Here is a 113250-nt window from a genome sequence, read left to right as displayed (position 1 = left end):
ACCGGGCCCCGGGGGGAGTCGGCCGGGTTGCTGCTGCTGCTGCTCCAGGTGCTGCCGCCCGGGGCTGCTGCAGGGCCGGGGCGCCGGGGCACGCGGGGCTCTGGCGGCGGCGGCGTCTGCTGGCCCGGCGCTGCCCCTGCCTTTCCCCGGGACGCGCGGCTGCTGCTGCTCCTGCCGCCGCTGCCGCCGCCGCCGCCGCCGAGCTCCGCGCCCGCAGCCTCCGCCTCCCGGATGGTAATCAGCGCCCCGCGCCGGCGCCGCGGGCGGGCGGGAGGTGGGGGGGGGGGGCCGGGGGGGAAAGGGCGGGCAGCCCCGCGCCCCCGCCTCGCCGGAGGCAGCTCCCGGGGCGCTCCGGGCCCCCCCCTCCGACGACCGCGGCCCTGGGCAGCCGCCAGAGCGCGCCTCTGGGGCGCCTCCGCGCCGACCGGGTGCCGGCTCCGCTCCCGCGCTCCCCGCCCCGCTCGCAGTCCGCCCGCCGGCGCTCAGGCCGCGGGGGAATCCCTCCATCTCCCCGCCCCGCGCCCCGGGAGGGGAGGGGACAGCGCCGGCGCTCGCGGACCCGCTTTCTCCGAGGGAGCGCCCGAGAGGCGAGCGCGCACTGAGACGCGGGGACCCTGCGCTGCGCTGCGCTCCTGGAGGCGCCCGCTGCCGTCGGGTCGGGCTGAGCCCAGGCGCCCGCAGCCTCGGCGGGACCGCATTCCCGGCGGCGGGGGCGCCCACCGACCGCGCGCCCTTATGTTCCCCGCGCAGGACTCTGTGCCCCGCGGCGGGCTGAACCTGAAGGAGGAGCCGCTGCTGCCCGCCGGCTTGGGCTCGGTGCGCTCCTGGATGCAGGGCGCGGGCATCCTGGACGCCAGCACCGCGGCGCAGAGGTAAGCGCTCGGACGCGACCCGGCGCGCTCGGGTTGGACGGCTTCGCTCAGCCTGCCGAGCTGCTGGGGCGAGGGGTGGGGGGAGCCCTAACTCTGGACAGTCCCGGCAAGCTCTCCCGCCCACCCTTGCCCCGAGCGCCTCTGTTTCCTCCTGAGGCTATGGGGCGGGCCGGGGCGGGGCTTCTGCCACCTCTGCCGCGGTCCCGGCTCTGATTTCTGATTTCCGACTGTCGCTCGGGGGGGGGCCGGCGGTCCAGGGCTCTAGAGTAGAAGGTATCCCCGCTGTCCGCAGTCCCTGAGCCATGACCCACAGCCACCGGCCGTCAAGTAACAGACAACCCCTCCTTCGTGGGCAGTCCCAGAGCCTCTCCTTGTCCAATTCCGAGGCTCTCTGCCAGGAAAGGCACAAAACCCAGCCCCCTTTCTGCTTTCCCACGCCCCTCAGAGTTGAAGGAGGGGTGCGTGTGGAGCCAGAGAAGAGGCTGGGGGCTGAAGAGTGGGGAACAGGCGCGCTGGACAGTCGCCTTGGCTGGAACGATTGGGGGCTGGGACTGGGCGCTCAGGCCCCGTCTCTCCTCAGAGTGGTTTCCTGGCGGGCCCGGGGGGAGGCAGAGGGTCCCTGGGAACCCAGCATCTATGCCGACGCCTTTGCAGGAGTCTGGGCACGGGGCCTGGGTAGGGAATGGACTCCTGGGTTTGGAGAGGAAGTTTAAAGGGTTTGTTGACCTGCCCCCACAACACCTGACCACGGACTTTTTGTGCCCCTACTTGTGAGTGGTGCGGTGGGGGGGGTGGGGGCCGTGTTGAGAAGGGGGGGTGTTAGATATCCTACTCGAGTTCTCAGTGGTTAGGACTAAGGAGGTGCTGCTTCTGCAGACCCTTGGGGCACATGGGAGCTGGGCTGCCGTGAGGTCTCAGCAGGTGCTCGACCAGCAGCCTGAAGGGATGCTATAGGAAGGTTGCCAAGGCCCACGAGGCCTGGCACACCGGCCCAACATTCCCATCCCTGGACCTGTTCCGCGGACACCGCTCATAGTCCAAGCCCAGCCTCCCCCTTTAACAGACCCACACCTTGTTTCCTGTGGAACCAAACCTGTGTTTCTGCACTCCTGTCCTTTGCTAACTGTTGGCAGGGAGTGCTGGGGGGCTCTCCCTGGAGCTCATCTCTTCAAGAGAAGAGGGTCTTGCTATGAATTAATTTACACAGGTTTACTCATGATATAACTATATTCCCGAAAAATTGGGAAGTAGAAAACAAAATTCCACCTTTCTGATACAACTACTGTCAACATTTTAGAGTATTTCCTTCCCATCTTTTTTCGCATTCACATGCTTTTTTCCTGGGCTGTGCATACAATTCTGTATCCTGCCGGGTTTTCTGTTGGTTCTGTTTTTTTTATTTAATTTGAGATGGTCAGTTCCTTAATGGGAGCTCCATCTTTTTCTCCACCACCAGCTGTGGTGAGAGCTCCTTGTAAGTGTGGGTGAAGAGTGCCAGGGGAGCCCCTGGGGTTTAGGGTTCTTATTTCTCTCTGACCGGACCCTCTGGCCCTGTGTCAAGCCAGCAGGTTTAATGAGGGGGAGGCAGATGCGAAGGAGGTGGTGCTCTTGTAGCCTGTATGGGTACAGAAGTGTGGGGATGGGGCCCTTCCCCAGAGGATCTGACCAACAGCAGTGTTGTCTGCATGTGTGTGTGGGGGGGGGGCGGTTCTTGAGTGGCATTGAGGTGTCACATCTGAGTCCTGGGGACCACATCGCTGGGACTCGGAAGGCTTCCCCAGTTGGAAGAGGGGCATTTTTTCAGGACTGGGCTCATTATTTGCAAGTCCAGAGACTTCTGTGCCTCAGGACACAGATTGGGAGCACACCCCTGCCCCATTTGGTTGACTCTGGACCACTTCCTTCCATGGGGGAGCAGCTAATCCTTTCTCCTTATTCTTCCCAAAGTGGCCCATCATCTCCTATTTGTGTCTTGATCCCCAGTCAGTCGGTTAGTCCTCGGCTCAGGTCTTTACATCCTGAAACACCAGCAACAAACATTCCTTTCCCTGTCCCCTACCTCCCTCTTCAACCTCTGCCTGCTTTCTCTCGCTCTCACCTCTGGGAAACTTGCCCAGGAGCATTCTTCCCCAAGCCTGCTTGGGATCTGACAGTTGTCTTTGATGCCTTGCCCCACAGCCCCCTGATTGTTAAGGCTCCTATATGTTTCTTCATGTCCGAGGTCAACTTTTAACAATAGCTCACCCTTGCCCTCCACCTCTTTCCTCCCTGGCTTGAAGGTTAATCTACCCCCGTTTACCACCACAGCCCCCTATCCCACTGCCCCAGCCCCAGTCTCTCACCTCTCCCCTGAAACCATCTGCCATGCCGGGGGTGGGGGGGGGCCAGAGCAATATTTCCGAAGAACTCTTCTCTGATCATGTCCTTCTCCAATTAAAAACCTCAGTCACCCCCACTTCCTCCCAGGTATTCAGCACTCAGGGCTCCCCACCATCTAACCCCAAACTCCCTTCCAGCTTCCAGCCCTTGGCATGATACTTGGCATCCAACAATGCCTCTTGAAACAGTTGCCCTGGCCCCAGCGCCCACATACCCACTGAATAAAGTCTTACAGTCTCGGGGACCCACCGCACCCCAGCACTTTCTCTATGTGCACCCTCCCACCAGACCTCAGGAACAGTTCTCAGTGCTGCCTAAGGATGCAGGCCACAGGCCAGAGTCAGTGGTGCCCCACCAGCCTGTGCCTTCCTTTAGGGCAAGGATGGTGGCTTATCGTCCTTGTGTCCACAGCACCAGGACAGGCCGGAGCAGTCACCAGGGGGGGCAATGAGCATCTGCTGAAGGAAACAGGGGTGCATGTTAGAAAGTTCCCAGATCCCTTTCTGTTGGGCTCCCCTCCCCATGTTGGTGGTCTCCAGCATCTACCTGACTCCAAGAACCAGATACTGGGCAGCTGCCGCTTCCCAGCTTTATGCCGCCAAGTCTTACAGAAGGTGGAGATGGAGGAGAAGGCCCAGAACCTGCCAAGATCAGTGAGGGAGGCTCTGCCAACAGGAAGGAAAGTTCTGAGCAAAAGAAGGGTAGGGAAAGAGAGGGGTTCCATGCCCTTGCCCTGGAGGCAAGAGGGGAGAGGAGGGAAGTCTGGCAGGATCTTCCCAGTGGGGAGCTCTGCACAAGGACCCCTAGCCAGTGCTGCCACTTTATCTCCGAGTCGCAGACCCCAGCCCCAGCCCATGTACCCCGGACTGCCTTGCAGACCGCGTCCTCTTGCTGGGGTGCTCAGCCCAAAAGCCGCTCTCCTCTCCTGGTGGGATTCCCAGCCCGGGGATACCCCTGCAGGACCCAAGCCCGCCCTCCCCCTCAAGCGGGTCCCAGCACACAAGCAGGCCCTGAGAAAGCCAGCTGGACTGCCTTTCCTGTAAGCAGCTGCACGCTAGCCTCCCTGCTAGGAAATGCTTTTGTTTCCTTTAATAATTAATAGCCGCTCCTCAGCCTGGGACCTGGCAGGCAGGCCTGTGGGTGGGTGGCGAGGGGGTGGGCAGAGAGAAGCAGGGTGGGCAGCCTTTAGGTGGAATGGAGGGCAAGAGGAAGGGTGGGAGCGCTGGCTAGTGAGGTCCCCCCCACTGGGGGACCTCGGGCTGAGACAACTTCCTGTGGCAGGTGAGCCCACCCGCTGCGGCCGCCGCTGCTGGGCAACAGGAGTAGGGGATATGAAGCAGCCCCAAAGCCTTCCCTCCCACAGGCCCCTCTGGACGCAGCTTCAGAGCCTCTAGGTCCTCCGTCTGCCCACATTGTCGAGGTGGGTGTGCCCCAGTGGGCTGCTGCTTTTATCTTCCCCGTCTGCGGCACAGCTAGGCTCTGGGCCTGTTGGGCTGGGCAGGGCTAGGCCAGCAGATCTTGGCTGGGGCCACGAATGCCAGGCCCAGTTTGATGGGCCGATCAGCAGTCCCAGGGGCCCAGGGGAGGGGTGCAGGGAGCAGACCAGTGGGACGCTTGGAGGAAGAGAGGACACAGAGAAAAGAGAGACCTATGTAGTGGGCCAGGATGGGGAAAAGAAGGGCTGCAATTAGCAGAGATTTTAGGGAAAGCTGAGACAAGGGATGAGACGCAGGAGACATATGCTTTTTGTTCCTTCTACCTCCTGGGGGAGCCTCCCCCCATTGCAGACGACCTTAGGGCTTGTCCCCATTTCCCCAGCATCCCAGATTCCAAGGTGGATCAGGCCCAAGGCCAAGACACTGCTCAGAACCTTGGGCTATCAAGGCGGGCAAGAGTTAGGATTTGGTGGGGAGCAGGGGGAGGCAGAAGGTCCGAAGATGCCCCTGAGGGGAGGCCAAACTCCAGCCTGGGGCACTTTTCCTCTGAGCGGTTTGAGATGCTTTTTTTTTTTTTTTTTAAAGATTTTATTTATTTATTTGACAGAGAGAGACACAGCGAGAGGGGGAACACAGGCAGGGGGAGTGGAAGAGGGGGAAGCAGGCTTCCTGCGGAGCAGGGAGCCCGATGCGGGGCTCGATCCCAGGACCCTGAGATCATGACCTGAGCCGAAGGCAGACGCTTAACGACTGAGCCACCCAGGCGCCCCAGGATGCTCGTTTTAAATTGCTCTTATTTATCATGAGCATGTAGTCAGGGATGTAAGGAGCCCCAAGTGACCTCCTGAGGACAGAGTTGAGATGGTGCGGTGCTCTCTGTGCTAGAAAGCCATGGCAGGGGCCAGCAGCTGCCTCGAGAAGGGCCCTGATGGGTCCTGCCCTGCCCTGGGAAGGAGCATCTCCAGGGACCGCTGTGGCCTCCGCAATAGCAGCCAGACAACTCTGCAGCCCCCAGCATGTCCCCACACGCGTCCCCCAAGCACAGGCCACCTGAATGGCCCCGGCCGGGAAGGTCAGGTTGTCCTTGGTGTCAACTTTAACCTGGATTCCCAGCATAGTACTCAGGAAGCCCATGCACATCCATGCTTGCGACAAAGCAGGTGTCCTCAGACCACAAAGTAGCTGCGCACACCAAAGCCCTTCTGCCAGCGTCGCCTTTAACTTACGGGCTATTCCAGGACCGAAGATGGGAATGGGGGTGAGCAGGCCATGGTAGAAATGTGAAAACGAGCGCTTTCTCCTCCCATGTCCAGGTTCTTTAGTACAAGAGCAAATGCCCCACCACCTCAGCACACTCCAGAGTTGATAGGAAACTGTTTTGAACATTTTGTTGAAAGCAATCTTTTTAAGAAAGCCAAGAGATGTGTAATTCTTTTTGGAGTCTCACAAAAGTGATTAATGTGGCTGTTCTAGTCATTCGGCTGCGTTTTTCTTAAAAAGGCGCCTTTGTGACATGCTTCGTGCACTGATGATGCTCAGGGAACGAGATGTCTCTGAATTATAGGCTCCAGCACCACATGTACCAGGTGAGGCCGTTCTTACGCCTATCTGCCAAGTTGCAGTCAGTCCCTTGGGCTGTAATTTTACTGGCTTCTAACACACCGCAGACCTCTGGATGGCCGGTGGTTGGTACCCTGCCCCTCTCCCCTCAGGACCCTTGCTAAAGGGTCTGCTTCCCCTGCTAGCTTCTGCCGGAGCCTGCTCTGCCCACCTGCACCCCGGGCCAGAAGTTCCTGAGCAATGGCGGCCCAGGAGCCCTCCACCAACGACTAACTGAAGTTGGCGGATAACTACCCCAGCTCCCTCCTCCGAAGCGCCTGTTCTAGACTGTTTCCAGATCTCCCAGCTGGACTGAGGAGCTACAGTGGCCCACAGCAGTAACTTGGGGATAGAACACCCTTTTACGGAGTGCCTTTCCTTCTCTTTCTCATTCTCCAGCCCGGCCAAGTGTTTGCTGGGATCATCTCCCACATAAACTGTTTGCATTTGAATCCTTGCCTCTCCAGACTTCAGGGACTCAACTCCTGCTTCCCTTTTTTTCTTTTCGATAAGGGATTCATATCAGTAGACATCCTTGCAATTTCTCCCCCACACCCCAGTGGAAGACCGCAGAATCGGAGACACTGGCCTTCATCCACATCTGTCTGTCCCTAAGCTAGTATGAGAGCCTACAGTGGCCCCACCCCCCACCCCCCACACATCTGCACCCAGCAGGGGTTCTCCGACCTCTCTGCATCCCCTGTGTCCATTTTCTGAGTTGTTTGAGCGGATCTCTTTTTCTTTCTTTCTATTCTTTAATCTTGGTTTGTTTTCTCGTTACAAGAGCATCAGCTCTTCCTAGGGAGGGAAGAGCTAAAGTCTCTCCCCTCCCCAACCCTCTCCCTTTGGGGCTCGCACTTCCATTTAGGCATGTGGATTGGTCACTTGCTGCACGTTGTGGGTAGAGGTACACGGGGGGACCTAGGAGAAGGAAGGGATAGTCCAGAGCTACCCCACGTTCTTGCTGATGTACTGATCCTTCTGTCATTGTCTGTCTCTTGCTCATAGGAAATACGAGAACGCCTTTCTAAAGCAAAACTTTTTCTGTTTCACCTTGAGCCTCTCACATGTCCAGCAGGGGTATGAACAGGGTAAACTGGAGACATTCACAGACCAGGAGCAGCCCTGGGTATGCCCAACAGTGGTCTTGCCCACTCTGCAGTCCTCTCCTGATCTGCGGGGCAGGGGCTGGGCCTATAATACTCATATTGTTCTGTCCTTGATTTTGATAGTAATCCTGTCCAGGAGCCGTAAACTAGCCACCTGTCCCATTGTTTTGCCTGGATGGGTGTGAGCCCAGGAGGAGGGTGCCTCAGACCCACTCAGCAAGGTGGGGAAGGGAGGATGATGCTGGGCTGCCTCAGGAGAAGTAGACCTGAGCCTTCCCCCACTTTGGGGTTGGGCATAAGCATGTGAGGCAGTGAGGCCCCCACCCATCCCCCAGCTGGCGGCACTGGATACTGGTCCATAGGCCCCAGGCTGTGGGAAGGGGGTTGGGCAGGGATACCTGCCCTCTTTCCTCTCCCTAGGTTTCCTGACCTCTCTCCCCAGGAATCCCCTCTTGTATGGAGGGCAGCCCCGTGAAGGGAGTTTGGCTTGGGACTTGGGCCAGACTTCCCAGGTCTGGTCCTTAGAAGCCTGGCAGGAGCTGACATGCAGCCAGGACCCAGGACTGACTGATATTTGCCAAGAGGGATGGATGAGAGAGAGAACTCATGCCAGCATTGCTGATTTACTCTTGGCCTGGAAGTGGAGGGGTGTCTGTGAAGAAAGGGTGTATTGAGCGGTGTAGGGGATTAGGTTATTGCTCAGCATCCACCCCTCCTCTGTGAAGGCCCCGTTTTCTGTACCCTCCAGCCCTGCTGCGTGAGAGCCTTCCAGGCACCTCTCCTGGTCAAGCTGACAGAATAAAGGGCATAGTGATCTGGGAGGGCTCCACCAGCCCACCCCCTTCCGCCTTTTCTCCCCTCAGGTGGTCCTGGAACCTGACCCAGGGAGCTTCGCTTCCCCCTAAACTGGTCCTGGGGCCAGAAGGAGGAGTCAGGGTTGCTGCCTCATTAGCATATTCATCAGCAGTAATCAGGGACCTGCTGTGATCAAAGCTCTTCGGGCTTCCCTGCCTCTTGGCAAATGGGACGCTGGAGGGTCAAGGCCGGGACTTGAAAGGACTTTGTCGCCTGAGAGGGAGGGGAGGAGAGGGCAGAGGAGGTGGGAAGCTCGAGGGAGAGGGACGTCCGTGGAGGAAGGGACACGTGTAGAAAGGACCTTTGGTGAGGAAGAGAAGGTGTCGGTGGTCCCCTCCCAACTCCTCTTGATCAGAAACCAGCAAGACCCATCACTTCTGCCCCTGAAATCAGCATTTCACAAGGACCAGTGAGGCTCCCAAGCAGGCTTAAGGAGGTGGGACAATTGTCCTTTTAAAGTTTATGTATTGGGCGCCTGGGTGGCTCAGTCGGTTAAGCGTCTGCCTTCGGCTCAGGTCATGATCCCAGGGTCCTGGGATCGAGTCCCGCATCGGGCTCCCTGCTCTGTGGGGAGCCTGCTTCTCCCTCTCCTCCCCACTTGTGCTCTCTATCTCACTATCTCTGTCTCTCTCAAATAAATAAAATCTAAAAATAAAAAAAAAATTAAAGTTTATGTATTTACTGTAATATGTACGAGTAAAAACCCAAGCTCCTCAAGCCAGGATATCCCAGATATTATGGTTTTGCATGAAGCAGAGTAAGAGTAAGTTGATTTAAAATTATATGAACAACATTAAGGAGTGATGAATATGGCAGATGTTTCCACAGTGGCAGTGACGCGTCCATGATGGGACTCTGGTCTGAATGGTTCAAGGCAGCACTACCATCCTCATCCTCTCCTCTCCTCATCCCTGCGGCCGCTTCTCGCTTTCCCACCTCACTGCGCCCTCCCCACGGGCAGCATCTTCTAAGCCCTGCCTGGCTTCAGAACCTTCTGGTGGCCTTTCATTGTATTTCTCAAGCCATAGCCCTCAGCAGAATTGGTGCAAAAAAAAAATTAGCTCAAAACTCAGCAGTGTCAAACAACAAACACCCATTACCTCACACAGTTTCTCGGGAGTCAGGAGTGAGGGAGCAGCTCGGGCTTCTCCTGAGGCTGCAGTCATCTGAAGGCTTCGCTGGAGCTGGTGGGTCTTCTTCCAAGGTGGCTCATTCACACAGCTGACAAGCTTAAGTGCTGGCTGTGGTCAGGAGACCTTGGTTCTTCTCCATGTAGACCCTCCACAGGGCTGCTCGGGTGTCCTCACCACATGGCAGCCAGCTTTGCCCTGGTGGCTGATCCAACAGAACAAGGCTGAAGCCACCATGTCTTTTATAGCCTAACCTTGGAAATCATATGCTGTCACTTGTTCCATATTCTACTGGCCACACAGACCAACCCTGATACAGTCTGGGAGGGGACTACACAACAGCATAGATACCAGGAAGTGGGGATCATGGGGCACCATCTTGGCTACCACACATGGGGAGCACCAGCCTGAGCCAAGCAGAGTCTATTCCTGGAGGGCGTCCCAGGGCCCCCTACATACACTTGTGCACACCGTGAAGCCTCATTTCCCAGCAATGGTGGCCATAGCTGTCTTTTGTAGAGGGAGGATCTGAGGCCATGAGAGACCTAAGGAACACTCTTTTCAAGACCTTGGCCCAGAGGAGACCGTCTGAACTCGTGGCCTGGTTTTTGTGTCTCTCCAGACTTGGCACTTCTAATGCAACTTTTTCTTCTCTTCACTTAACTTTCTAAAATCTGTGGTCCAGCGACACCAACCTTCACACCCACAGCCATTTCTTATGCTGTTTGTTCTGCCACTTTGCCTGCTGCAACTGTTGAGCTCCTACTCATTCCTCAAGAACCAGGGGAAAAGCCACTATCTCCATGAAAGCTTCCCCTCATCTCTCACAGAAAGAATTCATTTTTTTCTTCCTTTGCTTCTATACATTGGTTTTTTTTGTTTTGGTTTGGTTTGGTTGTGTTTTTTTTGTTGTTGTATGTAACATCTTTTGGGGGGGCAACCACCACTTTGTCTTGTGTTATAGCCCTCTATATCTAGTTCTTCCTTTCCAGGCATTTAATTCTGGCCCCACTCAGTGCCGTGTGTCTGGGGCTTGGTATATCGCTGGGGCTGAGGAAATACTTGGTGAATCGGGCCTTTGTTTTTCTCCTCCTGCTCTTGCCAGGGCCTTGCTTCTAGGAATCATTTCTTTTTCTTTTCTTTTTTTTTTTTAAGATTTTATTTTTAAGTAATCTCTATACCCATGGTGGGGCTCGAACCCACAACCCTGAGATCAAGATTCGCATGCTCCACTGACTGAGCCAGCGGGGCGCCCCTTCTAGGAGTCATTTCTTTTCTTCTTCTTCTTCTTCTTCTTTTTTTTTTTTTTTGTTAAGATTGTATTTATTTATTTGAGACAGAACATGAGAGAGAGAAATCACAAAGAGGGGGAAAGGGTAGAGGGAGAAACAGATTCTCTGCTGAGCAGGGAGCCCGATGCGGGGCTCGATCCCAGGATCCCGGGATCATGACCTGAGCCGAAGGCAGACTCTTAACCTACTGAGCCACCCAGGCGCCCTACGAGTCATTTCTGATGAGCTAGGAGACAGCCCTTGGTGAGGCTAAACCAGAAGGTCCTTCTGCCCAAGGGAGCCAGTGTATATCTTTCCCACTGTGTGAAGGCCGGTCCCTGTACACCTGGGGGTGCACCCTCTGCCTCAGGCCCAGGGTCCGGGCTGGGCAGACTAGTGGCCCGGAGCCAGTTTAATGTCTCCGAGAGACTGAGGGACATCACCACCATCTCCCAGACGATGCCACACGTTCACGAACGCGGTCGTGGGCTGGGGTACCCTGGGTTAGTTGTTCCACAACCTCCTAGCTGCCCCCTGATGCTCTAAAGGGCAGTCACAGGAGCCTCTGGTCAGTTAGACGGGCTGTTCGTACCTTTGGTTTTAGAGATCAGCCTTTCAAAATGTGGGGCCCAGGGAGAAGCCTGGGGGGGGGGCCTGGCAGGGGTGCCCCAGTTGCTGCCTGCTGTGCCCCTTGTTCCCAGGGGAGCAGGCTAGGGTGACGTCAGTCCGGGGAGCCGCGTCTGGAACCGAGATCCCTGGCAAGGGTGGAAGGGGCCCATCCCATCTGATCTGTGGCCCAGACTCTTGCCGCATCAGCACCGCGCCCTGACCAGCCCCGCCCCCCACCTGGTCGGAGGCCCGGGGGCCTTTCTCCCCGGAGAGGGAGGGCGCCGTCCGGTGGTTTGCCAGCCCCTTTCCTCCTCGCAGCGGCGTGGGCCTGGCGCGCGCACATTTTGAGAAGCAGCCCCCCTCCAACCTCAGGAAATCCAACTTCTTCCACTTCGTGCTGGCCATGTATGACCGGCAGGGGCAGCCCGTGGAGGTGGAGCGCACGGCCTTCATCGATTTCGTGGAAAAGGACCGAGTGAGAGGCTCGTGGGCTCACGGGGCCAGAGCATGGGTGGGGGGAGGAGGGGGGCTTCCGGGAACCCCCTCCCACGGGGCGGACGGATGGACAGCCGGTGGAGGGGGGGAGAAGCGGGTGGGAGGGATCGAAGGGAGGGAGGAAGCCTGGGATTAGGCAGGGAGGCTGAGGGGAGGTCGGTGGAGCCGTGGGGACACTGAGCGTCCTCCCCATGCAGGAACCTGGAGCTGAAAAGACCAACAACGGGGTCCACTACCGCCTCCGGCTGGTGTATAACAATGGTGAGTGAGGCCTGCCGCCCCTTCCCGCCAGGGCCCAGAGGAGGTCTAGGTTCCCCGCACCTTGTGTGACACATAGTGGCCCATTCCTCGGGGCTGAGGAGGGCCCGGCTCCAGGTGGGAAGGGTGCGGAGTGTGGTTCAGTCATTAGAGGCCACAGCAAGCCCTCTCCACCTCCCCACCTTTAGGACTTCGGACGGAGCAGGACCTCTATGTGCGCCTCATTGACTCCATGTCCAAGCAGGTGAGCCCACCCAGGGGATGCTCAGGCCCATCTTGCCCTCCCCTTGGACCCCATCTGAGTGAGCATCCTCATCCCCCCATCCCCACTGGTCCAGCTCCTATGGCAGAAGGATGTGTGGCCTTGCCCTCCAATCTAGAAAAAGACAATATTTGTGCAAATGCCCTGTCTTAGGCTGCATCCCCTAGAAGTCCAGCCTAGATGGGCGTTCAGGTGCATGTGCTTTATTGGGAAGCAGGGGTGAAGCTCTCAGGAGAAGGGGAGGGAGGCAAGCAGGACAGAGAAGGCTGAGCAGGGCTCAGCAAGGATGTGGTCCCAGCGGGAGTCTAGCCTCACCCTGATCCCCAGGGAGCTCTAGAGAAGGAATGGCACCAGAGTCGTGCCCCGTTGAGGCAAGGAGGCCAGGATTCTGTACCCTGTATCAGTCAGTCGTTAGCTGGGGGCCACTCCCTTCCAGACATTTCCAAGCTAGGCAGCTCCTATCTGCTGAGAGCAATTCTCAAGAGAAAGCCTTAGCAGCCTCCACTAACCACAGCTGGGGGATGGGTGCCCTGGTCCAGTAAAGGGGACTGGGTGGGGTCCCAGAGCTTCTACTGCAGATCCTTAGCGCTTTGCTGATCTGGAAGGTCACAGGAGGCTCAGAGGCCAGCATCAGGAGCTTGGGGAAATCGAAACCTGAGTAAATCCTGATGGATCCTGCCCGAGGCAGGGCCGCAAATCTCAGGGCTTTTCAGAGAAGTTGTGCGTGCTGGTAAGGAGCCGGGCTGAGTCACAAACAGGCCCATCAGTGGCCTGGAATGCAAGGTGGAGACGGCTTTCCCACAGTCTTCCAGCAGCCTCCACCCAATCCCAGGGCAGAGGGAGAAATGGTTTGTTTCTAGAAAGCCTGTGGTCACTGTGGTGTGGGAGGCAGACCAGGGAGTGGCCAGTGGGACTGTGTGGGGACAAGTGTGGAAGGGGTTGGAGGAGGTCCAGAGAGGGGGGGGGGACCCCACCAATAAGGTGATGGCCTGGAGGCACAGGGGATCATAAAGTGGGCAGCCAGAGCTGCAGTTTAGGAAGCTCACTCCCCGCTGCAGGGCAGAGTGGAGGCAGGGGGACTGGTGGGGAGGCTGATCCAGCAGCACAAGGGGGACACGCTGGCCTGAGATGGGGAGAGAGACTGGGGGAGAGCCCAGAGGGACAGTGCTTGTGAGCAGGAGGCGAGGTCCCCTAGGGACATGGGAACAGTGGAGATAGGAGTGTGTCTACCCCACCAACAGCCTGACCTTGTGGCCTGGGGACCTCCCCGGCCCCAGAGCTGTCTCTGGAAAAAGCTGCTTGTGGACAAACAGAATCTATAGACCTACCTCATGCCACTCTTGCTGACCACAGCCCCCGGTGGGGGTCCTGGTTTGGGGAGCCCAGGTCCCAGCTCCTGTTTTGCCTTCTTGGTGCCCCAGAGCAAGCTGGAGGGCATGATCTTTCCTGGGGCAGGGCCCATCTCTCCCCTACACTTGGACTTGAGAGCAGCCTCCTTCCCCTTGAGCCTGTGCATCCTCCTCTCCCCCCAGGCCATCATCTATGAGGGGCAGGACAAGAACCCTGAAATGTGCCGAGTGCTACTCACCCATGAAATCATGTGCAGGTGAGGTTTGGGACATTTGCACCTTTGCCCCTTGGTCCCCACTGGGCCCTACCCCTGACCACTGCTGCCACCCCCCTCCTCGCAGCTCCCTGGGGAAGCCTGGTTGGGGGAGGCAAGGAGGGGTTAAGGAGGCCCTTGAGCACAGTGCTGGCTGAAGACAGGGTCCTTGAGGCCCCATTAGCCTGGCCTGTTTATGTGGCTTCTCCAAGTGTTTTTGTAAGAGAGGCCTCCTGCCACCACTGGAAAGCTTAACTAATAAAGCTCAGGGGAGGCTTGCTGAGGAGTGGGGGCAGGGCTGGGCCTCTCGGATTAGCTCAGAAGCTAGAGAGAGGAAACTTTGCTGCCTCCTGGGTGAGCCTCAGGGTGCTCTCTAGGGGAGGGGGTGTGGGGCAGACTCAGCTCTTGGCTCCTGGTCCCTGTTACCCCAGAGCTTGGCTTTTCTAGGGACGGTCTCCCCAGGAGATGCCCATCCTACAGGGTCCTGAGAAGCAGTTCCTCCTGCATGGAAAAGAAAAGGCTGTTCAAAAATCGGGTCGGGACACTGGCTGCCTTTGGAAAGAGTAGTGACAAGGCAGGGGCGTGAGGAGGCTTCTGGGGCGCTGATCATGTGGTCTTTCTTGGTCTGGGTGCCGGTTACATAGGGCTTCACTTTCTGATAATTCCTGAGCTGCATGCTTACACTCCGAGCTCTTTGCTGTATGAGAGAGAGACCCCAGAGGTGGCCTGCAGCCTGCCTTTCCTGAATCCTCCAGGAGCAGCATGCCTTTGGGACAAGGGTTTCCTGGCCCACCTTACATTCAGGACTGGGCTCTCCAGATCCCTGCGAAGGACCCTTCTCCCCCAGGCTCCTGGGAGTGAGTCCTCCCGTCAGGGATTCCATACTCAGAGACAGGACACAGCATCCTCAACGGGACGCATGTGTGCACGCTTGCGTGCGCGCGCGTGCACACACACACACACACACACGCACACACACCCCTTCTCCTTCGTTCCCTTCCTCCTTCCCTCTCTCCTCTTCCCCCAGCCGGTGCTGTGACCGGAAGAGCTGTGGCAACCGGAATGAGACGCCCTCTGACCCGGTCATTATTGACAGGTACGGGCTGGGGAGGAGGCCCTGGGAGGCCACAGCGCGCTGACCGCAGAGTGGGGGGGCAGGGAGGGTGGGCACACCCACCCCCCATTGGTGGCTGGAAGCAGAGAAAACTGCCAGACACCAGGGAGCTGCCCCCCCCCCCCCTTGCCTCTGCGTGAAGCCCCTGGTGGCAGACTTCTGGGGGCTGGGCTTCCGAGTTCTGCGTTCTGCAACCCAGGGCAGGGCGTGGGGGCGGGGTGGGGAGGAAGTGAACCCCAGCCCAGAGAGCCGCTGGGAGGCCGGAGGGGCTGGTATGGGAAACGCAGGGAAGGAAGGCCGCGTTGTAGTCCCCGCTCCACTTCCCCCTCTGCGCTGCTTGACTTGACTTCTCGGAACTTCGTTTCCTTCATTTGAAAAGTGGGGACATACTTGGCAGGTTTCAGTCGCAGGACTGTCAAGGTGATGCATGTAAAAATGCATTCTCCCACCGTGATTTTTTAAAGTTATTTTATTTCTTTTTGAAGAGCAAATGCATATGTAAGGTACAAAATTCAAAAGGTACAATAGAGCACCCCCACCCCTACGTACAGCAGACTTTTATACCGTAGCTTTTTAAAAATTTCTAACAATAGGGCGCCTGGGTGGCTCAGTTGGTTAAGCGACTGCCTTCGGCTCAGGTCATGATCCTGGAGTCCCGGGATCGAGTCCCCCATCGGGCTCCCTGCTCGGCAGGGAGTCTGCTTCTCCCTCTGCCCTCTTCCCTCTCGTGCTCTCTGTCTCTCATTCTCTCTCTCTCAAATAAATAAATAAATAAATAAATCTTTAAAAAAAAATTTCTAACAATATATCTTAGAGATCGCTCCATATTGGAACATAAACCCTGCTTTATTCTCCTTTTTTTTTCTTTTTTTTTTAAAGATTTTATTTATTTATTTGAGAGAGAATGAGAGACAGAGAGCACGAGAGGGAAGAGGGCAGAGGGAGAAGCAGACCCCCCACCGAGCAGGGAGCCCGATGCGGGACTCGATCCCGGGACTCCAGGATCATGACCTGAGCCGAAGGCAGTCGCTTAACCAACTGAGCCACCCAGGTGCCCTATTCTTCTTTTAATAGAGAACACATTCACAGGAGCAAAAATTCAAGTTTAGAAGAGTTTATAGCAAGAAGGCTGCCACCTCAGCATCTCACCCATCCATTGCCCTCCAGATAAGCAACCTTTGTTAGCAGTTTCTTGGGCATCTTTCTTGACATTGTCTGCCCGTAGACAAGAAAATATAGATACATATTCTTTTTGTACATTTCCTTTTGTGTTTCTAAAAATGATGGCATACGAAATGTACTTTGCAAGCACCTTTCCTTTTTCCTAAGAAACGTGTGTATCTGGGAGGTTGTATCAGGACACAAATGGATAAACTCTAATTTCATTCAGTAGTCTGCCATTGCTGGACATTTTGGCCTCTTTCGTTCCTTTTCGGAGATAAAATACACTGCAGTGACTTACTTTGTCCCCGTGTCACTTTGCACATAGGTGCACACATAGGAAGGGTATTACAGAAGCAGAATTGCTGGGTGGAGGAGGTGTGCGCTTATAATTTTAATAGTTATTGTCAGTTTGCCCTCTGCGGAGATTACACCAATTGGTATTCGTACCAGCAGTTTTGAGAATGCCTGTTGCCCACACTCTGGCCAATTAAAGACGTTGTTTATTCATTCAACAAAAAAAATTTTTTTTAATGTTCACTCTGTGCCAGGGTCTCTTCTATATTCTGTGGATTAAGCAGTGACCAAAACAGACAAAAGGCTTGTGTTTATGGGCTTACGATCTAGTAGGGGAGATGGACGTGAATGGAACGAATGAAACGTAGATTGTGTTAGATGGTGGTAACAGCTGAGGAGAAAAAGCAAGCATCAGGAAAGAGTAGAGAGTGTTGAGGAAGGGGGGATTGCACTTTTAGAGTGTTGAAGGAAAGCCTCCCTAAAAAGATGACACTTGAGCCAAGACCTGAAGGAGGAAGGGGGTGAGCCATGTTTGAACCCAGGGGAAGAATATTCTTGGCAGGAGCAGACCTGATGTGTTTAAGGAACAGCAAGAAAGCACAGGGGACTGGAGCGAGGGGGACAGTGGGAGGAGATGGTGTCAGGGAACCAACGGTGGGGTAAGATGAAGGCAAGCCCATGCAGACAGGGCCTTGTAAGTTGCATATAGACCATTATAAGGACTTTGGCTTTTATTCTGAATGGCATGGAAGCGAGGGGCAGCAGGGAGGTGTTTGAGAAGAATGAGATGACCTGATTTATATTTTAGCAAGATCACTCTAGCTCGTGTGTTGCCGATGACCTGTAGGAGGTAAGGGTGGAAGCATGGAGATGAGTTAGGAAGGCAGTACAGTTATCCAGGTGAGAGAAGGTGGAGGCTCTTATAGAGGGAGTGTTAGGAGGTGGTGGCAGGAAGTGGTTGGACATATTTCATGGACAGAACTAACGAGATTTGTTATGGAAAGAGAGACCAAGTGACAGAGAGTGGGGGGGAGTCAAAGACGTATCCCAGATGTCTAACCTGATCAACCTAGAAAGACAGAGTTCCTATTTACTGAGGAGGAAGAGATTTCAGGACAAGCAGGTTTGGGAGGAGGAAGATCAGGAGTTTGGTGTTAAGATGCTTACCAAACATCCATGGGGGTGATGAAAAGCAGCTGAAAACATGAATACAGATCTCAAGGGAAAGGTCCAGGCTGTGGATCTAAATCTGAATGAATGAAATCATCGAGGGAATGAAGGCTGAAAGAAAACAGAAGAGGTCCAGGAATTGAATCTTGGGGTGTCCAGTGTTTAGAGGCCATGGAGATGTGGAGCCAGTGAAAGAGAATGACAAGGAACAGCCAAGGAGGTAAAAGGGAAATCAGAGGATTGGAGTGTTCTAGAAGTCCAGATAAGAAACTATTCCAAAAAGGTTGGGGCACCTGGGTGGCTCAATCGGTTAAGCATCTGCCTTCAGCTCATGTCATGATCCCAGGGTCCTGGGATCGAGTCCCGCGTCAGGCTCCTTGCTCAGCAGGAAGCCTGCTTCTCCCCTGCCTGCTGCTACCCCTGCTTGTGCTTGCTCTCTCCCTCTCTCTCTGTGTTAAATAAATAAATAACATCTTAAAAAAAAAAAAAAAACTATTCCAAAAAGGAGGCAACAGTCAACTGCATCAAATGGCGCTTGTGGAGATGATAAAAAGACCAAGAATTGACCCTTACATTTAGCAATGAGGGGGACATCGGTGACCTCAGCAACAGCTATTTCAGTAGAGTGGAGGGACAGAAGTCTGGTGGGAGAGGTGTCTGAGAACAGAAGAGAGACCGGAGGCAATGAACAGAGGAACTCTAGGAGTTTTGCTCTAAAGGGATCAGAGAAGTGAGGTGGTGGCAGGAGCACAGTGTAAGGCCCAGAGAAAAAAATACAGCTTCTTCAGATGCTGATGAGAAAACCCAGTAGGAAAAGGGGAAATGATGATGCAGGAGATAGAGGGGAAAATTGCTGGAGCCATGTCCTGTAGCCAGTGAAGGGCATGGTTTAGCTGGGAGCATAGACAGCTAGCCATGGCCAGAGCAAGGAAGTCAGAGAGCCTAGGCCCGGAAGGGGGCAAAAGGGACATACAATGTGGGAGCCCGCAGATGTTCTTTCTCGATTGCTTTGTTTTCTCGGTGAAATGGGAAGCCAGGTCAACAGTTGAGCATGAGGATAGGGAAGGAGACACTAGGGCATAAAACAGGCGTCCAGGAGAGTAAGTGGACCATGGAAATGTCGTGTGATTGCCAAGCAGCACTAAGGGCCTGCCTGAGGTTTGGGGTCATAAATTTAAAGTGAGAAATTTCTCCAGCCATGCTGAGCTGCAGGAGAGTGCAGGTGCAGGACAGGTGAGTGGCCGCGTATATGCAGAGGTAAGGGTTTGCCAGGTGAGTACAGGAAACACAAGAGGGCAAGAGAGTGAAAAGCATATGCAAAGGGTGTTCACGAAAATGCAACAAGAAATTTAAGGGCTACGGAGAGGAATATGGGAAGGTGAAGAGAAGGCAGGATGAATGGAATGTAGGTTCTAATGGGGCCAGACAATTACTGGAGTTGAGGTACCAGAAAGGGGTTGAGCTGGAGTTTAGAAGATGGTTAGACCATGGTTGGTCTGTAGGCAGGATTATTCAGGGAGATTGCATTTATCAGTAAGATGTGGCCAAGGAAAGGTAGAGACAAGGTCATTGAAGGAGAGATGCTTGAGGAATGCAGAGGAGAATGTTTTGGAAGAATTCTCTATCTATGTTGATACTGATATCACAAAGAATTATGACAGGATCATTGTTCAAGAGTACATATAGTGATCCTGCAGGAAAATCTTCAAGGAGTGAAGGCAAGCGATCTTGGGATTGAGAAATGATTGCAACAGGCAGTGGCCACCATACCATTTTTTGTCTTTCTCCATCATCAAAGTGAACTGTGGTATCCTGGTGAATCTCATCTCTCTTACTCTGAGGTTGAGCACAGCTTTCAGGTATCTAAACTCTCTGTATTTCCTTTTCTGGGAACTATCTCTTCATTTCCTTTGCTTCTTTTCCTATGAAAGATTGACTTTTGTTATTGATTTGTAGGAGTATATATTAAGGAAATTAGCCCTTTGCATGAGTCGCACAGATTTAGTTGGTTGTTATCTTGTAACTTTTCTTAGGGTGAAACTTGCCCAACCCCTCAATCTTTTAAGTACACTGGATTTTTGTCATATTTGGAAAGGCCTTTCTCACACCAAAATTATTTTTAAAAATTTATCCTGTGGTTTCTTCTGGTCCTTTTATGGTTTCATTGTTTACATTTAAATATTTGGTCCATTTGGAAAAAAATGTAAGTTATTGTATCTCATATCATACATACAAAAGAAAAATATAACAAAATAGAACTTATGAAGCATAATAATTAATGTACACCTGTGACCTGACCAACAAACTTAAAATTAGAACATTAAAAATATTATTGAAGCCACCTCTATGTTCCTTCACCATCTCATCCCACTGCCTACCCCTCTCCTAAAAGTAACAAGTAAATTGAGTTGTGTGTTCACACACAACTCTCTGAAAAATAATTTACCACATACAGTAAACACTATGTCTAGTTGTGCTTGTTTTTAACTTTATAAAAAGGATATCGTGTTGTAGTAGTCTTCTAAAGTGTTCTTTTTAAATTCAGCATTATATTTTTAAGATTTTTCTATGTTCTGTATTTATAGTTGGTCATACTTTGTTTTTGCTATTATAAGCAAAACTGCCCTGAACATTCTTGTCTGTCTCTTCTAATTTGAACAGGTGCAAGAGTGTGTTTAGGATGTAAGCCTAACACTGGAATGGCCAGGTGATAGGGTGTGCACATGATTAACGTTAGGAGTCAATGTCAAACCATTTTCCAAGATGGTTGGGTTGTCCTGAGCCACGCTCCCCGCCACCTCCTCACCAACCCTTACTAAGGTCGAACTTCTTAATGTTGGCCAGTTTAGTGGCCACACAGGGAATTTTGTGGAGGCCTTAATTTGCATTTTCTTGATTACAAATGAAGTTGAGCATCTTTTTATCTGTTTATTATTATTTGCATTACTTCTCCTATTAAGTATATGCTAGTCTTTTGCCCATTTTTCTTTTTGAATTGTTTGGAGTTTTTATACTGATTTAAATGGATCTTCATAAGTCCTAGATACTGATCCTTTGTCAGGAAAGTATATTTCAGGTATCACAATGTAGTTGAACTTGCCAGTATTTTCCTCATGGTTTTCACTCCGTGTTTTATTTAAGAAATTTTTCCCTATGCTGATTCATAAACATATTCTTCTATATTTTCTTCTAAAGGTTTTATAGTTTCTCATTTTACATTTAGGTTTATAACCCATGTGGAACTAATTTGGGGGCATGGTATGAATTAAGGAATCAATGTAATTGTTTTTACTTATGAATCACTAATTATTCTAGTATCATTTATTAAGTAACTCATCCTTTCCTACTGAACTGCGGTACCATCTGTGTCCTAAATCAGGTTTCCTTCTATTTGTGGGTCTGGTTCTAGACTATTTATTATGTTCCTTTGATTTATTTGATAATCCCTGTGCTAACATCACATTGTTTTAATCACTATAGCTTTATAATTATGATATAAACAAGTGTGTAGGGCAAGCCTCCTGCCCTCCCTTGTTCTTGAGAAGAGTATTGCATTTCTTGGTCTTTTGTGTTTCCACATAAGTTTTAGAGTCCACTTATAGAATTACACGTGCGCACACACACACACACATCTTTGAGGGCTTTGATTAATATTACAATTAACTTGTACATTAATTTGGAAGAGAATCCACATCTTTATGCTACTGAATATGGTAGCATATCATATCCATGAATATGGTTTATCTCTCTATTTATGTATATTTTCCCTAATGCCTTTCAATAAAGTTTTGTAATTTTCTCAATAAAGGCCACACACACTTACTTTTTTTCATTCAATTCACTCATTCAATAAACATTTATTGAGCATCTACTATGTGCAAGGCACTGTTCTAGGCTCTAAGAATACCAGAGTAAACAAAGGAGACAAAAATATCTGTTCTCATGGAGGGAGAAGACACAGGGAAGATAGGCAAAAACAGTAATTCTAAGTATGTTAGAATGTGATATGTGGAAAAACTAGAGAAAAATAAAACTGATCAGGAATTTAGGGGTCAGGGAAATGTGATTTTTTTTTTTTTTTTTTTTTGGAAATGTGATTTTTAAATGGAGTGATCACAGTAGGCCAAATTGAAGGTGGAGTTTGAGGAAAGATTTGAAGAGAGAATGAGGCTTTCAGGTGTATGGGCAGCTTATTTCTAATACAATTTATCTCTTGTTGCTATTGCAAATTATATCTTGTTATATTTTCTAACTCTTTGTTGATAGTATAGAGAAATGCAATTGATATTTGCATGTGGATCTTTGTCTTTATATTTGTTTTACTTTTTCTGTATAGACAGCCATCTTATGCAAACCATAACTGGTTTTTTTTCTATCCAATCCTTATTTTTTTAAAGATTTTATTTATTTATTTGTTTATTTATTTATTTATTTTTAAGATTTTATTTATTTATTTGACAGAGAGAGACACAGCGAGAGAGGGAACATAAGCAGGGGGAGTGGGAGAGGGACTTCCCACAGAGCAGGGAGCCTGATGTGGGGCTCAATCCCAGGACCCTGAGATCATGACCTGAGCTGAAGGCAGACGCTTAATGGACTGAGCCACCCAGGCGCCCCTTTTTTTTCTTATTTTATTGCACTGACTAGAACCTCAAGTACAGCACTGAATATAAGCAGTGGCCATAGCATTCTTGTCTTGTTTTTTATTTTAAAGAAAATGTTTCCAATGTTTCACCATTAAAAACATGGTTAACTGTAGCCATTCGGTAGCTATACTCTATCAGGTTAAAAAAGTTTGATAAGTGATTTTTTGTTTTGGGGGATTTCTTAAATCATGAATGGATGTTGCATTTCACATATTGCTTTTCTCTGCATGTATTGAATTGATGAGATAGCCTTTCTCCTTCAAATTATTAATGCACTGAATTTCATTAATGGTTTTCCTAATCCTGAATTACTCCTGATATAAACCTAACTAGATAATGGTTTACTATCTTCTCTATATGCTGCAGGATTTGCATTGTTAATAACATTTTTAGAGTTTTTGCATTTATGTTCAACAGTGATTGGCTTGTAATTATCTTATAATGTCCAGGTATGATTTTGACAGTTAGTGATATACCAGCCTCAAATAATTAAAAGAGGCATAGTTCTTTCTTTTACTATTTGCTGGATGAGTTTGTGTAAGTTTGGAACGATTTGTTACTTGAAAATTCATTATAATTTGCCTTGAGTTTGTGGGGATGAGAAGGAGACTCGTTTTTTTTTTAAATGGTCATAGATAATTCAGGCCTTCTATTTCTTTTTTACTCTGTTTTGGTGAGTTATATTTTTTAAGGAATTTGTACATTGTACCTAAGTTTCCAAATTTGTTTCCATAAAGTTGTTCATGATGTTCGCTTATCTTTTTGATCTCTGTTGTATTTTTAGCTATGAACTTTTTCCATTCTTGATATTGTTTGACGCATATCTTTCCCCTTGATGAGTTTTGCCAGCAATTTGTCACTTTTATTAGTCTTTTCTAAAAACTGATTTCTAGGGGCACCTGAGTGGCACAGTAGGTTAAGTGTCCGACTCTTGGTTTTGGCTCAGGTCATGATCTCAGGGTTGTGAGATGGAGCCCCACATCGGGCTCCACACTCAGCGTGGAGTCTGCTTGAGATTCTCCCTCCCTCTCCCTCTGCCTTTCCTGCTCATGCTCTCTCTCTCTCTCAAATAAATAAATAAATCCTTAAAAAATATATATATATAAACTAACTTTTAGCTTTATTGATCTTTTTCTAATGTGTGTTTGCTATGCATTACATTAATTCTGCATTTATCTTTGTTTTCTCCCTTCTTCTTTCATTGGGTTTATTTTGTTTTTTCCTGATTTCTTGAGTTGGATACTTAGCTCATTAATCGCTGACCTTCTTCCTTACTAATACGATCACTTAAGGCTATCATATTTCTTTCTTTTTTTTTTTTCAAAGATTTTATTTATTTATTTGACAGAGAGAGAGACACAGCGAGAGAGGGAACACAAGCAGGGGCAGAGGGAGAGGGAGAAGCAGGCTTCCTGCGGAGCAGGGAGCCCGACATGGGGCTCGATCCCTGGACCCTGGGATCATGACCCAAGCCAAAGGCAGACACTTAATGACTGAGCCACCCAGGTGCCCCAAGGCAATCATATTTCCTTAAAATACTACTTTTCCTGTATCTCACATTTGCACATCTCATATTTTTATTACCACTCAGTTTCAAGGATTGTTAAATTTCTGCTACGACTTCTTTTTCAATTCATGGGATAGTTAGAGGTGTGTTCCTTATTCTTTATTTTTCAATTAACTTTATGAGGTATAATCGGTATGCACATAAAGTATACAATTGAAAAGTTTTGACATATGTATATACTGATGAAACCATCACCACAATTAAAATAGTGAACATATCCTTCATCCCTAAAAGTTTCCTCATGCCCCCTTGGAATCTCTCCCTCTCTCCCCTTACCTCTATCCTCAGGCAACCATTTCTCTGCTTTCTGTCATTATAGATTGGTTTGCATTTTGTAAAATTTTATATAAATGAAATTATACAGTGTGTGCTTTTTTTTTGTCTAGGTTTCTGCACTCAGCTTAATCTTTTTTGTGTGTTTCATCCATGTTGTTGCATGTATCAATAGCTCATTTCTTTTTTATTCCTGAGTGGTATTCCATTGTATGAATATAGCAAAATTATTTTGTGCCATCATCTCTTGATAGACATTTGGGTTGTTTCCAATTTATAGCTATTACAAATAAAGCTTTATAAACATTTATGTACAAGTCCTTTTATGGACAAATGCTTTCATTTCTCTTGGGTAAAATCCTAGGAGTGGAATGGTTGGATCTTATGGTAAAAGTATGTTTAACTTTATAAGTAATTACCTAACTGATATCCAAAGTGGTTGTGCCATTTTACATTCCCACCAGCAGTGTATCAGAGTTGTAGTTCCTCTGTATTCCCATCAGCATGAGAATAGTCTATCTTTTTAATTTTAGTCATTCCAATAGATGTGTGGTGGTATCTCATTGTGGTTTTAATTTATACATCCTAATGACTGGTGATGATGAACATCTTTTCATGTGCTTATTTGCCATCCATATATTTTCTTTGAAGAAGTATCTGTTCAAATATTCCACCATCATCTCCCTTCTTATTGTGTTGTTTTCTTATTACTGAGTTGTAGGAGTTCTTTATATATTGTGGATACAAGTCAGATATCTATTTTACAAAAATTTTTTCCCAGGCGGTGACTTGTCTTTTCATTCTCCTAGCAGTGTTATTTGAAGAATACAAGTTTTTAAATTTTCATGAAGTCCACTTTATAAATTTTTTTCTTTTATGTACTATGCTTTTGATGTCATAGCTAAAAAATCTTAAATCAGTGACCTCAGCTTTTGTTCTAGGAAACCAGAAAAAGGAGATGAAATTAAATCCAAAGTAAACAGAAGAAAAGAACTACTAAATATCAAAATAGGAAACAGATAAACAATAGAGAAAATCAATGAAACCAGAAGCTGGTTCTTTTAGAAGATCAATAAAATGGTTAAACCTATAGCCAGACTGATCAGAAAAAAAAAAAAGAGAGAAGACACAGTTTGCCAATATCAGAAATGAGAGTGGTGGGGCGCCTGGGTGGCTCAGTTGGTTAAGCGACTGCCTTCGGCTCAGGTCATGATCCTGGAGTCCTGGGATCGAGTCCCACATCGGGCTCCCTGCTCGGCAGGGGGTCTGCTTCTCCCTCTGCCCTCTTCCCTCTCATGCTGTCTCTCATTCTCTCTCTCTCAAATAAATAAATAAAATCTTAAAAAAAAAAAAAAGAAAGAAATGAGAGTGGTGACATCACTATAGATTCTAGAGATATTAAATAGATTGGGAATATTATGAACAACTTTATGCTGACAAATTCAACAATTTAGACCACTTATATATTTAATGTACTTATTGATACGGTTATGTTTGAGTCTATCTTGATATTTTCTTTCTGTTTGTTTTCTGTTCTCTTCTTTGTTCTTTTCTTTTTTTTTTCCATTCTCTTAGATTATTCAAGTATTTTTTATTATTATTTCATTTATTTCCTTTGTTGGCTTATTAGCAAAACTATTTTGTTATTTTAGTGATTGCTTTAGGACTTAAAGTACACACCTTTAGGTTATTGTAGCCTACTTCCAGTTATACCACCTCATGCATATTATGCTATTGTCATGAATTCTATTTTTATATGTTATAAAATCCACAATACATGGATATTTTCGTTTAAGCAGTCAATTATTGTTAAAGAGATTTTTAAAATATGAAAAATATACATTTGCCCATGTCGTCACCATCTCTCTCTCTACCATTGCTCTTCATTCTTTTCTGTAGACCCAGATTTCCATTTTTCTTACGTCTGAAGGGCATCCTTTAATATTTGTTTGTATTTTAACTGGGTATGGAATTCTAGATTGACTTTTGTTGTTAAGGTGTTCCACTGTCTTCTCTCTAGCATTTCTGATGAGAAATCTGATACCATCATTATTTTTGTTCTTCTGTACATAAACATGTCTTTTGTCTCTGGCTGCTTTTAAGATTTTTCTCTCTATTATTCATTTTTTTCAAGATTTTATTTATTTACTTTAGAGATAGAGTGGGGGGAGGAGCAGAGGGAGATGGACAAGCAGACTCTGTGCTGAGCTCAGAGCCCGACACAGGGCCCAATCCCACGGTCCTGAGATCATGACCCCAGCCAAAATCAAGAGTTGGATGCCCAATCGACTGAGCCACCCAGGTGCCCCTTTATTATTCATTTTTAACAACTTGATTATGGTATGTCTTGGTGTAGTTTTTCTTCATATTTCCTGTGCTTGGAGCTCATTGATCTTTTTGGATCTATGAGGTTACAGTTTTCATTACATTTGGAAAGGTTTTTTTTTTTTTAAGATTTTTATTTATTTATTTGAGAGACAGTGTGAGTGGGGGAAGGGGCAAAGGGAGAGGGAGAAGCAGAGTCCCCGCTGAGCAGGGAGCCCGATGTGAGGCTTGATCCCAGGACCCTGGGATCATGACCTGAGCCGAAAGCAAATGCTTAACCAACTGAACCACCCAGGCGCCCCTTTTTGGAAAGTTTTTTACCATTATTTTCTCAAGTATTTTTCTGTGCATCATCCCCATGGCCCCACTCCTTTGGGAACACCAATTACTCCAATTACAAATACTAAACTGCTGAGGTTGTCCTGCAGCTCACTCACATTTCATTTTAGGGGATTTTGTTTTGTTTGTTTTGTTTTTCATTTTGGATAGTTTCTACTGCCATGCCTCAAGTTCACTAATCCTTTCTTCGGCACTGTTTCATCTGTTGTTAATCCAAACAATATATTTTTTTATCTTAAACGTTGCAGTTTTCATCTCTACAAGTTTGATTTGTATCTTTTTTTATATATCTTCCATGTTTCTACTTAAATTTTTGAATTTAACAAATACTGTTATAATTACTCTTTTAATGACTTTTTCTGCAGCTTCTAACATCTGTGTCTATTCTGTTTCAGTTGATTGATTATTCTCATTATGTGTCTTATTTTTTTGCATCTTGGCATGCCTGGCATTCTGTAATTAGATGCCAGACATTATGAATTTTTCCTTGTTGGGTGTTGGATATTTTTGTATTCCTATAAATCTTGAGCTTTGTTCTGGGATGCAGTTAAGTTACTTGGAAATAGTTTGAACTTTTTGAGTCTTGATTCCATGATTTATTAGATGGTTCCACAGCAATACTCAGTCTAGGACTAATTATTCCCCACTACTAAAGTAAGACCTTCTTGAGTACTCTACCCATTATCCCATGAATTATGAGTTTTTCAAGTCTAGGTAGTAGAAACAGGCACTATTCCCATCTCTATTCAAGCACCAGGACTGTTCTCTATATTTCTTTTGGGAGTTCTTTCCTTGGCCTTGGGTAATTTCTTCATATGAACACACTGATCAGTACTCTACTAAATACTCAAGGGGGACCCTTCACAAGTTTCTGGTTTCTCTTTCTATGTACCTCTCTCCTCTATGAGGCTCTATCCTATGAAGTCTAGCTACCTTGGTCTCTGGATTCTCAGTATATCTCCTCAATTCTGGGGTCTACTAGGCTCTGCCTCAGTTCCCCCTCCTGTGCTGTGGTCTGGAAACTCTTAAAGCAATATAGTGAGACATTTGTCATGTTCACCTCATTTATTTCCCATCTTTTATTTATTTTTTTTTAAGATTTTATTTGTTTATTTGACAGAGGCACAGCGAGAGAGGGAACACAAGCATGGGGAGTGGGAGAGGGAGAAGCAGGCTTCCCGCTGAGCAGGGAGCCCGATGTGGGGCTCGATCCCAGGACCCTGAGATCATGACCTGAGCCGAAGGCAGACGCTTAACCGACTGAGCCACCCAGGCGCCCCTATTTCCCATCTTTTAGACATCACTGTCTTTTGTTGTCTGATGTCTATTACCTTGAAAAATGTTTTGTGCATTTTGTCTGGTTTGTTTTGTTTTCTTTTGTTTTGTTTTCAGGACACAGGTAAATGTGGTCTCTGTTACTCTATCTTGGTTAGAAGCAGAAGTAGAAGTGTGTTTTTTAATTCCCAAACATGTGGTGTTTTCTATTTATTTTTGTTACTAATTTCTAACCTAATTGTGTGTCTAATAGGTCCACCACTTTATATATATGTCCATTAAGTCAAGATTTTTTTAAAAGATTTTATTCATTTGAGAGAGAGAGAATGAGTGAGAGAGAAAATGAGCATGACTTGGGGGAGCAAGAGGGAGAAGCACACTCCCCTCTGACCAGGGACCCCCAGTGCAGGGCTCAGTCCCAGGACCCTGGGATCATGACCTGAGCTGAAGGCAGAAGCTTAACTGAGCCACCCAGGCACCCCTAAATCAAGATTGTTAACTGTGTTGTCCGGATCTGTCTTTATCTATGTCTGCTTGACCTATTAAAAATTGAGAGATGAGGTTATAGTCTTCACATGAACTTTCAGCTTATCTTTGTGGGCTTCACCAATATTTTTATATATACATATCAAAATTTATATATATTAATATCAAAAATTGATGGAACCCACAAAGATAGGCCAAAAGTTCATGTGGAGATTAATATATACAATATGTAATTAATAATATATATGTATATTATTGACTATTTTATTGAGTGTGGACAAGTTTTAAAATCTTATAACTTTTTTCTGGGTTGAACTTTTTATCAGCATTTATTGGTCCTTTATTTCTAATATATATTTTGCTTTAAAGTCCGTTTTATCTGATATTATTTACAGGCTCTCAACTTATTTTTGGTTATATTTGCATCATACACTTTTTTTTTATTATGTTATGTTAATCACCATACATTACATTATTAGTTTTTGATGTAGTGTTCCATGATTCATTATTTGTGTATAACACCCAGTGCTCCATGCAGAACGTGCCCTCTTTAATACCCATCACCAGGCTAACCCACCCTCCCACCCCCCTCCCCTCTAGAACCCTCAGTTTGTTTTTCAGAGTCCATCGTCTCTCATGGTTCATCTCCCCCTAAGATTTCCTCCCCCTTCATTCTTCCCCTCCTGCTATCTTCTTTTTTTTTTTAACATAGAATGTATTATTTGTTTCAGAGGTGCAGATCTGTGATTCAACAGTCTTGCACAATTCACAGCACTCACCATAGCACATACCCTCCCCAATGTCCATCACCCAGCCACCCCATCCCTCCCACCCCCCACCACTCCAGCAACGCTCAGTTTGTTTCCTGAGATTAAGAATTCCTCATTTCAGTGAGGTCATATGATACATGTCTTTCTCTGATTGACTTATTTCGCTCAGCATAACACTCTCCAGTTCCATCCACGTCATTGCAAATGGCTTGCATCATACACTTTTATTCATCCTTTATTTTCAACCATTATGTGTCCTTATGTTTCAAGTATTTCTCTTTTAACAGCATATTCCTGGATTTTTTTTTTTAATCCAGTCTGGGTTTTTTTGTTTTTTTGTTTTTTTAAAGATTTTATTTATTTATTTGACAGAGAGAGACACAGTGAGAGAGGGAACACAAGCAGGGGGAGTAGGAGAGGGAGAAGCAGGCTTCCCGCTGAGCAAGGAGCCCGATGCGGGGCTCGATCCCAGGACCCTGGGATCATGACCTGAGCTGAAGGCAGACGCTTAACGACTGAGCCACCCAGGCGCCCCTCCAGTCTGTTTTTTAACTGGCAAATTAAGTCCATTTTCTTTATTGAGATTATTTATTTATTTCAACTATATTCTACCATCTTACTTTGTGCTTTTTATTTATTCCACCTCTTCTGTGTTTCTTTGTTTTCCTCTCTTGCTATATAAAAAATTGAGAATTTTGTGATGTAGTGTATGTGTTTCTTATTGCATTTTCCCTTCTACTGGTTTAGAAGTTTATTCACTTAATTTCTTTTCTTTTAGTTACTACCCTCAAAATTTACTATATATTCTTAACAAAGTCATAATTTCTTTCCTAATACTAGAATCTTGGATGGTGGTGTGCTGGAACTGGCTCATACCAGTTCACAAGAGCTAATTATTAGTATCTCTTTTCAACTCCATATTCAGTGACATCACATGGGTAGCTTGAAATCAGCCACAGAGGGAACATATATAATCATGGAAATCAAAAACATTATAAATCATGGGTTTCCCCCCCCACCAAAAATGATTGTAAAATATTTACCAGCTCACCACTGATCTCAGACCATTTTATTACCCCTGCCCTATTTATAAGATATGTGGTCCAGAATTTTAATTCTTTCAAAATTCCACAGATTGTTAATATTTTTAATTATGTATGAAATTTTTTTCTTTAGATTTATCAGGGGGTTTTTTTGCTTATCTTTTTTTTTTTTTCTTGCATCTTACAACTTCCTCTGGGGTCCCTTTCTCTTCTTCTGAAGTACATCTTTTAGAAGTTCCTAATTTAGTGAAGGTCTGTGGTGGTAAACAGCATGCTCACTTTTGTTTTACTATCAGTGTCTTTATATCACTCTGTTTCTTGAAAGGTGGCTATCCTGGGAACATAATTCTAGATTGATAGTTATTTTTTTTACTTAGCACTTTGAAAATGCTTCCATTGCTGCTGTTGAAAAATGCAGCATAACTGTCATTCTTCTGTCAGTAAACTCTCTTTCCTCTCTGTCTGTATATAAGAGCTTCTCTTTGTCTTTGGAGTTCTTCAGTTTACTCTAATTTGTCTGGTTGTGAATTTTTTTTTTAATCCTGCTTAGAATTTGTTGATCTTCTTGTATCTGTGGATGTATATCTTTCATCACTTCTAGAAATTTCTCAGCCTTTGCCTAATGTTACATCTCAGTTATATTCTCTCTTTTCTCCTTACAGCACTTCAAATGACACTCCAATTTAGACCTTTAATTCTGTCCTCCATATATCCTAAACAATTTCATATGTCTGACCTATTTTTCTCTTTGTACTGCATTCTGGGTAATTCTTTTTTATTCATCTCCTCGTTTACTAATTCCCTTTAGTTGTATCTAAACTATTGTTTAATTTATCCAGGGAGCTACTGATTGCAGTGATTTTATTTTCCATTTCTGAAAGTTTTATTTAGTTGTTTTTCAACTATGTCTGGTTACTTGGGAAGGTCTCTTGGTGCTTACTCATTTTTTTTTTCTTACTCATTTTTTTAATTAACTTTTTATTTCTTTAAAATATTTGTGATTGGGTGCCTGGGTGGCTCAGTTGTTAAGCGTCTGCCTTCGGCTCAGGTCATGATCCCAGGGTCCTGGGATCGAGTCCCACATCGGGATCCCTGCTCTGCAGGAAGCCTGCGTCTCCCTCTCCCACTCCCCCTGCTGTGTTCCTGCTCTCGCTATGTCTCTCTCTGTCAAAAAAATAAATAAAATCTTTTAAAGAAATTTAAAAATTAAAAAAATAAAATATTTGTGGTTATTTTACATTCAGTACTTGATAATTCCAATATCAGAAGACCTTGGGTTCTATATCTGTTGTTCATTACTTCTGCTGACTCTTATTCATGATGGCTTATTTCTTTGGTGTTTTTGTTGTTATTATTGTGGTAGTGATTATTTTAACTCGTATTTGGTTGAATCACATCAGGGCCAGAATAGGCTACACTTTCCTCTGGAAGGATATGTTTGATTGCACCAGGAATAGGCAGTGCTGCCAAACTGGGACCTTTCTAGGTTCCTCAGAGGATTCAGGGCCCTCATCTGAAGTGGTCCCTATTCTCCATCCCAGTGTGTTTGTATTGCCATTTGACACCAGTACAACCCTAATATTTGTGCTAGCTCATAGCTCATAGCTCCCACTTAGATTTCAACTTCTTGTTTTGGGTTTGTTTTTTTTTTTAAATCCTTGGAGATTTTCCTTACCTTTTAGATAAACTTCAGGATATGGTCGTATTGGGAAGGCACTTTATTTATTTATTTATTCATTCATTTATTTATTTATTTGTTTATTTTAAGTAGGCTTCATGTCCAGTGTGGAGCCCAACTCAGGGCTTGACCTCATGACCCTGAGATCAAGACCTAAGCTGAGATCAAGAGTCAGACACTTAACTGACTGAGACACCCAGGTGCCCCAGGAAGGCATTTTAAAGATATGTAATCTAACATAATACTGGAAGAGGAAATCATCCATTTGGAATTTACCCTGGTTAAAGTTAGGAAATATGGGTTCACCTGGGGGCCCCTGAGTGGCTCAGTCTGTTAAGCATCTGCCTTCGGCTCGGGTCATGATCCCAGGGTCCTGGGATTGAGCCCCGCATGCGGCTCCCTGCTCAGTGGGAAGCCTGCTTCTCCCTCTCCCTCTGCCTCTCCCACCAGCTTGTGCTCTCTCTCTTGCTCGCTCACTCTCTCTCTCTCTCAAATAAATAAATAAAATCTTTAAAAAAAGAGAAAGAAATATGGGTCCACCTATGTTTTTTTCTGATAGCTCTAATTGTCCCAATAGCAATTATTGAATAATCCATCTTTCCCTACCAATTGTAAATATCACCCATGCTATATTCTAAATGTAATTATTTGTATTTCTGGACTTTCCGTCCTATATCATTATCCCATCTATTTATTCATGTGGGAATATGATGCTATTTTAATTTTGAATATTTATAACATTTTTTAGTGACAGGTAGATCTAGTACTCCTCTGCATTACTCTTATATTGTAGAATTTTCCCAACTATTCTTTTATTCTTTTTTTTTTTTTGAGAGAGAGAGAGAGAGAAAGTGCAAGTGGGGGGGAGGAGCAGAGGGAGAGGTAGAGAATCAAGCAGACTCTGTGCCAAGCATGGACTTGACATGGGACTTGATCTCACAACCCTCAGATCATGACCTGAGCTGGACGCTCAAGCTGAGATCAAGAGTTGGACGCTTAACCGACTGAGCCGCCCAGGTGCTCCCCCCAACTATTCTTAATTATTTTTTTATATTAACTTTACAGTTACATTATCTAGGTCATCAAAAAATTACTTACTGATGTCATTTTTCTAATTGTGGTAAAAAACGACATAACATAAAATTTACTATCTTTATCATTTTTTTTAAAGATTTTATTTATTTATTTGAGAGAGAGAGAATGAGAGACAGAGAGCATGAGAGGGAGGAGGGTCAGAGGGAGAAGCAGACTCCCCGCCGAGCAGGGAGCCCGATGCGGGACTCGATCCCGGGACTCCAGGATCATGACCTGAGCCGAAGGCAGTCGCTTAACCAACTGAGCCACCCAGGCGCCCCTATCTTTATCATTTTAAAACATACAGTTCAGTAGTGTTAAATATGTTCACATTGTTGGGCAACAAATTTCCAGAACTTTTTCTTTCTGCAAAACTGAAACTCTGTACCCGTTAAACAGCAACTCCCCATTTCCCCCTCTCCCCAGTCCTGGTACCACCATTCTACTTTCTGTTTCTCTAAATCTGGCTACTTTGGATACCTCATATAAGTGGAATCATACAGTATTTGTCTTTTTGCAGCTGGCTTATTTCACTTCACATACTCTCCTCAAGGTTCATCCATGTCGTAGCATATAACAGGATTTCCTACCTTTTTAAGGCTGAATAGTATTCTATTTTACATATATACCACATTCATCTATCAATGAACATTTGGGTGCTTCCATTTTTTGTCTATAATAAATAATGCTGCTATAAATATGAGTGTGAAAATATCTCTTTGAGACCCTACTCTTTGGATATATAACCATAAATGGGATTGCTGGATCATATGACAGTTCTTTATTAAATCTTTTGAGGAACCTCCATACTGTTTTCCATAACAGTTGCACCATTCTACAATTTCATCAAGCGTGGACAAGGGTTCTAATTTCTCCACTTCTTCACCAACACTTTTTTTTATAGTAGCCATCCTAATGAGTGTGAGATGATATCTCATTGTCTTTTTTTTTTTTTAAGATTTTTTATTTTAAATAATCTCTACACCCAGTGTGGGGCTCAAACTCACAACCCCAAGATCAAGAATCACATGCTCTACCAACAGAGCCAGCCAGGTCCCTCAATATCTCATTGTTTTTATTTGCATTTCTCTAATGATAAGTGATGTTAAGCATCTTTTCAGATGCTTGTTGGCCATTTCTACATCATCTCTGAAGAAATCTCTATAAAGTCATTTTTGCATTTTTGTCATTCGGTTATTTGGTTTTTGTTGTTATTGAGTTTTAGGAGTTCTTTATATATTCTGGATATTAACTCTTCTTCAGATATATGATTTGCAGATATTTTCTCCCATTCTTTAAGTTGCCTTCCACTCTATTGATTGTGTGTCATATTTATTGAGATCATGTTTAATTCAGATTAACCTGGGTGAAAATGAAATTTTTATGATGCTAAGTCTTGAAAGTGTTCATGTGAAATGTAGCTCATTTATTGTATGAGAGGCAATAAGGAGGGTTGTTCAAGTCTCCTATTCCCTTGTTGATCTTCTGCCTAGTAGTTCTATTATTGAAAGTAGCACGTTAGAGTCTCCAATTATTGTTGTTGAATTATCTATGTCTTCCTCCAGTTCTGTCATTTTTTTGTTTCTTGTATTTTGGAGCTCTATTATCAGGTGCGTATAAGTTTATAATTATTATTTCTTTCTGACAGATTGACATTTTAACATAAAATGTCTTTATCTCTTGTAACAATTTTGTGTTAAAGTCTGTTTAGAATGGTATTAATAAAGTTGCTCCAGCTCTCTTCTGGTTAGTTTTCTTGATACATCTTTTCCAACCCTTTTATTTTCAACCTATTTCTTTTTAAAAAAAAATATTTATTATTATGAGCTTACTTTATTTTATTTTATTTTTTTAAAGATTTTATTTATTTATTTGACAGAGAGAGACACAGTGAGAGAGGGAACACAAGGGGGGAAGTGGGAGAGGGAGAAGCAGGCCTCTCACTGAGCAGGGAGCCCAATGCAGGGCTCGACCCCAGGACCCCGGGATCATGACCCGAGCTGAAGGCAGATGCTTAACGACTGAGCCACCCAAGCGCCCCTATTTTCAACCTATTTCTATCTTTGAATCTAAACCATGCCTTGCATAGACATCATATAGTTAGATTATGTTCTTTAATCCATTCTGCCAATCTCTGCCTTTTAATTTGAGCACTTAATCCATTTACATCTAATGTACTTACTGATAAAGTAGGATTATGTCTGCCATTTTGCAATGTGTTTTCTGTCATATTTCCTCTATTCCTCTATTATTACCTTTTTGTGTGTGTTAAATTGATATTTTCCAGTGTACTGTTTTAATTCTGTTATTGTTGTTACTTTATTTTTAAGTAATATTCTTAGTGGTTGTTCTGGGAATTACAATTAATATCTTAATTTAAAACAATCTGGGGAGGGACGCCTGGGTGGCTCAATCGGTTAAGCGTCTGCCTTCAGCTCAGGTCATGATCCCAGGGTCCTGGGATCGAGTCCCGCATCGGGCTCCCTGCTCCACGGGGAGCCTGCTTCTCCCTCTGCCTCTGCCTCTCTCTCTCTATCTCTCATGAATAAATAAATAAAATCTTAAAAAAAAAAAAAACAATCTGGGGTGCCTGGGTGCTCAGTTGTTAAGCGTCTGCCTTTGGCTCAGGTCATGATCCCAGGGTCCTGGGATCGAGCCTCATATTGGGCTCCATGCTCGGCAGGAAGCTTGCTTCTCCCTCTCCCACTTCCCCTGCTTGTGTTCCCTCTCTTGCTGTGTCTCTCTCTGTCAACTAAATAAATAAATAAATACATAAATAAATAAAACAATCTAATTTAGGGATGCCTGGGTGGCTCAGTTGGTTAAACATCTCACTTCGGCTCAGGTCATGATCTCAAGGTCCTGGGATCAAGCTCTGCATCAGGCTCCACACTCAGCAGGGAGTCTCCCTCTGCCCCTCCCCCCACTTGTGCACTCTTGCTCTCTCTCTCTCAAATAAATAAATAAAATCTTTTGAAAACCAATCTAATTTAGATGAATATCAACTTAATTTCAATATATACAAAACAATCCTCTAATACAGCTCCATTGCCTCAGTTCTCCTTTGCTATATCTTTGTCAATCACATTGTATTTTTACACATTATAAGCCCATCAACACAGTTTTATAATGACTGTGTCCATTAATATTTCTTTTTTTAAAGATTTTATTTATCTGAGAGAGAGAGAGCCAGGGAGAGAACATGAGCAGAGGGGAGGGGCAGAGGCAGAAGCAGACCCCCCACTAAGCAGGGAGCCCAATGCGGGGCTCAATCCCAGGACCCTGGGATCATGACCTGAGCCGAAGGCAGATGCTTAACCAACTGAGCCACCCAGGTGCCCCATTCCCATTAACATTTCTCATAAAAAAGATCTAACTTAAAGAAAGATCACTAACAAATGAGGAATTCTCTCAATTTTTGTTTATCTGAAAATGTCATAATTCATCTTTCATATTTATTTAATTTTTCAAAAATTTATGCTTCATGTTTGAAGGATAGTTTTGCTGGATACAGAATTTTTCGTTGACAGTCGTTTTCTTTCACTACTTCGAATGTCATCCCCCTATTGTCTGACCTCCATAGTTTTGGATGAGAAGTCAGCCATTAATCTCATTGAGGCTCTCTTGTAGGTAATGAGTTGCTTCCTTGTTGCTTCCCAGATTCTGTCTTCAGCTTTTGAGTTTGAGTATGATGTGTCTACATTGTGGATCTCTTTGAGTTCCTACTACTTGGAGTCCATTAAGCTTCTTGGATGTGCAGAATAAGGTTTTTCACCAAATTTAGGAAGTTTTTGGCAGTTGTTTCTTCAAACATTCTTTCTGTCCATTTCCCTTTCTTCTTTCCTATTGGGGCTTCCATTATGAATATGTTAGTATGCTTGATGGTTTCCCACAACATCTTAGACTCTGTTCACTCTTCTTTGTTCTTTTTCCTTTCTGCTCCAGAACTAATCTCAACTGACCTATCTACAAATTCACTGATTTTTTGTTTTTATCAACTCAGATGTGCCGTTAAGTTTGTCTAGAAATTTTTCATTTTGGTTGTCCTTTTCAGCTCCTGAATATTTTTTAAAGTTTTACTTATTTATTTGAGAGAGAGACAGAGGGAGCACAAGCGGGGAGAGGGGCAGAGGGATAGGGACACGCAGAGTCCCCACTTAGTGGGGAGCCCAGTGAGGGGCTCAATCCCAGGGCCCTGAGATCATGACCTGAGCCAGAGTCAGACACTTAACTGACTGAGCCACCCAGGTGTCCCACAGTTCCTGAATTTAAATGTGGTTTGTTTTTTTTTTTAATTTGTATCTCTTTATTGATGTTCTCTATATGGTGAGGTATTCTCGTACTTTTCTTTAATTCTTTAAACATATCTATACTGGCTGATTTAAAGTCTTTATCTAGTAAATCTAATATGTGGACTTCTTCAGGGACCATTCCTATTAAAGCTTTATTTCTCATGTATGGGCCATACTTTCCTGTTACTTTGCACATCTCATAATTATTCATTGAAAACTGGGCATTTTAATAATACAATGTAATAACTGGAGATCAGCTCCCCCTTCCCAATGTTTGTTGCTGTTAATCTTTGTTTACTTAGTGACTTTTGTGGACTAATTCTATAAAGTCTTGTCATGTGTGGCCACTAAAGTTTTTGTTCAGTTAGCTTAGTGGTCAGCTTATGATTGGACAGGCATTCCTAAATGCCTTAAACCAATTTGTCTTCAATCATTTGCCACATCATTTGCTGCATATGTGTTGGGGCATGCCTTGAACGTTCCAGCATTTTACAACCCTGACTTAACTTCCTGCTTGTGCAGGTTTTAGGATCAGCCAGAGATAAGAGACTAGGGCCTTCTAAGATCTTTCCTGGATATGTGCTCTTCCCTGCACATGCACATGGCCTCCTAGATCTCCAGGAATATATGAAACTTCTCAGAGTCCCCCCATGAACATGTCATTCCCACTTTTTCCTTTAAAGTTTTCGGCCAGACTCTTCCCCAACTAGTGTCACTGCCTCCAACCACAGCAATGTTAAACAATTGACAATGGTTGTTTTCAACAAACACCGTGAGGATAGGGATTTTCCCAATAAGCAAGCTCTGGGTCAGGTCAAATGACTACTCCTGTGAATGGGGTTGTCAGGGAGCTGCCAGACAGATCAAATAGTGACAGTTGTCTGGGAATACATATTGACAAGCTCCAAACAGTCTTAGCCTTACAATGGCTACTAGGCAGCTAGTGTTCCCAGCTACCATGGTTGCAATGCTGCTGGTTTTCAAATCTACTGCAGAGCTAGAAAGAAGGGGATGGGAATAGGGCAAATTAAAATATTGCAAAGCTCTCTGTTATTAAGATTCATTAATTTTTCTTGAATAAATACTCCATGGATTGTGCAAAACTTCTGTTAATTTCCAAGTTCTGAAAAAGTTTATTTCAACAGTTTATGCCTGTGTTCCTCTTGGTGTTATCAAGGAATGGATTTTCACAGGTCCCTTCCCTGCATTTCTCAAAGTTCTATCTCTGCAACTGACACTCTTAATCTAAGTCCAGGATTTTACACTGTTTCCTATTAAAAGTGATTTGGGGGCGTTGGTCCAGTATTCATCTGGTCATAGTAATTTTGACTCTTGAATTCCATCATGAATCAGTGAGCACCTGCTGTGAGGATGGATGATGGATCACTGGGGAAAAACGGGAAAGTTTAAACAATGATTCCTGCCCTCTGAGAGCTTACAGAGCAGTTGAAGAGATAAAACTTAATTGTTCAAGCCTTTACATATGCTACAAGGAAATAGAGATTAACGTAAAGCTTTAAGACAACACTGCCAATAGAACTCTCTGCAAGGATAGAAATGTTCTGCACCAACCAATGTGGTAGCCAAGAGCCTCATGTACCTTTTGGGCACTTGAAATGTAGCTATTATGACTGAGGAACTGGATTTTTAATTTTATTAAATTTTAAATAATTCAGATTTAGCCGCATGCAGCTACCATATTGGACATCACAGCTCTAAGACTAAATATTTTCTTGGTTGGCTTGGTATGGGAGTGGGTGGGGAAGATTCCCTGCTGTGGGAATCCTACAGTTCTCCTCCTCTGGCTCCCAGGGTGGACTGGAGCTGTGGGCTATGAATGCACTCTGGCGTGTCGTTATGCCTGGGGCAGAGTGGATTTTGTAGTGATGCTGTTGAAACAGGTTGTGTCTGAGCCCCCTGGCAGAGGTAAGCTTTAGTCTCCCCTGTTGTGCAAACTTAAACCCCAGTCTCTAGGTCAGGCACAACCTGACAAAGGCAATGATAAGAAGGGGTTGCAGGAACTGCAAAAGAATCAACTTTCCTTCTTAACCCAATGGTCAACGCAATATTCACTGGTTTTTTTTCCACAACCACAAAACAAGCTCACAATGGTGTCCACCTCCTTCCACTCTTTCCAGTAGGGTCTCTTTGCTCCCACACTGATGCCGCAAGCACAGCCTTCTGTCTGGGGCCCATTCTGGCAATTCTCCTGGGTCCTAGAACCTCACTGCTGGGTCAGTGCTGAGGTGGGACTGAGGTTTCCCTCTTGCCTGCAGAATGAACTGCACTTCCTTCCCCACTCCTCTCCTTGCAGAGCTGGGAGCACTTGAGAGAGAGAGAGAAGCAGAGGGGGTTCATGTGAGATTCTCCCATGACCCCCAGGGCTCACCAAACCACCCCTAGGGGGGTCACCCAAGGACAAGGGTCCCCAAGCCACCCCTAATTCAGAACAGAGATTTAAGGGAAAACTACTGGGCAGCTGAAGCTGAGCTCAGGGTCAAAGTGGCCCCCACACTGAGGCAGGAGTGGAGCTATGGACAATGTCCCTAGAGGATATTGGAGGAGAGAAGAAGCACAGGCATGAGAAAGTCTGGGGGGACCATAATAGGTTGAGTGGGAGATGGCCTGCAGATCACCTGTCTGCAATTTGAATGATAAATTCTCTCCATAAAGTTAAGGGTTATTCAGAGTTGGGAGAGGCAAGCCAACGTGGAATGTCTGGCCAGATGACTTGGAGCAAGGCTCCCACCTCCCTCAGTGAAGTAAGATGTACTGATGCAGGGCCTGCCACGATATCATTTCTTACCCCAGCCCGTCTTCACCCTGATTGCCCATCTCAGAGAACTAGCCTCGACAGCACCAAGAAAGTCAGAGCTAAGGGAAATCTTCCTGACACTGACCATGGTCAGAGATGAGCAGGAGAGGCGTCTGAGCCTCTGTCAGGGGTCCTGGGATGTCTGCGGCTGGGAATGGAATGATTTCTGAATGGGAAAGGGGCAACGCTCGGCCTTCTGTCCTCTCTGCCCTGGGTCGCTTGGCACGTTAGGGAAAGTGCCGGGCCTTAGCGACCCCCAGCCTCTGCCTCTCACATGATTCATAAATAGGAGGTGTCAAGGTTTGTGGCTTGGGAGCCTGGCTCACCCACCCGAAGCCAGAAGAACACACAACTTCCTCTCTTCAGTCTTGGGACCTCTCCGTTCCCCTTCAGATCCCCAAATTACTTACAAGCACATCTCCCTCCTCTGTGGATTCTATCTGCCTGTCCATCCCCTCCGTCTCCCATCCCTCCTACCTTTTCTCCATCCCAGCTCCTCTTCTTGTTCTTCCCTTGGAGTCCAGCATCCTGCATTCACAGAGGACTCCCAAGGCTGGGGCTGGGGAGGAGGTGGCATGCAGGGGATGTATGTGTGTGTGTGTCTCTGTCCACATGGGCACAAAATGGGCTTCATGCTCAGGTGACCCACTGTAACTGTGCTCCCACCTGGCCCTGCCGCTCCACGTGGGGCACCCAGAGGCCTCCCATTAGCAGCCCCTCTATCCCTCCATCCCTCCCTCAGAGAAGTGGAGTCACCACCACTCTTCATGGGCAGCTAGGGGTCCCGTAGCAGTCTCTTTACCACCTCTCCCCCTCTCCTCAGGCCCCATGCCCAGCCCTGAGGTTTGGAGAGCCTAGTAAGTGCCCTATCAACATGTTAATCAAATTACTTAGGAGCTAAAATTGACGCTGTTCATTAATTATACAAGATTATGCTAATTGTGCATGCAAATGCATGCAGGGGAACAGAAGGTGTTCAGGCGCATGGTGGGCCATTAGCATAGAGGATGGGGTGCGGGTGCATTGGCATGCTAATGTATGCGCCCCAGCTATTTATAGTCCCCCAGCCCATCTGCACTGCAGCCACCTCTGCCCCAAGTAGGGATCATGGCGGGGAGGCCAGGTCCAGGCCTGGCAGGTGGCTGTGGCCCCGGGGACACTTGGCTTTGGCTGCTGCCCCAGGCCGAGATCAGGAAGTAGGGGGCACCACCCCCATCTGGGCCACCCCAACCTGGGCCTGGATCATCACCCCAACCCCCTCGCTTACCATCCCTAGGTGCCCACTTCCCTGGAGGCAGAATGCTTCCAGATGACACAGCCAATAAGGCGCCCTCTGCTGACTCCCCATCACCCACGGATTCCAGATCCCACAGGATTTGGTGCCAAACCCCCAGACCCTGGTCCACAGCTCTCCTGCTCCGTCTTGTCAGGTGCCACCGGGAAAGTGTGCCATGCATGCCCCCAGGCTCTTTGACAGGACTATTTATTCCCTTTGCGTGAAGGGCCCCTCCTCTTACTCCTCTTTCAGGGAAAATGCCCCTGGTCTTTCAAGGCCCCAAACACCTGTAGGAACCCTCATGTCTCCTGTCTCCTGTCTCCTGTCTCCTGTCTCCTGTGGCTGGCGCACTTACGCTGGGCAGCTTACACAGCTGGGTCCACCACTCTATCGTGCTGACTGGACTTTAGGTTTCTCTCTTTCCTGCTGGATTGTAATTTCCTTAAGACCTTGTTCACCTCTAGATTGTACTGCCTGAAACGCGTAAGGTGTTAAATACATCTTTTTCAATGGGTGTGTTGAATGAATGAGGGAAAGAATGGTCCAGCCATTTGGATCCTCCTCTGCCCTTGAGCTGGGGGCAGGGAGCTGCAGACAGTGACAACAGGGCACAGACCCTGCCCCGGAAGATGTTCTGTTTCTTCGGAGGCTCATGAGCTCAAAAGCAAGGCCTTTGGAGTCAAAATTAGCAGAGGATTCTCCCGGCCCCAGTTCCCCATCCCAGGCTGTAATGTGAGCTGTGGACTTAGAAATAAATATCCAGTTTTATTCTACACTTTGCTCCCAATCTGCTTTCTCTCCCAAGGTAGTCACGGGACACTTGTTTGGAACACCCTGCCCCAACCCATGTATCCATTCCCATCACTTCCTCTTTCTTGATCTGTACTGTCCAATATGGTCGGTAGCCATGAGCCACATGTGACTATCTCAGTTTAAATTAAAATGAAACAGTGGCTCTCAATAAAATGAGAGCCTGGCTGGCTCTCAGTGGAGCGTGGAACTCTTGATCTCAGGGTTATGAGTTCAAGTCCCATGTCAGGTGTAGAGATTACTCAAAAATAAAATCTTAAAAAAAAAAACAATAAAAGTAAATACATTAAGATGAAACAAAATTGAGGGTGCCTGGGTGGCTCAGTTAGTTAAGTGACTGCCTTTGGCTCAGGTCATGATCCTGGAGTCCCGGGATCGAGCGCCGCATCGGGCTCCCTGCTCAGCGGGGAGCCTGCTTCTCCCTCTCCCTCTGCCTGCCACTCCCCCTGCTTGTGCGCTTGCTCTCTCTCTCTGTCAAATAAATAAATAAAATCCTAAAAAAAAAAAGATGAAACAAAATTGAAAACAGTTTCTCAGTCACACTGACCACATGTCAGGTGCTCAGTAGCTACATGTGGCTAGTGGATATCATTTTGGGAAAAGCTCTCTCGGACAGCGCTTGTAATCTAGACATTACTAACAGCTTTCTCTCTGGAAGGGGGAACATGATTCCCACTCGAAGGGAGTCTCTCATGGGATGTGTGGAGGGCAAAGGTGGTGCAAAGCTGTGTGACCTGGTATCTTAGGATGAGATTCCTAGAAGCAGAGCTGGAGATGGGGGTGCTTGTGAAAGGGGTTTATTGGAGGAGAGCTCTGGGGAGAAAAAGAAGGGAACAGCATCCACAGGAGAAGCTTAGCAAGGAGACTGGAGTCTGGAGTCTGGCACCAGCCTGAGCCCTTGGGGAGTTCTGGAATATGAAAAGCACAGGGAGTTGGTCCTCCAAGTAATGTCATCTGTCTTTGGCTGGGGGCTGCTGGTGAGGAGCATATGCTTCTGCCTGAGGATAACTTGAGGGTAGTGGGGGCAGCTGTGAGCCAAAGAGTAGCCAATGCTCACAGCAGCGGGGGGTCAGGGAATCCAGCAGGCACCCACCCACCCTCTGGTACCTGGACACTGCTTTCCACCCCTGAGAACCCAGAGTTTGCGAGTGGACTCACATCACTCACTGCCACATGTTCCTTTATCTACGGAGTCGCTTCTGAGGAAAGCACTGGGCTGGGGAGCTCTCCTTATGCAGTGGTGTCACCCCTGAGAAGTTATATATACATCAGATGTTTGCACCAGAGTCACATTCAATCCAACATTTGCTTCCTTGGCAGGGATTATTCCATTGACAAGGAAGGTTCATTTTAATTTCATCTAGAGTTGTTTTTACAGGGAGGAAAAGAAAGCATTTATAGGAACGACGAGGAAGGCTAAGCTACGTTCAGGATGTGGTGAGGCAGGTGTGCAAGCGAACTGCTCTTACCTTTCACTTAAATCATAAGGGCCCGGGTCACGATGCCTAACTACCACCCTTGAATTGCCCTATTAGCTGGATGACCACTGTCCACAGCGCTTCCTCTGGTCTTTTATTAAACTTTTTATAATGGAGAATGTTGAACATCTAGGCCAGAAGAGAATAATGAACCCACCAGTACCCTTCACTGAATTTCAACAATGATCAATTCTTGGCTCATCTTGTGCTCTAGTCTTTAATCCTGAACACCTTCTCGGACTGAGAGCGCGGTCAAAACAGCCAAAGGCCTCCAATTAGGAGCAAGGGGACCTGAGGCTCCTTTGCAACCTTGCTGAATTTGTGACCTTGAGGATATCACCACGAAATGGCTAAACATGTCCCTGTGCAGCCTGCCTCCCAGAGCTCCTTTTGAAGGAGGCTTGCTTGCCAGCCTCATGGCTGGGGAAGGGTTGGACTCTGAGAGCCCCATTTAGAGGGAATTTTCCATGACTCTTGTCAATATCGGTGGTTCATAGAGTCCCAAGCTCGTATCCAGACTTTGGCGTTTACTGTGACTTTGTAGTTTATTCTTGCTTATCCTTGGTTTCCTCATCTGTAAAGTGGGAATGATCACAGACCTACACCACCTCAGGGGTATGAGAGGATTAAACAAGGTAATGCCAACGATGAGCTCAACAGAGTTCCAGGCTCTTGCTAAGTGCTTGAGAGATTAGACCTGGATCACTTTTTACTTCCGTGTGTGTGTGTGTAGTTTTGTATTTTATTTGTAACTCATTCTTGTATTTTTGGTATTTTTCTTATAGTAATTCTAATGGCCTAATGGCAGGTCCTGGGACTTCACCTCTCTCTTGCTCCTCTTCCTGTGAGGCCCAGATGAGGAGACGTGCCCTCTTAGAGCCTCATGGCCATAGTGGGGCTGGCTCTGGGCACAAGTCCTACACTGACCCAGAGAGCATCCTAAAATGCTCACTCTCCTTGGGGATACTCAGGTCAGCCAGGGCTGTGCACTTGGCCTGGTCTTGCTTCCCCTTCCTCCCCCCCCCCCCCCCCCCCCCCCCCCAGACCAGCCAGGGAAAAGGGGTTCCCCCAGGCTCACTTCCGGCCTCATGGTGGGGAGCTGCTCAGAAAATGCCCCTCCCCGAGGCTTATCCAGGCTTGGCTGGTGGGTGCTTCCCCGGTGACAAGCAAGGCTTCACAGCCTCTCAACCAAGTGCACATGCAGTCTCCTGCCTCAGGTACCTGTGGGATATCTCGGGCCCCAGACTTGGTCCTCACTTACCCAGACCCTGCCAGGTTCTTTCCAGGGAAGGAGGAAGGGAGAAGAAATGGGGGTATGTAAAACAAACAAACAAAAAACCACTGGAATACAATTGCCAAGTTAGGGGCCACCTGGGTGGCTCAGTTGGTTAAGTGGTTAAGCGTCTGCCTTCGGCTCAGGTCATGATCTCAGGGTCCTGGGATTGAGCCCCATGTCGGGCTTCCTGCTCACAGGGAAACTGCTTCTCCCTCTCCTCCCTGCCTGTGCTCTCTCTTGCCATCTCTCTCTCTCTCTCAGATAAATAAATGAAATCCTAAAAAAAGCCAAACAATTGCCGAGTTACCGACAAAGCTCGTTAATGTCCATAGAACGATACAAATACAAACTTTAGGGCAAATTTCTCTACCAAACAAATTATTTACTTCTCCCAATAAAAATCATTTACATCTTATCATTTGCCTGCAAATTAGCACCACCTTTATAGAGTCTAGGTCCCAATCAATAGCAAATACAAGTCAAAGTTACGTTCCCCTAGGAGAATTAGGTAACACTTAGGTGGCTTTGTTAACACTCGAGAGCAGCACTGTCCAATATAAATGTAATGCAAGCCACAAATGTCATTTTAAATTTTCACTAGTAGCCACATTTTTTTTAAAGATTTTATTTATTTGACAGAGAGAGACACAGCGAGAGAGGGAACACAAGCAGGGGGAGTGGGAGAGGGAGAAGCAGGCTCCCCACTTAGCAGGGAGCCCAATGTGGGGCTCCATGCCAGGACCCTGGGATCATGACCTGAGCCGAAGGCAGACGCTTAAAGACTGAACCACCCGGGTGCCCCTAGTAGCCACATTTTTAAAACAAGAAAAGGAACTGGTAGCATTAATTGTGACAATGTATTTTATTTAATCCAATATATCTAAAATATTATTTCAATGTGTAACCAATACAACAGTGTTACTAGTCAGCTATTTTACATTCAGTGGTTTTTTTTCTAAGTAAGTCATTGAAATTCGGTGTGTATTTTATACTTACGTCTCCATTCAAACCACATCGCAAAGGCTCAATGTCTCGCGGGGCTAGTGGCTGCCGGATCGGATAGTGTAGCTCTCGATCAGTGCCTCTCAAATTTTAGGAGGCATCAGAATCACCTGGAAGCCTTATGCAAACACAGATGGCTGGGCCGCACCTGAAGCATCTCAGTGGGTCAGGGTGGGGCCTGAAATTCTGCACTTCTAGCAGGTTCCCAGGTGATGCTGCTGCTGCTGCTGAGCCAGGTGGCACACTTCGAAAACCACTGTTCCAGGATGACTTTGAAAGGACGCCTAGTCAGCATTTTGCCTTGTTTTCAACTTGCGGGTAATTTTTCTTAACGCCCCTGAGGCTGGTGCGGGCTCAGGGCTACACCGCGGTAGCAGCAGGCTCTCTGTGGACTGTTGGCTTTGGCTCAGCCCTGGCTGGCTGGGAGCAGCCTCGCGGACCACCAGTTGGCAGGGGGTGAGAATCAGCAGCTCCACGATCGCTGGTGTTGACTGGGTGCGGCTCTGAGCTAGAAGTTCGGGGGGAGGAGATAGCGGACTAACCGTTGACACCCGCAGGGATGGCCCAGGCTTTGTGTGGCCGCTTCTTCCTCAACACCACTCGGCACCAGGCTTAAAAACAGGGATGTTCTGGGGCAGGTCCACCGAGATGGAGGTGTAGGCCGGGCCCTGGGGCTCCCAGGGAGGGGCAGTCCCTGAAGTCTAGAATGGCCAGAAAAGGCTGGTCAGACAAGTAGTGGGAACCGGTGTAGACCCAGGACAAATACCACCCATGACTTATTTCTGGAAGTGAGTGATACTGGAAAGAGAAAGGGTGGGAAGACGTGCTGAGGAAAGGCTGAGGGGGCTCCCCGGGGGCAGAGGGGCCAGGCCGCTCAGGAAACAGCAGTGAGGTCATGGGAGGTCGGAAATAGAGGGTGTCCCAGAAGCTGTCCCTGGAATGCGCCTCAGTAACCATCAGCAGCTGCTCTCCCGGTTCTCCTGGTGGATGGAGATGGAGGTTAGAGATGCCACAAAGTGAGTCAGCACGTGGGCTGGAGCCCACATCTCGGGCCCTATCTCAGGAACCCTTCTTCTGGACTCTGTAGGTTTGGGAGTGGGGTTCGGTGCAGTGGGCATGTGTGTGGATGTAAGGGAAGCGCATGTCACCGTGGGGACACTCATGCTTGCATCACCAGTGATATCCAAGGGCTAGCCTTAATCCCCGTCAGGACAGGGACTGTTCCTTTCCTGACCTCTGCCCTCCTCCTTCTAGCGCCTTGGAAAGGACTGAGCCCATGAATGTGGAATTTAAGTGAAGTGGTCTGCACCACGCGTGATGAGGGTGTCTACGCTTTATGTCATGTAAATGTGGGGCACGCATAAGGTGGTTGCTGCGGACACGGGTGACACCATGAGGCGTCTCACAGGAATATAGGAGATAGCACTATGGCAGATTACGTGAGATAAATGGAGTGTCTGTACTGAGCAGGCCTGCTGTTTGGGGGCACTTAAGGTGACTGCACTTTGGGGTGACCTTATGGGTATATAGCGCATCTACACTGGGGTGACTACTGTTTGGGGGCATATAAGCTGTCTGCACTGCAGTGTATCCAGTAGGGGTGAATGCGGAGGGTCTACATGGTGGGTGTGCCCTGTTTGGGGTCATGTGAGACCCCTGCATCCCAGAATGCTCCTCTGTAGGGCTGTTTAGGAGGTCTACACTACACTACATGCATCGGGGGCGGGTGTTCACTGTGGAGGGAAATGTGTGTGGATGTAATGTCCCTATAGAAAGGAAAATGAAGGGGGTTCCCAGAAGGGTATTCACTGCGTGGGGGGATATGACAGGTGGTCATGTGTCAGCAGTGTGGACAAGAGGCCACATCTCTAGGAAAATGACTGGTTCCAGCTCCTAATGAGGGGCTGCCCCTTGGGACGCCTCATTCCAGGGGTGGTGCCCACCCCTACCAACACGTGGGGACCTCCTCTTTGGGAACTTGCTTTTAGAACCTGTGACAAATCTTCATCTGAATGTGAAGTTCATGCTTGCAGGCTTTGGAGGCAACTCTAGGGAGTTAAGTTGGATATTCAGATTTGGGGTTCAAAACCAGGGGGTGGTGGTAAAATGAGGACGCACACTGGCAGAGCTCATGGAATGGCCCAGGAGGCGGGCCACGTGCCAGGACCCCGACCCCTGCAGACGTTAGCCCTGCATGCCGTAGTTTGTAAAGGGCATCTTCCCGGATGCTCTCAGGGTCCTGTCGGGGCTAGGGCAGATGTCGATAGTATTTTGAGTTCACTAAGAGCACAAATCCAGAGTATTATCCTTGGTTACGTCCCTGGTGGCTGGCAAGGCTCAGGCCCCAGCATCCTAGCCAACTGCCTAGAAGGACTGGGGGACCAAGGTCTCATGTGTTTGTCTAAAAACCAGTCTCATCACTGCATAGACTGTGCTTTTTTCCAACTCCTGTATGAGAAAAAGAAGCTATTCAACGTGCATCTGTCCGGCGTGTCTGACAGGTACACCACGTGTGTGTGATGGATATAGGCTCTGTCTGATGAGGTTGTCGCTGTGTGTGTAACGCATGTAGAATACGTGCACGGGAGATCTGTTTGGGTGGGGTGTGCCGTGGCAGGGAGTCTGCTCTGTGTGAGGGAGATCTGTGTGCAAAAGGGATTTGTTGGTCGGGGGGTGGGGGGATCTGCTGCAAAGGAGGAAGGGTGATCTGCTTGCAGTTTGTGATGACTCTATGGCATTTGCAATGACTGCATTTCGGGTAATCGTATACGACATACAGGATACGTTAATAGATACACTCTTTCCGTGCATATATGGTATAGGATGGGCATATGCTGCACATGATGGGTACAGACTTTGTGTGGGAGTAGTATACCGTATGTGTATGATGACTACAGGCTGTATGTGGAATATGTATGATATATGCTCTGTGAAGTGTGTACCCTGAGTGTAGTGGGTATACGCTGTGTGTGATGGCTGCATTTTGTGAGTGATAGTACATAGGCATATACGGTATGTGTAATGGATGTATTATAATGAGTATGCATGGTGTGCGGGATAGTATACTCGGGAGGAGGGATCTGCTGTGTGATGTGGATGCACATACAGTATGACATATATACGTGGTGTGGGATAAGTTTACGAGTAAGTGTGAGTGCATACTGCATATGGCATACACATTTTGTGCTGGGTATAACTCATGAGTAATTGGTATATATAGTGTATATATAACGGACATAGTATCTATGGGGACTGTCCTTTGGGTGGGTGTGATGGGTATATGCTTTGTGGGATAAATAAGCACTGTGCGATCCTACACTGGGGGCGGGGGTGGATATTCTGTGTTGTGACTTAGTTGGGAAGGGTCTACTCGGTGTGTATCAGGCATTATGTATGTACGCAGTTGGTGGTGGGAATAGGGGTTATGTGCCTTGTGTGAGCAGGTGGGGGGGGAGTAACCCCGCTGGGAAGGGGCATGGAAGGGACCAGTTGGCTCTTCATCCATTTCCAGACCCCCTACCCCAGCCCTTGAGCCCACCTACCACACCCTTTCAGGTTCTTCCTCAAATTCTTCCTCAAGTGCAACCAGAACTGCCTAAAGAATGCAGGGAATCCCCGAGACATGCGCCGCTTCCAGGTGGGTCTGGGAGAGGGGTCCCCTTGCAAACCCACCCCTTCCTGATGGGCTGGGTGGGGAAGGCTGTGGTCCTGCCACCCCGGGGAAAGCCCCTAGGCAGATCTCTGCCCAGCCCTGTGCTTTAGGGCCCGGTGCCTGCTGGGGGTGGGGCAGCTCCGTCTCAACTTATGCTGGCTGCCAAGGGAGGCTTCATTAGAGTCCCACTTAAGGAGATGCTAATTGTGACATTTTTACATGATTAACGACCCAGCTAATTTGCATAGCCTGAAGCAGAGAGCAGCTGCCCTTAGTACATCCCCAACCTGCACACCCCTCTCAGTGAAGGGTGGGAGGGAGAGAAGGAGGTAGCCCCAGTTCCTCCCAAGGGCGGGGGCTCCTGCTCATGGTTCCTCAGGCTGATGCTGCCTCCCCCCTTAGTCAAAACTCTCACTCCCGCTTGCCTAAAACACATTCCTGCCTTGGAGCCCCAGGGATTCAGCCCGGGGTGCATGTGTGCCCCAAAACAGTAGCCATTCTGCCCAAGGAGACAGAGACTTTTTCAGGGCTCTTGATTTTTCTAGTTCCTGGGGGTCACTTCCCCTGGGCAGCCAGAGATAGCCCATCTGGGCTGTCACCTGACCTAGCTGCCCGCTCCCCCCTTTCTACCAGCTCAGCCCCTGGGGGAGGCTCTTTCCCATGCCCATGACTCTGAGCTCCAGCCTCCAGCCACCCTGGCCAAGTTGCAAATTGCCCGCACAGTCCCCTGCAGGGAGCCCCTGAGGGCTTCAGCCAGGCGGGCCTCTGCTCTCCTTGCAGGTGGTGGTGTCCACCACGGTGAGCGTGGACGGACACGTGCTGGCCGTGTCTGACAACATGTTTGTGCACAACAACTCCAAGCATGGTCGCAGGGCGCGCCGCCTGGACCCCTCTGAAGGTCAGGACCCCGGGCCCGGGCCCAGCCAGCCCCCAGCCCCACCTTGGCGCAGGCCCCTGACCTGTCTCCTCTCCTGCCTCCCAGCTGCCACCCCCTGTATCAAGGCCATCAGCCCCGGGGAGGGCTGGACCACAGGAGGCGCCACCGTCATTGTCATCGGCGACAATTTCTTCGACGGGTTGCAGGTCGTGTTCGGGAACGTGCTCGTGTGGAGCGAGGTGGGCCACCCCCGCCAGTCTCCCTCGGGGCCTCGCGGCTGGGCCCTCCCCTCGCCCCGGGCTGGAACCCGCAGGCCTCCCCTCTCCCCTCGCAGCTCATCACGCCCCACGCCATACGGGTTCAGACGCCCCCGCGGCACATTCCCGGGGTGGTGGAGGTGACCCTGTCCTACAAGTCCAAGCAATTTTGCAAGGGAGCCCCCGGCCGTTTTGTCTACACAGGTAAGGAGTCAGGCGGGGGACAGAGGGTGGGGGCAGAGAGGCCTAGGGTTGCTGGAGGGAGGCCCGTCCCCGACCCCCCCGTCCCCCCTCCCCGCGTGCACCAGAGCCCGGGTCTCTGAGTTAGCCAAAATCTAAGCTGCGGCCACGCCCGCTAAGCGGCTGCTCCGCCTCCTCCCCACCGGAACCCCTTGACCCCTTCTCGCGCGGGACCTTCCTTCGCAGAGCTTCTCAGTTTCCCTCTTTGGCCTGACTGCTCAATCCCCTCCCAGGCTCGGAGTCTCAGCCCTGCTGGAACTTTCTCCCTGCCTAGGCCCTCCTCTCCTGGGCACTGCACCCCCCCCACACACACACACACACTCCCCGGGGTCTAGAATATCTCCAGCTGGCACCTCTATTTCAAAGGTTCCCCAAAATAGACTCGATGCTCCCTAATCTACCCTCGGTCTCTTTGTTCCCCAAGCCACCCCAGTCTTCCCTCTGTGTGGGCATAAACACACACACACGCACACACACCCCTTGCACACACACACACACACACACACACAGCCCTTGCAGGAAGCCAGGGCAAGAAGTTAACACAAGACAGGAGTGTAGAATCCCCCAGCCCGGCTCTAATTTGACCACTGGCCAGGACCTTCTCCACCTTCCTCCTCCTGCCCTGCCGCAGCCACCCACTTCTCCCCGTTCTCCTCTCCGAAGATAATCTCCTAGCCCTTCCCTGCACCGCTCCGGACACTCGGTAGCGATCCTAACTTACTGCTAGGGAGTTACAGTCTAAGGGGAAAGGGGGTGGGGGTGGCCGTAGCTGGGAACAAAATGTGAGGTGGGTGAAGTTACAGGTGGAGGGGAGGGAGCGACCTCTAGGAGGCAGTGTGGGCTTAACTGGACTAAGCTAAGACTGCTTGGATGATTAGGGAGGTAGAGCTGGGGAAGGAAAGGCAGTCCTGGAGAAGGAATGGCAAATGCAAAAACCTCGGAATGAGTGCTTTACATGTCGGGGGAAACGGAAGGAAATTCACTAAACCTGGAGTTGGACCTGAAGAAAGTGGGTAGGGCTTTGAGGCTTTGTGAGTTGGTCCAGGCCAGGCCGGAGGAGGAGGTCATGGGGTGCGTAGTCAGGAGTCTGCCGCCTAGCCTGCAGAGCCCTGGATGTGGGCCAGTCCCTTCCCCGGGGGCACACGCAAACTTCTAACAATCAGATGCTGCTGAGAGTCCACCTGAGCTCTGATAAATGGAGACTGTTGGAGTTTTTAACTTTTGTAATTGATATGTTACTCCTGATAATGCAGACAGGAAACTCTCCCTCCAGTCCTGCCCCTAGGAATATAGAAGCTAACAACTCTATACAGTTGCCTTTTTTCGAATCACAGATGGGATGGTAGAGTGCTTGTGTGTTAATACCAAGCACCTGGCACAGGGCCCGGCTCAGTAAATATTTGTTGAATGAATGAGCAAAGAAAGGAACTGAGGACACTCCGCGAACCGAACCTCGCTGACCCGTGTGCCCGGAGTTTTGGGCTGGGCTGGGTGGAGGGGGTCTGCAGCGAGGCTCCCTCGCTGGTTGCTGGCGGGCTTGGCCCTGCGGCGGGCGCTGGGAGGGGGTCCTCCAAACGCCGCCCTTCTCCCCAGCCCTGAATGAGCCCACCATCGACTACGGATTCCAGAGGCTACAGAAAGCCATCCCCAGACACCCCGGAGATCCCGAGAGGCTGCCCAAGGTACCCAGAGGGGCGCAGGGACCGGGGATGAGGGTGACCCGTGGACCGGGGGCGGGCGGGGGAGACGTCCGGCCGCTCGGCCGCCCCCAGGGGCTGGCCCTCCGTCCCGCTGTGTCCTCCCCCGCCCCCAGGAAGTGCTGTTGAAGCGGGCGGCCGACTTGGCGGAGGCCCTGTACGGAGTGCCCAGCAGTAACCAGGTATGGCGCCTCCGCCCGCCTCCTCGCGCCGCCAGGCCGGGGGCTGTCCCCCTCCCGGCGCCTGCGGCTGCCCCGGCCGTGCCCCGCTCTTGTCTTCGCAGGAGCTCCTCCTGAAGCGCGCGGCGGACGTGGCCGAGGCTCTGTACAGCGCCCCCCGCGCGCCCGCGCCGCTCGGACCCCTGGCCCCGAGCCACCCGCACCCCGCCGTCGTGGGCATCAACGCCTTCAGCAGCCCGCTGGCCATCGCCGTCGGGGACGCCACGCCGGGCCCGGAGCCGGGTGCGTCCCGCCGCCCCCTGCGCGCAGCGCCCCCCGCCGGCGCCCGCCCGCGCTGCGCGCCTGACCGCCCTCTCTCGCAGGCTACGCGCGCAGCTGCGGCAGCGCGTCCCCGCGCGGGTTCGCGCCCAGCCCCGGCTCGCAGCAGAGCAGCTACGGCAGCGGCCTCGGCGCCGGCCTCGGCGGCTACGGGGCGCCGGGCGTGACCGGCCTCGGCGTGCCCGGGTCCCCTAGCTTCCTCAATGGCTCCACGGCCACCTCGCCCTTCGCCAGTGAGTGTCCCCGGCCCGGGGAGCTGCATGGGGCTCAGCCCTGCCCCCTCCCAGCCCAGGGCGGGTGGGGGCTTCCGGCGACCGTCTCACCACGGTCGACCCTGGCCTGGCCCTCCGGAGCCCGGCCAGCCCTCTCCGCGTGTGACCTGTCTCTGCCGTTGGACGCCCGCCCCTCGACCCCACCCCTCGGCGGCGCCCGGGGCCCTGGGGCCGGGGCAGTTCTCGCGCCTTTAGTCTCTTTGCGGATTTCAGCTGCACACCTCGTTTCTAGCCCTCCCCTCCTCCTGAGAGGGGCGTTAACGGGGGGACAGCCGGCTGAAACCCGACGGACCGCCACCTTTCCATCTTACGCCAGGACTTTGGGGGGAGGCTAGTGCCCCCTGCCGGAAGCCCTAGGGAACTAATGGCTCAGGCCAAATGGGCTTCTACGGGTCTGAAAAACGGGTCGGAGGAGAGATGTGGCTCCCTGCAATCAGCTCGGGAAGAGCAGGCGAAGTCTGTGTGGTCAGGCAGCTGGATTCAGGGTGTGAAAGTCCAAATCAGGAGCTGGCTGACATTCAGCAAGTTACTGTATTTCTTTCAACTTCAGTTTCCTCTCTGTAAAATGGGGTCAGTATCACCCTGCCTGGGGTTGTTCCCTGATCTGAAGCCGCCACTGTGCATGAAGTGCCCAGACTTAGAAAGAGCGTGTGATTTCACATCCTAGGTACTACTCTTTCTGGCTGTGGGTTTGAGCCTGACTCTCTCCTGGTGGCCTGGGCTCAGCTTCTGGGACCCAAAGCCCCATATGCCCATGTTTACATAAGCCATGAACCTCTGCTGTCGGTACCTAAAGCCCTGTGTCTCCTGGCCCTCTGCTCAGGCCAGGCTCCACTTCTCCCACTTCCTTCAGATCTGGGACAGTATTCTTAAAGACTGTCGGGGTGCCCCCTTGAATTTTAAACTGGTAGGGTCTGGACTACCAGTTCCTCTCCTCCACCACACACACACACACACACACACACACACACACACACAGAGTGCAGTCAGAAGTGGGGAACATACTGCCCCAGGGGGCAGAAGCCACCCCATCTGGGATCTCCCCATTCAGCCAGAGGATCAAGAATTCTAGAGCAGCTTGAGCCCTGCTTCCAGCATCAGCTGGGAACACCCTGGACTTGCCTAAGGGTCAGTCCCATCTCATGACCAGGTCTTACCCAGGTCCCCACCCCATTCCCTGGGTCATTCTCATTGAGTTTGCCAGGACATGCCTGAAATGACATCCAGAACTGCCCCAGCCAGAGGGTCTGGGGCTGTCTGCTTGGGCCTCCCCTTGGTCTTCTGCTTTGGCCACCAGCAACTCCCAGTTTGACCCACAAATCCCAGTACTACCCAAGCTACAATATGTGGCTGTGAGCTTCCAGCCTTGGGAGATACAGTACATTTTCTGGCATTCGTCTCAAGCCCTCCACGGAGCTCCATGGACCTCATCAACTAGCCGTGAGCACTGTCTTAAGGAGATGGTGCTCCATGAGGCTGAGGACATTTGGAACAGGGGTAGCTGTTGAAGGCATCACTTTATCAAAGGGGGACGGGGGGTGCTCTGATGCCAAAGGCAGCCTTCTCAAGCTATTGGTTTCTTTCAGGAAGCCCCCACCCCCACCCCATGCAGGCTGCTTGGACAACACTCAAATCACAACTTTATTGATATTCAGAAGAGAGAGGCAGGGAGTCGGAGTTAGATGAAAATGTAGAAAGGAGGATCCAGAGGTGCCCGAAGCCCCCAAGAGAGGAGGCTGCAGGAAGGAGGGGCAGCCAGAGCCTGTGTGCTGGAGGCTCCCTGGCCATTCCCAGGAGAGCAATGCACAGCCCTGGATGGCCCGGAGGTCTCGAACAGGAAGATGCAACGATGTGGATCTCTGTGTTTTTGTTTAAAATTGACCGGCCGGAGGAGGGAGATATAGGAGGCCTCCAGGCCCTGGCTAGGGTGACAGGACCTGTATTAAGCTGGCAAAGAACAAAGTGCCCAGTGGGGGCAGGTGGGGCTGGGGTCGGTAAGGGAAACATATGTGTGGAGGAAGTTAGGGTACTTGTGTGAGTTGAGATCCTGGGCAGAGAGGCCTATAACAGGAATCTGTGTGCACCCCCCAAAACATCCCTGACCTCTTGCCCCAGCTCTGCTATGAACCCTGATCTTTGACTCTAACCTTGGTACCCCAAGGCCCACGAATGTTCCTTAGCATCTCAGAATCTCACTGGCTTTCAGCAGGAATCCTGATCTATTCCTATTCTATCCCATCTCTTCCACATCTTTCATCTTTGGGGACACCTCCCAATATTTGGTTTTGTTCAGTGTTCTGGTTTTGCTTTGATTTTGACCTAGTCTGGCCTCTCGTTTCCAGCCCCAAGAAAGGGTCTTTAGAACCTCCCCGAAAGACAAGTGCTGGCCCAGGACCCCAGGGACTCCTAGCCTGCCTCCAGCCCCTGCCCGGTATTGGTCTCCCCAGGACCGTCACAGCAGCCCCCTAGTGAGGTCTGGGCCTGGTGCCTGGGTCGGCAGCCCACCTGGGGCCCACTGCCCGTGCCAGGGCCCCAACCGAGCTGCTCACTCTGGTGCTGTCTCCCTGTTGTGTCTCCCACCGCCTTCCCTGCTACGCCTGCCCCTCCCCGCCCCGCCCCGGAGTCATGCCCTCTAGCCCCCCGCTGGCCGCTGCCTCCTCCATGTCCCTCCCGGCCGCTGCCCCCACCACCAGCGTCTTCTCCTTCTCGCCTGTCAACATGATCTCCGCTGTCAAACAGAGGAGCGCCTTCGCCCCCGTGCTGCGCCCACCCAGCTCCCCACCCCAGGCCTGCCCGAGAGCCCATGGAGAGGGACTTGCAGGTGGGTGACCCGTGCTGCCCCGCTATGGCCTGGTGGGGCAGCTAGGCTTCCGGCACTCACCCCGTCCACATCTCACCAGAGCCTCGTGCTGGTTGGCCAGGTATCCCTGGAGGGTGTAGAGCAGGGAGCTCTGCCGGCGTCCCAGGAGGTCCATCTGGATCCCATTTCCCTGGACCCCACCGCTTGGGGTGGTCACCACTCTGAGTACTGTCAGTTGGCCACTTGACCATGGAGAAGACTCGAATCCCAGTTGGAGAAGGTCTGGAAACCCCTCCAAGGCCCCATCCCCACCTGCTTGAGCCCAGAGCAAAGACCCCACACTCAGAGCTGGAGAAACCGCACACAGGCTGCAGGCCTTTGACCTGGGCCTCCCAGCATCCACCGGAGGGTAGCACGCACCACTGTGAGGGACTGGGTCACTCAGCGGATGGAAGGGGACTGACTTTAGATGAGGTTTAGCCCAGCCTCCCTCCCCCATATTTACAGATGTGGAATCGAGACGATGTCACCCTTACCATGTGCCATTAGTGAAATGGTTGTCATTTGTCAGTTATCAATCTCCTTCAAGTCAACATTCAACTTAACAAAGCCTGGGTCCTAGCCAGTAGTATAGAGTGAGTCAGGGATCACATCCCCCTGGAATAAGATGACTCAGGGCAGGCTCATTAGATAATGCTCTAGGATGATTTCAAAGGGCACACGGGCTTTTTTTTGTTTTGTTTTTTCTTTTTTGCCTTGTTTCCAAGTTTTGGATAATTTTTCTTAACCCAAGTGTGTCTGGAGCTTAAAATGTGAGTTTTGGGGAGCAGAGGGCCACCGATTTCTCCCACCAGCAGAGAGAAGCCGTGGAGGCGGGGGTTTCGGCGGGGGAGAGGATGATGGAAGTGGTGAATGTCGTGGACGTCTGGGAGGGAGACAGGCCACTGCCACGGGAGGGGTCCGTACTCCAAGAGGCTGACCTCCTTTCTGAGCTGGCACTCTGTTTCCTCACCTTGGCACAGACCCTGTGGTGGAAGCAGGGCTGGGAAGAGGAGCCCAGAGTCATCTTTTTCGATTGAGGCAGTGAGACAGGCGAGGACCTGGGGCCGCACCTCCTAAGAGGCCTGAGGGGCACACCTCACCTAACTGTCGGCGGTGCCCACCAGGCCAGGACCAGGAGCGGCTGAGCACCTGCCAGGTTCTCCGTAGCTCTGCCCTCAGGAAGGGCCGTATGCCCTGCGTGCTGTCCCCAGCCCAGAGGCACACAGGCAGATAAGGTCCCCAGGCCACACGTAGCTTATGGTTCTTCTCTTTGCCTACCACAGACCAGCCTTTTGAGGATTCCGACAAGTTCCACTCTTCAGCCCGGGGGCTTCAGGGCCTGGCGTACTCCTAATCACGGTAGGTCTCCGGCTGGGCCTTGCTTCCTTCCCTGGCCCTGCATAGACTCTACAAAACACTTGAGCAAGGATGGGGCCCTGGGGTCCGAGTCTCCCTCTCCAGGGGCCATCTAGACAGCTGTCAGGACCACACAGCCAGCCCCCTCCTGCCCCCGACCCACAATGGCCCAAGCTGAAAAGGTGGAGAGAAGGGGTTTCCTGTCCCCTTGCAGCCAGCCTTTTTCCAGGACCTTCTTCTCTCCCTCTCCCCACCAGGTCTGCAGGTGTTGCCCCCACTGAGCCCGGACTGGAGGTTCCTCTGGGCTATACACTCATGTCCTGGACGGCAGCACAGAGAGATGTGGACCCAGGGCTTCGGGCAGACATCCACCCAAAGGCCTGAATAGGCCTCCTTGTGCTTGAGGCCTCCAGCCCCCCGGGCTTCTCTCACCTCCCTTTCTCGGGGCTGGTCGGAAGCCCTAGCACTGTGCTGATGCTTTTGGCAGGAGAGCCTCCCGGGGAGGTACCGGGATGCTGGGCTTTCCTCACTGGGTCAGTTCCTCTGGAAGAGATGGACCTTGTGCAGACCAGACCATCAGGCGACAGGAGCAGGGGATGGGGACCGTGGGAAAGAGGACAGCTCAGGGAGAAGTGGCCTGGGGAGGTCCTGTTTGTGTCTGACCCATCTCAGCTGGCCCAGCATCCCGACCACTCTCCAGGGCAAGGGGTGGTGCCCAGCAGCCTCAGGAGGCCTGCCCAGGCTCCCATGGAGCTTCCAACGGCTGCTCAACCCCCGTGGCCACCCCCTTCGAGGCCTGCACACTCATGCTTGCCACATTATGAATCCCACCGGGGGCTTTTGGCATGGAGGGTGCAGAAGAGAGAATGCCAAGCCCCCTGAATTTTGGGTCTTCCTCCCAATGACTATCTCATGGACTCCGGCCCCACACACACATGACTCCGGCTGGCCCCGTGGTACCATGGAATGGGCCTAGCTGCCCCTGGCCTCATATTCCGATCAGCTGAGGTTGGAGAAAACAGAACAATAAACACAGCTGCAGGTGACCAGCTGGCCTCTCTTGCCTGCTTCCTTGGCGTGGGTCTGCTTTTCTCAGCGCTTCTGCAGCTCTCCTGGGGCCCCTCCCAGCCGTGCCCCTGTGCAGCCTTCTTGCACCTTGGGCTTTTTCAACAGCCCCAGAGTTGAGCAAGTATTACCTGCCCCATGTCTACTCTCAGGTACTGTTGGGGGTGGTGGGCAGGCTAGTCGGCCTGAGGACCTAGGACGTGGGCTCCACCCCAGAAGCTTAGACTGGGAGCACAACCTGGCCACTGAGGACTCAGTCCCCCGGCTGTCTGGCCAGGACCAAGGCAGGGGTTGTCAGAGGACTTCCCGGGAATGAGAAGAGTGCAAACAAAATGCTGTTCAGTTGCCCAGAGGCTCAGAAGTGAGATCCGTTCTGAACGGAGGTTACAAGGCCTCACCTGGCCAAGGCAGGGCAGGGTAGGGCAGCTTTTGGTCCTGAGGTTGCCTATTCAAGCAAATCCCAACCACCCCCCTCCCCAGGTCTAGGCACCTTTGGCTCTCCTGTCTTAAATTTTGGGAGGAGGGGTAGTAAAGAGGCAAGATTTTCAAGCTCATTTACCGTCCCTCCCCCTTCTGGAATGAATCCCTGCCATCCCCTGAGATACATCCCCTAGATCCCAAAGGTCTGGCTAGCTGACTCTGGAAGCCACTTTTTTGACCCACTGTCCAGGGAGCCCAGCATCCAGCTCCAGGCCTCAGGCTTTACTCTCTTCCTGGTGGTCCTCCTTGGCTCTGGCCTCTGGAAATTCTGCAACCCATGGCCCCATGCCCTGCAGTCCTCTGGACAAAATACACTTGCCAAAGCAGATGGGCCCTCCATGTCCTTCAGAGGCCTTCACTTCCTTCTCTTGTGTTCTTGGCCAATACCTGGGATTCAGCTCACTTGGGACCCATGACAGGGATAGCCTTCTGTTCATCTCCGTGCTCCCCTGGCCTCCCCCTCAGCTCTTGCTTCCAGTCCATGTTGCAGAGCCCCAAAGCCTGCCAGCCCACGCCCTGCTCCAAACAGGCTCTGAGCAATTCCCACGGCCCAGTTCCCCCCTCAAGGCTGAACACCTGCAGAACCGGAATCTGCACTGGATGCAGGTGGTAGCTGGGTAGTGGTCACACTCCGGTTCCTGGGGTGGGTCAAGTGCGTGGTTGCTATAAATAAGATGTGAGATCTGTCCTCAAAGATTTCAAAACTGTGCTCAGGCCACCATCCGAGTCAACAGTGCCCACCCCCTCATCCACAGAAGGCAGGACCAAATCAGTGACTAAATGTCTGCTTCAGACCGAATTGTGTCCTCCCAAAACTCATACACTGAAGCCCTAACCCTTCCCTCCATGTGGTGTTATTTGTATATAGGGCCTTTAAGGAGGTGATTAAGGTTAAATAGGGTTAGAAGAGTGGGGCTGTAATCTGATAGAACGTGTGTCCTTGTATGAAGAGGAAGAGACTCCAGAGTTCTCTCTTCACTATGTGAGGATACAGTGAGGTGTCCCTCTACAAGCCAGAGAAGAGTCCTGACCAGGAACTGAATCAGCTGACACCTTGATCTGGGACTTCTAACTTCCAAAACTATGAGAAAATCTATTTCTGTTGTTCAAGCCACTCCGTCTCTGGTATTTTGTTATGGCGGCCGAGGCTGACTAATACAGTGTTCTTTCCTACCTGTCTTAGTTTGGGTTCCCCTGGAAGCAGAACCTGAGACAAGGTCCCTGCTGGAGAGCTCTGGGAGACCGTATAGAATACACCTCAGAGCTCTCCCACCCGAGGGGTGGAGAATCTGGGATATTGATCTTCCAGCCCTCATCTGCAATTGCCTGAGGACTGCTCCCGGGAGATTAGCCTTCTAGCACATCTGGCCTGCCCTCCCACATGCAGAAGAGAAGCCACCAGTTAGGGTTTTGTTATAGAATGTTGCAAGCAAGTACCAGAACTGAACCTTAAGTCCAAAGGGATATGGGCAAGGCACCAAGAGCTTCTCCTGCTAGCCCTTTAGAGAGAGAGCATCTCCAGAAAGTCCTCTGCCTTCCTCCCACATATGTTTTCCAGCAGAAGCAGGCTGCTGTGTCTGCACCCTACCCTTGTGGACCTGGCAGCCTTTGGGGCTGCATTTAGCTCAGACAGGACCCACTGTGGACAGGCTCCACTGACTCAAGCAAAGGTAAGCCACAGCTTTGACAAGCCCTCCGGCTGACTATTCTGCAAAATGCCCTTCTCCCCGACCTCCACCCATACGGGTGGGGTCCTTCTTTTTCCCAAAAGAAAAATCTCCCAGAAAAATTTGAAGTGCCATGCATCAGGGGGAAAGATGGTCTTTTCAGTAAATGACACTGAGTCCACTGGATATTTATATGAAAAATTAAACTGGACCTCTGCCTCACACCATACACAAAAATTAATTCTAGGTGGATTGTGGATCCAAATGTGAAAGCTAAAACAATAAACTTCATGCCTTTGAAGATAGACTAGAAGCCCTTGGCCAGAGTAACCTCCAAGGTCTGTTTTCCCACTGCATGATCAATTTTAAAATGACGCAAACAGGGGCGCCTGGGTGGCTCAGTCGGTTAAGCGTCTGCCTTTGGCTCAGGTCATGATCCCAGGGTCCTGGGATTGAGCCCCGCATCGGGCTCCCTGCTTGGCAGGGAGTCTGCTTCTCCCTCTCCCACTCCCTCTGCTTGTGTTCCTGCTCTCTCTCTCTCTCCCTGTCAAATAAATAAATAAAATCTTTAAAAAAAAAAAAAAAAAACAAAAGAATGAGGCAAACATTCAACATGTTTGAGGTGGTTCGAATAGACCCCCAAATATCTTTTCTCTTTCCTAGGATGACTTCTCTAAATAGGAAAAAGTTCATACGTAATGGGGTCTTTCTCCCCTAGAAAAGACAGGCTCTTCACAATGATTCTCCGAAGCTCCTAGCTCTTGAGCCTGGGGTGACCCCGTCCTGCCTTCCTACCCACAGCTATACCCTTGAGCTTCCTTCCCCTGCCCCCACTCAGTGGCGGTAACAGGACACATCGGAGGATAGAAGGAAATGAGCCACCTCCTTGAGGCTGCCAGGCTTAAAGACTGCTGTTCACAAGAAGACCCCCAACATGAGGGTCCTAATGGGTGTGCAGCAATGACCATCCCTGTGGACTCATCCTGCTATTACTTCCTGAACATGCTCCTTCTCTTCACTCTCATTGTGAGATTTTAAAAAAAAAAAAAATTGTTTTTATTTAACTAATCTCTACACCCAATGTGGGGCTCGAACTCATGACCCCAAGATCAAGAATCGCATGCCCTTCTGGCTGAGTCAGCCAGGCGCCCCTCATTATGAGATTTTTACCAGAACTTCTTAACTGAATGTAGTCTAAGTTATCAATCTTTTCTTTATGGTTAATGCTTCTCGTATCCTTTTAAGAAATCTTTACCTACCTACAGATCAAGAAGATATTTTTGAGTATGGTATGAGCTAGAAGTCAAGTTTAATTATTATTATTATTTTTTAAAGATTTATTTATTTATTTGAGAGAGCGAGAATGAGAGAGAGTACATGAGAGGGGGGAGGGTCAGAGGGAGAAGCAGACTCCTCGCCGAGCAGGGAGCCCGATGCGGGACTCGATCCCGGGACTCCAGGATCATGACCTGAGCTGAAGGCAGTCGCTTAACCAACTGAGCCACCCAGGCGCCCAAGTTTAATTATTTTTGTATGGATAGTCAATTGGCTCAAGTCCATTTATCGAAATGACCAACTTCCAGCCCTGCACGGCAGTTGACACCTTTCTCACGAATCAAGCGTCCGTATATATATATATATATATATATATGGGTCTGTTCTGGATTCTCTATTCTGATCCACTGGTCTTTTTATCTTTACACCAATACTGCCCTGCCTTAGTTACTTTAGATTTGTAGTAAGTTTTGTGGGTTTTTTTGAACTTTTTTTTTTTTTTTATGTTATGTTAGTCACCATACAATACATCATTAGTTTCTGATGTGGTGATCCACAATCCACTGTTTTTGTATAACACCCAATGCTCCATGCAGTACGTGCCCTCCTTAATACCCATCACCGGGCTAACCCATTCCCTCACCCCCCTCCCCTCTAAAACCCTGTTTGTTTCTCAGAGTCCATAGTCTCTCATGGTTCGTCTCCCCCTCCGATATCCCCCCCTTCATTTTTCCCTTCCTTCTCCTAATGTCCTCCATGCTATTCCTTATGTTCCACAAATAAGTGAAACCATATGATAATTGACTTTCTCTGCTTGACTTATTTCACTTAGCATAATCTCCTCCAGTCCCATCCATGTTGATGTAAAAGTTGGGTATTCATCCTTTCTGATGGCTGAGTAATATGCCATTGTATATATGGACCACATCTTCTTTATCCATTCATCTGCTGAAGGGCATCTCGGCTCTTTCCACAGTTTGGCTATTGCGGACATTGCTGCTATGAACATTGGGGTGCATATGGCCCTTCTTTTCACTACATCTCTGTCTTTGGGGTAAACACCCAGGAGTGCAATTGCTGGGTCATAGGGTAGCTCTATTTTTAAATTTTTGAGGCACCTCCACACTGTTTTCCAAAGTGGCTGTACCAACTTGCATTCCCACCAACAGTGTAAGAGAGATCCCCTTTCTCCACAACCTCTCCAACATTTGTTGTTTCTTTCCCTGTCCTGTAGTAAGTTTTTATATCTAGTACAGCAAGCTGTCCAACTTAGTTCTTCATAATGATCTTGGCGACACTTGGTCCTTTGCATTTCCAAATAAATGTGATAATCAGTTTATCAACTTCTATTTTTAAAAAACCTGCTGAATTTTCCTTGACATTGCATCTGTAAATGTATAGATCAGTTAATGGAGAATTGATGCCTTTGATATATTGAGTATCTCAATCTATGGATATTGTATATTCCTTCATTTATTTCTATCTTTTAAAACTTCTCTTAACAGTATTTTTTTAAGATATTTATTTATTTATTTATTTATTTGACAGAGAGAGAACACACGCAGGCAGAGTGGCAGGCAGAAGGAGAGGGAGAAGCAGGCTCCTCACTGAGCAAGGAGCCCAATGCAGGGCTCGATCCCAGGAACCCAGGATCATGACCTGAGCCAAAGGCAGTTGCTTAACCAACTGAGCCACCCAGGTGCCCCTCTCTTAATAGTATTTTGTAGGCCTCTGTCTTACACATCTTTCATTTATTCCTCAGTATTAGGTTACTTTATGTTATTATAAATAAGTTTCTTTTTTTTTTTTAAAGATTTTATTTATTTATTTGACAGAGAGAGACACAGCAAGAGAGGGAACACAAGCAAGGGGAGTGTGAAAGGGGAAGCAGGCTTCCCGCTGAGCGGGGAGCCCGATGTGGGGCTCGAACCCAGGACCCTGGGATCATGACCTGAGCCGAAGGCAGACACTTAATGACTGAGCCACCCAGGCGCCCCAAAATAACAGTTTCTTAATTTCACTGTTTGTCATGCGTATACAATTGATTTTTGAACAATAACCTATATCCATCAACCTTGCTTGACTCACTTATAGTAATACTTTATCCATAGGTTATCTCGGATTTTCTTATCTACAAAGGACAGTTTTATCTCTTCATTTACAGTCCTTGTTTCTTTTTCTTGCCTAAAGACACTGGTTGGACCCTTAATTCATTGTTGAATAAAAGGAGTAATAGCGGACATCTTTGTTTTGTTCCTGATCCCAAAAGGCAAACTTTGGCTTTTCACCATTAAGTATCATATTTGGTTTTATAGATACCCTTTTATTCCTAATTTTCTTTAAAAAATTTTAAACTCTTGGGCGCCTGGGTGGCTCAGATGGTTGAGCGTCTGCCTTCGGCTCAGGTCATGATTCCAGGGTCCTGGGATCAAGTCCCGCATCGGGCTCCCTGCTCCTTGGGAGCCTGCTTCTCCCTCTGCCTCTCTCTCTGTCTCTCATGAATAAATAAAAAAAATCTTTAAAAAAAAAAAAAAAAAAAAAAAAAAAATTTTAAACTCTGAATAGATGTTCAGATTTTATAAAGTGCTTTTCTGCATATATTTAGATAATCACATGACTTTCTCCATTATTTTGTTAACGTGCTGAATTACATTCATTATATGTCTAATGTTAAACCATTGCATTAACTGTCTAATTACGTGTTTAATGGTAAACTCCCATCCTTTACCCAAGAGATACCATTTGTTACCAGGGAGTCCATTCCGTCTCTCTCTCTCTCCCCCCTCAACCCCTCTTTCTGTGTCTCTATCTCTGTCTCTGTCTCTCTCTCTCTCTACTACTCTCCCAGAAGGCACTCACTGGCCCTCACCTTCCCCACTTCTCAGGAAGTTAGGCTTCTGGGAAACAAAATGCAGAGACCAGCCGACCACCCTGGTACTTCACCCTGCCATGCTACCTTCTGGGAGCAGGGCTACAAACACAAGAACAAATGTAAATTAATTTCTCACTAAGTTATTCTACCTTCACTCTAACCAATCTCTCCCCAGCTGGACTCTTGGCTCTGGGTCCCCTGTATTGGAGTTCAGAAGGGCACTCGTGGGTGGTCTGTCCAGAAGACCCTGCCTCCACCCACCCCCCTAAGGGAAAGGTGGCCAAACCTCCGGGCCTTTCCAGAAGCCTTGCAGGAGACCAGAGTGGCAGCCCTGGGGGGATGGGGGGCATTCTGGGTTTAGAGCTGCCGTTCTGCCAAGGGGAATGGTGGGAGGGTTCTGAGTGCATGGACCCCCACTGGAGACAGAATGGAAGAGATTTCCTGACTCCAAAGATGTAGAAGAGGCTTCTCAGCAGGACGATAACAGAAACAAGACCATTTTTTCTTTTTTGGCACATTCTTTAGGTAATTTTATTCCTTGAGGGAGGAGGGGTCAAGTGTTTAAAAGGGGAAGGAAAAATGCCTTAGCAGGTCTGTTGTTCCTTAGGGCCCAGCATCCTGACATCCTGTTTCTTCAGAGCATTTCCTTCCCCATCCCCTGCCAGCCTGGGAATGAAAGCAGCTCCCGATGCCTCCCTGGCTGTGCAGTGGGACCCTCAGGCTGGGCTGCCAGGCCTCCTGGGGGAGCTGAGGGAAGGTCCCGAGTCCCTGGGAGAGGCGAAGTGTGGATACGTCCCCATGGCAATGTTGTAAAGGGCTGTCTGGCACTGTGACCAAGGGACACTCCACAGTCAGGCAGCCATCCTGGGAGGCCAGGAAAGCCCTCTGGCCTGGGTCCCTGTCCCTGTTGCCTCTCTTGGGGTTCCACTCACCTGGGAGCCTGGCTCCCCTCCACACATCCACCGGCTCACCCAGCGACTGAGTTGACCTTCAGGTGGGTGGAGGAGGGTCTGGCCGCTTTGGGGCTGGCAGGGACTCAAGCCCAGCCAGCTTTGGCTTCTGTGGTAAAAGCTGGTTTGTCTGGGGCTGCTCCCTAGGCCGTTCTTGGAGCCAGGCCCAGAAAGCCACCTTGCCAAGATAAACCGTGGCTGCCGGGTGGCGTGTGGTGGAGTGGCTGCTGAGCGGGCCCAAACTTGGCAGGCCCCTCAATGGTGCCCTGGCCCAGTCCACAGCACGAAGTCCCACAAGGCCCCGGGGTCAGGCCAGGCCAGGAGCAGGTACCGAGAGACGGCTTGCCGGGCATCTCTCTGTCCTCTTTGTTGACTGAGGCAGGGACATCCGCTCTCTTGGTCTCACCCAAACACCAAAAGCTCACAATGAAGCCTCAAGGTTGACAGAATTCCTTCAAACCTCCTTCCTTGGGGGAGCACCTCCAAAGCAGAAGATGGCGGAGGAGGGGTGGCAGGGAGCTCTAGGTGCCTGTGTGCGTGCCTGGGGGTGTGTGTGTGCGGAGTGGGGGCTGCCAGAGCAGAGAAAGAGGCCCCGCGAGGCCTCTGCGCCGTATGAGGGGACTACGCTGCCTTTAGACCCCGCCTTTATTCAGCACTTGCCACGAGCCCGTTCTCTTAGGTGGGATTCCTTGGAACGGAGCTAAAATGGGGATTTGGGTGCATGTGAAAGTCTTCCCTGGAAGAAAAGCAGTGAGGGAGGCAGGACAGGGCAGGGGAAAGAGCGGAGAATGGTCCCAGCGGGGAGCCCTGGAGCTTGAAGGCCACCACAGTTGGGCCCTCTCGGTGGCAAGGAGAAAGCTAGGACACCTCCGGGCCAGTCAGTCCTCGGTCACAGGCTGCCCAAGTGGGACGGAGCATGGAACCCCTGTGTCAGGGGCTCCCATCGGGCCAAGAGCAGTGCTTAGGGGAAGCTGCCAGCTATTAGCAGCCAACACTCCCCTCAAGTCAGGGGATGGGGGCACCGGCTGCTGAGAAGGTTCTGGAAGGGACAGGAAGGGCCCCCACCATAGCCATCTCTATACCTCCAGAACAGGGGCTAGGCCTTTGTGGGACCACTACTTCTTGGGTGGCAAGCGTGCCCCTAGTGATTTTTTTTTAAACCATTTTTTAAAAAAAATATTCCATTTATTTGACAGAGAGAGAGAGCAGCAACACAAGCAGGGGGAGTGGGAGAGGGAGAAGCAGGCTTCCCGCTGAGCAGGGAGCCCGATGCGGGGCTCGATCTCAGGACCCCAGGATCATGACCTGAGCCGAAGGGAGACGCTTAACAACTGAGCCACCCAGGCGCCCCCACGGGGCTGCTTCGGAGTGTCCTGGGCTGTTGACAAACAGAGGGTGGGGATCTGCCCAGAGAGATCAGATGAGGCCCGCAGTGCTCAGCAGCAGAGGTGGACATGTGCCCAGAGGAACCCTTGACTCCAGAGCGGTCGGTCCCTCGCTGGGAGGTTGATGGGTGGTCGTCTGCTCTGGCTCTCCTGACCCAGGGCCCCAGGTTGTTGTCCCAACCCTCTCGTGCCTGTCCTTGTCCTCCCCACCCAGGTTGGGCCCAGTTTCCTTTCTCCACCTCCCAGATCAGGTGGCCCCACAGCTGGTCCCCGGGGAAGGGGGAGGGTTGGCCGTCTTGCTGTCCCTCTAGTCTCCTTCCAAGACACCATCTTGGCATCAACACCTGCTTTCCTTGGGCCTTCCCTTTTCATACTCAAGAGCCAATTTCCAAAACACAACAAAAAACACTGAGCCTGCTCTGTTCTCCCTCTGAACTGCTAAATCTGCAATGTATATAGAAAGGTAATTTTCTTTGCCCTGAAGTCAACTTTGATATTAAGATAGCCACTCCTGCCGCAGCTGGTTGGCTCTGTGGGTGGAACAGGCAGCTCTCATCTCGGGGTTGTCAGTTCAAGCACCGCATGGGGTATAGAGATTACTTAAAAATAAAATTTTTAGGGGAAAAAAAGCCTCTCCTACTTCCTTAATACATCTTTTCCAGCCTTTTACTTTCAAGGTGCCTGTATCTTTACATTGGAAGTGAGTTTATTATCGTCTATAGTTGAGACCCATCTTGTAATCCACTTGGCCTATCAGCTGCGCACCTAAGTGCACTTTTCATTATGTATATTAAACTCCGATGAATAAAAACAATCTTTTTTTGTTTGGAAAAAGGTGATGCTGTACAAGGGGAGCTGGAGGTGGGGAGCAGGGAGATGGGAAATGGGGCGCTGAATTCCTCCCATTGATCTGAGATTGAAAATATGAGAGGGAGAGTCGGAGAGACAGCTCAAGAAACAGAGACAATGGAACAGCCCAGCACTAGGCAGGCTTACCGAACAGAGGCTACCTGGAGGTCTTTGTGCTGAATTTATTTATTTATTTATAAAGATTTTATTTATTTATTTGAGAGAGAATGAGAGAGAGAGAGAGTGAGAGGGGGGAGGGTCAGAGGGAGAAGCAGACTCCCTGCCGAGCAGGGAGCCCGATGCGGGACTCGATCCCGGGACTCCAGGATCATGACCTGAGCCGAAGGCGGTCGCTTAACCAACTGAGCCACCCAGGCGCCCTCTTTGTGCTGAATTTACATGTTAGTAATTGTCCCACCACTGCCCTTTCAAACTCTCCTCTGAAATGCAGGGGGCTGGGTGCCTGATAACTGCATTTTGTAGGCTTCTTTGCAAGCTAGGGTACAGTTAGATTTTTTAAAAAAACACTTTAATTTCTTGGGGTGCCTGGATGGCTCAGGCGGTTAAGCAGCTGCCTTGGGTTTAGGTCATGATCCCAGGGTCCTGGGATCGAGCCCCGCGTCGGACTCCCTGCTCAGCGGGGAGCCTGCTTCTCCCTCTCCCTCTGCCTGCCGCTCTGCCTACTTGTGCCCTCTATCTCTCTGTCAAATAAATCAATAAAATCTTTAAAAAAATTTTTTTTTTAAGTTCTTTAAGTAATCTCTACACCCAGCGTGGGGCTTGAACTCACGACCCCAAGATCAAGAGTGGCACACTCCACCGAGCCAGCCAGGCGCCCCAGTTACAGTTAGATTTTGCCAGTGGATTTCATAGGTTAGAGATTACAAAGTGGCAAGAAGGGAGAAATTATTCTGCTTCAAGCTCTGGCCATGGCAAGTGACCACAAGTGATCACAGGTGGCCGCAGGAGGTCCGGAGTCTGATTTTCTAGGTAAAACTCCTTTCTCGCTTTTTATCATCCTAGCTCTTCCAAAACCTTTATATCCAATGTGCAGCATTACATTTTCCTCTGCTTGAAATACCTGAGTCAGGTATTTCCCTGGCCAGACACAGACTGACATATCATTTGCCCTTCATTCTAAAAGAAACTAATCAGGGCACCTGGGTGGCTCAGTTGGTTAAGCGACCGCCTTCAGCTCAGGTCATGATCCTGGAGTCCCGGGAGCGAGTCCCACATTGGGCTCCCCGCTCAGCAGGGAGCCTGCTTCTCCCTCTGACCCTCCCCCCTCTCATGCTCTATCTCATTCTCTCTCTTAAATAAATAAAATCTTTAAAATAAATACATAAAAGAAACTAATCAAATCTTGTCATTTACCAATCCTCTCCAAAAATGGCTGATGAAGCAAATTCAAACATCCTCAGCTGTCCTGTCTTCCTTGTCTGGTCTCTCCTGCTTGGAGCTCTCTGTCCATACCCCACACTTGGTCCACCTCCCATCGAACCTCCGAGAACCTTCATATCTGTTGCATCCTTGACGTCTGAGTCCCCGCTGAGCGGCAGTATTTCACACGCACGTATGTAATCCCGTCTGTGCTCCCACAGCACAGGGCCCGCACCTTAGCACGTCCCACACCGCACTGAACTGTCCCCTCTCTTGACTGGGAGCCCCTGGGGGCTGGGAGGGCCCCGTTTATCCTTGACTCCTTGCATGCTCGGGCCGGAGCACTGTCCTGGTGCCTGCGATTGGTGGATGAGTTGCTCTGGTAAGCCCTAGGTTCAAGAAGAACCCGGGCGGGATCCTCTTTGCACACATTCCCCCAGACGTCAATCGATGAAAGCAAGCATGTGCGGAATAGGATGGGGGAAAAGGGGAAAACTGAGGCCTGGCCCAGGGGCAAGACCTGGGACACAGAGACCACAGGAAGACTGGCTGAGGTGCCAAGTAGCTTTAATGAGCCTGAGCACCTCTTCCCCCACTTTGTCCCTCCCTCCTTCAGTTCCGGACAGGTCCAGCCTGCCCAAGGTCGAGGGCTCTTCACCTGGACCTGTTAATTCTTCTGTCCCCTCAGCCGCTCCAGCCGCCTCCGAAGGTCTGGGGGCACCTTGGCCCCAGCCGCCAGCAGTTCTCGAAGTCTTTGCTTGGGAGTCTTGGTGAGGTGGAAATTGCAGGGCACCGGGCCCTCTTCAAAGGGGACCCGGCAGTTCCGCGTGGCTGGGTGGTAGCCCTCAGCACTCGCGGTCACCACATAGTCCCCTGGGGTCAGCAGGCGCCAGTAATCCCCGCCCCATGCTGACAGGAGTGAAAGGCAAGTTCAGGATCCGGTGATCCTCTGCTTCCCACCCAGCCTAAAGCCGCCCCCCTCCACCACCACCCCCATCCTCCCCTCCCCCGCATACCTGTCGTTACATCATGGTTAATCCCTTCCACAGCAATGACAGCATCGGCAATCCCCAGCTCTGTGTCTTTGTCCCGCACGACTCCCGTAATGCCCATTCTCACCTGCGCGGCGGGGGGGGGAAGGCTATCAAACCCCTGCCCCTTCTGCGTGTGAATGTGACCTTCACTTCATTTTCTGGCTCTGTTCAGGGCAAACTCAGTGACGGTAGGTCTATGTTCCTAGGGGGCACACTCTGGTAAAAATAACTCCTGACTGATAAATTGTATCTGGACTGGGAGAGCTACAAACCCCCGGTAGGAAGGCCTGTCTTTGGGTTTCCCCAAGTTCAGCGACCTCTGATATCCGGCTTGTCCTTTTGGAACCCTTGGAAACTATAATTACGGAGCCATTACAAGGGATACAGTTCCCGTGGAATAGGAAGCGTCTATACCAGGGTCCCCCCCGGCCCTTGCATAAGGGGTCTCTTCTGGGAACTGCCCTCCTGAGACAGCTCTGGAACAGCTCTATGGCCCCCCGCCGGGCTGGACGGCTGTGGGGTCTACTCCTCCCGGCTCATGTCCGAGGCCACCCAGCTGGCAGACTGTGCCTCCTGTGGGGACCCTGGGAGGCCCCCCTCATGGGAGCTGCAACCCCCGGGGACAGCGGACCGGACCACAGCATTGAGGCGGGGCAGGCCCAGGTTGGGGGGATTTGGATCCGACCTGCTCCAGGTAGGTGAGGAGGGCTTCTTTGTTGTTCTCCCACTCCTGGGGCAGCTCGTTCTCGTGAGGGAACTTGTCACAGGACAGCTCCACGGTGATCTCGAAGCAGTTGGTGTGCAGGTAGCTGAAGTCATTCATACCTAGGGTGACCACAGAGGCTGTAGTCTAGGGGGGAGGTCGGGGGGGACGGGAGCCCGGCCCTCCTGGGGCCCTCCTCTGGGACACACTTTCCGGCGGGCATCGAGACTGCCACCCTACGAGGACCGAGCAGACCACCTTCCAGGGCAGGGTGTGCGGACAGGGCTAACTATCCTGAGACACGTACTCCCGGGGACCGTGTGCCAGTCGGCGCCGTTGATGATGTTTCCATGCAAGGAGAAGTCCTGGCTGTGGCAGGGTCGGCGGTCTGGCTCCTGCATGGCCCGGTTAGTGCCGGCATAGACGGTGCTGAGCCAGCGGAACACGGAATCATCCGGGGTGGGCGTGAGCTCGCGGGCAGCCCACGGGGTCCGAGTCATGTCGAATGGGTAGGACACCACGAGCTCACCCCCGTGGAGGTTGGCACTCAGCACAAAGGGGATCCGCTGCATCCACTCGATCACGGCCCGCGTTTCGGGAGCCACCTAGACAGGGGCGGGTCAGGTGGGGTGGGAGACAGAGACAAGGGCCCCTGGGTGGCCCACCACCACCACGGCCCCCCAGAATACTCACGGTGGCATTGGGCAGGGTGTAGTAAGTGGGCAGGGGCAGGTGATGGTTGGGGACAGTGTCGGGCACCAGCCCATCATCCTCTGCTTCCCACAGTGGCGTGTTGAGGTCAGCAAAATTATGGTTAAGGTCAATGCCCTGGTGGTTCCAGCGGCCCTCGGCCCAGCCTACAAGCTCGGAGCCCTGTCGGGGAAGGGGCCTATTCAAGCCAAGCAGGCACCAGGACAGAAGGCACAGGGCGGCCCTCATGCCGGGTGGCCTACCCGGCGAAAGGCAGTCTCATAACCGTCAGGGTTCATGGAGGGCAGCAGGTGCACTCGTGTCTCAGTGAGCAGCCGGGTCACTCGTGGGTCCCCTCGCAGGAACTCACGGCACAGGAACTGCATCAGGAGCAGAAGCAACTCTCGTCCCAGCGCCTCATTGCCATGCATGCCGGCCACGTAGCGCACCTCGGGCTCTCCTGGGAACACAGGGGCTCGAAGCTGGCTCAGGCCCACAAGCCTCCCCTGCACCTACCTCTCCCCGCCCAGAACCTGCCAGTACCCAGCTCGTGTTCGCCAGGCTGGTCCGACATTTCCATCACATAGAGCTTCAGGCCCTGGTGGCTCTTCCCGATGCTGTAGATGCGGGTGATGTTGGGGCATTTCTCGTTCACCTGCTTCATCAGCTGGGAGGCGGAGTGTAGCACAGCATGGGGCGTGGGAAGATTAGACCCCAGGATCAGACCACATGTGGCTGTGGAAGGACTCACAGAAACCAGTGGTGGCCCACACAGATGGGGGCACCATGGCACCGTATAGGAGAGGAGTGGCCACAGACCAGAAGGAAGGGTTAGAACAAGGGAGGCACCATAACTAAGGCAACTGGGGCGGAGTTTAGGGGCCAACGGGAGAGAAGGGTGAGACAGTGGGGGAAGTGGGGACATGAGGACAGTCCTAGCAGGTTATGCCCCAATGGGAAGGGGACCTAAGATAAGCAGCTCCTCCACCCCAGGCTCATAAGGGTTATGTCTGACCTTCCTCATGGCCTTGTAATTGTGATGCTGGAAGTCCAAAGGGTCAGAGGATCCCAGTGCAGGGGCCTTAGGGAATAGGTCATTTGGATCTGGTGGAGAATGAATTCATGGTAAAGGGGGATCCGTGCTGGAGGTTTTACCCTGCTCATCCAGCCCTTGTCCGACTGCCCACCTGAGACCGGGCAGGCCAGGATCTCTGCCCGGAGGCAGGATGCGCCTCCCTGGAGCCAGGTCTGGGGCAGCAGGCGAATGAAGCGGGCCACCTGGGGCTCAGGCAGGAGGTTCAGCACTGGTGTCTCTGGGTCTGAGTTGGCAGGAAATACCTGGGGGCATCAAGTCCTTTGGTGGGACTGCTTAAAACCCAGCAGCCTGGCCCAGGGCCAGAGAAAGAACTCAGGCCTCTAAGTTCACCACCACACCCACCCTGGTGGGCTCAGCTGGAGGCCGGCATTCTAGGTCAAACACAGACCCCCTGCCCATGGGTAGCCCTAGGCAGCCAGGCTTTCTGGCTCGCTCACAGCTTTTGAGACAAACCAATATGGCCACATCACTCAGAAGCAGCCAGTCGTAGAGCTGGCCAGGCCCCACACTGTAGCCTGGTATAAAAAGGCGTCTGTGAGATGGACAAGCCAGAGCCGTGAGGAGGTCAGAAGTGATGCAAGGGTCGGAGGCCCACCACCAGAAACGGTGTTCCGGCAGGAAGCTGTGGCACGAAGTGGGACCCACCCCATGGAGAAAGCATCTGGGGAGGATATGGGCATGTTCCAAAGCAGCTTAGCCCCCAAAGCTGCCCTTGCTGGGTGCAACCCATTCCGACAACCCCCTTTCTCCTGGGATGCCAAGTGGGCATCTATTCCTTGACCTCAGAGGAGCCCCAGCCTAGCCCAGTACCCTACAGGAGGGCCGCAACCACCATGGGACCACTCACCGCATCCATCCCACTGCTAGAGTTCCTACTCCCCCACCATGTCCGACTGTCATTGCTGAACTGGACCTTGTATGATGTGACCCAGTCGTACCTGGCAGGAAGCGTGGGGAGAGATTATCGGTGGCCCCAGGACACCCACCGCCACCCTCCTGAGTCTGCCCAGGACTTCCTGGACTGGGCCAGCCTGCCTCACCTCCAGATAGAGTTCCTGCCCTGTGTGATGATGCCTGAGAAGCGGGTGGGGTGCCTAGCATCCACCTGGAACCACGGCTCAGCATCCTGCTGCTCAGCGCACCAGGCCCCATCATAGAGATCACCATCCTCCAGGCCTGACTGTGGGCACAGGACACGGTGATCAGACCCAGTGAACAGTATGGAGTGGGAGGGATGGCGGATGGGGAGGGGTAGGGAAGAAGTTCCTAGATGGTGCCCTGCTCAGAGCCAGGCTGCTGACCTGAATGTTGAGCCGTCCCCGGTGTGGTCCAAGACCAAAGGACTGGCTGCTGGATGCCTCGAGCTGGCTATCTGAAACTTGCAGGGACTCCAGGCCCAAAGGGGGACAGCCTGGGGCAGGGACAGAACAGTGAGATGGGACCAGAGAGGGTGGCCAGGGCAGGTAGGAAGCCGAGCCCACGCCTGCCCGTGTGCCAGGCAAGCAGGGGGCATGCCTATGCCCAGGAGGCCAAAAGTGACGTTAGTATTTGGCCCAGGGGCTGCAAGTCTGGACAGGAGTAGCAGTACCTGGTTCCTGCTCCTTTGGGAGGTCAACGGCTCCTGCAGGGGTGGCGGTCACCGGAGGCCTGGCAGTCACCATGGGTCTGGGGTGAGTTAGCTTCTTTCGTTTCTTCATAATGACCTTCTTCTTCTTAACGATGCGAATCCGGACATGCTGTTCTGAGGTCCCTGGGGACCACGGAGGCACAGCACCAGGGGAGGGAAGAATGGCCAATGGAGTGGTCAGTCTGCCAGCCCAAGAAAGCAAGCAAGCCCACGGCAGCAACCCTCACCCCCCGTATCTAAAGACCTTCCCATGGACTTAAAGTCTGACCCCCACCTGCCTCTCCCACCACTTCCTTGGCTCCTTCTCCTTCTTGACGTGACTACGTTTGGCCATCCCCACCTCCGACCGTCTCCAGCGGAGAGAGCTACATCCAGCCATCTAGGAACTGTTTGGTTGCTCCAAGGAGCTGAATTTGGCCTTGGCTGACCCTCTCCGTCATACCATCCACTACCCCTGATCTTACTGCCTAATTCCCATTCTTTGAATTTCAGCCCAGGAGGCTTCCTTAGCCCTGGACCCAAGCTCATGCTCCAAAGCCCAACTCCGCCTCTGTCGCTGCATCTGCCCTCTGGCCTGAGATGTCCTGTCCTCAGATTGTCCACCCTGGTGCTCAGGCTTTCCGCAGCTGGACCTGTGTCCTGCTTGCCCTGCAGTACAGCGCTGTGAACAGGTTGGATGCCACTGGTTCCCCACCCCCCCAAGCCCCATGGGTACCTCCAGAACGGACTGTACGTTTTCGTATCTGGTCACCCAGGCCTTTCCACACACAGCTTCCTTGGGGGGTGGGCTCTCTTTAGCTCTTCCTGACTCAGAGAGACCCACCTTTCAGGACCCAGTTCCACTTGCCTCCTCTGAGAAGCCCTCCTTGATTGCCATCCCTTTGCCTTCCTCCTCTAGGCACTCACAGCGGAAGTCGGGAAGTCAGGCAACTCGCCTCTCCCGCCCCCTGCCGGTGCCCCATTCCTCCAGGCAGCTAGCAAAGAGCACTCTCCCCGCCTTGCTCTCCCTCTTTCCTTCCGGCCCCTGCCCTCAGGCTCTGTCCTAAGTCTAGTTCTGCACCTTTTGGTCTCAGTGCTTTTGTCTGTCCCTCTTTCTCCCCTCCTCCTGGCTGTGGTCTCAGTTTCCTCATCCGTGAAAAGGGAAGGTTTGGGGCTGGAAGAGGCAGCATCCTACTGGCTCCATCCCAGGACTGCTGACTTGGTCTGGCCGGGAACTGGGGATGCTGAGTCAGCAGCCGTAGCAGGGGGGAGGAGGAGGGAGAGGGAGGGACTGGATGTGTGTGTGTCCGGGAAGGGTCTGCACACAGGCTCCAGGCAGAGAGTGTGTGAGCGCGTGTGTGCGTGTCGGGGAAGGGTGGGCACACAGCGGGTCGGGGGAGGAGGGTAACCGGCCAGCCCGAGAAGCGGGCCCTCGGTCGGGGCGCTCACCGTTATCCTTCCCCGCGGGCGGCTGGACCGGGCTGCTCTGCGGGGCCGGGGTCGAGCCCCGTGCCGAGCCCCGAGCCTCGGTGGTAGCGGGCGGCGCGAGTCCCAGCACGGAGGCGCCGGGCGCCTCCAAACCCAGACCGACGGCAGGCGCGAAGGTGGCCAAGGCGAGCAGGAGACCCCACATGGCGGGATCCAAAGGTGCGGACGCGCGGGGCTCGCGATGGTCGGTGGGTTCGTCTCTTCCTGCCGGGTGCTCTGGAGCCCCCCGCCCCTTCCTGCCGCCGCCACACGCCCCCTGCGGCTCCGCCCGCCCACAGCCCTCTCGCTGGCCTCCGACGGGGGAGGGGAGGGGAGGGTCCTGGCTGAGCGCGCGGGGCGGACCCCCGGAGCGGCCGCCCAGGTCTCCGCACCCCCCCCCCCGGGCCCGCCCCGCCCCGCCCCCTCCGGCGTCCCGAGCTCACCCGCCCGACTCGTGCGCTGCCCTCTGGAGTCCGCACAGCCCTTCGGCACCCCTCCCTGATTTCACTAAACCCTAGGAGGCGCCCGGCCCACAGTGGGCCCCTACTTTGCACCGTGCACCACGCCAGGCGCTTTGCACGTGGCCTCTCAATCAAACCTCATTTTACAAACTGGTAAACTGAGGCTCAGAGCGCCCAATTGACTTGGCCAAGGTAGTAAAGCTGAGAACTTTGGGGAGGAAACTACTACCCGATAGCGAAGTCCATCCAGAGCCAGAGGCCGCCTCTCAGGGAGGATGGGTCAGAAAGTAGAGGGGAAACTGAGGCGTGGGATGGGACGGGGAGCAAGGGGAGGACAAACCCTCCAGGAATCCTTCTAAAAGGGAACCCTAGGGGCCCAGCCAGAGGCGGCGCTTCCCATCGCCAACCCCCTCCCCCGGCCCCGCCTCTCTTCTCTCTCCCCTCCCCTCCCCTCCCCTCCCCTCCTCCTTTGCTCGCCCGGCTGCCACGTTCCGGAGTTACATAACTCGAGGAGAGAAGCCGGAGGAGGTACCCAGCTGGGGACAGAGGTGGAGGGACCGAGGCCTGATGCTCGCCAGTCCCACCCTCCCCGCCGCGTCCCCCACCCCCGCCTTATTGTCCTCCGGGGGCCGGCAGCCGGGGGTCTCTATGGGCGGGGCTGCCCCAGATCCGGGGATTCCAGAGCGCAGGCCCTTTCCCATCCCCGCTCGCCAGCCCCCCTTGATTCCCCCACTACCGATCGCCTCCGCGAAGGAAGGCAATGCGTCCAGTGTGCGCCTCTGGCCGGTGCTTTGTCCTTGCAAGGAGCCCGCCGGGGAGATACTGCCATCCCCACCTAAGAAGCGATGCCCACACGTGGCCAGGAAGCCTCTGGAGTGTGTGCCGCCCTGAGCAATGATTTTTTGCAGGCCTCTATCTGTATAAATAATTTGAATCACCCCAAATCACCATTCTGACGGCCCAATCTTACATGATCTCTCGAAAGAAATCCCACGCCGTACCCCTGGGACTAGGTCCCGCCACCAGCAGGGGCAGCCTCACAGACGCCAGTCCTGGAGCGCCTCAGGGCATCTGACCCAACCCACGCACTCTCGATAGAGAGCCCCCGAAAGGAGTAACCGGGAGAAGGCCCACGGGGTCCCGCTTCTGCCTTGGAGCGCTCTTCCTGGATGGCACTGCTAGGTCCCAGGCACCAGAGCGGGGATTAGAAGAAACTTAGGGAAGGAGCACCAAAGCCGAGGGGTCGGGCAGCGCGGGGCTGGCCGGGTTGGCGGCAAAAAGACAGTACTCTACACTGAGGCTTCGCGGGGGTGGGAGGTCAGGACACGCTCCCCTAGAGCTAGAAGTGGGTCTGGACAGGTCCTGAGGGCTGCTCCCCTTCCTCCAAAGCCCAATCTGGCCACTACTCTGTCTCTGGCCCCAACCTCACCCAAGTTTGACAGGCGGGTGTGAGGGGGTGGAGGGGGCACCCGGCTAGGACATCTCAGCCTCCTGAGGCTCCCACCCACAGCAGCTAAATCAGGTCAGGTTCTTCGTGGCCTAAGTCCCTGGGGGCTCACCTGTGAGGCCCTTCGTGACAGAGTTCTTCCCCACCCACACCTTTCCCACCTCATCACCCTGGGCTCTTCCCCTGGCTCATATGTCTCCAGCCACACTGGCATTTTAGCAGTCCCTCCAATGCACCAGCCCCATCCAGCCTCAGGGCCTTGGCACTGGTTCACCAAGTTGGCATCTTTGTCATACAGATTGCTTTTCAGTGTCACCTGTTTCGAAAAGCCTCCGCTGACCATTCTGATGAAAGTAAGCCCCACTCTCTACACACACTCTATCCCTCCCCCTGTTTTATCATCTTATTTATCTTCAAGGCATTCAACATTGTTTGAGATTATCTTTTGTTTGTTATGTGTTCACTGTCTGGGTCTCCTCCCCCAGCAAAGGTAAACAACACTCCAGAAGAGCTTTTTGTACCCAGATGTTCACAGCTCAGGGCCTAGAACAGCACCTGGTCCCTAGTCAGTGCTCCTTGCAAGGACAAAGCACCGGCCAGAGGCGCACACTGGACGCATTGCCTTCCTTCGCGGAGGCGATCGGTAGTGGGGGAATCAAGGGGGGCTAGCGAGCGGGGATGGGAAAGGGCCTGCGCTCTGGAATCCCCGGATCTGGGGCAGCCCTGCCCGTAGAGCCCCAGCTGCTGGCGCCAGAGGACAATGAGGCGGGGGTGGGGGACGCGGCGGGGAGGGCGGGACTGGCGAGCATCAGGCCTGGGCACTGGGTGGCTCAGTTGGCTAAGCATCTGACTCTTGATTTTGGCTCAGGTCATGATCTCCTGGGTCATGAGATCGAGCCCGGGGCAGGGGGGTCAGGCTCTGCACTCAGTAGGGCATCTGCTTGAGATTCTTTCCCTCTGCTGCCCCTCCCCACCACTTGCGCTTGCTTGAGCTCTCTCTCTCTCTCTCTCTCAAATAAATAAATAAATCTTGAGGGGGAAAAAAGTATCTGTGTAATATATTCAAGGTTAGAGAGGACCAAGCAGGGCTGAGGGAAGCTGACTCTTCCCCAATAACACAAGGTTCTGTGGGAGAGGAGATGGCAGGGCCATGAACTGGGAGACCTGCCCCCCCAACCCCGCCCAAGGCCTGGTGGATGGCCACTCCCGGCCAATCCAGTAGGGGCTTGGACCTGTGGGATGCTGGTACCTCTTGTGTCCCCTGTGCCCCCTCTTACCCTTCTTCTTACCTCTCTTACCCCTTGCCTCACTGCCCTATTACAACCTTCAGGGTCCCTTTGTGGCCCTCTATGCCCTCTGAACCCCTCAGAACTTCCTTATGCCCTTCCATTACTGCCTTATCCCCTCAGGTATGCTCCCAGCTGGGCTGCCCTCTTTGGCCCCTGCCATTGGTTACCTGGGCTGCAACGGTGCCAAGCCGGGAAGCAGGCTGTGGAGGTGGCGGCTCAGATCTCTAGCCCCTGAAGACAGGTGGAGAATTTGTCGTGGCCTCGTGAGGGCGAGGATATGGTGCAAAGCACAAGTGAGCAGGACTGAGCTGGACTGGGCGGAGACAGCTGCCCAAAAGGGATTGGGGTTTAAGGGATGGCCGGGGACTCTCCTGCCAACTCTCTAGAGTGGTCGGGTGGCTGGAGGGGGAGGGGAGAGCTGACTTCGGCACCACATAGGCTCAATTTCACACCCACTTCTGCTGTTTGTTGTGTGTGGGTATCCTCGGACAGTAATTTGCTCTCTGAGCCTCTGTTTCCTTATCTGTAAAATGGGGACAATGATAGCTTGGCCCCAGGGTTTTGGTGGTAATGAAGTGAGATAATATGTGGTTTCCTGGGGGCCCTGAAGCTAACCAGATGAATTAAAGGTGGGAAAACAGCTTCAGACAGTCCTCTTATTCCCACATACATGGATGGACTAAAACGATGTCAAGAAAAGAAAGGAGGCTATATGTTTGGCTGCACAAAGAGAGAAGTGGTAGTATCTCCTGCCTGCCTGGCTCTCCTAATCTTCTGTCCCTGGTGCTGGGGCAGAGCTCACTCTGCACTTGGTGTTCTCCCTGTGATGCAGGTGGGCATCGATGTGGACTCCCTCCCATGGCACCTCCATGCACAGCTACACGCCCATCCTCTGCTCACCACCTCCCCCAGCTGTCTCTCTCTTTTTTTTTGTTTTTGTTTTTTGTTTGTTTGTTTGTTTGTTTTTTTAAAGATTTTATTTATTTATTTGAGAGAGAGAGAAAATGAGAGACAGAGAGCATGAGAGGGAGGAGGGTCAGAGGGAGAAGCAGGCTCCCCGCCGAGCAGGGAGCCCGATGCGGGACTCGATCCAGGGACTTCAGGATCATGACCTGAGCTGAAGGCAGTCGCTTAACCAACTGAGCCACCCAGGCGCCCGCTGTCTCTCTTTTGTACCTCAAGGTCTTTTCGAGCCCTGCTCCTCAAAGTGTGGCCAAGGACCAAGAGCACCAGCTCGTTAGAGGCTGGGCGCTTGTTAGAAATGCAGAAGCCCACTCCAGACCTACTGAATCAGAATCTGCATTTTAACAAGATCTCCAGAGGATTCAACCCCCGGAGATTCACGTGCACATTAAAGGCTGAGCAGTGCTAGGTGGGAGATTTAGAGCACCTCCATCTAAAATGCATGAGATTCACAACTTTCAAGTTTGATGGTATTTGATGGTGTTTGATGCTGTCACTGGAAATTTTATCTCAAGCTACAAGAGCACATCCACATAATATTGGGATATTGGCATTTCATTCATCCTGGGAGGGTGTATTCCTCATCTCTATAATATGACCCTATATTAATTTTCTTTTCTTTAACTAAATCATTTAGCCAAAATACTACAGAATACAGTTTTAAAGGTAAATCACATTTAAGCTCTCAATGGAAGACTGTTTTCTATGCTTCTCCATTCCCAGATCAACCACTTTTAATTCTGTTATTTCTCCTTGTATTTACCTCTATACTTCTATTGCTATTTCTTAATTTTTCTATGTCTAAATGTTATCTGTAGGTTTCCTGCTATGGAATTAAGGATTTTGCTTTCTTACCACCCTCCCGAACATATATCTTCAAGTACACAACAAACTCCTTCCATCCTCCCAAAGAGCTAAGTCACTGGAGTCAATATTCAGTGCTTATATATGACCGTGTAAATATTATTGTCCAACTTTTTGTGTTTCCTGGAGTTAGCACTACTTTGTTTTATCATTTGCTTGGTTTTCTAGGCATCAATTACTAATTTAATCCCAAAGCGACCAACAGAACTGAACATTTTGAACATATCTAAAAACCACAGATAATTTCATTTTCTTCTGGAGACATCCCTCTTGGAGCATCTTGCTTTTGATTCCAGCCTGGGTTGTTTGCTTTCTTTACTTGGAAGCACGGCTGACATCCCGAGCCTTTCTCATCATTGCTTTCCTGTGTTTAGCCTCATCTCTTGACTCCCATATTGTCCTCTTAGTTTAATGCCTTGTTTTGCTGAAGCACATCCTCCAGTAGCTTTCTAGGAAAGAGTGTATACGAGGTCAAATTTTTGAGAACTTGCATGGCTTAAAATGTCTTTATTCTACTCTTGTACTTGATAATCATTTGGACAGATCTACGTTTTTAGGTTGGAAATCATTTTCCCTCAGAATTCTGCGGGCATCGCTTTATTACTCTGGGAAGAGCCAGAGCAGAAACAATCGATGAATGGTCCCAAGGGCCACAGGGCCATTGGCTCTATGCTAATGATGTCAAGTCCACCAGGCTTGAGTCTTTGGACAGGGCCTGCTGGAGGCGGATATGCCGCCTGATTCTTGCTTTCTCCTCTCCTGGGGACTGTGTGGCCACTGGCCCTTTCCCCCAGCCCCATCATTTTTTCCCTCAAAGTATGATATGTGGAAAGGATTCTGTTCTTAATTATGATCCACTTCTACTCTTGCCTCTTACGTCACTAATCTGAGATGTGCTGGAACCTCTGTAGCCACCACCCATTTACAGATTATCATGGGGATAGGTTTCCTTTTCAGACGATCAATCCCTTCCTTATATGTTCATTTGCCTTACTTTCATTCTCAGAGGGTAACTTTAACCTCCAGTTTGGGGGTTACTATGTTGAAGCCCTCTTACATTACCTGTATCCTCTCTGGAATCCCAGTATCTGAAACACTTCCCACAGACCACAGGGCTTCGAAACAGCCCCCTCCTGCCCCACCCTGTAGCAGTCCCGTGGGAGCCCAGCCCCAGAAAGTCTCAGGGTGCTTCCTGGCAGAGCCTGCCTCTGCATTTCAGGGCTGTAGTCCTGAAAATTCCCCCACAAGGGCCCACAGGCATCCCACAGCTCTCAGGGGAGAGAGAGCTGCTGACAGGAAGATTGAATGATTGCCCCTGGATACAGAGCTCTGGGAACCCTCAGGAGAAAGAAAGCAGCCCTTCCTCTCTTGCTCAGCTGCCCATGTGATGATGGAGTTAGAATGCCTTCCTGGTAACTCAGATCCTCACGGGGGCCCTGGGGCAGAGAATTCACAAAGACAAGAGGATGAGTCTTAGTTCTCAGAAATCACTGACTCCCTTCTGACTTAGCCCCACCTAAGCCACCAGCTGCTTAGGTGGCCAAAACCAGCAACAGCCCCCTCTGTACCCCAGGGCCACACCTGGCAATAGGTCACAATGCCCCAGCTGCCCAGTCTCAGAACGGCTGACTGGAGTGGGAGGTGAGGAGGGTGTGGCGGGTGGGTGTGTGGGGAGGGGGCATTCCCACGGAGCTCACTCTTGAGTGTCTGCCAGGGCCTCACCCCCTCCCATCTCCCCCCCCAACACTAGTCCTTCCTGTCACCTCCACCTCCCTCCATGACCCAGCTCTGCTTACCCAGGCCCAAAGCCCTTGCTTATCCTATCCCAGTCCCTCTCAGAGGCCTGGGGGCTGGGGAGGGGTCGCATAGTCCAGTGGGTCCATGCATGTCCCCCTGGGGCCCTAGCGTGGCCCAGCTCCGGGACAGTGTCCTAGGGCTGGGAGCACAGGGGCTGACAGCTGGCTGGCCCAGCCTCGCTGCTGCTGGTCAGCTTCCTGGCCCCGACCTGCTCCACTGGTTAAGTGTGCAGCAGCCCGGCAGGTGGGCCAGTGGCCAATCTCCCGAGGCCCCACCGCCACCCTCTCTGTCCACAGGCCCGCAGGCCCCCCGCAGACACTCCTCCCGGGAGGCCCAAGTCAGGGGGCCGCACTCCTGCCTGCGGCGGCAGTCACAGGACGACTCGGCCCCCAGGAGGCCCTGCTACTGGCACTCCTGGGCCTGGGGCTGCTCCTGGGAGCCCGAGGCGTGCCCCTGGCCTTGCTTGGCCTGGCCTTCCGCCCCCATCCAGAAATACACTGGCCCTGCTGCTTCCCCAGATCGCCTTTTCCTCTGTCCTGGGTTGAGCAGGCAGGGGGGTACCCCTTTATCTCCAGCCTGAACTGCAGGGGCCCTTTGGTCCCCCGGCATGGGCGGCGGATACCTGGGTCTGCGTCTGAGACAGCAAGAGAAGGCGGGGCCAAGGGACAGGGAGCCAGGGCCGGATGTGGCAGCCACCTCTGAGCTTGTGGGTTGGGGGTGGCCATTCTGGCCTCCTCTGTGGTTCTAGAGAATGGGTGGCCAGAAAGACTTACAGGAGAGCAGAGTGGGTCCGGATATCAGTTAGCAGGGTAGGAACAGGGATCCGGAGAGGGCTTCTCACAAGAAAGCACGAGAATCTGCGTCTGGGGGCTCACCAGATACCCCTGCCAGCCTGGAGGGTCCGTGGAGGGGGATTCAGGTGAGCCTCACATCCTGCAGTGGCTCCTCTCTTGGCGAGACCCCACCCCCACCCGGGTCACAATAGGGATCCTTGGGGGCGGGCAGGGGGGTGAGGGAAGGGGGGGAGTTGAGGGGGGCTCCACTCTGGCTGCTAGGCCATCCTGGGCGCTGCAGGAAGCAACATGACTTAGGTGGCTCTGCCCGGAGGTAAGACCCAGGCCCCAGCTCAAAGCCCTGGCCCGCCCACGCTGGTCCCCTCCTGACCCCTGCACCCACCCACCCCCACCCCCACCCCACCCCCACCCCACCCCCCGCCTGCCCAGAGGCCCCAGGCATCTCCAGGGCTGCTCCTGCAGCTGGCCTGGCCCTCTCCCCAGGTGCACCAGCCATGACGCCGCAGCCGCAGGTGGAGACAGATGCCATCGGGGCCGGCGAGGGGCCGCAGCGGGCTGCGCCCTGGTCAGCCTGGGCCACGCGGCAGGCCTGGGTGCGCTGGTGTCTGTGCCACGTGCCTCGGAGCTGGGCCCAGTGGTGGGCCACGTCGGGCTGGCGGCAGCCACTCCAGCGTGCGCTGTGGGGGCTGGAGGGGATCCTCTACCTGCTGCTGGCGCTGACGCTGTGCCACGCGCTCTTCACCACCGGCTCCTACCTGCTGAGCTCCCTGTGGCCCGTCGTGGCCGCCGCGTGGCGCCATCTGCTGCCAGCCATCCTGCTGCTGGTGCTCAGCGCCCTCCCCACCCTGCTCTTCACCGCCTCCTTCCTGCTGCTTTTCTCCACGCTGCTGAGCCTCGTGGGCCTCCTCACCTCCATGTCTCACCCAGACTACACTCAGGACTTGGACCAATAGAAGGGCAACCCCATCCCGCTGCCTGTGTCTGTTGAGCCCTGGCCTAGGGCCTGAGGCCCTGGGGAAGGGGAGGGCAGTGGCTTCAGCAGGCCCCAGCCCCCACCCCCCAGCCCCCACCCCTGCCCCCGCCCCGTCCCTAGCACTGCTCGGGCCAGGCATGATGTGGCCTAGAGCTGGCCCCGTAGACCGGCCCAACCTCTGGCCACCTCCCTCAAGCCGATGCTACAGGTCCTCGGTGTGGGGCATCGGGGGCTTTGAGAAGAAGGGGCAGGGCAGAAGGGTGGAAGGGTGAGCCAGGGGCAGAGCTTGGCCAAGCCGCCGAGAGTTCCCACAAGGGTTTGGTGACATCACCAGGGCTCCCTTGGCAACTGGCAGCTGCTTTTCCTCACAGATGCTCAGCTGTCTCAGCTGTAGACTCATTGAGAACTTCTAGCTCGGTAGCCCTCTTTCCCCGAGCTCTAGAAAGGGCCCACTGACAGAAACCTAGCTGAGAGAGGGCTGGCCAGAAGCCCCGTGAGACCTCAACTAACTCACCTCCCGCTCCTTTCTGCCCAGGCATCCCCCACTCCCTAGACTCCCTACCTTCTGCCTCAGTGAGCATCCCCAAGTCTGGGAAGTGGGCCAGCTAGGGTAGTGAGGATCCCAGAGGAGACCTACTTTAAGATACCTAAGGTCTGTGATGGAAAAATGAACAAGAAGTCCCATTTCCCCACTTACACAATGTGTGGCCATGGCCAGTTAATTCTTTTGAACTTCGGTGTTAAGTGGGTCCCAACCCTGTCATGGGGTTGTTGTGAGTCAAAGAAAATACTGCCTATGTGTGAGGTACTTCGTAAAGACCAGAAAACTGTAAGATACTATATGGAAGTCTGAGAATAATCTGTAGGCTCAACGGGTCTTTTGACCCTGAAGGTGGTTGAAAGAGCAGGAAGCTTCCCTGGGCCTTCAGAGAAACGCTCTGTCATGCATACAATTTTGGCCCTCCGAAATTGTGGATGGATGTGGAGATGTAAAAGGTCATGTGACATGAAATCTCGAAACATGCACATGCTGAGCTCTCCTGATTGTGAAATGCTTGCAGCTGGGGCCTGGCGCCCGGAGATGCCTGGACAGCTGTGTGAGTGAAGAAAGCAGAGTCCATGGGTTTCTGAAGCTGTCCCGACTGCTGCTCACGGCTCCAGGAAGGTCTGGAAGAGGGCATCCCTTCATGCCCAGCACCCTGGCCCTTCACGCAGCAGCTAACCCTCCAAACAAAACCATGATCTGTTATTACCAAGTAAGGCACATGGTAGATAGTTTACCCACAGCTCAGACCCACCCACCGGACCCCCACCCAGTTCCTGACCCTCCCTGTCTTCCACCTAGTCGTGACCCCACTGGATATCTAACCCTAAAATTTCTGCTCCTGAAGCCCTAGAACCAAAGTTCCTCTTTCCTGCCACCTAAACATTCAGGCCATGGGAACCAGACCCTAGGACCTAAGTTTATTTTTGCTAAAACCCATTTGCTGTGGAGTTTCATAACCATGCAGGCCACTGGTCAGAGGCCTTCAACATCCAAAGCCCCAAACCCCAGGCACAGTCCTTCCTTCCAGTTTCCTTGTGGTTCTCCCTCAAATGTGGCCTGGTAGGAAGGGCAAGGCAGGACATGGAGATGGTGAAGCCTCATGGTTAGCCTGGGCTCTGGGGTAGTAGCTGAGGATGGGTTTGAATCCCAAGCACTGTTACTTTCTAGCTCCATGGCCTTGGTGGAAATTGTTAAAGTTTACCTTCTTGAACTTCATTTTCCTCAAGGGTAAAACCAAGGCAAGAACACCTGTTTTAGGGCCCCTGTGGGGCTCGTGGCATGTGGGCAAAATTCCTGGACTGACTCCTCATGCCACAAGCTGTAGCTATGCTATCCCCTTTTAGAGATAAGGAGACAGGCTCAGGATCGCCGTTTGCCAGGGGCAAAGCCAGGGTGTTTGAATCCTGGTTCACCCTAGTGGGCTACTCAAGCAAATGCGATGGAGGAAATATAACCGCATGGAAGACCCTGGGGCTTCTCAATGCCTGTTCTTAAGAGCTCCTGTTAGGGATGAAGCCAGGATGCCAGTCTTGGGTCTCTCACTGACTTGGCTGGCCATTGCTGGCCAGGGACATCACTTCAGAGCCTTGGGGCCATTATGATTAAGGGAGAGAGGAGGTTTTGGCCCAGACCAGGCACACTGCGGAGATGGGGGCAGGAAGGATTTGGACAAAAGCAAGGAGAAGGCCTTCTTCCCTTCCCCACATAAATATATACCTTCTACCCTCCTGTGTCTGCTGGTAGAGGATAAGGTGGTACAGCCAGACTGCAGAGCTGATGGGCAATATTTATCAAATTTGATCAACCAATACCCTGTGACCCAGCAATCCAAAATGAAGTCTCATAGAGGCCCGTAAGGGCCTGGCTCCTCAGAGTGGTCCCACCAGGACCAGAAGTATAGGTATCCCCTGGGAGCTGGCGAGAAATGCAGAGTCTGAGGCCCCCCTCCCAGGCCTGTGGAATCAGAGCCTGCAATTTTAACAAGATCCCAGGTGATACACATGCACACAAACGTTTGAGAAGCACTGCATAAGGGGATGTATTTGAGAGGGATGATTGTACTATTGGTGGTGGCAGGGGATGGGAAAGGTCAAATAAGGTGGATGAGCGCAGCTTATTTTACACAGTTAGGTTTAAGCACAGTTAGGAGAGGAAGCTATACGCACTGATCTCGAAATCCTAGTACTGAGTGAAAAGAAACTTGAATGAGAATACAATTCCTTTTACACAAATTTAAAATGTATGCCAGCAAAACTTTTTTTTTCCCCCCTAGAACACGTGAAAACAAAAGATAAACAGAAAGGAATGGCCAACTCTAGGGGCAGGCAAGGGGGAGTGGAGTATACAGATAAAAGGGAAGTGAGGGACCTTGGCATCATGAACGTCATTCCTGAAATTCCTTTAAATGTAGATAAAGTCATTCGTTTAGAGTTAAAAAGCTTAAAAATGCAAGCCTGGGGCAAATGAACAGGCTGGAATGAAGGAGTTCTAGGCCTTTCCGATTTGGGCCAAGAAAGGAGAGCCGCCCCCGTTGGCCTGAGTGACCTGGACGGTTAGGTCGGTGTCTTTGCCTGGCCTCCCGTACCGCAGCCCGCAGCCTGCTCTGATGGGGTGGCGGTGGGGGTGGCGTGGGCACCCCGTTACCTGCGTGGCCTGACCAGGATAATCAGATCGGGCGGGACAGGAGGGACGGGAGCCGAGGAGGCATCAGCCGCCAGGTCCGTCGCATCTAAGAGAGCAGAGAGGGAGCCACAGGGCATCCACATATGCTGGGGGGCACCTAGGAGCAGGAGCGTCGGGTACGACTCTCCTCCGCCCCAGGTGCAGAAAGCACCGAGTAGGAGCGATCGGGACGGAGGGTCCGAGAGGGCGGCGTCAAGGGAGCTCTGGGGGCGGGGGGCACCTCTTGAGACAGTTGTCAGTGGCCACCCTGGGGAAGGTTGAGGGGTCCCTGGAAGGAGGAGGTGTGCGGCGCCGGAGGATCCTCTAAGAGCCAGCTGCGAGTAGCCGAGAGGGGGCGCTCTTCCGCAGACTCGCGTGTGCGGGGGACAGTGGGTCCCGGCTCGGGGGTGTGGGGAGCGGCTGTCCTCACCGAGAGGCCACAGGGGGATAGGGTGGAGACCCGCTCCTGCAGGGAGGGGGAGGTGGTCCGCGCCGCGCCGGGAGGTGACTCCGGGAGCAGAGCCAGGTGTGGGGCACTGCGCAATTCGCTCAGGTTGGGGAGAGGGGCCGGGGCGAGGGCTGGAGGGCGTCGAACCGGGCGCGTTGACCGTGCGGGCGGAACGAGGAGGTCAAGGGCCTGAGGCTGAGAAGGAAATGCTGAGCCAAGCCGGGGATCGGAGGGCTGTGGGCACCCACAAAAGGAAGGTGCTAACCATCCCCGGAAAGTCAGCACCCCGCGGAATCGCAACTGGCGGAGCCGGCGACCGACGATGCAAGGCGCGACCCCTAGCGGAGATCTCCCTCTCTGGCAATGAAGAGTCAGGTTTGGTTGGGGTGTGGGGAGGAACGGAAGGGAGAGGCCTCTCACAGGCCGGGACACTAGCACTGGGGGCGAGGGTGAACCGGTAGGGGCTTCTTGGACTCCTCACCCCCTTCCCCAAATCTCCAGCCTGGGTCCCCCAGCCAGAAACCCAGAGGCATCAAGGGCAGAGCTCATGAGACTCCTAGAGAAGAGTCCAATCTAGCCATCATCACTGTGTCACCGACTCCTGACCCACCCCTAGTCTATGATCCCATTCCTCCTGGGGGAAAGAGCTGTCTTTTGTGAGGTTTTGTCAGGCTTTGGATGCAACAAATTTTAAACAAGTTTTTTTTTTTTTTTTTCTGCTGAGCAAACATCTATATTCTGAGTCTTGCTTCCTTTATACTGCCTCCTTACCTTTCAAATATTTTCCATCTTAAAAATAAAAGAACTTGATTTAAGATCTTGTTGCTTCTACCATATTTTCTGGCCTATGTCTTTAAATGTCTAACAAAAAACCCACAATATTTAAAATTGAGATGTGATACTGCATACTTGCAAAATATTTGTAACATATGAGTCATAAAGTCCTCTAAACTGAAGGATACCACATCCATCTAATAGCCAGATGTTATCAGTATGTTATCAGTCCTCTCCTTGTGCATTCATCATCTAACTGTGCAAGCTGGGGTTCCCAGACAATGGCATATGGAATTGCTATTCATAGGCACCTTTGACTTGATCTTGATTTAAAAGGAACTTCTTCTAAGGTGCCACCATTAAGAATTACGTAGGTCACTGTAGAATTTTGGTAGTTTACTTTTATCCAGCTAAGGAAACTCCTTTCCATTCCTGATTTGCTAACAGTTTTGATTGTGAATGGACATTGAATGAAAGAATTGTTGTTGTTTTTTCTGCATCTACTACAAGGACAACTTGGTTATTTTCCTTTATTCTGTTTATATGGTGAATTACATTTTTAGGTGTCTTAATATTGAACTCTTCCTAGAAAAAACCCCATCCTGGTTCCTTTTTAATTGACATATAATTCACACACACACATTTTACGTGCAAGTAAAATGCACAAATCTTGGGGGTACAGCTCAATGAATTTTTTAAACTTTGTTTTTTTAAAGATTTTACCCATTTATTTGAGAGAGAGAATGAGAGAGAGAGAGCATGAGAGAGGGGAGGGTCAGAGGGAGAAGCAGACTCCCTGCTGAGCAGGGAGCCCGATGTGGGACTCGATCCCAGGACTCTGGGATCATGACCCAAGCCGAAGGCAGTCGCTTAACCAACTGAGCCACCCAGGTGCCCCTCAATGAATTTTTATATACTTGTATGTGTGTCCATGTAACTGCCACCCAGATCAAGATATAGAACTTTTCCATCATCCCAGAAAGTTCCATTATGTCCTTTCCCAATCAATACCTTCCTCCATAGGTAACCTGTATTATGACTTCTGTCACAACAGATTAGCCTATTCTTGAAATCATACAGAACAAAGTCATACAAAATGTACTCTAGTGTCTGGATTCTATCAAGGTTACAACTGTGAGATTCATCCATGTTGTTGCATCTCTCAGTAGTTTGCCCTCCTTTATTAGTGTACTATCCCACTGTACAGAGGCAACAATTTATCTACTCTCTTATTGAAGGACATTTGGCTCGTTTCTAAGTTTTGGCTACTATGAATTAAACTTATATGAATATCCTTGGACAAGTCTTTTGGTAGATAGATGCGCTCACTTCTTTTAAAGTGAAATTGTTAGATCATAGAGTATGTAAATGTTCAACCTTAGCAAATGCTGTCCAATAATATTCAAAGTGATTTGTACCAAGCAGCGATTCCACTGCTTTTTTTCAGCCTACCCACCAAATTCATTGTTCGGGTTTTCTGCTCTCTCCTGGTCATCAGATATGGTATTTACATTTCTGTAAATTTTCATTTCATTTCATTTCAAAAATTTTCATTTTTGCTTGGGTGATTTCTGAGAGGAGGAGAAAATACCAACTTTATCACCTTCAAACTGCACAACCTCTTTCCTTTTTATTTTTTTCAAAGATTCATTTATTTATTTTAGAGAGTGGGTGGGGCAGAAGGAGGAGAGAATCTCAAGCAGAGTCCCTGCTGAGCATGGATTCCCAACTCGGGGCTCTATCCCACCACCCTGAGATCATGACCTGACCTGAAGCCAAGAGTCAGATGGCTCAACTGACTTAGCTACCCAAGCGCCCTGAACTGCTTTCCTTTTTATTTATTTTTTTAATTTAATTTTTTTAAATTATTCTTTTTTTTTTAAGGTTTTTATTTATTTGATAGAGAGAGAGACAGTGGGAGCAGGAACACAAGCAGGGTTAGGAGAGGGAGAAGCAGGCCTCCAGCTGAGCAGAGAGCTTGATGTGGGGCTCAATCCCAGGATGCCGGGATCATGACCTGAGCTGAAGACAGACGCCCAACGACTGAGCCACCCAGGCACCCCCACTTCCCTTTTTATTTTTATTTTTTATTTTTTAAAGATTTTATTTATTTGAGAGAAAGAGAATGAGAGAGAGCACATGGGAGGGGGGAGGGTCAGAGGGAGAAGCAGACTCCCTACCGAGCAGGGAGCCCAATGCGGGACTCGATCCAGGGACTCCAGGATCGTGACTTGAGCCGAAGGCCGTCGCTTAACCAACTGAGCCACCCAGGCGCCCCCCCCCCCACTTACCTTTTTAAAGCCAAGAATGCAAGGGTGGTTTAACATTAAAACACACACACACACATAACAATTAATGTAATTCACCATATTATCAAACTAAAAACTATATGTGATCATTTCAATAGATGCAGAAAAGGTATTTCACAAATCCAACATTCATTCCTGATTAAAAATAGAACAAAACTCTCAACAACCTAGGAATAGAGGGAAATTTCCTCAAGCATATAGAAGGCATCTGTGAAAAATAGGGGTGCCTGGCTGGCTTAGTCCGTAAGCATGCGACTCTTGATCTCAGTGTTGTGAGTTTGAGCCCCACGTTGGGTGTAGAGATTACTTAAAATTAAAATCTTTAAAAAAAAATGGCTAATCCCACAGTCGGTGAAAAAACTGAATACTTTTCCCTTAAGATTAGGAAAAATGTTATGTCTGTTTTTACCATTTCTATTCAACATTGTAGACGTCCTAGCCAGCACAATAAGGCAAGAAATATAAATAGAAAGCATACAGATTGGAAAGCAAGAAGTGAAGCTATCTTTATTTGCAGACAACAGGACTGCCTATGTAGAGAATCCAATGGAATCTATAAAAAAGCTACTGGAACTAATAACTAATAACTAATAAGGGAATTTAGCAAAGCAACTAATATGTACATATTAGTCACCATTATGATACAAGATCCATACAAAAAAAATCAGTTGTGTGTATGGAACCAGAAAAGACCCCAGATAGCCAGAGGAATGTTGAAAAAGAAGAGCAAAGCTGGTGGCATCACAATTCCGGACTTGAAACTCTATTACAAAGCTGTCATCATCAAGACAGTACGGTACTGGCATAAAAACAGACACATAGATCAATGGAACAGAATAGAGAGCCCAGAAATGGACCCTCAACTCTATGGTCAACTCATCTTCGACAAAGCAGGAAAGAATGTCCAATGGAAAAAAGACAGTCTCTTCAACAAATGGTGTTGGGAAAATTGGACAGCCACATGCAGAAGAATGAAACTGGACCATTTCCTTCACACCACACACAAAAATAGACTAAAATGGATGAAAGACCTAACTGTGAGACAGGAATCCATCAAAATCCTTGAGGAGAATACAGGCAGCAAACTCTTTGACCTCAGCCACAGCAACTTCTTCCTAGAAACATCGCCAAAGGCAAGGGAAGCAAGGGCAAAAATGAACTATTGGGGCTTCATCAAGATAAAAAGCTTTTGCACAGCAAAAGAAACAGTCAAGAAAACCAAAAGACAACCAACAGAATGGGAGAGGATATTTGCAAATGACATATCAGATAAAGGGCTAGTATCCAAAATCTATAAAGAACTTATTAAACTCAACACCCAAAGAACAAATAATCCAATCAAGAAATGGGCAGAAGACATAAACAACAGACATTTCTCCAAAGCAGACATACAAATGGCCAACAGACACAGGAAAAAGTGCTCAACATCACTTGGCATCAGGGAAATACAAATCAAAACCTCAATGAGATACCACCTCACACCAGTCAGAATGGCTAAAATTAACAAGTCAGGAAACGACAGATGTTGGCAAGGATGCAGAGAAAGGGGAACCCTCCTACACTGTTGGTGGGAATGCAAGCTGGTGCAGCCACTCTGGAAAACAGTATGGAGGTTCCTCAAAAAGTTGAAAATAGAGTTACCCTACGACCCAGCAAGTGCACTACTGGGTATTTACCCCAAAGATACAAATGTAGTGATCCGAAGGGGCACATGCACCCCAATGTTTATAGCAGCAATGTCCACAATAGCCAAACTATGGAAAGAGCCTAGATGTCCATCAACAGATGAATGGATAAAGAAAATGTGGTGTATATATACAATGGGATATTATGCAGCCATAAAAAAATTGAAATCTTGCCATTTGCAACGATGTGGATGGAACTAGAGGGTATTATGCTAAGCGAAATAAGTCAATCAGAGAAAGACAATTATCATATGATCTCACTGATATGAGGAATTTGAGAAACAAGACAGAGGATCATAGGGGAAGGGAGGGAAAAATGAAACAAGATGAAACCAGAGAGGGAGACAAACCGTAAGAGACTCTTAATCTCAGGAAACAAACTGAGGGTTGCTGGAGTGGAGGGGGGTGGGAGAGATGGGGTGGCTGGGTGATGGACATTGGGGAGGATAGGTACTATGGTGAGCGCTGTGAATTGTGTAAGACTGATGAATCACAGACCTGTACCCCTGAAAGAAATGATACATTATATGTTAATAAAATTTTTTTTTAAAAAATCAATGTGTTTCTCTGTACTAGCAATGAATGATCAGAAATAGAAATTTAAAAAGCGGGACGCCTGCGTGGCTCAGTTGGTTAGGCATTTGCCTTCAACTCAGGTTGTGATCCCAGGATCCTGGGATCGAGTCCTGCATCGGGCTCCTTGCTCAGCGGGGAGCCTGCTTCTCCCTCTACCTGCCGCTTCCCCTGCTTGTGCTCTCTCTCTCTGACATATAAATAAAATATTTTTTAAAAAGAAATTTAAAAAGCAGCATCATTTAAAATTTAAAAAAATAGCACTTAGAGGTAAATCTGGCAAAAGATGTGAAAGATTTGTACACTGATAACTACAAAATGTTGCTGAGAGATATTAAAGAAGACCTAAATAATGGAGAGATATGTCTTGTTGATGAAATGGATGACCCAACAATGCTAAGATGTCAATTGTTCCCAAATTTAATCGATATATTCAATACAATCACAATAAAAATCCCAGCATTTCTGTAGAAATAAGCTGATTTTAAAACTGGGATCGAGCCCCGCATCGGGCTCCCTGCTCGGCAGGAAGCCTGCTTCTGCCTCTCCCTCTGACCCTGCTTGTGTTCCTTCTCTCGCTGTCTCTCTCTCTCTGTCAAATAAATAAAAATCTTTAAAAAAAAAAACAAAACAAAACTCATACGGAAGGGGTGCCTGGGTGGCACAGTCAGTAAAGTGTCCGACTCTTGGTTTTGGCTCAGGTTGTGATCACAGGGTCGTGGGATCTAGCCCCGTGTAGGGCTCCACGCTCAGGGTGGAGTCTGCTTATTAAGGCTCTCTCTGCCCCTTCCCCCTGCTCGCGTGCTCTCTCTCTAAATAACCTTAAAAAAACTCATACAGAAATGTAAAGGATCTAGAATAGCCAAAATAACTTTGATAAAGAAGAACAAAGTTAGAGGACAAACACTACCTGATTTCCAGACTTATCGTAAAGCTATAATAATCAAGACAGTATGGTATTGGCATAAAGACAGACAAATAGATAAATGGAACAGAATATGGGGTCCAGAAATAGATCTATACATATATGTACAACAGATTTTCAACAAAGGCACAAAGAGAATTTAGTGAGGAAATGATAGTCTTCAACAAATAGTGTTGGAATCTTTAGGTGTTCATATGTAAAAAAATATCAATCACCTTGAACTATATACAAAAATTAATTCAAAATAGATCACAGACCTAAATGTAAAACCCCAAACCATAAACCTAGAAGAAAACATACAGGAAAATGGTTGTGACCTTGGGTTAGGCAAAGAATTCTTCGATATGACACCAAAAGTATAATCCATTAAAGAAAAATAAACTACCCCTGATCAAAACTAAAATTGTCCTTCAAAAGACACTGCTAAGAAAAAGACAAGCCACGGAAGGAACAAGTATTGGCAAACCATACATCTCATAAAGGACTTGGATCCAGGATAAAAAGTTCTCAATGCCCAATAATAAGTTTTTTTAAAAAAGGGGATGGGGGGAGAGAAGGGGCAGTCTGAAAAGAAACTTTACCAAAGAAGATAAACAGATTGCCAATAAGCACAGGAAAAGACTTTCAACTTCATTAGTAATTATGGAAATGCAAAGTAAAACCACACTACCCACCTATCGTAATAGCTAAGATCAGAAAGACTAATACCAAGTGTTGATGAGGATGTCAGGGAATTGTATCCCTCACACACTGCTAGCCTGACTATAAAATGGGACAACCACTGTGGAAGAATGTTTGTCAGTTTCTTTAAAAGTTAAGCATACATCCGCTGTAGGATCCATCCATTTCATTCTAAGAAATGAAAACATATGTCCACGCAAAGATTTGTGCATAAATGTTCATAGCAACTTTATTTGCAACAGGCAAAAACTAAAAATAACTCGAATGTCCATCAACAGGTGAACAGATAAACTGGTACAGCCACACAACAGAATACTACTCAGCTGTAAAAAAGAGCGAGCTACTGATACACGTAACAACATGAATTTCCATGTTGTTCCATCTATCTCACTAATTAGGCTGAGTGAAAGAAGCCAGGTTAAAAAAAGAGTACCTATTGAATGGTTCCTTGTAAAATTCTGGGAAATGCAAACAGATCTATAGTAACAGAAAGCAGATCAGTATCAATGGTTCCTTGGTGTTGGAAGTAGGGAGATGTGAGCAGATTGTGGGGAGAGAACAAGGGAAGGGTTTACAAGGAGGCAAAGATAAGTTTCATTATCTTGACTGTGATGGTTTCATGAATGTATACATGTCAACATTTATGAAATTGTACATTTGAAATAGATGCAGTTTGAGTTACATCTCAATAAAGCAGGGTTTTTTGTTTTTTTTTTTTAAGCATAGGTCCATTTTCTTGTAGTCAGAGTTTATCTTTCACCAATGTACCCGGTGGAGGTAAACACTAAAATGAACTCAACACACAATCCATGCAAGGAACTGGACAATGTAACAGAAGGCAAGTTATCTGCTTTTGTTGGGAAACTTCCAGTTTGGTTAAAATGTTTTGAAAAAAAAACTCCACTGATTTTGTTTTCTTGAAAGACTTTTTTTTTTTTTAAAGATTTATTTATTTATTTGACAGAGAGAGACATAGCGAGAGAGGGAACACAAGCGGGGGGGGGGGGTGGCGGAGCAGGGAGCGCAACGCGGGGCTCGATCCCAGGAACCGGGGATCATGACCTGAGCCGAAGGCAGACGCTTAACGACTGAGCCACCCAGGCGCCCCTTTAAAGACTTATTTTCTTGGAAAATAAAGGCTGGTATTACAACTGAAGAGCTCACGCATCTTTTACTACTTTCAGGAATATCTTGGTATGGCAAAGGAAAGGACATGGGAACTAAGATTCCAGGGGCTCCTGGGTGTCTCAGCCAGTTGAGCGTCTGACTCTTGATTTTGGCATGGGTCATGATCTTAGGGTTGTGGGATCCAGCCCCATGTTGGGTTCTGCACTCAGCACGGAGTCTGAGATCCTCTTTCTGCCCCTCTCCCCTGCCCCTCCCCCTGCTCGCTCTAAAAAAATAAAATCTTTAAAAAAAGAACAAGATTCCATGAAAAAACACACACCAAGATTCCATGAATGAGAGGGAGTCTATGTAAGATTCTTTTTTTTTTTAAGATTTTATTTATTTTATTTTTTTTTTAAAGATTTTATTTATTTGACAGAGAGAGACACAGTGAGAGAGGGAACACAAGCAGGGGGAGTGGGAGAGGGAGAAGCAGGCTTCCCACGGAGCAGGGAGCCCGATGCGGGGCTCGATCCCAGGACCCTGGGATCACGACCTGAGCCGAAGGCAGACGTTTAATGACTGAGCCACCCAGGTGCCCCAAGATTTTATTTATTTGAGAGAGAGCAAGAGAGAGCACAAGCAGGGGGAGGGAGAGGGAGCAGCAGACTCCCCACTGAACAAGGAGCCAGATACGGGCTTGATCCCAGGACCCCGGGATCATGACCCAAACCAAAGGCAGATGCCCCACGGACTGAGCCACCCAGGCGCCCCTACGTAAGATTGTCTTATTAAATGATTTGTCAATGGTCAAATATGGTTTTTGAGACAATGAAGTTTGAGTTCTGTCATGCTTAACTAGCAAAGTGTGCCTACCTACTGGGGAAACGTAAAAGTCTCATCATTTTTACATCTCAAAACAAAGGCCAGGAAACATTGTAAGTAATGACATGTATGTGGCTATTTTTAAAGTTTCTTGTTTCCCAGTCATAACCGAATAAAATCTGTAAGAGAGAAGCCAAGTGTCTAGTACTATAATATGCTTATGTGACCAAGTGAAAAGAAACTAATTTATCTCCATTCTGCTCTTATGATAGATTTGAAGTCTATGCTGGGAAGCTGAAGGAAAGGTTATGAAACCCCCTGTGGGCAATGGGAGCTACATAGTGAAATGGGGTGGAGATGGGAAATGCAGAGGCAGAATGATGGGGATATGGAACACACTTGCTTACAGAGTGAGAGTTCCAGAATTGGGATGGGGTTTGAAGGGAGTGGAAAAGACTAAGGATTGGTAGGGGAGGGGACAAGGAGTTTTTAGAGAACACGATGGCAAGCAATGGAGAGGGCCGGATGAGACCGGGTAACTCATATTACTTTCTTCTCCTGTCAATTTTCAGGAGAAAAATTTGAAATTTTTGGACCAGTTTTCTCCAGTGACATTGAGAAGCTCCAGAGTCACAAGTATAAAAGTGTCCAGACAGAAAAGGGTTTTGAAGAAAGGCAGAAAAGAGTGAACAAGAGGTTGGGCACACTGAGGCAGCTGAAGAGGGCTGCTCCAAGGATGAGTTTTTGTTAACAAAAAGAAACAATTTTTGCAACAATAACAAATCTAAAATCTTAACTCCCTAACAAAAGGCTTTTTTTTCTACGTTCCCTTCCACTTTTTGTCTATACCAAAGAAAACCAAGCTTGTTTGTCTCTTTTGATTCTCAACCACCCTGTCAACGTTGCTCTCTAAAGGGTTTTATTAATTCACATTGTCTGTACCAGTTTCCCCAGCACCAGCGGCTTAATTTAACAGCTTACTTTCATTTGCAAGTGGTTAATTGCCAGCAACAGTCAACACTTTTCTGATCTGCTATTTCATCTCCTTTTGTGTGAGTTTGCCAAGGTAAAATTTTAATAACAAGTATGGAAACTCAATACAAGAAATCTGCATCCCTCTCTTCCCCCCAATTCTACTTCAAGATGATTTAGTGTGTCTCCATGTTACCCTATTTTTCTGCCCCACAGCACCTATCAGCTTACTACCATGCTCCTTCCTCCCCCGCCCCCCCCACCCAACGCCACCATCTGGCCCACACTCCACCCCTGATGCTTAGTAGTATCACAAACTTAGAGTCAACACCACTTGTCAAAGCTGAAACTCTGTACTCTTTCTTAACTTCCTTACAGAGTTTGTCACAGCCTCTTACCACCCCCCCACCTTAGAATTCTCCCTCAGCCCCCCCAAGTCCCACCCCCCCAACAAAGAGGTTGGTCTGTGTTTAGTTTGCTCCCATTGTGCATTATATCTATTAAATAATAGATTTCTAATCAGTCTTCCACTTGAGTTTGGAAGCTTGTTTCGTTCCAACCACTTAATGAGTGTCCACCCAGTGCCAAGAGTTGTGCAGATAACTAAGGTATGTGTACATGTCCAGAAATAGATGAATGTTGAATGTATACCTGAATGCATAACACTGGAAAATACAGGTGAGAACTCACCAGATCCAAAACTCCAAATAAAATATTGACAGTTTCAACTCAGCCCTTGCTATTTTCCAATCCCAAAGAGCAGCCGACAACAGGGGACCCCTCCGGGATCTTTAAGCACACCTGTGTTCTGGTAAGGGTGGAAATGAGTGTGTGAGATAGCAGGAAGGACACGTTCAATGATTTTTAAATAGTGTGAGGTGAAAGGGCCAAGGCTGGAGAGGGCCCAGAGGCAGCTCCCCAACTCTTCAGATCATGGTTTGGGAAACCCATCCCCTCACACAGGAAGATGCCACTCTGTTCTTCCATGCCTTTATTAGTGACAGCAATGGACAAGAACAATGCCAGGCATAACAGACACCCTGACCCAGCACCGGGGGTGGCAAGCAGGCCCTGTAGGGCCACTGGCACATCCAGCCCCAGTCCAAGATCCAGTCTACCCAGGCCATGTCCCCGAATGGGCAGGAGGCTGTCTGTCCAGTTTGTTTGTGTGGATCAGTCTGTCTGAGTGTCTGAGCCGCTGCCTGCAGGGCCCCCCCATCCTCGGCACGTGGTAGGGGCTGTTGGGAGCACAGCGTGGCATCCCCCGGTGGACCACTGGGCCCCGGTGCTGACCATGGGGGATAGGGCCAGGGACTGGAGGTGGCAGGGGGCCAGGCACAAAGTTCACTCCAGGGCCACATCCTACAAAAGAACCAGCCATTATCAGAGAGCGGGCTTCTGACCAGGTGAGCCCAGCTCTGCCTCCGGGCAGCTTTAATCCTCCAGGGTGAGCTTCTCTGGGCTTCTGTTTCCCCATCTACAAAATGGCAACACCACTTCCCCTACCTCCAAATCAGCAAATTATGACAATCAAAGAGTTGATTAACGAGTCTACAGATGTTGTTGTAGATCCAGCAGTGACTGAACCCAATCCTGGGGGCACAAGGAGCTACCCAACTCCTCTCAGTCCACCTGGGCATGGGAGGCTAGGCTGGGGAAGGTGCACAGGGAGGCTGGGAGAGGTGGGAGGGGAGACTGCGGAGGCACCTACCTAAGTGGGATGACATCGAGAAGTCTTCTGTTGAATTATAATTGAAGAATTCGTGGGGTGGGAAGGGCTGGCCTGGGAAAAAAGGGGTGTCCTGGGGCAGGGGTGGAAACAAGGGAGGTGGCGAGGGCTGAGGAATGGGGTAGGGGAAAGGCATGGGAGGGGGCAGGGGAGAGAGCTGGGGTGGGGGCAAGGCCAGCTGCTCCCCGAAGTCTGGGGGCTGCCCATGGCTCCCCTGGAACGGATGATCCGGCTCTCGCCAGTCCTCAATCCACGGGTCTAAGAACGGGATGGTTGTTTGTTTTAGGCCTGAGAGCCAGGCCGCCCAGAATTCTGGTTGTCCACACTCTTAAACCTTTCTTCCCTCCTATTGGAGAAAAAGGCCACCAGGCGGGGGCACCCTCTGCTTCCTACCCCATCTTCCTCATTCTCTCTCATTTCAGGCCAAGCCCAGGGTACGTTTCTTCTTCCTTGCCTTTCTCAAAGTCACAGATCTGCCTTTGCTCTGACCTCATGCTCCCCTCTAGAGCCTTCTCCCTTTGTATGCCCGGTTCCTGTATCTGTAGCTTTTTCCTCTCCTAGCTCCTCCCCACAGACCAACAAATGAGCCTAAGAAGTCTTCTCTCTAGACACCACGAGACCCTGTCATGTTGTGGATCTCACAACCCACAGCACCTAAGAGGTCTGCCTGAGCCAAACTCACCAGTCACATCCTCCCACCTCACTCTTCCTTTTCACATCCCTATTTCTGGACCTCCAAACTGAGTTCAGAAGACCTAAGCCACCACAAACTAGCCTTACAACCATTAGAGCACCCCTCTCTTCGCTGGGGATTAGTTCTCATCTAAAAAACAAGGAAACCCAACCATTATATAATCAAAGTCCTAATCCACCTCCTCAAGGCTCTGACTCCTGGCTACCAAGTCCTAGTTTACCTCCGTGACATTCCTGGCCTCTGTGTCCTCACACCCTCTAGTGCTGCTATAAACAGCCTTCTAACATGACTTGTGCCTCCAACTCAACAAACACTACCCTGTAGGTACCATGTACATAGCAATTGTGCTGGACACCAAGGCCAAAAGGGATGAGCTGGCAACAAGGTAGGAACCTCGCCCTTTGAGGACGTGATCCAGGGGGAAAGCAGACATGGAAACAATCAGCCACCATGCTCCTTTTGAGAGCAAGCAGGAACTGAGAGGCCTGACAGCACCAGCTGAGGGGTTTCTTTGCTTCTGCAACATCGAATGACTGCCCTTCCTCCATTTCCGTCTTTCCACCCTCCTAACCCCATGCCTAGCTTGAAGTCCCCCCATTTCTTCCCTATTCATCTGTGGGATAGGGGTCTTTTGACACGCTGCCTTATGTGCTCAAAGCTTACATGAACTCACGTACAGAGATGACTATATGCTAGACCATACGGAACCAGAACTTGGATCAAAATGTTGCTCCCGTGATCTCACCCTCCCCAGGGGATGAGAAAGGTGCACTCAGGAGCCACAACAATCCTTCAAGAGACCTCTACTCCCTGAGTACTCTGTCCTATTCTGTTTCTGAGCCCTATGCTCTAAGAACCCCCTCTGCATCACTCTCCTACTCCCTTGTGGTAGGGCTCACCAGAGGGATAGTCACGCTTGGGCAGCTCCACGCCCCAGGCATCGGCCACGTGGGTCAGAAGCAAGTGTGAGAGGTGGCGGTGTGCGTGTTGGTCCCAGTGGACACCGTCCCGGTGACGGTGCTGTACCGCATGCCGAAAATGAAAGTGGAGGTCGAGGACATCAAAGCAGTGGTCCCCGGCCAGTGTTGCACTGTAGAAGTTCCCTTCAACCACATCCCGCCGCAGAGACCCTGCCAGGGGCTGGAGCTGAGTAAGAAAGTGCAGCATCTAAGAGCCGCACAATGAAGCAGGGTCGGGAGGGAAGGCTCTCTGTCTACCAGTCAGCTGCCTCCTCCCCCATCCTGAAGGGCCTCAGTCACTTGCCTCTGGCAGAAGGAAACCCCCAGTGACACGCTCCCCCAAGGGCATGGCCATGTTCCACACCAGCAGGCACGAATCTGGCAACACCTGGTCCATGCGCACAAACACCCGCTCCAGGTTCTCCCGGTAGCTCTCCATCGAGCAGCGGCCATACCTGTCGGACAGCACGTAGGGTGGGCAAGAGCACAGGGTGGATAGCCTCTGAGCCATACCTCCACCCCCAACCAGTATTTCCCTCTCCCCCCGCCCCAACCTGGAGAGATCCCAGAGGCAGGAGTTGATGATCACCAGGTCCGGGGCAGGCCCATATGTCAGCTCCTCCAGGACGCCCTCGAGGTACTCGGAGTAAACGCGGGTGAGGAAGTAGAAGCGCACAAGGTGGTGGCCAGAACCCGAGCAGAACTGGCGGACCTCCCGGTATTGCGTCCCGTTGTGTAGCTCGCCCAGCTGACCCCCAGCCACCAGCTGGTCCTGTTCAAAGCTCAGCTCCCCCTGCCCACCCCCCCACCCAGCTGGTCAGACCCATGCCAGGGAGGAAGACCCTGCCAGGCCAGGGTCTGTGCCCACCCACCACTGGCGTGGCTACCAAGCTTCCCTCACCTTGGCTTTCAACTGGGCGGCTGTGAGCAGTGAGTCCCTCTGGAGCAAGAGCACTAGGTCCTTGTACACAGCCCGCTGGACTGCAGAGAGACAGAGATCCTGAGGCTAAAACAAGCCTCACCCCACCCTAGCTCCTCCCAAGTCCAGGCCTCCCATCTTCCCAAGGCTGGGGCTGCCCAACACCACCTCTGTGGAGCTCATTACAGAGGCAGGAGAAAAGGTGAGGTTAAAAAAATCCTGGTACTACCTCTGCCTCTGGCGGTGCACCACCCCCAACTTAGTACACAGTGCCCCAATCACCTGGCAGAAGTAAGTCGGCCAAGTCACCCAGGAGACAGACTACACAATCCATTGCTCCCATGAAGGAAAGTATGGGAGACTGTCAGGGAGCAAAATGCTGAGCAAGGATGGGGTAAAAAATGTGACAGACTACATCGGTCAGGACACCTGTGGAAGATTGCATGGGGAAATAAAAAACAGAACACCTACTGGACTGGAAGAGACTAGGGGTCAGAAAGGAGATTTGGGATGGTGACAAAGGGTCCAGTCATAGAAAACAGACTGAAGGTGCGGGGCTAGGTAGTGTGAACCTAGAGGGGCACTCACTTGAGTCCCCCAAGATGACCACGAACTTGTTGTGTAGCAGCTGCTGGACTTCCGAGGCCTGGAAGTGGACCATGGCGCTTCGCAGGGGGAGGCGCGGCTCCTCGTTCTCCAGACAGAAGACCATGCCGCCGCTGCCAATGACGGGCTGCGGGGAGAGGCCACTAAGCCGTGCGCGGGCGGGGACTCTGGACAGGTCGGCCCCAGGGCCCGCCCCGGGATAAATGAGACCTGCGCCGGCCCCTCCCGGGCTGCTCAGGGCTACGGAGGCGAGGTGGCGGCGGCACAGTGGGACCCATGGTGGCGCCTTGCCTCGGTCCCACTTGGCACCAGAGGCGGGGGGTCGCCAGCCCACGGGCCACCAGGGCACCGAGGCGCTTCCCGCGCGGCGCCGCCCTGCGCCTCGCCACGTGCCCGCCGCCGCCCCGCGCATGCGCGCGCCCGCTAGCGCCAATTACCGAGTCCCGGGGCTCCGCACCGTTCACCCACGCCCGGGGCAGGCCCGCGCACCGCGCGCCTCGCCCTCTGGGGGCTCCGGGCCTAGCCTCATGTTCCCGCGCCCCGGGAGGCCAGTCGGTTCTGCACAGCTCGCGCCCGGCGCAACCCGTGCGTCCCGGTTAGCCGTCGGTGCGCAGCCCAGAGCCCAGCGCTCTCCATGCGTGCGTCGCGGCGGCCCCGACGGCCCCTCGGGCCTCGGAGCCCCGGGCGGCGACGCTCACAGCTTCCACTTCCGGTCACCCATGTCCCGCCCTGCGCGACCCCCGGCGCCCGAGGAGACAGGAAGGCGGCGGGGGTGGCCGCGGCGGGGGGCAGGGGCCCGGGCCGGGCCCACCCGGGCGGGCACGAGGCCCGGGTGTGGGCGGGGGCGCGGCGGCGGCCGAGTGCAGCTGCCCACAGTGGTGATGGCCGTGGCGGCATCCTCGCCACGTGATCCGGACGGGCGGAAGCGGAAGTGCCGGCCCGGAGCCCGTGCTAGGAGGGTGTCCCTTCGGCGCTGCCCAGCCGCCGCCTGCACCAGCCATGGACTGCTACACAGCGAATTGGAACCCGCTCGGGGATTCTGCTTTTTACCGGTGAGCCGCCCCGCCCTCCCGCCCACGGCCCGGCTTACCCCGCTCGCCTGCCGCCTTGAGTCTTCGGGCGGAGTCGGCGGCGCGCGCCCCCGTCACTGTGGGCGCTGGGGTCCGCCCCTCGCCGGCTCTCCCCCGGCGTCTACCACTTAACGCACAGCCGCCTAATGGCCAGGGGGCCGGGCCTTCCCCAGCTCCAGGAAGGAAACTGAGGCAATCACACCGCGGTCACACGAGTAGGGGCAGAGCCCAAAGCCGAAGCTCAGATCTGTCAGCCTCCGAAAGGATGCTCAGATGCCACGTTGAGGGGACGGCCTGCGGGTGACAGCGAGTGTCCAGTCTCCTGCGGGGAAGTGCTGCCAAAGTCGGACTACAGGGGCGCTCCGCGGGAGGCGGGATCGCACGGCGGGTGGGGTAACAGCAAACTGGGAGAAGGGGGCGAATCCAGGGGCCCCGCGAGTGAGGACCCTCAGCTAGGGATAACCGTCTCACGGGAGTCGTAGAGTCCTAAACGATTGAAGTGAAGTGTAAACCGATCACATCATTACCCTGATAAGGATTTTTCAGTGGCGTCGCTTCTTTGTAGGGTAACATACAAACTCCTATTGGAACATCTGTAAGTCAGCCTCTATTTATAGTTTCCCAGCTCCGTCTGCCCCCCTCCCACCCAAGTCTTGCATTCTAGTTGCACAGAATTACAGGACCCCAGTACACCACGATATTTCATGGCTTCCCATGTTTGCAACCAGCCTGCAGTTCCTTCTGTGGGTACTGCCATTGCCCTCTATCTCACTGAAGAATTTTTGCTCATCTTTCAGGGCTTAGTTCAAGGGTTCTTTCTAAAATCTTCCCTGATCCATTTCCAGTAGAATCAGCTGACTTTCCTTTCGGCCTCATGGGCCCAGTGTTATGGTCTGTTATGAATAGCACAGTAGGGCAAATTTGCATAGGGTTCTTCTGCTAAACTAAGTTCCTCGAGGGCCAAGACTATGTTTATCTATGTCCAGTGCATCTTTAGAACAGTGCCTGTTATGTAGTACTTGCCCAATACAATTTTAAAAAGTATTTTTTTAGGGGCGCCTGGGTGGCTCAGTTGGTTAAGCGACTGCCTTCGGCTCAGGTCATGATCCTGGAGTCCTGGGATCGAGTCCCGCATCGGGCTCCCTGCTCAGCAGGGAGTCTGCTTCTCCCTCTGACCCTCCCCCCTCTCATGCTCGCTCTATCTCATTCTCTCTCTCAAATAAATAAATAAAATCTTTAAAAAAAAAAAAAGTATTTTTTTAAATACTTTATTGGTGTCGACTAAAGGTTATGAAGATACTGCACTGGGGTCGTATTTCAATACAAAGTACTCTTTTGTGTTAGTGAAAACTATACCATTGTTATTCACATGTTAAAACTTTTCAGTGTAATTTTTGATACACAGAATGTCAGCTCCTTTTTTTTTTTAAGATTTTAAAAAATTTATTCATTTGAGAGAGAGAGACACAGAGAGAGCACAAGCAGAGGGAGAGGCAGAGGGATAGTGAGAAGCAGACTCCACGCTGAGCAGAGAGCCTGGACCTGGGGCTGGATCCCAGGACCCTGGAGATCATGGCCTGAGCCAAAGGCAGACGCTTAACCATCTGAGCCACCCAGGCGCCCCAGAATGTCAGCTCTTAACATTCCAAGAAGGACAAATGCTTTTGTGGCGATTTTTAGAGATCTGTTGCATTTGTTGTTTATTCATAATTCTTACCTCTTATAAATATGCATATGAAATATGCAGTATGAAAAAAATGCAGAAATTTAACTAAAAAGCAGTAAGGTCAGTAGGAAGTAACGATTTCAACTGTTTTTGTGGAGAAGGTATGCCATTTGACAAAAGCAGCCATGTAACTTAGTGTTTCATACATCATACACTTTTAAAAATATGAACTTGTATTACTTTGGAAAATACATGTCGCCTACAAAAGTTTGTTAAACCAGAGAATGCTAAAGACGATTACCTCATTACCACAGAACTCCTGTTTCTCACATGCAGTCTTAGCTTTGTTGATACACCAGGGAAGTTTTTTTTTTTTAAAGATTTTATTTATTTATTTGAGAGAGAGAGAACGAGAGACAGAGAGCAGGAGAGGGAGGAGGGTCAGAGGGAGGAGAAGCAGACTCCCCGCCGAGCAGGGAGCCCGATGCGGGACTCGATCCCGGGACTCCAGGATCATGACCTGAGCCGAAGGCAGTCGCTTAACCGACTGAGCCACCCAGGCGCCCCCACCAGGGAAGTTTTAAATGAGTCTAAGTGTTGAGTGCATGCCACAGACATGACCTATCTGGCTAGCCATCTTACCTGTGGTGTGCTGCCAGAAAGAATAGAGGTCTAAGCCTTGCTGTGGAGAATGTATGATTTTCGATAATGGATGTTGAGCCGTTCTGTGTACTAGACACTATGTTAAGTATTTTATATGTATTAACTTGTTTGTCTCATGACCCCATGAGGTAGGTATCGTTATTAGCCCCATCTTACTAATAAGGAAACTGAGGCACAGAGAGGTTAGGTGGCCAGGTTACACAGCTGGTAAGTGGTGGAGCCAGGCTTTGAATCCAGTGTTCTTCTAGAACCTGTGTTAAAGCATAGGGTTTTTGGTTGTTGTTGTTGTTTTAACAGGAAAATACAGCATATTCTAGCTTCGCCAGAGTGGAAATATTTTAAATGCAGCTATTTGGTTTTACTCATATTTGTGCATAGCTTTATGCCAGGATATGTTCCAATAAGTAAATGAATGATACAAGCATTGCATTTCGAGTCCTGTCTGCAGGACAGGATTCTTTTGTGTTGGAAGTAATGTTCTGGAAAGCTCACTGAATTTGGGAAGGGAAGGAGAGGGCATGGTTACTAGTTCTTATAGGGCTCCAGAATTTAAGCCATTTTTATCTTGAAAACCAAACTTGGATTAATCCTGTTTATTAATTTTGCCCAACCCTTTGCAGGGCTGAATGTGTATCAACCAATAAAGAGACATGGACCCTGTCTGCTCTCATAGAGCTTATAGCCAGCAGGAGAGACAGTTGATAACCATTAATGACTCAGTATTTGTTTAATCATAATCACTGTAAAGGAGAGCTATAAGGTCCTAAGAGAGTATAATAGACTGGGAGGTTAGAAGTAAAGAAGACTTAATGAAAGAAACAATAATGCCTCATCCAGGAGATGAGTAAACGTAGGTGCAGGGAGTGTGATGAAAAAGAGCATATACAAAGGTCCTGAGGCTGGAAAGACTAGGACACTCTCAATCATCTAAACAAAGAGAGCCAGTGTGGCTGGATTGCCAGGAGTGTATGTGTTTGTGTGTGTGTATGTGTGTGTAAATAAGTAAGTTCCTTTCGGAAGGAGCAAGCAATAGGCCAGGGAGAGGTTGATGATGGGGAACACTGGGGCAATAATGTTGGAAATAGAAGGGGATGCGTCAGAAGAGTTTTAGGGAACAAAATCAAAGGAGATTGTCATGGGTTGCACTGGGTAGGAAAGAGGTAGAGCAAGGAATTGAGGATGACTGGATTTTTGGCTTAAGATGAGAAAGGAGAGTGAGTTTTGTGGGGAAAGGGTTAGCTTGGTTTTGGACACATTGCTTCAGGTACTTTAGTAGAAACATCCCTTATGGTAAGGGAAAGGAGACAAGATACATTATGTACTCCTGAAACTGTTCTTAGAAGAGAGATTTGACTATTTTAGTAGGGGTTTTTTTTGGGGGGGGGACATATAAACACAAACATTTTTTTAAGATTTTATTTTTAAATAATCTCTACACCCAACATGGGGCTCAAACTTACACCCCCAAAAGCAAGAGTCACATGTTCTACTGACTGAGCAGCCAGGTGTCCCTAAATCTGAACATTTAAAAAAAGTTGTGGTTAGGGGCGTCTAGGTGGCTCAGTCAGTTGGGCATCCAACTCTTGATTTCACCTCAGGTCATGATCTCAGGGTTGTGAGATCAAGCCCCGTGTCGGGCTCCCTGCTCAGTGGGGAGTCTGCTTGAGATTCTCTCTCTCCCTCTCCCTCTGCCCCTCCCCCCAGAAATAAAAAATAAATCTTTAAAAATGGTGGTTAAATATACATAACATAAAATTCACTACCTTAACCTTCTAAAGGATAGTCCAGTAGTGTTAAGTATATTCATGTTGTGCAGTGAAATCTCCAGAACTTTTTCATCTTGCAAAGTTGAAATTCTATAACCATTAAATAATAACTCCCCATGTTCCCCTTCCCCCAGCCACCATTCTGTTTTCTGTTTCTATGAATTTGACTATGGTAGAGAGTGGAAGCATACAGTATTTGCCTTTTTGCGACTGGTTTATTTCACTTAGCATACTGTCCTGTCCTCAAGACTTACCCATATTGTAGCCTATGTTAAAATTTCATTCCTTCTTAAGGCTGAATAATATTGTACGTATATAACACATTTTATTTATGCAATATTCCATCAATGGATACTTGGGTTACTTCTGTCTCATGGCTATTATGAATAATGCTGCTATGAACCTGGGTGTACAAATGTCCCTTTGAGACTATTTTCAGTTCTTTTGGATATATACCCTGAATAGAATTGCTGGATAACATGTAATTCTGTGTTTATTTATTTGAAGAACCATCAGACTCTTCCTTGGCAGCTACACCATTTTACATTCCACCAACAATGTACAGGAGTTCTTTAGTCGTATTTATTTTTATTTTTTAAAGACTTTATTTTTAAGTAAAGTCTACAACGTGGGGCTCAAACTCACAACCCTAAGATCAAGAGTTGCATGCTCCACCAGCTGAGCCAGCCAGGCGCCCCGATAGTATTTATTTATTTATTTTTTAAAGATTTTATTTATTTATTTCACAGAGAGAGAGAGACAGCGAGAGCAGGAACACAAGCAGGGGGAGTGGGAGAGGGAGAAGGAGGCTTCCTGCTGAGCAGGGAGCCCGATGTGGGCCTTGATCCCAGGATCCTAGGACCACAGCCTGAGCTGAAGGCAGACGTTTAATGACTGAGCCACCCAGGTGCCCCAATAGTATTTATTTTTGAGGCAAATTGGAGTCATAGGATTTCAGGAGTGATGATGGGCTCTCTTGGACCTGAAGATTTTGGAATAGATTATTCCCCAAGGCTAGACCTGATGTGCCTCTCCCTCCCCAGTGGCCCAGTAGTCCAGCCTGGGTCCTGGAGGCAAAGGCTGGAGATCACCTATTTTCATACAAGGGCTTTTCTCGCACTGTGGTGGAGCGTACTTTTCCAGAAATTCAGCTGCACAGCCACAGGGATTTCTTCAGTGTTTCCTGGAGGGGGCTGGTATCGAGGCTACGAGAAGCTGCTAGGTTTAGTGATTTCCTTGTATTGGAATCCAGGGTCTGTTTACTGCTGCTGAGATTTCCACTTCCAGGTCGTGGAAGTAGAAGAGAAAGATATGACTGGCCTTCCTGATCGAAGGTATGGCTGTCCTTACAAGAGTCCACACCCCTAGGCTCTTCTGAGAGGCCGCCCTCCCTGCTGCCCTTCACTCTGCCTCTCCATACCCCATGCCACCCTTTGAGCACAGCTTGAGTCACCCAGCTGTCCCTGGGAAGCTTTCTTTACCTCAAAGGCCTGGGGAGGTAGTCCGTGTTTTGTTGCTCTTGACTCCCTGACCCTTACTCCTATCCCCCTTGGAGGGGCTCTGCCTCCTTCCCAGCCAGGTCTGTGCTGCCAACCTCCTGAACCACATCCCTCACTGACTGACTGGAGAGCCTCCTGCGCATCCCAGCTCTTGACACTTTCCAGAGTGACTTACGTGGCCACCTGTCTTCACGGTTCCCTGAGCTCTACTCAAGTGATTTTCTCTACATCAGCCACCCTCCACCCTGCACCTGTGCTCTTCCAGAATTGCTTCGCCTCTGAAACACTCAATTCAGGCAGCCCCCTGTCTGACCATAAGCTCCTGTCCTCACTGATACTCTGATACCTCCTGATACACCTGTCCTTCAACCTCACTGTCTGCATGTGGAAAGAAACCTTCTCTTTCTGTCCGCATGCAGAGCCCACTTCTATAAATGTGTCCCTCCCTGTCCAGTTTGGAGTACACTCACAGTCAGTCATTTCAGTTTCTTGCCTTTCCCCTGACAACCTTGTTCCTTTGTCCTTTGGTTGCACCTGCCTGGCACGGAGCCACCTCCCAGTGCACCAAGCACTCACCGTCTCTCCCTGTGCCTAGGCTGCTGCTCAGTGCTGCCAGGCAGGCCACACACAGCCAGGTTGGGACTACAGCAGATCGATGCCCACCAGCCTCAACTGGGTCCTCAGTCTTTTTATGGGGGGTCAGCCTACACTCATCACGAGGCATTGTGTAATCTTTTAAAAGATTACACAAAGAAACAATTGAAATAATTCGGAAATACTGAAAATCGTAGTCTCCCTGGCCTCTCCTCCCCAACAGTTGACTTCACCTTGTATTTCTGAGAGAACTGGAAGTCATCGAGAGAACTGGAAGTCTGCATAGAAGGCCTAGACTTTCCCCTACCAAACCTGACCCAGTGAGATGTGCCCCTGTCTCCCTGTCCTCCCAGAAACTATGTGCCATCCACCCACACCCTCCTTCAGCTACAGTGTTTCTCCAGCTGTTGTCCAGGACCCCTTGCATCAAGATCACCTGAGATGGTGGCTAGGTGAAGCTTCCATAGCCAGACATACTCCCTTATCTCTGGGATGGGTCCTAGAAATTTGATCTGTATCTCCCCATCCTAACAAAAAATAAACTCCCCCATTCCACAGGTCCCTCCTTCCCACCCCATTTTTCTCTACCCACTCCAGCCAGAGGTCCAAAGACCGCCATCTACATTTGCTTCTGTTTTCTCTCTTCCCACTGACCATTCACTCTGGTCTGACCACCTTGTTCTTAGTGACATTCTGTCACTTCAGTGGACAGATCTCAGGCCTCATCTGAGCTGCACTCACTGGAACACTGGATAAAGAGGAGTCCTCACTTCTTTCTTGGGAATTGAATTCAGCCATCTACTAGGAACATTTTCAGGTGTACAACAAAGTACATCATCATCACTTGGGCTTAAAAATTGTTGTGTTGCAATCTTTGCTTCAGCACTTTGGAAGTTAAAATATTTTATTAAGAAAAAGTTCAGGGGCACCTGGGTGGCTCAGTTTGTTAAGTGGCTGCCTTCAGCTCAGGTCATGGTCCTAGGGTCCTGGGATCGAGCCCCGTGTTGGGCTCCCTGCTCAGCGAGAGTCTGCTTCTCCTCCCTCTGCCTGCTGCTCTGCCTGCTTGTGCGCTCTCTCTGTCAAATAAATAAACAAAATCTTAAAAAAAAAAAGAAAAAGAAAAATTTCAAATATATGTAAACATAGTAAGAGTAATTTAGTGGACACCCATGTACTCCTCATCCAGCTGCAGTAAAGATCAACACTGTCATTTTCTTTTCATCTTTACCTTTCCCTCTTTTACACACTTTTTTTGGGACTATTTAAAAGCTAACTCCAGACACATCTTTTTTTTTTTTTCAGACACATCTTTTCAATCAAATACTTTTTCTGGTGTATTTTTTTTTTTTAAAGATTTTATTTATTTATTTGAGACAGAGAGAATGAGAGACAGAGAGCACGAGAGGGAGGAAGGTCAGAGGGAGAAGCAGACTCCCTGCCGAGCAGGGAGCCCGATGTGGGACTTGATCCCGGGACTCCAGGATCATGACCTGAGCCGAAGGCAGTCGCTTAACCAACTGAGCCACCCAGGCGCCCTGGTGTATTTTTTTTTTTAAAGATTTTATTTGGGGGGGCGCCTGGGTGGCTCAGTTGTTAAGCGTCTGCCTTTAGCTCAGGTCATGTTCCCCGGGGTCCTGGGATCGAGCCCCGTATCGGGCTCCCTGCTCAGCGGGGAGCCTGCTTCTCCCTCTCCCACTCCCCCTGCTTGTGCTTCCTCCATCGCTGTGTCTCTCTCTGTCAAATAAATAAATAAAATCTTAAAAAAAACAAAAAAGAGGGGCGCCTGGGTGGCCCAGTTGGTTAAGCGACTGCCTTCAGCTCAGGTCATGATCCTGGAGTCCCAGGATCGAGTCCCGCATCAGGCTCCCAGCTCAGCAGGGAGTCTCCTTCTCCCTCTGATCCTCCTCCCTCTCATGCTCTCTATCTCTCATTCTTTCTCTCTCAAATAAATAAATAAAATCTTTTAAAAAAAAAAGATTTTATTTGGGAGAGAGAGAGAGCCGCTTGGCGGGGGGTAGGGGGCAGAAGGGGAGGGAGAGAGACAAGCAGACTCTGCACTGAGCGTGACTCGGGGCTGATCCCAAGACCCTGAGATCATGACCTGAGTTGAAACCAAGAGTCTGATGCTCAACTGAGCCACCCAGGCGCCCCTTTCTGTTGTATTTTAAAGTAAGTGGCAGGGGTGCCTGACTGGCTCATTTGCTAGAGCATGCAACTCTTGATCTTAGGGTTATAAGTTAGAGCCCCAAGTTGGGTGTGGAGATTATTTAAAAATAAAATCTTAAAAAAAAATAAATTACACAACATCAATGTGTATTACTTTTAAAAAATGACATTTTTTTTCCTATAAAAATGCAGTCTTTCCTATAAATCTGCAATACTCTTTTACACCTAACAAAGTTAACATTTAAAATCGTCTAACAACCAGTCCTTAATACTTCTCCAGTTGTCTTCAAAGTGTCTTTTTATAACCAGTTTGTTCAAATCAAGACCCAAACTAGAATTCCTCGTTTGTTTACCTCTCTTAATTAAGTCTTTTGTAAACTTGAACATTACTATCCCCACTCCCGCCCTTACCTTTTGTTTTCATGACATTGACTTGTTTAAGAGACAATAACTTTCTTGATTTGTCCCATTGCTTCCCTGTGGTGCCTTTGAACTTTATTCTCTATCATAGCCTGTATTTCCTGAAACTGTATATTAGATCTAGAGGCTTGAATAGATTTCAGGGTGAAC

The 113250-nt window shown here is 50.1% G+C and overlaps 6 protein-coding genes across 14 annotated transcripts in view; 4 read left to right on the top strand and 2 right to left on the bottom strand.

The window, feature by feature from the left end:
- The first annotated feature begins 735 nt into the window (after window positions 1-735).
- Window positions 736-58248, top strand: EBF4 (EBF family member 4). Its single transcript, XM_021689088.1, has 17 exons — window positions 736-872; window positions 11579-11735; window positions 11953-12016; window positions 12202-12257; window positions 13808-13881; window positions 14906-14974; window positions 49601-49682; window positions 50478-50595; window positions 50680-50813; window positions 50909-51035; window positions 52665-52753; window positions 52885-52950; window positions 53052-53229; window positions 53310-53498; window positions 56161-56358; window positions 57663-57738; window positions 57993-58248. The coding sequence occupies exons 1-16, from the start codon at window positions 736-738 to the stop codon at window positions 57731-57733; spliced, it is 1809 nt and encodes a 602-aa protein (XP_021544763.1). The 3' UTR covers window positions 57734-57738; window positions 57993-58248.
- Window positions 58249-70208: 11960 nt separating this feature from the next.
- On the bottom strand, window positions 70209-76496 carry CPXM1 (carboxypeptidase X, M14 family member 1). 2 transcript variants are annotated; one of them, XM_021689146.1, is made up of 14 exons: window positions 76237-76496; window positions 74770-74931; window positions 74483-74592; window positions 74222-74361; window positions 74029-74119; window positions 73273-73423; window positions 73101-73189; window positions 72629-72752; window positions 72349-72545; window positions 72089-72268; window positions 71703-72000; window positions 71378-71517; window positions 70675-70777; window positions 70209-70567 (listed from the first exon to the last, which is right to left on the bottom strand). In XM_021689146.1, the coding sequence occupies exons 1-14, from the start codon at window positions 76418-76420 to the stop codon at window positions 70326-70328; spliced, it is 2211 nt and encodes a 736-aa protein (XP_021544821.1). In that variant the 5' UTR covers window positions 76421-76496; the 3' UTR covers window positions 70209-70325. The 2 variants fall into 2 exon arrangements, with proteins under 2 accessions (XP_021544821.1, XP_044774751.1); XM_044918816.1 differs by having other exon boundaries at window positions 71925-72000.
- A 6559-nt stretch (window positions 76497-83055) lies between these two features.
- On the top strand, window positions 83056-83713 carry C10H20orf141 (chromosome 10 C20orf141 homolog). Its single transcript, XM_021689334.1, has 3 exons — window positions 83056-83318; window positions 83372-83546; window positions 83651-83713. Exons 1-3 carry the CDS (start codon window positions 83056-83058, stop codon window positions 83711-83713), a joined length of 501 nt encoding a protein of 166 aa, XP_021545009.1.
- Window positions 83714-84141: 428 nt separating this feature from the next.
- On the top strand, window positions 84142-84822 carry TMEM239 (transmembrane protein 239). The gene is made up of 2 exons (XM_021689249.2): window positions 84142-84170; window positions 84291-84822. The coding sequence occupies exon 2, from the start codon at window positions 84364-84366 to the stop codon at window positions 84820-84822; it is 459 nt and encodes a 152-aa protein (XP_021544924.1). The 5' UTR covers window positions 84142-84170; window positions 84291-84363.
- A 14504-nt stretch (window positions 84823-99326) lies between these two features.
- PCED1A (PC-esterase domain containing 1A) lies at window positions 99327-103963 on the bottom strand. Of its 6 annotated transcripts, none has more exons than XM_021689073.1 (8): window positions 103694-103963; window positions 103239-103383; window positions 102633-102712; window positions 102286-102524; window positions 102036-102186; window positions 101672-101918; window positions 100061-100336; window positions 99327-99711 (listed from the first exon to the last, which is right to left on the bottom strand). In XM_021689073.1, the coding sequence occupies exons 2-8, from the start codon at window positions 103360-103362 to the stop codon at window positions 99464-99466; spliced, it is 1365 nt and encodes a 454-aa protein (XP_021544748.1). In that variant the 5' UTR covers window positions 103363-103383; window positions 103694-103963; the 3' UTR covers window positions 99327-99463. The 6 variants fall into 6 exon arrangements, with proteins under 6 accessions (XP_021544748.1, XP_021544752.1, XP_021544749.1 ...); XM_021689077.2 differs by having other exon boundaries at window positions 100061-100132; XM_021689074.1 differs by having other exon boundaries at window positions 102096-102186.
- Window positions 103964-104200: 237 nt separating this feature from the next.
- Window positions 104201-113250, top strand: part of VPS16 (VPS16 core subunit of CORVET and HOPS complexes) — a 22936-nt gene continuing 13886 nt past the window's right edge. For all 3 annotated transcript variants that reach the window (XM_044918610.1, XM_021689004.1, XM_021689003.1), the window contains exon 1: window positions 104201-104308. In XM_044918610.1, the coding sequence (XP_044774545.1) occupies window positions 104256-104308 (53 nt within the window). In that variant the 5' untranslated portion in view covers window positions 104201-104255. The remainder of the gene's footprint in view (window positions 104309-113250) is intronic.

Source organism: Neomonachus schauinslandi, chromosome 10, assembly GCF_002201575.2.
Source record: "Neomonachus schauinslandi chromosome 10, ASM220157v2, whole genome shotgun sequence".
Taxonomy (NCBI): domain Eukaryota; kingdom Metazoa; phylum Chordata; class Mammalia; order Carnivora; family Phocidae; genus Neomonachus; species Neomonachus schauinslandi.
The sequence above is the reverse complement of the archived record's forward strand: the minus strand, read 5'-3'. Positions and strand labels throughout refer to the sequence as shown.

Bases quoted from the DNA above. Each gene is read 5' to 3' on its own strand.
- TMEM239 (XM_021689249.2), top strand. From the start codon at position 84,364: ATGACGCCGCAGCCGCAGGTGGAGACAGATGCCATCGGGGCCGGCGAG.
- EBF4 (XM_021689088.1), top strand. From the start codon at position 736: ATGTTCCCCGCGCAGGACTCTGTGCCCCGCGGCGGGCTGAACCTGAAG. The intron at 13,882-14,905 runs GTGAGGTTTGGG...CTCTTCCCCCAG, and splicing joins ACCCATGAAATCATGTGCAG to CCGGTGCTGTGACCGGAAGA. The intron at 50,814-50,908 runs GTGGGCCACCCC...CTCCCCTCGCAG, and splicing joins ACGTGCTCGTGTGGAGCGAG to CTCATCACGCCCCACGCCAT.
- PCED1A (XM_021689073.1), bottom strand. From the start codon at position 103,362: ATGGTCTTCTGTCTGGAGAACGAGGAGCCGCGCCTCCCCCTGCGAAGC. The intron at 102,525-102,632 runs GTGAGGGAAGCT...GGGGGTGGGCAG, and splicing joins CCGCCCAGTTGAAAGCCAAG to GGGGAGCTGAGCTTTGAACA. The intron at 101,919-102,035 runs GCAAGTGACTGA...TTTCTTACTCAG, and splicing joins GGGGTTTCCTTCTGCCAGAG to CTCCAGCCCCTGGCAGGGTC.
- CPXM1 (XM_021689146.1), bottom strand. From the start codon at position 76,420: ATGTGGGGTCTCCTGCTCGCCTTGGCCACCTTCGCGCCTGCCGTCGGT. The intron at 74,932-76,236 runs GTGAGCGCCCCG...CGTGGTCCCCAG, and splicing joins GCCCGCGGGGAAGGATAACG to GGACCTCAGAACAGCATGTC. The intron at 71,518-71,702 runs GTACGTGTCTCA...TGGTCACCCTAG, and splicing joins CTGGCACACGGTCCCCGGGA to GTATGAATGACTTCAGCTAC.
- C10H20orf141 (XM_021689334.1), top strand. From the start codon at position 83,056: ATGACCCAGCTCTGCTTACCCAGGCCCAAAGCCCTTGCTTATCCTATC. The intron at 83,319-83,371 runs GTGGGCCAGTGG...CTCTGTCCACAG, and splicing joins AGTGTGCAGCAGCCCGGCAG to GCCCGCAGGCCCCCCGCAGA. The intron at 83,547-83,650 runs GCCTTCCGCCCC...CTTTATCTCCAG, and splicing joins CCCTGGCCTTGCTTGGCCTG to CCTGAACTGCAGGGGCCCTT.